The 144,179-nt window shown below is 38.3% G+C and overlaps 7 protein-coding genes across 18 annotated transcripts in view; 3 read left to right on the top strand and 4 right to left on the bottom strand.

Moving 5' to 3' along the window:
- The window catches only part of ankk1 (ankyrin repeat and kinase domain containing 1), a 9,304-nt gene extending 1,782 nt beyond the window's left edge, over nt 1-7,522 (bottom strand). Inside the window, exons 1-9 of the mRNA XM_041993884.1 lie at nt 7,161-7,522; nt 6,666-6,948; nt 6,405-6,556; nt 6,029-6,078; nt 2,947-3,102; nt 2,318-2,442; nt 2,131-2,164; nt 913-1,144; nt 1-388 (exon numbers count right to left, since the gene is read on the bottom strand). The exon at nt 1-388 is cut by the window's left edge and continues 1,782 nt beyond it. Coding sequence (XP_041849818.1) covers nt 1-388; nt 913-1,144; nt 2,131-2,164; nt 2,318-2,442; nt 2,947-3,102; nt 6,029-6,078; nt 6,405-6,556; nt 6,666-6,948; nt 7,161-7,345 — 1,605 coding nt within the window. The 5' untranslated portion in view covers nt 7,346-7,522. The remainder of the gene's footprint in view (nt 389-912; nt 1,145-2,130; nt 2,165-2,317; nt 2,443-2,946; nt 3,103-6,028; nt 6,079-6,404; nt 6,557-6,665; nt 6,949-7,160) is intronic.
- A 17,236-nt stretch (nt 7,523-24,758) lies between these two features.
- Nucleotides 24,759-50,767, bottom strand: ttc12 (tetratricopeptide repeat domain 12). Its single transcript, XM_041993989.1, has 21 exons — nt 50,648-50,767; nt 49,021-49,175; nt 48,784-48,805; nt 47,868-47,945; nt 47,636-47,757; nt 47,099-47,158; nt 46,578-46,649; nt 46,099-46,159; nt 45,542-45,730; nt 39,180-39,249; nt 38,619-38,707; nt 38,043-38,211; nt 37,524-37,619; nt 35,273-35,336; nt 34,656-34,790; nt 34,408-34,500; nt 34,061-34,129; nt 29,469-29,570; nt 28,891-28,990; nt 28,481-28,709; nt 24,759-25,966 (listed from the first exon to the last, which is right to left on the bottom strand). Exons 1-21 carry the CDS (start codon nt 50,697-50,699, stop codon nt 25,900-25,902), a joined length of 2,094 nt encoding a protein of 697 aa, XP_041849923.1. The 5' UTR covers nt 50,700-50,767; the 3' UTR covers nt 24,759-25,899.
- Nucleotides 50,768-59,423: 8,656 nt separating this feature from the next.
- Nucleotides 59,424-85,150, bottom strand: si:dkey-103g5.4. Of its 10 annotated transcripts, none has more exons than XM_041993968.1 (34): nt 83,112-83,847; nt 82,756-82,979; nt 81,988-82,206; nt 81,527-81,706; nt 81,123-81,243; nt 80,905-80,997; nt 80,580-80,787; nt 80,315-80,477; nt 79,515-79,703; nt 79,229-79,403; nt 78,556-78,695; nt 77,001-77,177; nt 75,607-75,734; nt 75,354-75,511; nt 74,853-75,092; nt 72,226-72,564; nt 71,994-72,142; nt 71,400-71,658; nt 68,946-69,116; nt 68,693-68,850; nt 68,369-68,509; nt 67,944-68,082; nt 67,568-67,719; nt 67,241-67,366; nt 66,869-67,082; nt 66,548-66,622; nt 64,914-65,030; nt 64,366-64,425; nt 64,157-64,273; nt 62,561-62,712; nt 62,360-62,446; nt 60,379-60,525; nt 60,003-60,200; nt 59,424-59,817 (listed from the first exon to the last, which is right to left on the bottom strand). In XM_041993968.1, exons 1-34 carry the CDS (start codon nt 83,224-83,226, stop codon nt 59,704-59,706), a joined length of 5,445 nt encoding a protein of 1,814 aa, XP_041849902.1. In that variant the 5' UTR covers nt 83,227-83,847; the 3' UTR covers nt 59,424-59,703. The 10 variants fall into 10 exon arrangements, with proteins under 10 accessions (XP_041849902.1, XP_041849903.1, XP_041849907.1 ...); XM_041993969.1 differs by having other exon boundaries at nt 59,424-59,814; XM_041993973.1 differs by having other exon boundaries at nt 59,424-59,759.
- A 118-nt stretch (nt 85,151-85,268) lies between these two features.
- Nucleotides 85,269-86,898, top strand: zgc:162608 (uncharacterized protein LOC100037332 homolog). 2 transcript variants are annotated; one of them, XM_041993981.1, is made up of 4 exons: nt 85,269-85,357; nt 85,530-85,588; nt 85,672-85,765; nt 85,862-86,898. In XM_041993981.1, exons 1-4 carry the CDS (start codon nt 85,350-85,352, stop codon nt 86,712-86,714), a joined length of 1,014 nt encoding a protein of 337 aa, XP_041849915.1. In that variant the 5' UTR covers nt 85,269-85,349; the 3' UTR covers nt 86,715-86,898. The 2 variants fall into 2 exon arrangements, with proteins under 2 accessions (XP_041849915.1, XP_041849914.1); XM_041993980.1 differs by lacking the exon at nt 85,269-85,357 and having other exon boundaries at nt 85,364-85,588.
- Nucleotides 86,889-90,360, bottom strand: LOC121645492 (zona pellucida-like domain-containing protein 1). Its single transcript, XM_041993979.1, has 11 exons — nt 90,342-90,360; nt 89,963-90,057; nt 89,564-89,790; nt 89,205-89,395; nt 89,026-89,098; nt 88,845-88,942; nt 88,602-88,685; nt 88,349-88,520; nt 87,859-87,958; nt 87,744-87,767; nt 86,889-87,632 (listed from the first exon to the last, which is right to left on the bottom strand). The coding sequence occupies exons 2-11, from the start codon at nt 90,054-90,056 to the stop codon at nt 87,496-87,498; spliced, it is 1,200 nt and encodes a 399-aa protein (XP_041849913.1). The 5' UTR covers nt 90,057; nt 90,342-90,360; the 3' UTR covers nt 86,889-87,495.
- A 5,516-nt stretch (nt 90,361-95,876) lies between these two features.
- On the top strand, nt 95,877-103,249 carry laynb (layilin b). Its single transcript, XM_041993811.1, has 7 exons — nt 95,877-96,511; nt 97,214-97,520; nt 99,036-99,193; nt 99,509-99,553; nt 99,981-100,058; nt 100,199-100,316; nt 100,495-103,249. Exons 1-7 carry the CDS (start codon nt 96,439-96,441, stop codon nt 100,826-100,828), a joined length of 1,113 nt encoding a protein of 370 aa, XP_041849745.1. The 5' UTR covers nt 95,877-96,438; the 3' UTR covers nt 100,829-103,249.
- Nucleotides 103,250-103,649: 400 nt separating this feature from the next.
- sik2b (salt-inducible kinase 2b) lies at nt 103,650-143,199 on the top strand. 2 transcript variants are annotated; one of them, XM_041993810.1, is made up of 15 exons: nt 103,650-104,169; nt 107,221-107,337; nt 112,958-113,021; nt 122,840-123,001; nt 128,665-128,789; nt 129,066-129,189; nt 131,596-131,822; nt 132,705-132,857; nt 133,285-133,443; nt 134,844-135,075; nt 135,165-135,458; nt 137,131-137,288; nt 138,010-138,123; nt 138,311-138,399; nt 138,912-143,199. In XM_041993810.1, the coding sequence occupies exons 1-15, from the start codon at nt 104,032-104,034 to the stop codon at nt 139,555-139,557; spliced, it is 2,802 nt and encodes a 933-aa protein (XP_041849744.1). In that variant the 5' UTR covers nt 103,650-104,031; the 3' UTR covers nt 139,558-143,199. The 2 variants fall into 2 exon arrangements, with proteins under 2 accessions (XP_041849744.1, XP_041849743.1); XM_041993809.1 differs by having other exon boundaries at nt 138,308-138,399.
- The last annotated feature ends 980 nt before the right edge of the window (nt 143,200-144,179 follow it).

Below are 144,179 nucleotides of genomic sequence, written 5' to 3'. Positions count from 1 at the left end.
ATGAAGAGCAGTGGAGAAAGAGACGTCTTTGGAATTGGAATCCGCTCCATGAGCAAGGAGGAGTTTGACTATATTTAGATGCCCATAGCAAGCTGCTAGGTGGAGCGATGTCCTCCCTTGCCCCATCTCCTGTTCAACAACAGCTTTCTCTGACATCCGCGAAAGCAGCAGACGCACCATGGTTTCGTGACCATTCTGGGAGGCCAGGTGGATAGGCATCCAGCCATCTTTCTCCTGTACATCTGCCACAGCTCCTTTGTCCAGCAAGAGACGAGCAGCCCTGTCATCCCCATTCTGAGCAGCAAAATGGAGCGGTGTCCACTGGTCCTCATCTCCCTGGGTTACATTTGCTCCATGTTCCAGCAACAAAGAGATAATGTCATGAAACCTGTTGAACAGAAGTTTCATGCAAATATTGTTAGCCTTTAAATTAAATAATTCAACACTCTTGACCATATAATGGGTGTTAATGAGAAAAAAGATTGATATCACTCTCAAATCTGTATTACAAATAATGAATTAATTCCAGGGGTCCATTGGAGTTCCTTGGATTAGCAAAGTTAAGTTCATTTGCTATCTTGGCTTCTTAGTGTAAACCTTTAATTATATTTTTCTAAAACTTTTGTATGACCAGCAATCTCAAATTCATTCACAACCACGAGGCTAGAGAAACAAATCAGAGAAACAAGGTAGAACTAGACATATTTGTCACGAGACCAGAGTAAGATTACTTACGTTCCATCAGAGATAAACATTTTTACTTATCAAAATGATAAACTTTATGAGGAGAATTTGCAGTATTTCACATAATACATTTTATAATTTAAGTTTCATTGTTATAGCTCACAAAATGTCACCATACTTCTACTCCAACAACTTTCAAAACATTTGTTACTATATTGTCATACAGACCTTTGGAGAACAGCAACAATAACAGGAGTGTAACCTTTGGCAGTTGTACAGTTGACCTCTGCACCCAGATTCAGGACATGCTCGACACTCTCAGAATCACCGCTGACTACTGTGTAGTGAAGGAGGTTCTTTTGGCCAGGAAACAGTGTGTGTGTATGCTCTTTTCTCACAGAGTGCCTGAAACTACTAAAGTCCTTTTTGTATAGGAGAGACAAAATGCCATCTTGTTTATCTGTGAAATAAAAACAGGACAGAAATGCTCAGAGTATTATCACCATATGTGCACTGGAAAATTTATTTAAATGAATGCTGCTTTGTTAAACTCAGTTCCTGTCATTTATTTAAACAGAGTTGCAGAGGCTGCAATCTTGTGCAGATTTATTTTAGGCAACATCAGAAGTGGTGTGAATTTCAATCTCTCAGTATAACATGTGATAGGCTTGAAAACTCACTTCTGTGGATAGGCACATTACTTGGTAACAAGTAGTATCATGCAGTATCTTCGGCCACGCTGATTCTGTTTTGTAGCTCATCAAGTTCATTTAAATGAGAACCAAGATAAACACTCACTTTGCATTTATCACTAACTACATAACTATTTATTATTGCCTGAAACTCTCCTTTAAAATTGGCCATTTTTAATCTATATTGTTTTTAATTGCGTTATTTCAATGGTTTTAATTGTTTTGTCCTTTCATTACTTTTGTTCTGCTCTATAACACATTTTGGGTTCCTCTCTTGAAATTGATGATGTGCTGTATAAATAAAGTTAAGCTGCATTGAATATTGTTATGATATATAAAAAAGTTATAGATATATTTGTTCATTAGAGTCAGTGTTAAATTCATGGTTAACCAGTGTGTGAAATATGGGCAAACATGGGACTGGGAGGGGGAGGGTAACCCTTGGATTACTCTTAGGAACAGACCCACATTTCAGGCCATATTCCAGCAACTACAAAACAAGAATAGCTTCTCTTTGATTGGTTGATTATTGGTGTTTCTGTGTGTTTACTCTGTAACATTAGTAATGTTTTTTTCTGCCAGATAAAGGAATATGTGTTTGTAATAGACTCTATGAGACATAGAGTGCATTCAAATGCCACAGATGATTTGAATGCAATATTTTTATCAAGTAATCAACCTATAACTGAAGCTATTAGGGATTATGCAAAATAAAGTTTTGTTTAGGACAATAAAGGTTTGCTCTTGTGTTTACCCGAAGGAATGGCAGACGTCTCAGGCAAAGTTATCTAAAGCAGGAAAGACAGAAAGGAAATAAAACAAATGTTTTCAATAAACTGCAATATGTGTGTAAGGATGGAGGTTTAACACATCATTCAAATGTGTGAAAAGTGCAAGCTTTACTGATGCACCATCAAAGCAGCGTATCAAGCAGAACTAACGTTATGAACTGGCAAGACCAGCCGAGGATAATCTGATTTCGGCCCCACGTCGCCATTTTTGTGACCATGGATAGGTCCTGGGATTTTCAAGACTTCATTCAGAACTTCTGTTCTCCTCACAGTGTCTGCAAACAAAACAGCAGGTGTGTGTATATGAACAAACACCCAGTAGGATTGTTGTAATTACAGCAATAAAGAATGATCACGCTTAAATTACAGGTAAATTCTTTCACGGATACAATAATAATAGCTTTTCTTGGGAAGATCACAAATTGCTGTAGCTGTTTGGTTTTCTTAATCAGTAAAGATAACTCAATTTGTTTGGACATAACATAACTAACACAACTCTTTAAACTGTACTGTAAGTTTATGTAAAATGGTTTATAAATGATGAAATGATGCTAAGTTTTTCCAATTAGCATGTTACTGATTTAATCATTAAATATAAGGGGGGAAAGGATGATTTAGAAAACCAAAGGAAAGAAATAAATTAATAAATTGAAGAAATTATGATTCTAAATTTATTAGGCATTTTGACAAGCTTTGTTCGCCTCTTTCAAAACTGAGTTATTGTTTTTTGTTGTCTTTTTTTTGTTTGTTTGTTTGTTTTGGCCATTTGAACTCTGTACCTGAAAACTGTGGCCTCTTCCATTCGTTCTGGTCCCAACATTGTGTCATGATGCTGATCATCTGTTCGCACTCATTGGGCCTCCCATCAGGCATCATCTCCAAACAAGGTCTCTTACCTTGTGACACCTGCAAGAGCACTGTTGTCATGCTGCATCCTGCATCCACAAAACACATGTCCAAGTAAATGGATGCGTTCAGAGAGCAAACACACTGCTTTCAGCTTAAATTTTAAAATGTGTTTTATGGACTTTAAAGACTATTTAAACACACTACATATTAAATGGTAAAAAGTGAGTTTTAATAAAAATGTCACAATATTGGACAAAACCAGTCAAGATGTTGTTTGCCTGTATAAAGTAGGTAAACTAACCATCTCTTTGCTTTGGGTTGATATTTAATAGGCTGATATTTATTCATTTAAATGCTCTGAAAAGAAGAAGTTGTCACTTAAAGTTTGAGATTTCAAGGGTTAATAAAAGAAACAAATGTGAGCAGGAGGAAATCCAACCAAAACAACCACAAAACCGATAGTAAAACCCAAGGTGCTGCCTTTCAAACAGCTCATAAATCTGTCTGCCTCAGATAAAACTGCAAATCTAGCCTGAGATAATATCACTGTCTTCATATTTTTAACCAAAGAAGGAGCTTTGTTCCAAGGAGGAAAGCTAGAAATATGTTTTTATTGGTAGGTACCTGAGTGAATGCATCAGAGTTGGATAGTAACGTGTTACATTCTGCTACAAGTACCTAAAGAAATGTTCCATAAATTGTACTTTTAAGAGTAATTTTAATAAACTTTTAACTTTTGCCTAATTATATTTATGAGGAAGAAACTTTGTTTCTACTTCATTGCCATTGCAGAAATTCAGCTTGTTACTTTTATTTTTGGAGAAAGAAGTTATTTTCTAACTGCCACTGTGTCGTTAATAAAGGTGATGGTAATACTCACTAAGACAGCAAATTGTTTCCTTTACATAAATCACTGTTATTTTGCAGGTGACAGAATCAAGGCTGCCAGGCCGTTCAGAGACAAGAGTTGCTGAGACAGGCGAGCTGTGACTTGGTCTAGAATATTAATTAAAATCTAATCAAAGTTATAAAATGGCATATTGAAATGTTTACCTGACATTCACATATTGGGCAGACAAAAAGTAATTTTGTTTGGTAGAGATCCCTGTAATTTAAAAAAATAAATAAAAAAAAGTACTATAATAATTTTAACCTTAAAATGAAAATAATCATGATGAAAAAATTAACATTTCGTCTAACATTACAAATTCTATACAGCTGCAATGAGTCAAATGGACCTCATATAGATTTTCTTTTTCAAAATTATGTATTTTGTAGCACTGTTTGTAATTCTATCCTTTAATGCTAATATTTAACTTCTAAAGCATCATTAAGCTGATGTCTGGATTGATGTGACGCAACGTACTAACGGAAGTCACCATCTCATAAAATCACAGAAATCATTAAGTAACATATTCCTGTATTCAGTTCAGCAAAAAAAAAAGAAAAAAAAACTCTTAATGTCAATAACTGAAGAACATTTTACACAATAAACTTCTGCTTGTTTAGATGTCCTGCCCACTCAATTATATAATTCTGCAAAAAGACATCTATCATGAGTGTAAGAAAACACTTGTGTTCCAGGAAACTCTGTGGATCAATTTTATGTCCCAATGTCAAGATCAAACCTACACCCATGTATCACAGAGAACAAGAACATTTAAATGTCAGCCAGAAAAATTGTATCTGTCAATGCCTGTCACTGAAAGCTAGTGGAAAGCATTTGTTATTGATGTTGAATGAAAGTCAGATAGTAGGCATTTGACAGTAAGTCCGTATTGATTAATTTGTCATCTAAAGCGCCAGTGTGCAGCACTTTTAAAATATACTGATCAAATTTTAAGATTTAACCAACAGGTTAGCAAATGATGTTTATCATCAAATTTGTTGATACAAGTTATTAAAACCACTGAACAAAGCCATGCAGTTACAGGACAGCAAACTGTAGGATATGGGTCTCATTTGAACAAGGACCTGCTTGCAAATTAGTAAAACACACAAATATAACTCGTCTTTGGTCCCAGTGGGTTTCCAGTCTGCTTTATGCTTCTAACACTGATCTTATAAAACAAAGATTAGAAAATCTCTTTTCATCCCTGGAAAGCAATAAAAGCTCTGATGTGCAGCTGTTGTGTGAGGCAAACAGCAGGCTTTCAGTGCAAATAATTTGAAATAATTTAGCAATATTAATTAATAATTTACAGGATTAACAATTTGCTGTCAGCATTACACTCAATTTTCCTTCACAGTTTGCTTTCTGCATGATAATTTCCTGTAGTCATCGTACCTCTCCAGTCAAGCAATTAGTTGCTTTCAACTGAATAACAAAGTGAATTCTGGTGGTTGGTGTGTTTTGGTCAGAGGACGTGTCAAATAAAACATAAACACCCTTGGATAATGGAGCACTAACTAACAAAGAGCACTCATAACCACCACTGTAGAGGCTCTGGATTTTGCTTTTGTCCGCCCAGCTAATACAAATAAATCCCAGCAGTGTTTCATTTGCTCCCTTCTGGAAACAGGAACGTGATATAAAACACTTGTACTTCATCTCTGCTGGAACAAATTAGGTAGAAATCCAATAGAGAACTTTTAGGTTCAAATAAAATCAACATTTACTGATCCCTTCATCATATAAAGGCTTTGTCTTGTAATTTTGTGTGTTTTATGTCTCAAATCCATTTTAGCATATTCCAATTATAAACTTATTTATTAAACCAAATGTGATCCACCCCCCCCCCCCCCCTCTTCTTGTGACATTTAGTCCACTCTATGAGAGCAAAAGAATAAAGGAAATAATGGAGAAGTGTGTATTTTGTATACAATGTCTGTTACAGATGTAATTTCTTGAAAAACAGCTGTACATTCCAATTTAGAAAACCCTTTCATGAAAGATGCCTTCTTGACTTTCTGTTTAAGTGCTCATGTAGAGTTAAAGGACTCCTTCCTGAAGCAACTGAAGTATCTGTTTGATATGAAGATGTGATGCATGTTAGATTAATTAATTCCTACCTGCGTACGGTTTCTGCTGTGTCAGAATCTCCCACATAACAATCCCAAAGCTGTAGATCAAAGCAGAAAGAAGCACTTCAGTCCTAATATTCTCATTTTTACATAAGGGGCATTTTCCTCTGCCTTGCATAAAAGGCACTGAGAAGGAGTCTTGTGTGTCTTTAATATCAAACAAGACAATGGGAGTGTAAAGGTGCAAACAGAGAGTCTGATCAGAATAGAATATATAGGATTTGTGCCTGGACTAACTAAAGATCAGAAACATACACAGATGAGAACAAGGTTACACTGAATTATGAGCTGAGCACTGAATCAAGAAAAGTAAATGCAGCAATTCTGATGGTGTACTGTCAAAAAAAAGCCCTCAGCAAGTGACCTGTAAACATCAAAGGTAGTTCCTGGAGGATCAGGGCACTGAGTGAAGGTCTCTGGGGGAATGTAACTTGTGTTTCCTCTTGCTGTCAGACACTCCATGAACACCGTCTTGCTTATGTCCTCCTCCCAGTGGATTAAACCAAAATCTGAAATCTGTGGAGAATAAATAGAGATTACTGTATGGTACAGGATTATCATACAATTCTCTGTGGCGCTCAAATACTGTTTTGAGTTCAGTGTAAGCTGACTCAGCTTCAATGACCTTGACATGAAGATGATCATCCAGTAGGATATTGGATGTCTTGAGGTTAAAATGGAGCAGTGGAGGGTTCATGCTGTGAAGGAAATTCATGCCCATCGAAGCCTCATGAATCAACTGAAATTTTTTTGGCCACATCAAAGTGTGACTAGCTAGGATATTGTTCAGTGATCCATTACTCATGTACTCCATCACAACAGCAGTTGCTTCGCTGCACAGTCCGTAGATGGATATAATGTTCTTGAATTTCAGTTTGACCATGCTGGAAATCTCGTTTATAACGTTCCTGCAATGGAAAAAGAAACTGATAAGTGAAGGGACTTTTTCTTTTTCTAGTTTGACCAAAAGAAACATTATTTCATTTGGAAAGCAAATGAAATGGCTGCGGAAACAGCAGATCTTTCTGAATCAATTTAAAGGAAAATTAGATAAACATTCTATGAACCTGCTAAGGCTAACCACTTTGCTTATATCAGACTAATTATAATTATCACCTACCTGTAAAACTTATTGTCACATGTGGTTGTGTCAAAGCTTTTTAAGGCATATTTTTCCCTCCAAAGCTTGACCTTGACTTGGTACACCTGACCAAATTTGCATTCTGCCAACTTAATCCAGTCAGCCTCGAATTCATCCTTCTTGAAGTGCCTGACTGGCTCTAGGGATCCACTACGGTAATCCATGAGTACAAAGATCCTCACACAAATCCACACAACACGCTTGCTCTCTAATCCCCAGACATACAGTAAACAGTGTCTATGCTCCAAATATATATCAGACAGCACCACGAAAACGGCTATCTCACACTCAAGAGGAGAAAGTCTAAAACACAGACACACATTAAAATAAGCAGCAGCAGGTTAGTGTCAAAGCTGAACAATCAAGACTAGATTCCTACTCTGTGGGAGGAGCTGAGGTGCAGAGCGTGTTTGCAATGCAATGTGGCACAACAGGTTTTTTGCTCTTAGGGCTGTTGGCAAGACTTTCTGTCTTCCAAATTACTCTCAATCTTTCTACCCCAGTGCCAAAATTGGATCAAATTCATAAGAAGTTGGTTGATTCAGCAGCACCAACCATGTATTAGTTATGATAGTTGATAGGATAGACATATCAACTGTGATTTGGGTCTGTATGGAATACAGATACCATAAGTGAACTGCCTAATGAACCATCCACTTCTATCAAACTGCAGTTTAACAAGGCACTTAACCTCCAACAGCTCCAGTGGAACGGCACAGTGGTCTGCAATTTGAAGTTGAGTTTGGCCATATAGCTAACACCAGGGGCTAGACGTGTGAAACTGTGTGCATGTGCATGTCTGCAGTTCTGTTTACAGAACACAGTTACTCCAAATAAATCATTCATAACTTCATTTATGAACTATAATTGAGTGAATTTATCCCCAGCAACAATACCATTTACAGTTAATAATACCACTGACACAAGTGAATATGGATAAAGTGGTGTTTAAGTCTATTCCATGATAGATTATGCTTCTGTTTACCTTGACCTGCACTAAATTTGTACAGTCATGTAAGTTGCATCTGTCTTCTTGTCTAACTCGTTCAGCAAGATTTATGCGGAGATTTCCTAGACTGACATACTGAAATATTGCAAAACACCTTTGTTATGCATACATCTTCCATGAGATAATTGAACACTGACCCAAGTACAAGCTGTTTTCTCCATGATATAACTATCACAGCTTTCTGATCCTTTATGCAAACGCTTCAAAAAGACAAGCTGCTATCAAAAAATAACACTTAAAGGACATGCAGTAAAGCTCTTGTGTTTTAAGTAAAAAACAAATTTAGAAATACCAAAATAATGATAATTATAAGATTTTTGTGTCTGTTTAAGAAATCACGGAAGTCCTAATTTCTCAGACACACCCCCTACAATCAGTTCATCTGGTTTTACCTGCTCTGAGAGACCAAGAGACAGAAAGACAAATATGATCAGTTGTTTGCACTTGTTAAGGAAGGCTTTTTGCAGGAAAAAGGACGTTTTGTTTTATTTGCACTTTACTTGTTGCCTCTTTGTTCAGTTTGTCTGTTTTCAATTTTATTTCACAAATTTAGCCATGCAATTAATTTGATGGGGTTTAAATGAATTAATAATGAATAAAGATGAAATTCTGATTTAGCTTTGCAGTGAGCCGACTTTGAATGGTTTACCTTATAGGAAATGATGTGTGAACCCATTTCAGTTCTTATATTTTGTCTTAACATTAATCGCATAATATATCTGACACTAGAGATGTAATCTCTCTGCATCATTAAAGAAAGCTGCTTCCTGAGAGAAAAGCTTTAAGCTGGCTAGTTTCTGTGAAGGAATGCGCTTTAAAAGGAAGCTCTTAAATAAATGAGAAACGAAGACCTCCTCTCTAACCTTCCTTTTTATTCACACCTGCTGTCCTGTTTAACAACCTTTGCGGTTATGTTTCACCACCATTCTGTTCCCTTTACAGCTGAATTTATCTGGAGACATGAGGTCGTGTGACAATGTAAAAGAAATTGATGAGCTCACATATGTACATTTCTACACATTCATGTGTGAGAGCCTCCCAGGGGTCGCTGGTCGCTTTGGCAGTCATCTAGATGTTTGTGCCTTCTCCTTCAGGTTTTCTTATTTTTAGCACATAGCACATTTGGATTCAATATGGCTCCTGCAGAGATCATGATGCAAATCTCCACCACAAAGAAATGGTGCATGCAGCCCAAGGATGAGTTTGTACAGTGCATGTCCAGTGCCCTTTATGGGTGTGTGCTGTCATTTGGCACTATAAACACAAAAAGCCATAATCACATTATTTCATGATTATAGATTTATTATTTTTCCAGTATACTGTGGATCATCATGGTGGGCTGTCAAAATCTTTAGCCTTATTATGAGATGATTAATAAACACGAAAAAACATAATTATTAAATTAAGACAAATGTGTTTTTTAACAATATTTTTTTTCCATGCCTGTATACAGCTGTATTAACTTATTAGGTGTAAACTTTGGTGTACACCACATCTTCCCTCCCTGTGTTTGTTCTACTGGTTAATACCCCTAATTTCAGAGTCAGATTCTAACAACACAACGATCTTCCAATCATACAACCTTTCAACTTGCTTTAAGTATTCAGAGGGGTGGGGCGGGTCCAAAGATGAATTTAACTTTCACTGACAGCCATAGTTTCATGCTTCACTAACTCACACTATTATTTAGGACAGACTCAGGGATTGATGTTCCAATGAAAACCAGGCAGTCGTGATCAGATTCCTGATAGGCTACCTGAGGGGAGAAGTCTGTCTTCATTGATGGAAGCCACATCTCACAGGTCAGCCAATTGCATTAGCAGGCTCCACCACACTGGGTGAGCGGACTGGTTAGAGCTAAAGGCTTTTTCCATTGCCCCTCATGTCCTCTAATAGCTTAAATCCAGCCTCTCTGATCCATATTCTCCAAGCATAGGCCGCAGCAAACATAACAAAACGAAATGAAATAGTGAGGAGCCATGAGTTATCTATTCTCCTATTTATGTATCTACGCAATGTCAGACTAGAACATTAATTGCCTCTTGTCTGTCTCTCAAGAATATTTAACATGTTTTGATCAAATCTTTGTCTTATGTGGATGTTTTTCCTCTTGTATTGACTCTGATGTATAAAAATGAAAGAGTGTATAAGCCACATGGTGAATTGCCAATGGAGGCATGCCTAGGATTTATCCGTCCAAGGAAACTTCGTGATATGATAATATATTCCTTTTTGTGCACTGATTCAAATCTGTCTGTCAGGTAATTTAGATAACTTTGAAATGCAAACCTAATTTCATATACAGCAGTATCTGTCTTGATATGCATTGATGAAAGTATTTTTCAGATAAACTTTCCCTGCTGTTTGGACTTAATTTGAACTAGATTTCTGACATTTCTGACATAATGATGCAAGATATGAATTACTCCTCTGGCAGAGATTCTAGCAACTTCTACTGACAGACACAGTAATGAGATATGTTACTAATCAGCATGCAACTATTAATTTACAAGCTGATGTTAATGGATTTGGATATCTATGTCTTTCTTTTACATCTTAAGCTTACAAAGTTGTTCAATTTTTCATTATGTTTAATATAGAGCCATGGAACATAGAGCCATTATGTCCCTTAAAAAAATCTGGAGGACATAGTGTCAGGATTGTGTTTTACTGTTATGTTGTCATATATTGTTTTTGTACCTTGTAATTCAGAGATCCTACTGGGCATGGTGGTGGCGTTAATTGGAGATTCTCCTCACCTGGCAGTAATGAGAGATGCCATGCACCTGCTGCTGTCTGGCCTTACCAGCCTACTTAAGAGCCGGTTTGCAGTCTACTTGTCGCCAGATCGTTGCCTTACCCTAGTGGTTCAACTCCGGCCATTAAGAGAGTCATTGAGTTTTGTATACAGTCTCATTCTTAACAGTTTTTGTCTTGTTTACCCACCTACTTTACAGAGGAATGCTGTTTTTCCAGTTGGAAGGACCAGCCACAAGCTGTTCATTCTGGCCTGCTGCCCTGCTACCACCCCGCCTCAGTAACTTTCAGGAACTCTGTAACCACCCAAAAAAATGTTACTGCTTTACAGAATCCACCGTCTGCTCCTTCCTGGTTCCTGCCTGTCTTCCCACAAACCTTAACAGATAGAACATTCATGGAACAAAATATATGGAATCTGATAGAACTTTCTCCTTCCTGCAGGTCACGGCGAGAAGCTACGCACATTTTCCAGCACCCTTGGTTTTAAGCCGTGGATTACATCTGGTTGTAAACATGATGGGAACAGCTTATTTAAAAAGGAAATTTAATATGACAATTATTTTCTCAGTTCTGAGCAGCCAGTCAGTGCATAAAGTGGGTTTGAATGTCAGAATTTTAAAAGGGTTAAAGACATTTTGTGCTGCAACATTTTCATTGTGATGTTGGAAAGAATTGCTTTTTTATGCCAACTGTCCGTCTTCTTGGAAATTCTGAGCCGGACTTTTGTTTGTGGAATTTAGCGCTCTCTTCATCAATGCCTTCATCACTGAATCTGTTGCTTTATACAGTTTCAAGGCTGCTCCCACTAAATAACAGAAGGTGCACCTTGTCTTCAACATTTACAAAAGGTGTATTCATAAGGAAAAAACATCGAGTATTCAAGTAAGAGCCAAAACATGCATTAATGATAACATTTCTTAAGAGACAGACCAAAGCTAGTAAACAATATTTTATCTGGAGAAACTGTGTATACAGAGAGCAAGAGTTTATTTTTTGCATTATTACATGATATGTAATAATAATCAAGCATTTATCTTACTTGCAGTGCTACATATAAGTATATATTGATGCAATAGCAAACATTGTAGTGATGTATACTATCTTGCAATGACAAATAAACTTATTGTGAAATTTTCCCTAACAGATTCATCACAAGTATGCAATGATGCCATTAAACCATTAATCAATACATCACATCACACTGATATTTGCGAGTTATCTGTCTCAAAGTGGTCTACCAAACCGTATTGATTACTTGCCTGTGAAGGAAAATGAAGGAATCAGAGCAGCTTTTCTATTTGCAGATGGTGTTTATTGTCAGTGAATGGTTATAGGCTGCTCGTGGTTAAGTGTGAAATTTGACTGCAACAGCTGTGTCACCTATGCGAGGAGGTGTGAATTGGATTGCTCCTCATTGTCTATTCTGTCCTATGCTGGCTGATAACACTGCCCGCTTCTGCTCTGTGGCTAATATGATTGACTGCTCCACTGTCTGTTGACTAATGTAATTGTCTGCAGCTATTTTGGTGGAGACTTGATCAGTGTAATTGGCAGTGGTTCCTCCTTGGTCACGGTAAGATCAAGTCACCTCCTGGATGTACACAACCACAGCAGGGTTGCGATGGAGCTGCTGAGTGGAGCAATCGGATTGCTCTCCGGCGATAGGCCAACCACACCAGCAGCAGCATCACAGAGACAAGACAGAAGCCAATCACGAGGCTAACAATTACCAAAACCAGGTCCAGCTCTGATGGGTCTGAAAATCAAACAGAAAAAAATAACCCCATAAGATTGCTGTCAGCAGTTGTTGGTGCAATGTTGGAAAGAAATGTTCACTTTAACTGAACTAAAAAACTCCTTTATGGTTTAGAGTAGCAGCAATGATAAGACCCTAAAAAACTACGTATACATATTTGCTCACAGGGCAGACACATAATAATATGGCTATTTTCTTCACTCTGCATTGATAAATGGCACAGTCATCTCTCATTTCCTGTCCTAGAGCATTTCCCTTCTATGCTCTGTTATCTCAGATTGATTGCCTTTTGTTTTTAGGTCCAGTTAATAATTACCTATCTCCTGCGGGAAGGTAGAATTCTTCACTTGTCTCAACATGGGCCCAAAGGATATGCGATTTCTGAGATTGGTGACAATAATATCTGGACCTTCTGAGGGAACTCTACTCCTCTGCTGAATGCACTGCTATAAAAAGACAAGGGAAATATATAACATGAGAATGAAAAATAATAGACCAGCTTACAGGTAATTAACTTTTTTTTAAGAACCATGTTTTTTTTTATTATTATTATTATTCTTATCATCAAAGATGGCAGGAACAAAGCACAGAAATACTCTGGTAATTGAAATACACCTCTCTGATGAAAAAGCTGTTTTCCTTTGTGGTATTTTTCACTTGGATAAGAGAGCAGCTGTAGAAATGTCTGTTTCAAACACAGAACTGGGAATAGGATGTTAGTTGGAAGGCAGCACTTCATTTAAAGGTACATTACCAACTTTGAGTTGGATTTGTTCAAACAGGGAGACTGTGATAAAACATACAGCTTGTATCAAGATAACGTGGCTAACATCGAGCGCTAAGCAAAACAAGAGGAAAGAGATCAACAGAACTACACAAGTTCTTGCTTGAGCTGTGCATTTCCAACCAAAGTAAACCACTGAAACTACGCATAATAAATTGAAACAGATCATGCTACACATCCTGAAAAGAACCTGACGTACACTTTACCAGAAACCTTTGGCACATCACAAATGAATGGGAAGCCTTTAGCTTCATGCATCATTCCAGGTAAACAAATATTGCTTTCACACGCAGTGGTGTCCTGAGATGGTCTATAGATGTTACAGAGATGTGGCATGGGAGAACGTGAATGCCCATTACATTTACTTCAACAGATAATTTCCACCCAGGCCCATATTAAAATCACAGGGTGAGACAGTGTATGAGTGTGTCAGCACATAGCCCAGAGCTGAAAATATGGTAGTAATCTTAGCAGCAGCCCTTTGACGTAACTGAAGTTCTTTTCAAAAATAGACCTTTAAATTACTCTCATGATATATATTTTTTTACATTTCTTTAAGACACACCTGCCGCAGCCTCCTTTGCTACTCTTAAGTGTTTTTTACTTTGCAATGATCTTATTTTACCTTCAGATATCTTGAAGTCATACCAGATGTTTTAGCCTGTCTTCATCTGTTATTCACAATCTTACATCATACCTCCTTCCCCTATCAGAGAACATCTTCTATAGCCATGGCAGGATATTAAAAAAAATACTGCACCTCCCTTTTTCATTTTTAAAACAGGAAACTGATTTATCCTTGCAACTTATCCTTTACCCTTACCTCAATGCATTATTCATCTTAGCCTCTCCTCTTGCTCTCCTCTTCATTCCATTCAATCTGCTTACTCCTCATCCGTCTCCTTGTTTTTACAGCATCACACCCTGAGTCACTACATTTAAATCACTCTTAGCTGCTCATTCTTTCATTGTCAGGCATTCATTAAACTACACTGCACAGTGAACCCAGTGCAATCTTACCCTTTCACAGTCGGAGTCGTTCCTAAGGCAGATGCTGAGATCACAGTGTAGGTACACTACTGAGTAATTAATCATTTGGAAGAGACTGATAGTAAAGCTGGCACTGGTTGACAAGGCACTGGGCAGCAGCGTGATCCCTGCTGGCTCTGCTGCTAACCTAAGGCACAAGCACAAATGCACAGTATAATTTTAGAAGAGGCGTTTCTCTTGGAAGCAATATTAAACTGAAAATATCCTGCAGGAAAAGACTTCATTGTTTCCAAACATCAGACTTGTATCAGTCAATAAATATGAATGCAACAACTCAGTGCAAAAATCACCTATATTAAAGTATTAGCATAAGGTGAAAGCTTAAGGGGAAAAAACACATGTTACATAAAGGTCGGTTTTCCCAGTATGATATTAGTATCAGTAGCTAACTCATGCTTTGGAAAGTTTACTCAGCACCTAAAGAGACTTTATCTGTTTGTTTGACACCAGGTTAAGATACACTGATTGAGATTATGTATCACTGGTCTCAGCCAACTAAAAGTGTTTTGTTCTTTCATACAATATGAATATACACTTTTTCTTCAGTCACTAACATGTTTTAGTGAGTATGCATTTACACAGACACCTAAGTCTACAGAGGGGTAATAAATTTCCATCTATCTGGGTGATGCTGGCAGAGGGAGATAAGACCATCAACATGCAGCAGCCTCATATTTACCAAGAATATTCAGCTTTTAAAAGTGTAACAGCAGCTCCCTGAGCTGATATAAAGTTTAAGACATTTTCTCTTGTAAACACTTCTGAAAGCTGTCACCAACTGAAAATGTTGGGTTAAGGCCGCCACAGAAGTGAGAAATTTGTTGGATGTGTTTTCATTGTATTCTTAGAAACATCAAAGTTTAGGTTTTTGTCCATTTAGTATTATTATCCAATTTGGGAAATATATATAAAATTAAGGGAAAAAAAAACTAACAATAAAAGAAAAAAGTTAAATTTACAATTGCCCTGTGTTTTTCTATGAAGTAAGCCTTTTTAGATGAAAAGACAGAACTGTCTTCACAGAACAAACTCAGACTGTGCTATGTAATATACCTGGAGAAAAGGCAACAGGTGGAGTTGATGAGGTCAGGCTGAGTGGTTGGGGACAGGCAACAAGAAGTGACACCAAGGTTTATCTGACTGTTGTTTGTCTTCAGGTTGATCACCACTCTGAGGCTTCCCATGGCTGGCACAGCATCACCAGGCTCTATGCCACTTCCCAGGTCCAGGCTCATTTCGGCTGTGTAGTTCCCACTGCCACACAGGTCATCTGAAACCTCACTTACACTGGCAACAAATCAATATTTTTGTCATTTGTATGCACCCATATCCACAATGACTCTCATAAATTCTCTTTACTATACAACAGTTCCTTAACTGACAGTAGATTCTTGCTACTGAGAATGTAGTGGTACACTACCCTTTACCTGAACTGTGCTGCTATATGCAAGATTGTCTAATTAACAAGAATTCCTAATAAATACACAAAAACCTTGGCACACAAATGGGGCAACAACAATAAAAATGAAAGAAAAATGTACAGCAAGAGAAGCAGTTCAGAAAACAAACTATCAAGACCGGCTCACAGTTCAAAACTTTTTATTGTTTTATAATAAATGGTGTAAAATTATTCTATGTTAATGATGGCCATTCTGAAGTAATGTGTTTTCCACATATTACTAGATTACATAGACTTCCAGGTATTGTTCAACACATTCATTTATAAGACTGGGTTAAAAAAATGGCTGAATACCAATTAACTAAAACATGCAAATGGCTAGCTTGGTAATGTAGATTGTACCAATGCACCATTTCAGTCTAATAATTCTAGTTAGTGGAAGTCTGGGAGATGCTGGACGGCAGACACTTTGATGTAAAGTACAATCACACAGTATGAATTCTGTTCCCTTATATAACTTTTTGTTGCAAAAAGAAAAAGAAAAACATCCTGCAGAGTCTCCTGCGGAGTTTCAGTATTTTGCTGCAGACATTGCCATTGAGTACATTTTTGTGTTTGCCCTTGAGATGGATACCAGCAGATAAAAGAGAGAGTGAGCAAAGACTCCATTAAAGATTGATAATACGTTGTCATCGGGGTCTTGTCTATGGGGAATTAGAAAGCTAGCTAACTATGAGCTAACTATGACTGTAACATTATTCAGTTCTAGGAGTGATGATTGTCTTACATGTGCCAGCAGTAACATAAATATAGTAAGTAAATATATAAATAGTACGTTTAGCTGTGAGACTGGGTTGACTTTGTTTACAAGACCACAACATAATAACATGAGTGCCCAAGATAACTGTGTTGAGCACACAAACATAATAACTTGTGCAGAAAAGGAAAAATATTATCATTTATTTGTGTCAGCAGCCAAGACATAAAGGGCTAAATGGAAAAAAAACTGTTGACCCAAAGGTATATTTGTTTCCCAGCCTTGTGGCCCAAGGAGTAGTCTCTCCAAAATCCACTGTAAACATTTAATATGTTAAAAAAATCAAGAGTAGTTTTTCATTATACTTCTGAGAATGCAATGCGAATGAAAAATAACCTACAGTTGACTCAGATATGCACATAGAGCTGTGTGGAAATCAGGCATGAACATGCACAACACTGACTGCAATGCAAAAAGCCAGCATACTCCCAGATGTTGCATTTAGGAACACCTTAATAATACCATTACGAAATATTTGCATATAACTGTTCTTAACTAATGTGGTAATACAGATATAGATATAGATATAGATATTTAGAAAATGAGATGAATTATCTACTCAATAACAAAATCGCCTACACAACTTTTATATTTGTTAGTGGATTATTATTATTATTAGATGTATTTCAGAAAAATAGTGACATTACCCAGAGAGATACAGATGAGGGGATGTCCTTTTGCTCGGGTTCATCCATGGTAGCTCTGACTCAGACTCTGGCTCTGACTGTAACAATCTGCTTCCAGACTGTGGACCTGCAGTCTCCTCTTTAGCCTGGATACGTATTGACCTGTTGGCATTTTGTGCTTCAAATATCCCTTTTCCTGCTCCTCTGTCTAATTGTGTTTTGGTGTTTTCTCCACTGAACAGTGTCTCCTCAGTGGACGTTATTCTGGTCTTCACAGTAGCTGCTTCAGTTTCAGATAGACCGGCCTCTGTTGCAATAGTTCTGTGAGCTCCAGAGGTCTCTCTGTGAATGCGTCTTTGTGTTGTTTTCTTCACCAACTCAGCCCACTGAGGTGTCAAGTGTCTTTCCAAATGAACAGTTTTATCTGACATATTTCTGGCCTTTCTTGACATAGTCTCATCAATGCTGGCACGGTCATGCTCAGATTTACTGCTGACTGGTGAAGGCACCACTTTGGGATCAGAAGCCCGTGGTGTTGCCTTTATGGAAACAGGACTTTCAGAGCTACAGTTTCCATTCTCTTGTTTTATCACAGGAGGGTTTTCTGCCATTAAAGGACCTCGTCCTGTGATACCAGAATCTGTTTTATACATTTCCTCTGTATGATCAATCACAGCTGCTCCAATTGTTGTTTTAGTAGCCTCGCCTGATTTACTACACCTGATTTTATTAATAATTTCTACAGGCAACATCCTTGCAGGTGGTACAGAATCAGTCATAGCTCCAGAGATTGCTTGACTTATTGAGGTCTTCTCAGATAACGTATGCCTCTCATATTTTTCTCCTCTATCCTGTGTGTATGCTCCAGAAAAATTCTTAGGTAGAGGATGTTCAACAGCGTTCTTTGTTGTCCAAGCCAGTTGGATATCTTTAAATGATGAGTAGTTCATTCTTTCAATTCTTTCAACCACTGTTTGGCTATGTGTCCCTCCAGCTCTGTGGCCTGGCTTCAAAAAGCCTGCTATGATGCCCAGCTCTGATTCATTAAGAAGACGTGATGCTTCATTCATAATAGCAAAGGCATGCTGACTTTGTTTAACAACCTGGACAGAGATCTCACGCTCAGGCTGCTTTACACTCTGCGTTTCTACTGTGTTTTCTCTTTTCACAGCAGGGGTGATTTTGCCAGTAGTGGGAATTCTGAGAGACTCTCTCACAGAAAAAGACTCAGAATACCTTTTGGACTGCACCATATGCTCAAGAGCCGTTTGAGATGACTTTTTAGTAACTGGTACACCCTCACTTGAGGTCAGGGGTGATTTATAATCTTCTGCAGACACATTAGGACTACCTGTCGGAGAAAAGTCATTCATTTCAGCTGGGATTATCTGTAATTGAGATGTAACATTCATTATCCGTTCAGCCACGTGTTGAAAGAAGAGAGTCATGTTCGTCACATTGTGTTGTGTAGGAGCATGGTTTTGATTTTCTGTTTTTGCTGCATGATGCTTCATATCCATAGTGTTGTTAGTCACATCACTTGTCTCAATTTTAGGCATTTCAGACCTTTCAAATGCAGTGGTTCCAGTTCTACCATTAGTGCCAAGAAAAGGTATTTCAATATCATTCCTAAGATCCACAAAATCTTCACGTATGGCATTCTCAGTCTTGTACCTAGTACTGCCTAAATGGGAGGAATGATTTTGCTTGGGAGTCGTAACTATAGTATTTGCCTCATCCTTGCCATCAGAATTTGAGACATCAGTCAAATTACTCTCATTCTCAGTCTGAATGACAGACATTGAGGTGAATTCACTTTCGATATTCACAGATATTGTAGATAGAAAAGGAGAGCTGTGCTTTTTATTGGTTTTCTTTTCCATCGCCTTCATGATTGTACCTGAATGTTTTACTTTTGACGTCACAATTGCTTGCATCGTTTGATTCCCCTCATAAGCAGTCACTAACAATGGTTTATCACTTCCAATATTTGCATTTTCCTGATCAGGGCTGGCCTGTAGAGTTTTTTCCTCTGAGGCTGATCCAGTTAGTCCTGGCAATCTATAGGTTACAGGTAAACTGTTACCTCCAAACGTCCTTCGATTTAGCACTGGTGACAAGCTGCTGAGAGGAAACTGATTGTTTTCCTCTTTAGGGTTCATTGATGACGTCTGTGTCTGTACAAATCTCTGCTTGTTAGCATCAGCATGAGCATGCAAAGCATCTGGATGAGACTCCTGCTCTGACAGCTTAAATGAGCATGGCTGGCCTGAAGTCATGTCATAACAGGAGGAGGACTGACTCCTCTGGGTAGCAGACTGCCCTTGGTGAGGCTGTAACTGGCCTATAGAGATGTGGGCCTCAGACGAGGCTGCGACTGTGGGTGGCTTTGTAGACGGGTCATTGTACATCTGCTGGAGCAGAGCAGGATTCATTGATGGCGTAATGTATTCTGCTTGTTCTCTCTCATTCGCTGTATGTAAAACTGAACTGGCCCTCAAAACTGAAGTATTAAATTTATGTCTATGATCTGTGATGCTGTGAATAATTGAGCGATTGAGAGAAGTATTTACTGTAAAGTGGGGCTGAGCTCTGAGAATTCCAGCTGTGATTGCCAGTGGAGGGGTTGTGAGTGACAGCATATTACTGATACTGTGTTGAAAGGGGTGAGTGGATTCAGTTGCACCACTGTGTTGGGAAATGGTTGGCTTTAATATGTATCTAAATTTTGAAGTGATCATATGAGAAGTGTGAGAGAGTGTCGGTACGGCAGACAGAGAAAATATAATCTTTTTGTTCTGAGGTGGTGTGGATCCATGCTTCGGAAGCATAGCCCTGTGGGTAGACAGATGCAGTTTTATCTGTGAGTACGGTTCTTTGGGCATAGAAGTTGTTGGCGATAGTTTTGGTCTCGGAGATTTCAGAATCGAGTGTGGAGCGCTGTGATTGCGTGTCACTTTATAGGAAAATGAATTATTTGTTATTTCCTCTATTTGTGGAGTCTTTTCACCCAGATGAATGTCATCCTGCTCAGCGGGTTCCAACTCTTTAATCAATCTGTGACAGGAAGACGAGTTTGAAACAGAGTGTCCTTTGTCTCCGCTAAGTTCTTTCAAATTAGTTATAGCTTCAATTGGAACATTTGTCATGTCCTCTTTCCTAATATCCTTGTTGCATTTCATGTCTTCCACACTCAGGGGTTCTTTGCTTTCAGCCTGTGTTCCTTCTGCTTCCAAAGTCTCACTGTGCCTTTCAGCAGTATCTTGGGTGGAATTCTCTGAATTTATTATAGTCACGCCTTCCCTTTCAGTATCTTTTTCTCCCTGTCTTGGATCCTTGCCTTGTCTCAGAGTTACATGCTCCTCTGTACTTGTTGTGGTTAAGAATTCTTCCATTTTTTCTGCCTTCCTGTCACTGTTTAGATTCATTCCTGCTTCATAGTTAATTATGTTTCCCAGGTTCCCACTTTCTGTCTTATCTAAACTTAATAATTCCTCTGTTTTGTTGTCCTGAATTTCATCCTCCATTCTCTGCTCTTCATCATGCACTTTTAGTATCTCTTCTGTCTTTTGAATGTTGTCAATCTTAATAATTTCCCTTGTCTCAGTTTCTGCCGCTTCAGTCAACATCTGTTCACTTTGATCTCCCATTTTCAGTTTGTGGACATTTTGTGATTCTGTGATTAAATTGTTATGTTCAGTGAGTAGTTGATGTGTTTTTGTCACATGCCTATCACTAGTAGCATCAAAAATCTTGTCCTGAATGCTTTTTGATGAAGTGCTTGGTTTGTCAGAAAATGGCAGGCTTGATAGTGTTGTTAATGTCAATTTCACAGGCACAGCTTTTTGTGTGGCAAAGGTTGACATTTTTGGTTCTGTTGTAACTGGTTTATTCATTTCCACTGGTGTATCAACAGAAGGCTGTTTAACAATGTTGTGTTCAGTGTTAAATATCTGAGAATCCTGCTTGTCTGTCATATGTCTTGTTGCCGTTACAGATGCAAGCTTGGTTGCAGAATCATTTGATAACAATGTCGATATTGATTCTTTGGTCTGAAAGCTTTGTTTAGATCTTGCTTTGGCCATAAATACAGAAATGAAAGAATCAGCTTTTACTGTCAGAATGTGAGATTGAAGAGTTTTGACTGCTGTGATGGTTGGTCTACGGAGGCTGACAGGTGTTATTGCACTATGAGCTTCAATCGAGCTGGTTCTTTCAGCCTTAAAAGTCAAATTGCTCAATGGGCCATTGCTGATATCCTGATTTGTCAGGTTTATTGAGAGACTGTTGGAAGCATTTTTGTTCATTTTTCCAAACATGTCTGGTTCACCATTTTTTATGGGTTTCCCATCGTTATAAAGTGATTTTGATGAGGGATAAAGAACGATGGCTGTTGACCCTAATCTTTTAGTAAAAGAAGTTTCTTGTGCAATGGTGTGCATTGATTGTTTCTTAATATCCTCTTGTGTTACTGATGAAATCTCAGCAAGAGACCGGGTGTCAAGCATAACCGTTTTTGCATCTGATAAATATTTGATTTGGGAATTTTTTGAAATGCTGTGCTTCACGGTTTTATTGAAGAAGAAAGGAAGAAATGTCTGATTGTAAATTAGTGTCCTTCTCTCAATGAAACTAGAATTTTTGGTTGTGTTTCTGTGAGTGATCTCTTTACTCTGTATTTTATCAAGTTCTCTAGCTGGCTGGTGATATAAACTGTGTAATGAGGTTGGAAACTGATTGAGATCTAAAGTGAGCCCCTCTGTACCAAGAGAGTCTGGAGAGCCATGAGGTGACAGTGCAGGTAGGGTTACAGATTTCTCAGTGGAAGCTGCTCTTCCATCATCCAGGCAGGTCAAACACAAGTCTGTCATAGTGTTTCCTCTCAATGAATCTTCAGCTGGATCACTTTGCAAGATGGATTGCATTGTACTGGACAGAAACACACCTCCTCCTTGGGTTGGAGTACTGTTGCCTTGAGCTAGTTTGTCATCATTGTTATTACGCCATACAGCCAGTTTATCAATTACATGAGGATTAGATGCAGATAGAATTGGAACTCCCAGCCTTCCATCAGCAGATGTGAGTGTAACAGAGCTGGTTTTCCTCTGGTTCCTGTTATCATGCAGAGCATGAAACCAAGGGGGGGCTTTCACTGTGTCTGCAGATAAATGTGCTTGTGGCTCAGAGGTGTCATTTATCGCAGATTCCAGTACAAATTGAGCAGAGGACATAATCTTCTCATGACTGGGCTTCACCGAGACACGTGATTCAGTGCCAACCATTGTAGCTGATGGATTAGCTTTTGTTAATGTGAGAGAGTTTTGCGCATTTCTGGAGACAAAACGCTCTCTGCTTGGTAAAGCAGTTACGGGTGATGCTTTTACAATTTGTATTCTCTTATAAGCTTGCGTTTGTCTGGTGTCAAACAGGACCGCCCTTGGAAACTTGGTAGTCACTACCTCTGCAGTGTGTTGATGTGTATTCTCTGAAGGTATTGCTTCTGTGCCATGACCAATTGTGTTTTCTTTTTTCCAAAGCAGGTCTTTTGTGACAGTTGTGCCTTTTGTTTTTTCAGTGAGGTTACCTTGGAATTCTTCTTGTTTCGCTGTGACTACAGAGAGAAAACAAAACATGTCATTCAAATTTTTCCCCAAAGCCTGTTTCCTCCTACAAAAAAAAGGCTTACTCAATAAAAATATAGTATATCAATACAGATATATTTATGATACACAATTCTGTAATCTAGTCTAATATATACATCTGCAACATGTAATACATCTGCAACATGTATAAAAAATATATCAACACAATAAACATAAAAGCAAATAGGCATAAAACTACTATTTGCATTTCAGACATGTTTTAATGACTTAAGGATGAGTTTTTGTAAAATAAGAAGTGACAAGGAGTGCATTCAAATTATAATACAAGAACCCTTTGATGACACAGTAATTATTTGTCATGATCAAAGCATTCTGCTAGATTTTGGCATGGGCAATCATTTCAGGTAAATTTAACAAATTAAAATGTACAAATGCAGCAATGTTTGCTGTAGTAAGAATTTCACATAATTTACATTTTCACAGTTAGAACCTACAAAATACAATTAAGCAGCTCTTATAAGGGGACTGAGCTCTCATGTCTGACCCAAGCACAAGGCTCCTGAGTATCAGTCACCTTTACATGCAGACTGTTACTGGAGATAAAGAGGGGAAGAAAGTTATTCGAAATTTAGAAATTTGTATCTATATAAATATATACGGATGGACGGATGGACAGACAGATAGATAGATTTTGTATTAATATATAAAATTATAACATTTTGTTAGGAGTTTGTATGTGATGTACAGCAGGGAACGTATTTGACAGCTTACTGAATTCAAGTCAATCTGATACTTGTCAGTTTTACGTGTCACCGTCAGTAACTTGAACCCCTCTGCTGCATATTAAGTTATAAAACAGTTAATGATGTTGACAACTGGTAATGCGTGACTGATGACCAGGATATTAAATGTCAGACGTGGATTATTTCATCGTTAATTGAGGCACCAACATTAGTTTCTCATTAAATCTATATGCATAGCTAATTTCACATTTCATCATGTTACATATTGGTGTAAGTGAAAAAAAAAACACTTGTATAATAACATACAATCACAGCATGAAGTAGGTCTAATAATAAAGATATCACATATATTAGACACAGTTCATACCATTCCTGTGATATGTTTCGACTACAGGTACATTTGCCCCATGCACATAAGTAGTTATTTCTGTGTAAAGAAATCAAAGTTCCCAAAAATGTCTTGCATATTTGTCATCTGTCAGTCACTACCAAAAAACTGTAGAATGAAATATTTAGCTAATCAATAAACCTGCAGTTTTTTTTTCTTTAATCAACAGCTGCACACAGAAACTTGAGAATAATAGCAATATCTCGAAAATATACTACCATACCTGTGAGCAGGAATAATCCTAGAGTGATACAGTGAAGCCTCTTCATTCTTCTCCGTCTTGGTTGCTATTATCTAAACCCCAGTGAGAAAGTGCTCTTATTAGTGTTTCCTACCAGTGAGCACAAGGCATCAGTTGTCTGCCCACATACACAGGTGGTGTCATCACCTGCAGGAAGATTGTCCTCTAAAGTTCATTATTAGACAGATTAAATTTCTCAGTAGCCCTTCCTTTTTCATGGTCAACTGAGGCAGCAATTGTGTAACTGTAAATTAAAAGAAACTAATTATTTCCAGTAAAGTCAAACACTAAATAATAAGGGCATACAAAAAAGCTACATCTACATTATAATTTTTTTTTATTTATTTTTATTAATAAACAGAATGATAAAGCACTACATTTTATATAAATCATCTCTCACACTGAAGCATGTAGCTTTTAAATCCCTGAGTTTGTCCATGCCAGCTTGATCTATACTTCTTAGAAGAGAGATAAAATAACACTGTGGTGCAGATTCTATTCTTTTCACAAAAGTTTAGTATTGCATACATGGTTAATACAGTATGTATTGCTTAACTTGTACTTTACACACCTCAAAGAACAGAGACTAAGAGAAAGACTTTCAAGACATACACTGGTGATACATCCCCCAACTCAATCTTAAAAAAATGTTTTTCCATGTTTCCTAGCTTATCCACAGTATTAAAACAATGTAGTATCGCTTTATCATGACATCACGTAAAGCTAAAAGATAGAGAGAGAGAAAGAGAGAGAGGCATGTTTTTAGTATTTTATATTTTAAGTACAAGGACTGAATTTACCCGGTAGTCTCAAATTCCAAACCTGGCTACTATCACAGTCTTACTGTCTGTACTGTTTTGTCTAATTGTCCAGGCAGTGCACCTTAGCTAGACCAAGTACTTGATCCATTACTACCTTAAAAAGAAAGGATTTTGCACAGCAAGGAACAAATGAGTTACCACAACCACTACATCCTGGTGCACTAAGTGTGCATCCATGAGTCACCAACATCCAACAAATTATGGCGTATTCATTTCCACTTTAAAACATAAGTTATTTAATCGTAGACCGTATCAATTTAGCCAAATATCTTAATAAAAAACTTTTAAGAATAAGCAGTTAAGTGTTTTTATATTGAAAAAATGTTTTTTACATTTAAATATTAGGCAGATTGACAGAAGAGGGTAAAAACTGAACCACTGACTGTTTTTTACCTCAAGTTGTATATATTTATAACAATTATCTTTGTATATTGACATGGTCATGAATAACAGGGATAGCTGAGAACATTGCTAATGCATTTGATCTTGTCTATGTAAATTAAGCAATTAGGAGCAGGATTATATTCAATTTAAATGCATCTTTCCTCCCAAGTCAGTCTTGATTTACTTCAACAGCAAAACCCAAGAGCAAGTATAGATAGGGTCTAGAAAAGGTTGTGTTAGTGAAATTTTAACTTGGGTAAAGATAAGATAAGAAAACAAGATTTATGGAGCGTAAAGGGATTGTAAATGTGTTTATTAACACATTACTACTGGTCTATCAGATGATCTTGACACAGGCGTGCAGGATTTCAAGGCCATGGAGTTCACGAAGTTTGTGCACATGTCTGAAAAAGAAGAAAAAGTTGTTTGTTTTTTAAATAAGTATTATTTAAATGAGTTCAGCTGCAAAATAATTTGTTTGAGCTTATCAACTGAATGATCCAGAAATCTTCAACAAAGGTCATAGTTGAGCTCCTCAGCCCCCAAAAAATTTAAGTCCTGGACACCTGACACTTAAATCAAAGTAAAGCATTTTTTGTTGTTGTTGTTGTTTTTAGATGTGTTCTGGAACCATTTTAACAGACTGTTCCTAAGCCAGAACACCATACAAACAGAGAAAACAATGTTAGAGGAAGACTGCATTTAGGAGGCTGGGTTGAGGTCATTCACAAGCCAATAACATGATGGGTGCAGATCAGGCAGGATAAATAGACCCTAACTCAGTTATGACGTATGCTGCTCAGGTGTGATTGACTGAAGTCCAAAATGAATAGGAAGGCTCCATTTCAACCAGCTTACGTTGTCAAAATAAACTACTTATTACACAATAACATACAATTTAACTGAGCACTTTTTTTTACATGCATCTGTAGCCAGAACAGGTTGTCCCTGTTTTAAATGGTTTGGCAGAGCTGGTTTACCTACAAACAGAATCTGAGTAAGAATAAAACGTGATGAAATTCAAGTAGTAACACGAAATGTGTAATTCTACTGAATTCATCCATGTAAGCCTGACCTGATCTGAGACGATCAGCAAACATGCTACTTTTCAAAGAAACATGGCATGAAAGGATGGAAACAACATAGGAGCTTTTTCTGCCAGGTGTGCAAACTGGGGGGTATGGAAATTGTATGGTTTTTAGATGCATTAGGATCCACATGTGGATGACTACAATTATGCAGTGACAGAAGACAGCAACATAACTATAAACCATATAAAAATATCGTCCACAATCTGAAACTGATGATTTTCCTGCTTTAGTTTTATTAAAAAATGCATAGTGAATTATTACATTAAATTCAATAGCAATAAACTTCTAATGTCGTTGTGCTACATAGTTTTCTTGCTTCAGCTGAGGTTGGAATATTTTTCTAATATTAGTACTAGTAATATGAAAGTTCACAACAGGGTTCATTTCAGATTTTATTTATTGTGTAGAGCAAAATATATGAAAAAAAAAAAAAACTTAAGTAACTAAGGCTGGGTTTTTAAAAAAAGGATCTTGCTCCAGTGAGGAGCAGCTGGAGTATTTTTTCTGCTCCAGTATGATGCCAATTGCATCACGGTCGTCACGGAAATGCAGACACCTGAACAAGCTAATACTACGTCATATGTCAGGAATTTCTGAGTCGTATTACGGCTTAAAATGGATCCAATATTCTTTGTAGGTTTTATTAGAATCACAATATCCGACATCTGAACTTTAAGAATATTTAGAGCGACTCCACTGAATGAAACGCTTTTATCAGGATGTTTAAAACGTTGAATTTTTTAAACATCCTGAGTGTTTGTTTTTTTGTTTGTTTTGTTTTTTTGAGGGGGATGTGGTTGTGATAACACTGCATTGTTATGGTATTTCAGAAATGCATGTAGAGGCATCAGATTGGATTATGACAGTAATCTGATTACTCACAGATAACTGATTTTAATTGTCACGTAAAAGGGCTCACTGTTTTATAAAAATAATTAACTGAGAATGTCTTTAATATTCTAGAAAAATAGGCATTGTTACACAATTAACTGTAAATGAATCAATATCGAATCAAACTGAATCTAAATCCAGCTGGAATAAGATGTTGTGAATCTAATCGATTCAGGAAGTTGGTGACGATACCTAGCCCTGGTAACAAAACTAAATTGACCTTAGTTGTTTCACTTCGACCTAACATTTGCAAACTCAAGAAGCATGAAATAGTCAGCCAAGAAATAAGAATACAGCCTCTGTCAAGCTTTGCTGAAGGGTTTGGTTTAATGTTTCACTGTAAACATAATTTTACAAAAGATAACTAGACAATCAATCTGCAGCCAAACCAAAGTACGGGAAAAGGACTTAATATAAGTAAATCTTGTTGAAGAGGTGAGTACTGCTACTGAAAAAGCAGCTTTTCATATTGAAGACAGTTGAGAAGCTCTTTGAAAGCCCTGTCCAAATGAAAACGGATGTCACAGACAGTGAAATCCTTATTAAGTGAATCTAATCTGTTTCTGAGGCAAATACAGGTTCACATTTCTAGTGCAAACTAAAAATATGTACTTTGTACCAGTCAGACTACAACACCAACCCGTTCATTTTGAATCTCGTTAAAGTTGGAATATTTCATTTCATCAATATTTTAGTGAGTCCATGCTTTTGATTGGTTCTGTATATGAAAGCGGTTCATTCCTGGAAAGAGTAATGCTTGTAGATTATAGAATCACAGCCCAGAGTCATTCATTTGCTTCAAGTTTACCTTCTTACAAGATATAATAATCACATTCAGCTGTCTGTGTGGCATTTCATCAAGTATAATAATGCTCCAGGCTAGTTTCTGGCATATAATTAATATCTAATAGTTCATAGAGTAGGTTAAGAAGGTACCTGGGCTCAGATCTACACAGTTTCCCAAGAGCAATCGCTGCATTTTTCTGCACAGCTGTTCTCTTAGTGTCTCCTGCAGCGTGCCGCAGCAGTTGCAGCACAATATCGGTGCCCAGCAGGCAGGTGGCAACTCCCTCCAACTCGAAGCAATGAGCCAAGCATAGAGCTGCATTTCCTGAAATCATCTCATAGCAGCTTGAACTCAGCAAATGACGTAAAATGGACAGTTCTGTGTAGGACAATAGATGAATCATAAACAGGAGGATGACCTTACATAAGCAGAGAAAATAAGTACTGCATACTACACACATACACACTTCATTTAAATTTACATTAGAGGTCAACCTTCAAATATTATTCATAGATAAACAAAGAAGCTTGTTAATGCTAACATGTCAATCACTTCTCACTTTTATCAGACTTCACCAGCTCCTCACGTGCCAAGTCACTGGCACCAGTGCACACTGTCAGAGTCTTAATGGCATACTTAGTAGTAGCCGGTTCTGTTCCCTGGGTACAAAAATAAAAGTGATATCAAACAAGATTTTAGTCTGTTTACATTAACATTCAGTAAAGTTAAGAGGTCATAAAGATCTTAATGATCCAAATAAATATTTCATTGATTAAATCATTATGGTTTGAATACTGTAATAAATTCTAAGAAAGAGTAGAAAAAAAAACAGTCTTTTTTTTTTTGTTTTGTTTTTTTTTTTTTTTAAAGTGTTACTACTCTTATAAAATCATCAACTATTAATATGATGTCTTATACAAGAGAGGGTGCTGATTTAATTATTCACAATTTTTTCTTTTACTTAAATCTTCCTTGATTTTGTAACTTCAAAGCCTGTGAACGAAAAATAAATTCAGGAAACCTAAAGCATAACACATCAAACAAATTTATAAAGAGAAGCAATTATTGACATACAAAGAACTTGATGCTAATGTTTCTTTGGCATAAGCACCACAAAGCATTTAAGAGTAGCTGTACCTTCAGCAGCCTGCACATGGTCTGGATGGCTTTCCCTTGAATAACAAGGTGAACAGCTTCAGGAGACTGTTGGAGGATATTTCCCAGCACGCCTGTAGCTCTCTGGAGGATAAGAAAGAGTGCTGGCATTAGAAAAGGAACCAACAGAAAAGAAAGAAACACAGAAGAAAAACCACTACAAAACACCAAACAGGATAACGAAGGAGCAAAGCTAAATGCTTTTAAAAAAGAAAGCTAACAGTAAGTAAAATTAGAAGAGTTATGGAGCAAAAAGCAAAATCTCTGAACTGACCAATATTTTTTAAGACCTTCAATGCTGCATATTATTTAAAAGAAAATACTTTGAACTGTGTATCCTCAAACATAAAATAAAAAGAATACACACTATACCTTGAGACCAGCTAAACACCTGTATCCATAATAAACAAGAGAAACTAATTTAGGTTTAAAATATTGTACAAAGAAATGTGGAAATATCCTGTCTCTATGCTAAAAATGGCTGCTGTCTCAGGTCAATACGATAGATATCTGATGGACATTAAAATTTAACAAGGTTGCTAATTCCGGCCACTTATAAGTAATGATCTTATACTTTCGGTAAAATTGATCCTGGTTTACAAAGCAAAGCTAACCCTGTTCTAGCTGAATGTCCCCTGTTACATATATGACAAGCATAAATACTATTCTAACCATAAATGCTTTAATTACAAAACAAACTGAACTGAGGAAATATAATTAAAGGTTAAATGCTGCACACTAGAAAAGAGAGAGAGAGAAAACTGCATAAAGATGTAGGTCAGTTGGCTTTGTGAAAGTATGTCTTGAATAATTAAATTAAGAAAGACTAGTGTAGAGATTGTGACAGGTTAATAAAAGTGAATATTAAATTACAGGGGTCTTTTGAAAGACCCCCCCCCCCCCCCCCCCCCCCCCCAAAAAAAAAAAATTCAAATGTATCACACCTTATTCAAAACACTGCTTTGAGCCCAACACTGTATATATGGATGGATGGATGGATGGATGGATGGATGGATGGATGGATGGATGGATGGATGGATGGATGGATGGATGGATGGATGGATGGATTTTAAAAGCTGATTTATACAATGAAAAGCAAGGGAAACATTTCCAGTGAGTTGAAAATGCTGTTTCATATCTTTTGTTTGAAATAAATGTTTGCTCTCCTAAGAAATGCTTCCATAACATTTACGTTATTGAAGTCTACTACATCTCCAACTGCAAACAGCTTAGTCTACGGCCCCTGGTGGGTTTAAGGAATCTTTAAAAAGCTTTGAGACTTTTGCTCAATGTTTTTGACTGTGTATAGGTTCTCTCATGAGTGGAAATAAATGGCTAACTAAACAATCTTTCTCGTTTCTGGCATTCCTTCGTTCATGCATAAATGCATGTTCATTATTTTCCTAAATGATGCTGCTCTCTAAAGTACATAGCAAATCAGTACTGCAGCTGTCTGGCACAGCCCTCGTAAAGGAATACTGTAAAAGAAAACAAGTTAAAAAAAATAAATAATATTGCGGCAGCTGGGATACCAGATAAATACTGTGAAAATGACAGAAATATATTAGCTTTTTAATGTTTAATGAAAGATGTTAGCATGTATAATAACAATTACATTTCTTCTAAATACAGTCAAAAACTGTGAAAATACAAAAAGAAATGTCAGAAGATGGCTATCAATGTTTTGTTATGCAATTTTTAATGTAACATTCTTGTATTTAGTCAGTATGCAATGTAATAAAAATATATATCACCAATGAAATTTAAAATATACTTTACTGATTCTAGTTGGTAAACTCAAACTCTGCTTTGTAACCTATTTCTAGTGCAAGCTGGATTAGGATGCCTGGGCATTCTGGTGCCTAGGGAGCTGTTGAGGGTTATGGGCCTTCACCTTTGCTGCTACTCCAGAGGCAGATTTCTCCAGCCTCCACCTTTCTAACCTCTAGGCCAACACTTGATGTATATCTGTATACTTAATTTAATATAACATAAATTAATGGTATAAATAAAATTATAGTATAATAACATAATTAACTTTGAATTTAGTTTAACTATTTTCTTTTAAAATTACATTTTACTGATGTGGTGGCAATGATGTGACAAAGCGCAGTAAAGTGAGAAAGAAAAGGCTGAGAGAAAAGTACCTAAGCAAGGACAAGTTTAATGAATATTTTGCTCAAGCCTGTGAAAATTACCCTAATGTTAAAGACCCACTCCAGTGCTTATTTGGAACTATTTAAAATGTTCTTGGTGGTCATTAAATTGTGATTATGAAGTTTTTAGCAAAAATCACAAAACCTGCACCCTTTTCCAGGACTCTGCTTCTGCAGAGAACCAGTAGGTCATTAGCAGTTTGCCTCTGAGTAATGGGCGGAATCAGTGCTGCAAAAAAAATGTGTGCCTTGTTATATTGTGATGACTGAGAAATCTAATCCATTGCTCTCCCACAGCAAAGTTTTTCGGTAAATAATGAAAGCTAACATGATTAGCAGCCCGCTACTGCACATACATGTCGATCCGCCATCTCTTTGTCATCAGAGTCAGAACGAGTGGAGAGGACGGGGCAGGAGCTTTTGGCCTCGCCCTGTGGGTTTATGACGTATAAATGAGGGTCTGTCTGAGCTTGCCTTTTTCTGCCCGCCATTGATTCACAATAATTTAAATGCAGAAATACTCAGAAAAGCCATTTTGATCAAAGATATGTTGTCTAGCGTAAGATAAATTCCACATGGACATGTAAACAACATGAAAAACATGATTTTCACTGGAGTGGATCTTTAACATGGATGGCGTTGCATTTTCAGATGAGTACGCCAATATTAAAATGTTTTTAAAGGAAGTGGAAGGAACCTGAGGGAGAGAGTAAGGTGACGTCAGATAACGGAGAGGTACGCCGTTCTTGATTTATCATGACTTTATGTCCTCATGTTCTGAAGTATAGAAGTGATATTGATGAGTACCATGGCAAGTGTAATATTTAAATGTTCATGCTAACTTCACAATTTTAGTTTTGTAAAAGGATATAAGACTTGTTGCCTGTTCACTAAACTAAAGTAGTGGAGGAGACTATTGGAGGAGAGAAAAGAGGAGGGGTGGAGCAGGAGAGTGTGGCAGGAAGGAGGGTAGCTGTGGCCGACTTTCCATACAACAGAGCCTTAGAGCTTTTCTTTCAAAAAGCAAGAAAAATCAAGTTCTCTTAGCCTGCAAACAGTGCCATTAGATGAGGCTACATTACGTTTGTCCCAAATAAATAATTTATTTATTAAAGTTTTAAGATGTGATCAAGTTTTTACTTTTTTTTTTTTTTTTTAATACTTTTTTTTGTTTTTTACGTGGGTGGTGGGGGGCAAAGCCCTCCCCCACCGTTATAAAAAATCCTGGAGGAAACCCTGCCATATTTGAATAGTTTGTGAACAGTGTTGGGCAGTAATAATATTACTTTTTGGGGTAAAAATATTGGTAACGAAATTACTTAACTGGACTACAGTAACGTGTTTTTCTGCGTTACTCAAGCCGTGTTTGCCTATGTGTAAAGTTCTGATCTGTTTTAAGTGGTAAGCGCATGCTGCTGCTGTGTGTCTGCTTGCCTGGGCACGTTGCTATAGAGATTGATTTGCGTGACGTAGCTGATTATTTTCTGACTTATTTTCAGTTCAGTCCAGCCGACCCGCCTAAACAAGCTAAGCTTTTTTCAACATTTCCTTGAGCGTAGCAGAAGACAGAAATTAACAAACTAGTTGCAGGGTTCATTGTAGGAGACGAGCTCCCCCTGTGGACTATTGAATCGCCCAGGTTTAGAAATATACTAGATAAAATGATTATGAGACAAGTGTGCTTATTTCTTTCCACAGACAGAGATGTTGCTCTTGTGGTTTTAAAGCCATTTTGATTACAACATACAGTAAACACTATGCAGACAGGCAGTGATGATTCGGCTATGATGTTTGTTAATGTCTACACGGTGAATAAAGAAATGGTAAAGTAATAAATAGTGGAGTTACTTTTCAAATGCAGTAACAAGTAATTTCATTACAATTTACAGAAGTAATGAGTAACTAGTAACTAATTACTTTTTTAGAGTAACTACCCCAACACTGTTTGTGAAACACCTTGAGCAGTGATAAATTAATGTAGCTATTTTCTCTATGACGGTCTCAGGATCATTACTGTTGTATCTCTTTCTCAACATTAACACAAACCTGTGTAAGCAACAAATTGTCAAAACTTCTGCTACTGAACTAAAAACTAGAAAAATCAGTTATATATGCAAAGGCTTCAAGAATATATTTTAAGAGACCTGGGAAGCGCTGTTAGGCTATGTGACTAATTTACTGTCACAGGTGTAGAGATTTAATGATTTGATTGGGTTCTGTTCTGTTATTTAATCATACTGTGAAGTATTTTTTTATTATTGCGGAGACTGTGGCTGGTTTTATCACATTAATATACTGTTGAGTTGTAGACCAACTTTTATGAGCATTTTGATACATTACACCAGCTACATTATTGACATATCAGGGTGAAAATATTTTTAGGTATTATACAATAATATTCATGTGTGTTTTACTCACAGTTATGATTCTTCCCTCAGTATCTTTCAGCAGACCCAGACAGCAGTCAGACAGTGAAACAGCATGCTTCTTCAAAAGTGAAAAAGCGATAACACAAATTTTCACATACATTGCACCTCTAAATAAGTGAAATCACACATCAGAGATCACATATATGCACCCTGCTTCATTGGTTCACTGGAATTTCTTGATATCTGGAATAAAATCTAATCTATTGAATTTCTGTAATGACCTCTGCAATGACAAATTTTACTGTCACCTGTTCTTCTCTTAAAGATATTAAAAATCAACCTGTCCAAATCTTTGCAATCACAGCTACACTCAGCATTTCAAGACAGATGTCTTACCTGGATGGCTGGAGAGGTGACTGCAGTAAGGTTGATGATCAAACCAAGTATAACGTAAAGGACCTCTTTGTATTCAGATACACAGCAGTACCTCTGAAGAAAGAGAAGAAGAAAACAAACTGAATTCAAATGAGACATCTGTTAACACTTTACTGAAGTGTTAGGTTTCTTTTAGAATTTGAGTGCAAGCCAAAGAACAGAAATTAGCAATTCAACAAAGAAAAGTACAAGTCTGTAAATATACTAACAATGGCCTCCAGGAGGGCCTGCCAGCATTGTTGATCATGAGCAAGGCTTTGACGGATGACATCATCTCGAGCCAGACAGCCAAGAGCTGATACTACTGATTGAAGGATGTGCTGACTTGACTTGCTGATATTTCTCTAAAAAATAAAGCAGAAAAGGATACAAACATACAAATGCTGCTCAGAAAAAAAAGGGTCTGAATGATTAAATATTCTTATTAAAACACTTTACACTTTACATAGTTGAATGTACTGACAACAAAATCACACAAAAATTATCAATGGAAATCAAATTTATTAACCCACTGAGGTCTGGATTTGGAGTCACACTCAAAATTAAAGTGAAAGAACACACTACAGGCTGATTAATCTTTGATGTAATGTCCTTAAAATCAGTCAGAATGAGGCTCAGTAGTGTGTGTGGCCTCCACATGCCTGTATGACCTCCCTACAATCCCCTTGCTTCCTAAGTGGACAGTTTGATTTCACAGAAGTGTGATTGACTTGGAGTTACATTGTGTTGTTTAAGTGTTGTCTTTATCTTTTTGATCAATGTATATATATATGTATATAAATATATATATATATATAAATGAAAATGTTAAAACTTTGTCTCTTACCAGTAATTTTGCAAATGGCGAAGTGACAGAGTCTTTCAACCCATTTCTTAACAGAATGCAAAATCTGCAAAAAACAGAATAGCATTTTTACTGTGAAAATCAATGAATACCAATATTCCAACCACTGACCTTATTCTAAATGAAACAACATTCTTATTCAGAATAAGGTTGTTATAGATATCACATAAATCTTCACTAGGGTAGAGTTCTATGATGTGGAACCAGTGTGCCCCACGTGGCTAAAGTTTTTGAGCAGAATCTCTATAGAATATATGATTGTTTTTTTGTTTTGTTTTTTAGTTACACTACAGACAAGGAAAATTTATCCCCACCCCATTTCACTGCTTGGCACTTCAACTTATTTCCTGCTGTGTTTGAGAGCCTGAGATGTCCTCTTATATCTATTTTCACAAGGTGGCAGAGAGTGAAACAGGTTGAGAACGGCCTCTGCCTTATTGTAAATTAACACTTTGATACCACATGTTGTTTTATTAAAGATGCCACATTTAGCATTTCTTTGGGAGCAAGATCTGATCCTGTGTACTTTATAATGTATAGTCATGGAAAAAAAAAGTTCACCAATGAACCTTTAAATGTAATGGTTATTACATATCAGGAGATAAAAAAAAACATCTGGCCTCTACCATATATTAAAATTAAATAAATAAACAAACAAACACTGTGTTGTCATTTAGTTGGCTCAAACTAAGCTATACTTCAGAAGCAGTGTGTCAAAGGCAAGGTACACATGATTCAGTAGCTAAGGGCTAATACAGTAAAAAGAGGCTCAAGACCAATCTTATCAGCAGCTTATAACAAATTTTTATTTAATTTATTCACTTCCAAATTAATCAATCTTTACCTTTTACTTAGTTATTAAATTATGTAACTATATTTTTTTATTTAGTTATTTTAATTCTGCTTGTGTTGATCTATTTTTCAGGTGCGTGGTTTTGTTGCTGCCATTGTTAACTGTACTTTAGTCAGAGCTCTGCAGCTCAGCCCAATGGCTATGGTGTGGTAAGTCTGCCCTTAATAGGTCAGAAATGGTGACGACCTATGTGGTTGGCTCTTGGTGTGGATGGAGCTCATTTCCTGACCTGGTGCCAAGACATGTTTGTTTATACTGGGCTTTTTTTTTTTATACATATATATATAGTTAGAGACTATTTTAGAGTAGGGTCAAGAGTTCGGGGGTGGGACTCAATGTCCATTTAGCTTGTGTGAGAGAATATGATTAGATGTGTGCGCTTTGATTTCTTTTGTGATAAACATTGGGTGTGCTTGTGTTTTTATGATGCAAAAACTGTTGTTTTTATCACGTAAAGCACTTTGTGCTGCTCTTATGCAAGAAAAGTGTCTTTTAAATAAAGTTTAATTTGATTTGAATTGATTTGATTTGATTTGATTTGATTTGATTTGATTTGATTTGGAGTCTGCAGGACAACAGCTCTGTAGGACTGAAGTTGGCTACCACTTGCCTACCCCTGGTAAAGACTGCCTGAAGCTGAATGGGCAAGACACTTAACAAGTTAGGCACATTGCCTCCTGGTGTGCTTATCGGGGTATGAGCATGTAAATGGGTGAATGTGATATGTGGTGTAAGGTGTTTTGAGTGGTCAAAAGCTGGAAAAGCACTATATAAGTACAAATCCATTTACCATGGTCTTTTTAACAAGAAAAGGCTTCTTCCTGGTGACCCTTACAAGCACGTTGTACAGTCATTCTTTATTAGACATTTGCTGATAATCAGTTAATAAAGGCATCTGATTATTGATACTTGTTTGCTAGTTTTACATTTTAATTCCTGTCAAAGAACCAAGGTTGTACTCAGTTTTTCACATATTGCTTCCACATTCAGCCATAGTTTTTGTTAAATAAACAATGACAATGTGTTATGTAATGTTTTTGTTGTCCTGGTGTTGTGTCTACCTAATTTTAGGCATGTAATGAACTAGATACATTTTTTATTATGCACAGATATGTACAAGATTACCACTAAAAGAGATTACTTTTTTTGCTTCATCCTGACATGTAAAACATTTGAATTGAGAAGAATGTACTTTCTTTTACACATGGCTCTGATGCAAGGGGAGATAATACACTTTCCTGATAATTCTGCAGAGTATTTGAAAAAGCATAAAATGATAAAATATGGAAAAAATACATCCTACTGCAGCATTTAATTTACATTTTTCAGTAGCAAGAGGATACCTCTGAGGATTTTTTTGTGTTTTTGTAGCATTATCACCTGTCTTCAGCTGTAAAGTTCTTCAGAATATAGACGGCTGTGTTCTCCCGCTGCTGTTTTGGCTCTGAGATGCACAACATGAGGTTCTTCACCAACCTTTAAACAGATATGGAAAATACTAGAGATAAACAAAACAGAAAGAAAACAAATCCAGTTCTCAATAAATTTTATCATATTATTTTGGAGTGAATTTTTAGTTTCCCATATAATGCTGGTATTCACTTTCAAATATGTACGTGCCAAGCTCAATTTCAGATTTACAAATGTTTCCGCATTCTTTTAAAAATATAATCAGATGAAGAAATACAGATAATAAAAGATCTGAGTTGATGTTAATAAAGCAAGAAAATTATTTGAAATATCATTTAATGGATGTAGCAGCTAATGATAAATATATATCCTAAAGCTGACCTAAATTTTTTCCTGTGATGTCTATGTAAAAAAGTACAAAAAAAAGGAAACAAGGGGGACACTCTTGCAATCAGTTGCATCTACTGTCAACATAAAGAAATATCTTACATGTGCAAATTTAGGTTGCCAATAGCCAAGAGTCTGCCATGTAACATCTTTGAGTACAAGCAAAGCAACGCCAGGCATTCTTCCCAGACAGCAACATGCTCTGATGTTACCAACAGAACAACAGACTGTCTGGCGACTGGACAGGCCATCAACATTTTCTGGTTTTCATCTGAGAGCAAAGAAAAAACAGATTGTATAGGAAAAATGGGATAAAGAAAGGGCACATTGGACACAATACTCTTCTTCCCACCTATTATCAGTAACAATTTCATTTAGCTACTCATTTTCGTAAATATTTTTCTACTGTTTCCATAGCTATGCAAATTATCAAAGGTGGCCAAAAAGCTAACGCTCATACAGCTAAATCTAAAATAAAGACTTATCCAAACACTGGCAAGCCAAGTCATAAGAACCTCATGCCAGAATCCATATATATAACATTTTAATTATATTATGCTCCTTTGAGCGAAAAACTGCGCAAGACATTTTAGCTCAAAACAATGTTTTCAAAACACTGAAAAAAACTGCTAATTGAAGAAAGATTAAAAATTAGAGATCAATTTACTATGTACTTACCATTTTCACAGCAGATAACCCTCCATAATTTCAAAACGGACACACACAACTCCTGGCTGTCTGGATCATTTGTTTTCTGTAATAAGCAAATGAGAAGAAAACAAACCTAAAATTGTGATTTACATAAAAAGTATGATCATCAAACATCACAAAGCAGAGATAAAAACAAAATTTTAACTACAAAAGTATTGTGCTTCCTAGGCACTATGTTCCAACTTGATTGATGACAGTGCTAATAATGACAACATGGGAAGCATGTGATAAGTTAATAATAACCTAAGAGATCTGACAGGACAGAGTAATCATTTGTATCTTGTATAAAAGGCACCATCTTTCTAGGACAAAATACAGGGTTTGTTCAAGCTCCGGCACTCAAATGAATCTCTAGTGTGATAATCTCTCTTCTTTGGGCTATCACACAACAGCTGGACAGAGAAAGAGAGGGCGGTGAATGATTTCTCTAGTTTAGGCCATCATTGTCTGTGTATGCCCTTGTCTCTGGGTCCATCTGTCAATGCTCCACTCAGGGCTGACTGCTACCTCTCCCTCTGGTCTCCTTACCTTTTCACTGTGTCATTGCTGCTGATGATACTAAAGCCATTGTTCAGTCTGAAAAGAGTCCGCCCTGTACCTGTTAGAAGAGAACAGTAGATAGTACAAGAAGACAGAAAACTATTTATCATCACTTGGCAACAGAGAGGCTTTGCAGAAACATAAAACTCTTGTTTCTGTTTAGTTTGCCTTATTACAGCAGTCAAGGGCATAACAGAAGACAATAAATAAATTACACTGAGCCTTAATGCTACAGCGAGGAAAAGTCCATTTTCCCCTAATAGTAGAACACAAAAAGCAAAGTAGAGCAAAGCAATGAAGGGGTACTTTTAAAGGAGAAAGCTTGTAATGTCAACCCTGCTGCGATCCTTTCAGTTGTGAGTTATGTAAGTGTTGCCCTTTTCTGTTGAATGGCACTGTGAGATAGGCATTATATCATTTGACATGACACATTTATTCATCTAAATGAAGAAAAAAAGAGATATATAAGAAATGTTCGCCAGTCTCCAGAGGACAGCTAGCAGAAAATGATAGTATATTACAAAATGTTACTGAAGGCAATTAGAATTACACTGATGTAGATTTTTCATTTGTTTATGGTCTACTGAAAGGTGGGCTTTGAGCTTCACCACTTCAGTATCATTAGCCTTGACTATATGAAGTTTTATAACGCCGGTAAGAAACCAGAAGTGGCAAACCAAAATGTAAGAACTACTTCACATACAGCCTTCCTTTAAACCTAAAGTTATATCATAAAAAAATCTGAAAGTTCTCCATATCTTCATTAGTAATATTGTTTTTTTGGACTACTGTTATTCAAAAAGCTGTACTTAAAAGACTTACATTAGCAATGTGGATTTTAGTAATGTGAACGTGGAAGTCTTTAGCTGGATGAAAAGCATAAAAAATAGCAGCAGCAGACAGGGAAGGGAAGAAAACATGGTGATCAACTGCTGCTATAATAAAGAGGCTCTATGTATAAAAACAGAAAGAATGACAAATGAAAATCAGTATTATTTGTGCATGAGACTGAAACACCACCCTCAAAACAATGAACTTACATAACGAAAACATCTTTTATGACACTTGTGAACAGCAGTTATTGTGAGCATGTAAGAGGTTGATGTAATGTGTCATTTAGTTAGCTAAACCATTTGTAAGGCAACCTTGATATTTTGAAGATGTCTCTGTTATTAAAACCTGGCCACAAAGTCTCCTTAAGACAGAGATAAAACAATGTCAACCTTGCCCTATTTTTCTAAGAAAAAGCGATTTTAAAGTTAGGTTTTGATTGTCAGCAGTTTTGTAAAGTTGTATTTTACACTTTTAGTGTTTAGTAATAAGTCCTACTATGTCATGTTAACGGCAGATATATAACAGGTTATGTGTATTGCCAAACTGTCATAGCAAATGCATTTCAACTTTGTTGACATTGTCACCAAAATTATAGATGATTTAAAGACCAAACTTGCCAAACTGACAGAATAACACTGAAGCCTTTCCCAAACATAAAACATATAAAATAATGACTGCAGTCCTACAAGGAATAGAAATGTTAGGTTCCCTGACAGCCACTCAGTTATGCTCGGAAAAAATACCATCTATAAATATTTATAATTTCAATCATTTTGCAGAGCTAAAATGAGAGAGTGTCCAAAGTTGGTCCTCAAGGGTTGCACTCCTGTAGGTTTTGGATGTTTCCTGCTGCAGCGCACCTGAATTACATTAATGCATAAAGAAACTTGGGCAGAAATTGATAACAAGGTGTTAAGGAGAGCCGTTTAATTTGAATCAGTTGTTTTGGAGTAGGGAAATATCTAAAACCTGCAAAACTGCAGACCTTGTGGACTGACTTTGGACACCCCTGATCTAGAGCAATTCAGGCTAGCCATAAATCTAAAGAATTAATGGGCAGATATCAACATTATTTGATATCTTTATTACTAAGAGTTGAATCCATGTACCTTGCTAAAATTATAGTGTGGACGACTGCTATAACTAATGTTTCATTGAATGTTTACTTAAATCTGTCTCCAGACATTTACAGAGAGCTTGACAGTGTTTTCTGTCTCCTCCACCCTCAATCTCTGATCCCAACAACCAAGTAAATGTTTGTGTTGTTTGTGTAAAGCAGTTTGGTCAATTGTGTCGTTTTTAAAGTGCTATATAGATAAAGTGGAGTTGGAGTAAATGCACACAGAAACTTCAAATTAAATGCCTCAAATCCCAGTGTACACATACAGAATGTGAAGGAAAATACATAAAGGCTTCTCAAATAAATTCTATTTTTTAAGCCAAGCTTTATATTTGCCATGCCATAATGTGTGATACAAGAAGTAAAGTACTGTGGACACTGCACTTTTCTACTTCACATTTTTTAACCATCACGGTTTGAATGTGGATCTTTTATTGAGGGAATTAATGGCTGGATGGGCCTGAACTTTCTTCAGTTAAACAAAAAACAATACTGAGGTGATTGAAAGAGAAATGATTAAAGATAACTACAGAGCTTCATTCTATACACCTAAAAACCACCAACCAGGCCAGAAATCTGGGTGTAGTGATGGACTCAGACCTAAACTTTGAAAAACACATTAAGGGAATCACAAAGTCAGCCTACTATCACCTTGAGAATATATCAAGGATAAAAGATCTGATGTCTCAGCAAGACTTGGAAAAACTAGTCCATGCATTCATCTTTAGTCGACTTGATTATTGTAATAGTGTCTTTCCAGGTCTGCCTAAAAATTCAATTAGACACCTGCAGCTTATTCAGAACTCTGCTGCTAAAGTTCTCACCAAGTCCTCACTAAGCCTCTGAGGTCTTTACATTGGCTGCTGCTCCATTATAGGATAGACTTAAAAGTTCTGTTGCTGGTCTATAAAGTTCTGAATGGTTTAGGATCAAAATACATCAGTGACCTCTTGACCCATTATGAACCTACCACACCCCTCAGGTCATCTGGATCCCATCTTGTATCAGTTCCCAGAGTCAGAATCAGACATGGAGAAGCTCTATTCAGATTCTTTGCTCCACATGTTTGGAACAAACTCCCAGAAAGCCTGAGATCAGCTGAAACACTCAGTTAATTTAAAGCAAGGTGAAAGACCCACTTGTTCTCTGCTGCATTTCAATAGTTCTCTTTCATAATATTCTGTTCGATGTTTCACTATGGGATGCAAGCCTACCTGCAGCCCTCAGAAGCATTAATCTCATTACACCAACCCTGGTTGGCTGGTGAACGGGTGAACGTATCCGACCGTATCACGTAGGCCATCTGCCTTAAATAGCTCATGCGGACGGACCAACTCATCCAAAAACCTCTTCCAACCTGGCGGCTGTAGCTCAGGAGGAAGAGCAGTCGTCTTTCAACCGGCAGGTAGGCAGATCGATTCCAGGCTTCCACTGACTACATGCTGAAGTGTCCTTGGGCAAGACACTTAAGCCCACGTTGCCTCCCGATGTGCCTATCGGGGTGTGAATGTGTGTGTGAATGTGACAAGTAGTGTAAAGCGCTTTGAATGGTCAAACTGACTGGAAAAGCGCTATATGAGTACAAGTCCATTTACCATTCCCTCTCGGAGCATATCTTGTGTCGGCTAGCTAGCTTAACTGCTCATAGACTGATCTTTTGGCCCTACCTAGCTTGGACTCTTGGCTCTTTTGGTCACACCAGACCATAGTGCTTCCTTGCCCCTCCACGGTTTGGTTGCACTACCCCTTGTCGCCCCACCACGGCATTTTGAGCACCAGGTGTTAGCACACCAGCTAATCAGTCTCCCCATGGTTAGCACACCAGCTAGCTACCTCGACTCCCTGCCTGCACACCAGCTCGCAAGGAATGGAGGCTAAAACCCCTCATACCAGAGGGCTCGGAGACTCTGGGGCCCGTCCCTGTTGCTGCAGGAACTAAATATCAAGCAGAGACCCACACCCAGTCTGCTCGAGTTGCCTAGGGCTGGAACACGTCCAGCTGACCATTAACATCCATGGCTCGTGTCAACGCTGTTCAGTGTTCACCGTGAAGAGTCTGTCTGGACAGGACCCCTATCTCCCCTCTGCTGGTGCTGAAGTCGAAGGAGGAGGAGAAGGGGGCTGCTGCGGTGGTGGTACAGGATGCTGTCACCAGCTGGGGCTCCCAGCTCAAAGTAGCTGCAGATTCCCCGCATGAGGAAGACGTCCTGGACCTGGACTATGGGAAAGACGAGGACGCCGCTTCGAACCTCCTCATTCAGAGGATGAAGAGGAGGCCAACATCTTCATCACTTCGACCCATGCTGCACAGCATACGGCTTCCGTTGCTTCTCGTGATGGAGACAAGAGTGGCACACCAGCTTCTCCCCTCTCCAGCTCGGACATGCTCAACATATCTAAACGCACTGGCCGACTGAGACCACCAGATTCCGCTATGAAGGGAAGAGATTGCCCTTAGCCAAGAATGCAACAAAGCAACTTCTCCCCGTCTTCCTAGAGCTGCTAGATGAGATGGCACATTCATGGAACGACCGCCCTTACAGCAGCAGGAGCTCGATTCCTGGGACCTCGACTGTGAGGTGATAGCTAATAAAATAACATAGCTAATAAAAAAAAAAGCCAAAACAATGAAAATGAACAGCTTGGTGGTGACGCCTGCTGCTCCCCTGTGGAAGGCGGTTGCTTTCTCCGAAGCAGGGGCAGCAATGCTCCCGTCGCTGCGCTGTCATCCCGGATGAGCCACTCGGGAGCCATTGCGCTGTTTCACCGAGAGAGGGCGCTACCGTATCACGGATAGGGCCTGCCATGGCGGACAAGCTGTTGTGTTTGCCTCCTCCCTCCCTCTGTTGGGAGAGGTGGGCCGCACATGCAGCTCCACCCTGGGTGTTAAGGACGATTTCGAGGGGATATAAGATGCAGTTCACCACCGTTCCCCCTTGTTTCGCAGCATTTGGCATTCCCAGGCTCAGGGGGAGTCAGCTCATGGTTTACAGGGGGAAATCAGCTTATGCGCAGTGTGCTCTGTTTAATTATCTTGCCAACATGGATGCTCCCCTGGGTGTAGACGCAGGTTTAGAACACGTTTCCCTCAAGACGATGTCGCTAGCTCTGGCGTCAGCTAAGCGAGTCAGCGACATCCATGTGCTTTCAGAGCTCCTGACATGCGCCCAATTTTTCCCGGGCAGTGTAAGAATGGTTTTGAGGCCCAACCTGGCTTTTATGCCTAAGGTAGTGGGCTCATGTTCTGCTTTCCCTGCCTCGACAGGAGAATCACAGTGACATGCCTTGTGTCCAGTACACGCATTGTGCACTTATATGATAGGACTAGGGGTCTCAAGAGGAGCGATCAGTTGTTCGTCTCCTGGGCCAGCCCTCATAAAGGAACGCCTGTCACAAAGCAGTGCCTGTCACACTGGGTGGTAGAGGCGATTGTTTTGACCTATGGGAGTTAGGGTTTGCAGTCTCCCGAGGGCTTGCAGGCACATTCAACTCGGGGCGTGGCCAATTCCTGGGCCCTATTCAGAGGGGTCTCTGTTCAGGACATCTGTGCTGCAGCGAGTTGGTCCTCGCCTCACACTTTTGGCCATTTCTATATGCTGGATATCTCCTCTCCGTGCGTGGCATACACAGTTTGGCTGTCCTGATCCGATCAGAGCTCTTTTCCCTGGGGGTTGGTAGACGCTAGATAAGCTTGTCTGGCAATACGGGAGCTACCACATCCCATAGTGAGACATCGAGCAGAATATTATGAAAGAGAACTTATTTACATAACCCCGGTTCTTTGAGTAATATGACTGAGATGTCTCACCAGACAACCCTTCTTGCTTGGGCGAGTGAAAAGAGGTGCTTATCTTGAATGAGCTGGTCCATCCACATGAGCTATTTAAGGCAGATGGCACTACGAGATATGGACGGATACGTTCACACGTTCACCAGCCAACCAGGGTTGGTGTAATGAGATTAATGCTTCTGAGGGCTGCAGAGAGGCTTGCATCCCATAGTGAGACATCTCACTCATATTACTCAGAGAACCAGGTTATGTAAATAACCTAAAGTTTTTATTAAAATTCCAACTCTGCATCTTTTTCTGTTAAGTTAGATTTTTTTTTAACTTGATCATGTTTTTAATACTGCTTTTGTCTAATGTTCATCCTTTTGTCTCTTTTGTTTTTCATTTTAAATTATGATTCTTATTTTCTGATGTTTCAACGTCCCTGTAAAGCACTTTGAATCACCCTGTTGCTGAATTGTGCTATACAAATAAATTTGCCTTGCCTTCTCTTATCATAGTAGTCATGGAACCCTAAAAAAGGTAAACCAGTAAAGCAGGTTATTGAAAACAGTTCACACAGAGATTAGAGAAAAAACAAAATTGCTTCTCCAAAAGAAAACTCACACTCAGTAACTGCTTGTGTGAGAATCTCCAATCCACCACAATAATAGAGTGGCATCCGACTGGGCATTGACAGCTTCTCCAGCAGCTGAGGCACTGCTGTAGCCTTCCTCCCTCCTTTGTTAAACTCTTCCTTGGCATTAATCTCCTGAGTCTCTTTCTCCTCTTCCAAATTTACAAGGTCCAGGTACTCTAGAAAGGAAAAAAAAGGAAAAGGGTGAGCTATATCTTAACACAGGCTCAAGATGAACTCCCAGAGAACAATCGACTCAAGTAGCTGTTGAATCCATTTGATATGAATCAAGTGTGTTGGAGCAGGAAGACAACAAAAACCTGCAGGATAGTAGCCCTCAATGAACAGCGTTTGACACCCCTTTGGATAGGCATCAGTTTGGTTTTAGTTTTACCATAGATTTGTACCTTAACTTTAGAACTAAGTGAACCTCTTCTGTAAGAGGTGAAACCTCTTCAAGAACCTAAAGACGGCCTGCTGACTGCTTATTCATGCCCTTAGGTCATTCAATGCTTCCTCACTCAACCAAAGAAAAAAAGATCACTACCTTTCACCATCTTTTTCCTCCCAGGTTCAATTTCCTGTATCTTTTCAAAGCAGTTTCTTGCCTGAAAAAAAAAGAAATTTCTTTCTTTATCACTGGTTATATAATGTGCTTCACTGGCCTCTACAAAACTCATGAAAAAATGGTTGTAGCCACTGGCCCCTTCAAAAGACATATTTCAGCAAGAGTGGTATAGAAAGGGGTACACAGAAAGCTATGATCCATTTTGTAATAATAGTTTTATTGAGATATTGTACTGACATTACATAGTTCATTTTATAATAAATGCCTTAAAATGATCATGAAACCAGATCACAGAAAAGACTTCAAAGACAAAACAATACTTTTTACATGGCAAGCAGGACTTCTTTATATTTTCTGTTCCAGCCACAGAACCATAAACTTGCAGTCTTGTGAAGCAACATATAAAAATATAAATAGACAAAAAACAGGTTGGCTCAGATGAGGGTAATTATACTCACCTCACTATATTTCTTCAATCCAAGGTATGCTTTGCCCATGTGTAGGTAGGCTTTTATACATCTCTTGTCACACTGACAGAATAATTCCAGGAGTATATTAGTTAAAGCACACCCAGGCAGGCATATAATAAATACTCAATCTTCATAATGGCAAATACTTTTACATAATACAACCAAAAAGAGAAGGACATATTTAATATCAACTTTTCAGACAAGCAACACTGCAAAAAGCCCGGTCTGTCTGACACTTTCATGATTATACAAAATAATTTAAAAAGTTGCTTTATAGAGAGTATCTGCCATCTAAAAATAGACTTTTAATGGTTTTAATTATGTGCATTTCTGACAAACCTATTGAAATCTCCAAAACTCAAAAGATGCTTCCAAATTTAACTCAAAAAATTATTTTAAACAAAATGTTCTTCTCAGGGAACATTTGTAAACTGTTGATTAGCTCAAACATTCTCAAATGACTTTACCACAATGTGGCAAACAAGTCAGCAGTAGTAGGCAGACCTTACCTTCAAGGCAAACTCACAGTCACTGATGGCCTCTCTGAACTTTCCCAGCTTTATGTAGGCCTGAGTTTATTCAAACATTGGAAAGTAGTTAGCTGGATAGAAAAAAAATATCAACAATAACAAACAGGGTCGAACAAAATCAGGAAATCATAAGTACTGTGTTTACTTTTTGGAAAGAAATAAAGATTTTAAAATTAATTGTGCGTGGTCACAACGAAGGAAGGATTTGTTGGAAATCTGTAAGTGTACATTTTCACACCAGAACACATGCACAATTTTCCAGCCAACTGAAGGTCATCCCTGCTATGCTGACAACCCCCCCCCCCCCCCCAACGTTTTCTGTTAATATCACAAGCAAAATATCACAAAAGTGTAACAAAATCCATCAATCTAACACCATTCACGAAACAGGGACAAAACAAAGTTATGCTGAGATTTCCCCTGAGGAACAATTGAATATTGTTCAATCAACTCATAATATTAGATAACTAAATATTTTCTTGAAAAACATCTAAAACCAAGGCTGGAGATATTTACTTGTGCATGGTTGGTGTAGAGAGGCTGCATGTCCTTCAGTTCAGCCAAACCATCACTGTAATACTTAACTGCAGTTTCATAGTCTTCTTGAGCATAAGCTTCATTCCCCTTGTCTTTATGAGCTGTGGTGAAACAGACAACACGCAACATTTAACAGGGCTTATTTCTGGCTTAACCAATCAAAATAACTAATAGCTCAATCAAGATATTTAAGGGGCAGAACAGCACACACCAGTTGCCTTTTTCATTTTAGTCATTCTCTTTACTCTCCGGTCTTCAGCTTCTTTCTCCGTAATCTTCATGAAATTCTCTGTTTAAAAAAAGACAGAGCTCTTAAAGAAATTTGATAAGAGAGGAACCCATAACTGTGAAATGTATCACATTTTTAAGAGTGCACAGTAAGGTGAGTAAAAAAAGAAAAACAATTAAGGAGCATGCATGCATATTTTAAATCGGCTCATGCAAATATGTTCACACCCATCTTCAACTTCAGTTTCTTTAAGCTTTACTGAAAACATTATTTGCTACTAAAAATATTTAGTCAGGGTATTTTTAATGATTTAATATTCACATAAATATAAGTAATACTTTTAGGACACATGACTGAGGTAATTTAAAAACTGTTTTGTTATCTATACAGCTTCAAGCACATTGTTTATTTTTCTCCTCATCATAAATTCAGTGTGTTATTCATTGCATGGTAGTATTGTTATTGATAAGTTTTAGCCCTCTGAATCTTGAAATGAAATTCTAATTGAAGTGGCCTAACAAGGATTCACTACAATGCACTTCTTACCAAATAAATATACTGCACACTAATTTATGAAATATAAACTTTCATCCCCAAGCACTCACTATATTTGCTCTGTATGGTGTCTATGGTGGACTAAACTTTAAATAAGAATATTAATAAACTAGAATATATCACAATTGACTATAATCCCTCAAAGATTAGCAGTTCATTGCAACTACAGCGACTTGCTGTTATCTTTTGTGATCATGTCGATCTGAATTCTTTACTGTTTTATATACAAATGTTATTTGTTTAGCTAAAATATCCCTCTTCTTTTCATGCACAGCATATGTCTGTTTAAAAGGGTGTGATTACTGCAATGGAAAACCACAAATACAATTTTACTGATGCTCACCTAAAGTTTCATTCTGTGGACTCTGTAAAACAGGAAGAGTGATCAAAAGCATGTTAACAAAGATGTAAAGGAAGATACAACTTAACACAAGATGACATTGTGGGTGGTATATATGTACTTCAGGAATAGTGGCAGTGAGAAAAAACTTTGAAAAAAATTAACACAAAGAGATACAGAGAGGAACAAAAAAAACTGAGAGTGAGAGTGTGTTGCTGACTGTGCGCATTTTTTTCTTACCAAGGAAGGTTGGAGTGGCAGGTTTGTGTTGATTGTAGTCTTGTTGACTTTTGTTCTGCAGGGTTGATCCATGGCAGCAATGTAGCAATCAGCTTTTGCCATGGCTTTTTGCTGTACTTCAGCATCAGAAGACTGTAAATCCACTACCAGCTGGCCTAAAGAAGAATTAGGGATTTATTCTCCTGCTGGCTTTATTATTCTTGGATATGCATTATGTATAAGAATGACCATCCATCCATCCATTTTCTATACCACTTTGTCCATTTGAGGGTCATGGGGGACTAGAGCCTATCCCAGTAATTAGCAGGCGAGAGGCAGGGTACACCCTGGACAGGTTGCCAGTCCATCACAAGGCCATGACCAATGCTGTGCAATGTTATTTGACTTACTTCCTTTATTCACAGAAAACTTGTGTATTATATATATATTGTGATTTTTTTTAAACCTGTAATATGCTAATTGAAATAGATCAAATGGGTGATTCTTCCTGAAGCAAAACCCCCTCGAAAACTGACAGCTGAGACCATACTGTCTGGCTTGTGCAAGTTGTTTTGATTCATCCTTTGATGTGGCAATAAAAAGCATTTTTAAAAGGAGTAAATTGATCGATAAAAATGGAAGGAGGGCCTGAAAAGTGCAGAATAGAAAAAATGAAAGTTGCTGGAAGGTGGTTCAAGAAATGTGACAAAAATTCCAAATCACTACTCATTCAATTTGTTTCAAAAGGTTCTGCCTGTGTGGTCAAATAACACCTTTAGTGAATACTTTTAGCTTTTGAGCATCTAATTTACCCAATTTCTACGTGAGAGAGATAATAACCTCCTAATTACTCATAATAGGCAATAGGCTGCCAGTACAAACACAGAGGAGTAAGTTACTGCAATTTAATTTAAAGACACTCAGGCACAAGGTGGATCAAAGGCTTTCACACAAAATATGCATAAATTCCCAGCCTTGTCATACTTACATTGCATATCCAAAAGACAACAGAGGTCTGTCAAGTTAATTAGTTTGATAAATCTAGCTCAAAAGGTTTTATTGGTACAATTCACACATATTTTTCTAATGTGCTGCATTGTAGATTTAATATTTTATTAATTAATAACTAGTTTTGTTCAATAGGAGCTTGCACAACAAGTTTTAATCAAAAATAGGTTGCGTAAATACGGCCTTCATGTTGTTTTACATAATAGTGGACATAATAGTACGAAAGTAATTAATAGGTTGCAGATTCAAGTAAACGGTAAGAAGAACAACCTTAATATTTTCGCATATAAGGCCAAACATGTTTACTTATAAGTCTTTCAAAAAATACAGACATGTAAGACAACTAAACTATTTTACACACACACACACACACACATACATATATATATATACATATATATATATATATATATTCCTCCGAAATAAAAGTAGGATTGATTTGGACACGGAAAGTCTGCACTGAAAACTGACTGAAACTCTCTTATCATGCCTGACAACAAAGTTAGTTATGCAAGTTTAATCATTCAATGCTAACATTGATACACTAGCTTAGTCTGTTTGCTAATGTTAGCTAACAAACCGTGTCATCTCGTAGCACCCCACTTAACCTTAGAACCTCGAAGCAGTAAATTACACTCACTTATTTGGTCGACATTTTTCAAAACACTCTCACATTCTTCAGGCTTCGCCATCGCCTAATGGTTTTAGTACTTCTCAGACTACTAATGGGTTGTATTATGTTACAGACACTGCACGTATTTCTCCCTAATTAGTTTGTGTTGGGTTAGTTACCATAGTGATAAGATGCCTTCATAGTCACTCGTTGGCTCTAAACAGGTTTCATGGCACGCGATCAGTAGTTATAATGCAATTGTTTTTCATACCTTTGTCTGTTTCCCAAATATTATGCTGTTACAACATGACATAAAACATTTTTTAATTACTTTGTCATATGATCAGTGTAAGGTCAACGTTAGAATTTGATTTTGTTTTTAAAGTTGTGATTGTCACTACGCGCTTGAAAGCAGCACTAGTCAAGATTTGGTTGGTTGGTTCTTCTTTATTAATCCAAATCGGAAAGAACAGTGAAATGTACACAAAAAGTTCTTGGGAGCATCAGAAAAAGAGATTAAATATTTCTGACCATACAGTCATTGTTAATGATACAGATAAGCATTTTGGTAGCAATACACCCTATGCCGCCATATAGGGTGGAATCTCTACATGCAAATTTGATCCTTAAAATTCCGTTGTTATACTCACATTTCTAGACAGATAATATCATACTGTCATCAAAACGTTTTTTTCTCAACATAGTAATGTAAGTCTATAATGTCTATAATGTCCACCCTATTAGAGATACCCACTCATGCAAGCTGTTTTCAAATTGAAACCTGTTTTCAAATTGAAATGGATGCTTGTTTGTTTGCTTTTGTTTTTTTGTTGTTGTTTTTTTGTTTGTTTGTTTGTTTGTTTGTTTGTTTGCTTGTTTGTTTGTTTTTGTTTTTGTTTTGTTTTTTTCTTAAATATGCTTGAATTTACAGTATTTAGAACACTGGGTTGGAATGTGTTTTGCCTATGAAACTGGTCTTGTTTGGTGCTTTGTGAATGCATTTTGTAACTTAACTGTGCAGCTTGATACTGTTTTTGTTTGCTTGTTTGCTTGTTTGCTTGTTTGTTTGTTTGTTTGTTGTTTTCTTTTAATGATTGCTTACCCACTGAAATGACCTAAAAAGTCACATGCCACAATTATTAAAATCTCACACTCAAGGACCAACACACCAACCCAAATTTGCACAACAATGAACACCCTTACGCTTTTCCAAAACACTGCACACAAAACCACAACATACAATGATTTGCAAAATTATGCTTAAGCAATTGTAAAAAGAAAAAAAAAGAAAAAGAACCCTAAATAAACTGTCACGTGAGAGTATCTCACACAATACACTCCCTCTATGTTTTCTGATTAGCAGATCTACACTGCCTCCCTGTGGTTATGAACATTTATGGTGTTATGACCTTATGAAGAACTAGTAGTAACATACTGTACTTTGGAAGAAATGAAAGGAAAGGAAGTCATTAGACAAAGAGGACACCACATATTATGTTAATGAGTTCATTATCATGTTGTTTTGGGTTGTGTGTTGGGTTACCTGCAGTGACAACATTTTTTTCAATGAACTACAAAATGAAAAAACCTATGAGCAGCAAAAATACATCCCCCGAAAACAACACAGCGTAAGCGTAATATATACAGTTGTTTTGTAATTTACAGCTATTTTGAAGGGATTTAACTATTTTAAAGAAATTAAATAAAAAGAAACATGCTAATGTCTTTAAACTAATGATAATGTTCAGCTGTGATCCAACATTCTTGCAATTTCTGCAATCTTTATGTGACATTTACTTCATGTTAAAATAATACTGTCATAGTGTTGTATTTTCTCATCATGGCCAAGCACTTCACAACAAGAATAATGTAACTGCATCAGCTGAAAAAAACATAATGTCACTCAAATTCATTTTTAACTTTATTCATTGTGTATCTTGTTTTCTTTATTTTTGTTAAACTATTTTTGCTCAAAATCTGAGTGCATATAAAGAGTGTGTTCGCTCTACAAAGGTGTCCACAAGTATAATTAAAGAGGCAACTAGATATAATCATAAATAAGCTATAATATCTGCTTTCCAAAATTCAACAAAACAAACAAAATAGCTGACATCCTACACCTATATTTTACATAATTCAACTAGAAGCACTCAGAGTCAAGCCATGTTTTTTTTGGTGGTGATTTGTTTTTGTTGTTGTTAATTAGAAGCTCTAATGGCAAAATGATCCATATCTCCACAAAAATTCCTTTAAAAAAATCCAGGCAGTGATCCAGATCACCCCCAAAATCTGATCACTTGTTCATAATTCCATTTCTGAGATTTCCTAAAAAAAAAAAAAAAAAAAAAAAAATTAATTAGAATCCATCCATAACTTGGAGTTATGTTGCTAACAGACTATATATATATATATACATACATACATATATATATATATATATATATATATATATATATATATATATATATATATATATATATATATATACACTACTGTTCAAAAGTTTGGGGTCACTTCCCTATTGAATCCCATGGCAAAGTGACCCCAAACTTTGTATATATCTATATATATATATATATATATATATATATATATATTGTAGAATGTATAGGACTTGATGATTCAATCCCTGGATTAATCAGCATTGCTTCTTTCTTGGTAGGAACTTTATTGAGGTGACAACGTGGGCACCCTCCGTCCTCAGTGTTTTTCTGATGTAGGCCCACAACACCTCCAGAGGGCTCAACGGCAGCACCTGGCATCCCAGTTGTGCCACCCTCTGTTTCTACCCTCAGTGGTCATCTCGCAGCCCAGCTGGAGTCCTTCCTCTTGAATCACAGCCAGTTGCTGCTTCGCTCTGCAGCTTCAGGAAGTGACTTCACTGCTTGTTGTAGGGCCTGTCCTTTGACCATTCTCTTCAGAAGCCTGTTTGTTGTCTTGGCAACAAATCTTCTGTATTCAATTTCTACAGGGAAAACCTTTTACACCAGTCGCATAGTTCTGCCTGGGCTGCTATTTCTGTGTACTTCAAGTTTTTCCACTTGTGCGCCTCTTCAGTAGTGGTTTGCCTTGGTACAGTTACTTAAAGTTAATGGTCTAAGATTAGTTGTTAGTATTTCTGTTAAAAAAGAAGACAAGTTTCTGGTCAAGGTCGACCTGCATTTCCCAGTCACGGGCAGGGTCAAGGAGGGTCACGTTAGCTTGTGGCTATGTGTTGCCTAGATGTTAGTCTGCTCTCAGAAAAGAAGTAATGCTTTGTGGTTCAGGCATAATCTGAGGGATGCCATGCACAGCAAGTACATGGCATCTCTCTGAGCCACTGGTGTAGGTTTTTGAGAGTTGGAAGAACATCGTAGGTGGAACTCAGCTCAGTCTGCTTCCTTTCATTTCCCAAAAACTTCCTCCAGGTGAGCTTGCAATGTTCTAGATTTTCCCAACTAGTCCACTGTCCCTGTTTGGACTCTGAGACTGCCTTTGTGCAAGGGAGCAGTCCAAATTGCAGGCACCACACTTTCAGCTTACCAGGAAGCAGGGGTCTTGTCAATGGTGGTAAGGCCTTTGATGGTTATCTCCCTCAGCTGGTTACTCTGGTCTGAGTCTTTGAGGCTGTGATTGTAACGGTGTCTCTTGACTGACTGTTTTGACACCATTGGTATGGGTTTTTCAACGATGTGGAATATATGGTCTATATATATATATGTATATATATATATATATATATATATACATTTTATGCTTTTATGCTGCCAGACTACAGCTGCCACTGATGCCATGCAGCAGTGACATGTCTCAGGAGACACTAGATACCCACAGCCCATAGCTGCCATTGATTAAAGTTCACTCTATTAAATCTGCCTGTGCACAATATACTTGCTCAATCTTCCTGTCTTTCATCATAGTTATTTCCAAAGATGCTACAAATTTATACAGAAAAATGCAATATAAATATGTTTTTAATATATCTTCTAATAGACTCCACAGAGTAGTGCAAGCATCCTCCCCCATATTTTTAAGTTTTGTATTTAAAAAAAAAAAAAGAAAGAAATTAGGAGGAGGATGAAGTCCCCTCAGTGTCAATCATTTGATGCCTTGGAAACTGAGGGTGGTTTACAAAAAACCCCCTCCACAACTTACACCTGCTTCAATATACCACATTGCTAAATAATTCCTATACTGCACAAAACTGAATGCACTGAAAAATCCATTCAGGCTAAAAAAAGATTTTGTCAACATCTGCATGCAATGTCCTGAGTGAGTGAGTGAGAAACAAGCAGGCAAGGCTTAACCACAACCAAGAGGTACTAAGTAGAGCACAAGGTGTGAGAAATAAAAAAAAGAAAAAAGAAAATCTCTCAAAAACTGTTAAACTGGGTCAGATGTGCCAACCCCTATCACTCTGAACATGTGCCCCGATCAAGATGTCTGAACATGCAAATACACCACCAGCATTGTGAGTCTGTATTTTCCATTATATTTAACTGTTAATCATTGATAAGGATAAAAAAAAAAGATAAATCCATAATAAATAATGCAATCACTCATGAAGAAGAGAAATTGATGTTGCATGATGATTATAAATAAGAAACAGCTAGTAGTCATTTCCATTTTCCAGTTGAAGATACTCTTGAACTATTTGGATGTGGCACTTAAATGTGCTTATTGTCTTCACTGAGTCATGTATACGAAAAAAAAAAAACCTTTTAGATATTGAAAAGAGGACAGGGTGAGGCAGAAGAAAAACAAAGAGAGGAACATGAATGTCTTCATATTTACTGCTCACCCCCCCCAGGTCAAATTGATCTGGTGTGTTTGACTGCTTATAAAGCCTGAACATCTGATTGACAAATATTTTTATTTCACCTTCTTAGTGAACTTTTCCAATAAATTAAATACATTTTACACTTATTTTTGTAGTTTATGATAAACCTCATTTACCAAAGTTTTTTCCTAAATTTTGTGTAAAAGTAAAAGCAGAAGTCTTTACTTATTTTCACTAGAAGCATACATGATGATAGAATATCACAGACAGGTGTATGTCAAAGTTTAGTCAGAACACTGTTCTGAAACCATTTCAAATGTTTTTATGGCAACAAATAGTCACACCTTTTGTCCTCTCGGGTCAAACTGACCCAGTCTTTTTTGACTGTTTTATAAAGCATGGCATTTAAAATGATTACAAACTTTAGTGTTATATCTTTCAGTCGACTTGTTTCCAACACATTATGACAAATTAAAATTTTTGTTATGTTCCTCATAACAGACCTCATTTACATGAAATTGTACCTCACTATGGAGTGAAAAGAGCATGAATTCTTGTCATGATTCGTGATTTATGTTATTTGGTTTACTTATGTTGTTTCATGTTCTGGGTTTTTGTCATGTTTTTGGTTGATGTTCTTGGTTTTTGGTGTTTATTGTCATGTTTAGTTCTGTGTTGCTGGTCTGCCTCCCACCTCTTAAAGCACTTGGGTCCACACGCCCTAGGCATCTTGACAAATTTTGAATAATTTGATGAGCATTATGATCACAAAAACATTTGTAGATGCATTATGACGGATTGATATATACCAAAAGTATTGTCAGGATAAAAATAAATGGTAGCACGTAGTCACATCTGTTTTCCTTCTGACCTGTGTAGTTTACTGTTTATAAAGCTTGAAGTGTAAAATGGTCCCACCATTCTGTGTTACATAAATTTAGGAAGTTCATTGTAATTTTATTAGTATACATTTTATACATTTTTTATCTTAATTTATTAACAATAAGCCTAATTTACATACCATGACACAATGCTTTTGAATACAATCACATAAATTATTAGTAATTTTAGATAATAAGGTTGTAATAGGTGCATTTTTAACTTTTACCATGTATTAGCCACTTTTTAATAAAGACTTTTTAACTTTTGACCTCAAGAGTGCCCTGTTCTGTCTTTCTATCAACAGAGAACCCGTGTGTGCATGGTGCATGTTCTGCCTGGGCAGATCAGAAGTTGAGATGAAATCAAGTTAAATACCTGTAGATCAGGGGTGGCCAACGTCAGTCCTCAAGAGCCACAATCCTGCAAGTTTTCCATGCATCCCTGCACCGACACACCTGACTTAAACTAATGAGTCATTGTGCAGATCCTTATAGGCTGTTGAATCCATTTAGTTTGAGTCAGATGTGTTGGTGCAAGGATGCATGGAAACTTGCAGGATTGTGGCTCTTGAGGACCGACGTTGGCCACCCCTGCCGTAGATGGAAGGTGTGTATGTGTGTGTGTCTGTGTGTGTTTGTGTGTTAGAGGTAATTTTGTACGTCTGTATATGTGTGTCTAAGCTAATTCTGCTAAAGATGCCAAACAGTGTGATCCATTTAACCACTGAACCATTTAACAATCAAATTGACCCAGAAGAACCATATATACTATGATGTTTTTATAAAACATGCATAATTCAGCCATAATAGGTAAAGAGCATAGTATGGAAGTACTCTTATAATTCTCAGACAATTACATGAAAGAAAAATAAATTTAATAACTTTTGAAAACAGGTCCAACACGGCAACAGCCCATCAACTTCCAAAAAATTTAGAGCAGACAGCCTTTTCATAATGTTGTCGTGCACTTTGAACAACAAGCGCTTTGCTGTAAATGATTATCTGGTTGTGTTACACTGCACCTATACCACTCAAAGTATTCTCACACATAGATATGATTGCAAAGATTTGTATGCCTATTAATAATTTTAACACTACTAGAGAGAAAGTTGAGCCCGAGTTTCACTGTAGATTAATTAATTTCAGAAGATCTGTTATGTAATTACCACCCATAATGGGAATAAAATTATTTAAAACTTTATTCTAAAGCAATAATGCTTTTAGATAACAGAAACACTGGGGATTCTACTTACAGGGGAAAGAAGTGAGATCTTAAAGATGTTGGCAACAAACGTAAATTTGATCAGAAAAGCATCTGCATAACATTGAGTGACTGCTAACATTACCCTAACTTTAAACTGGGCGAAATGTTGTTGCGCTGATCATCTTACTTCATGAAATCCTGAAAACAAAAGAGCTGATGAAGATGGTTAATTTATATGAATAAATTCAGGTTAAATGCACTAAAAGAAACAAAAGATTAAATAATTTTTGTCACTGAAAATCTGCAATAAAATGAATCATTTTGAGAAAGAAAAGCTGAAATTTTAGTTTCACATGATGCTTTGAATTAATTGCTGGGGCGACATCATGGTCGGCTACAGAACTCAATGAATGTTTCTTCATTTATATTTGGATCATTAAATTAAAATGTTTTAGGAGATATATTTGTCAAACGTAGCGGCACAAATAATAATAAAAGTATTTTAATGAAACAATATTTTGGGTTTCTTTTCATTATATTGTGGTTTGGCTATTTAGTTGTATTTTAAACTAAATGCAAGAGATTCCTCTAAAGTCAATCAGGTAGAAAAAGGAGGTTCAAATGTGAAGTTTAACAGTTTTATTGTCTAAACTCTTGTAATTCCCAGAACAGTTTTAAAGACTTTATTTCTGTTCATCACCCTTTAAACCACACCCACGTAGATATAAATAGTTTGAGTCATAACATCAACCAGCCATTCGACTCAGACACAACAACAAACTGTAAGAGACCCAAAGATACCATGGAAATAGGACAAACCCGCGTTGAAGTCCCATCTTACCATTTATGGTCCATTTTCACCGCGTTCTGCTGCTGCTTACCTATCGGACTGTTTGCCATCAACTACTCCAACAAGGTACATAAAATTTCCTCATCCTCAAATTTTATTTAACTTAAACCTTTGCTCTTTTCAAGCACAAATAACAAATGTAAGTCGCTTGCAACATTATAATTTTGGTAAATCACAAAGTAAATATTATTTCAAAGTAGAAAAAAGTGGAACGTTTACAGCAATGAACTTTTGATGTAATCTACAATCTTTTTATGAATTAAATGTTATTTCCACAAAGCATTCATAGTAAAATGTAATCAGTTTAATTTCTCATATTTTTTTATGTTGTTTACCAAAGGTAAAAAAAGCTAATGCCAATGGAGACAGAGCTGCAGCTGAAGACGCATCAAGTACAGCCAAGGCACTAAACATCGTTGGAGTAATTTTGGGAATCATTGCTCTTATTGTTATCATTACCTTCCAAGTGACGAATGCAAAAAAGCTTCATTCACACTAGTAGGAGGATTGCCACTTCAGCAAAGCTCTTCTTCCCGTCCTCCACATGCAGACCCAGACAACAGAAACAGTTGTGTTGACATGCTTTTTCACATGTGCTTACCTACTTCTTTAAATAAGAAGGGCCAAAATGCCCTCTGAATACAAACAGCTTGTGTTAACCAGTGCCTATAAATCTGTGTATAAGTTGTTCAACAAGGAAGCTGTTACTGGTTTACAACTTTGCTCTTTTGCCGTCATGTGCAAATAATAAAAAAGAGAAAAATGAGAGTGTGGTGATTTGTGTAAAACCTCGGCAAATATAAATAAAACTCAATGGGAAAAATAAACATCACAAGGCAAAGACCAAGGCTGGGAATAAAAGATATTTCATACAAAATTTCTAGTGATATCTCTGCTTAAAATGGGTGTACATTAACTGAAAGTTGAGCAGCTAATTATAAAGGAAACCATTATGAACATTAACCAGACAACAAGCAAACTAACATTGATATGTTGGTGTTTTTGTCTTGTTGAGAGGAATTTCCCAACATACATAATACATCACTGGTTTATCATTCATGGGTTTTATAGAGGCTGCCTACATTCCAAACTAATATCCGATACATCATATAAATAGAGACTTTAATTTACAGGATGCTGATTCAATTGTTTATTTCATCCTGTGCTCTGCAGTAAATCATTTGATGTCAGTTACAGTGTTTATAAAGAAAAGTCGCACCCAATATGTACACTTTAATACTACAAGATTATAGCATTATTTTTTTACGAACGCTGATAACCATTCTTTTTATTTGAAACCAGAAATAACCAGAAATAAGGTTTGCTTGGGCCTCCACATGGATTTAGACTGTCACTGTCAATGAGTGTAGAAGCCATAAAGACTTGTGTTCACCCCATCTGGTCTTCTTTCTCTGCAGCCTCAGAACATCTCTCTCTCAAAAGTCCTTCAAGATGAGAAAACAGGGCTGTTTCTTTATGCTTCTTCTGCATTTTCTCAACCTGCTTATATAATCACCGACAAATGCACAAGAAGGAGCATGCAAGGAGGATCTCATTAGTCACGTTGTAAATACAATACTGACAATCAAAAGAAATAACAGTAATTTAAGCAATTGAACAGTCAAAAAGAAGTTAAAATCGTTGCTTTACAAAAAAATAATAAAATATAGTGAGTATTCTGTCCTTACATCTTCAGACAGCAGTCCTTTGCTTGGTTTACGGAGCTTGTGAAGCAGGGAGGTAGTATGGGAGTCTAGCAAAGCCTCCTTTAAGTCCCCCAGGGAGGGCTCCTGCTCCTGAATCCAAACACACAAATTGGTTTCCTGTCCAGAAGGTTGCATGCCCAATCTGGCCTGAAACAGCTCTCCCAGGCATTCCTGTAGAGTCTATGATACAAAATTAAACAAAATGAGAAAAAAAGTCTTATAACTAAAGATCTTAAGACAGATAGCACAATCATAATACACTGCTGGAACTTTTTGTTTCAGTCTTTGATTTGGTGGAAAAATCGATCAAACATCTACAATATTTAGACTTGTGTCAGCTTTTAGTCACTATTTGCACCTTGAAGAAAAGCCTTTGGAAAGCAGGACTGGAGTCGGAGCTCATGTCCTTAATTTTGACATGGGACAGACAGTGAAGTAACATGAGAGAGAAACCTCCAACTGACTGGAGCCTCTGACGACGGACAAAAAGGGTCTCCTCTGCCTCCTGTCAATACAAATCTCAAAGTTATTCTATGTACAAAAAACTATTTGCAGTATTCACTGATAAAAGACAATCTTGGGACCTTGTTTTATTAAATGTGCATTAGAGTATGTTGCCATTTTTTTAAGGATTTCACTTTTTTTAAATTGGTTTGCAGTTTTATGATTCATTACAGGTAAGAAAAATCAATGCTTGGTAATTCAGACAGAGTTGGAATACTTCATGGTATCTTTACCATGTAGTTGTATGCTAAGCAGATTAAATGTCTATGCTCAGTTCTGAACATACAGGGAAAATGAAATACACTTATATTGCAAAAATAAAGCAAAACTTTAGAAGGTATTATTGCCTCTTTGACTTTAACCATTTAATGTCCACACTGAGTAAAAAAAACAAAAGAAAAACTGTAACAAGTAGAGGTAAAGATGGCTTAATTACATTTACTTCCACAAATTTGTAATGAGATATAAGGATTGAAATTTCCTCTACCCAACAGCTGAACAGGACAGTAAATGGTTATTAAGAAGAAAACTTTAAACCTCTGAGAATGAAAATGAAACAAATACATCCTAACCTAACATAAAGAGCTCATACAGGAAGTGTGAACATTTGTGGGTTTTACTGACTGGAACAGAGCGCTATTGGTTTGACCTTTGTTGGTAATTTTGGTCACAAACAAGTAAAACCACTGCTAGTTTTTCCACTCATTGCTGCATAAGATTGTCCCATTTTTGAATATTCTAATCTATTCACTTAAAGTGGACCAGATAGTCATTTCCACTTATTATCTTGACTACCTCTAGAAGAGCTTTGAGCTCATCATAACTCCAAATAGTATAATTCAATTATTTCAGAATGAGGAATTTAGTGCAACAGCAGCAAAACAGTCAAGCCATAAAAGTAATAGAGTGAAACTAAAATTAATATATATATATATATATATATATATATATATATATATATATATATATATATATATATATATATATATATGTAGAAAATGATCTAAAAAAAAATAAAAGGGGAAATAGGAGAGGATGATGGGGACTTGTGAATGCACACACTTCAGTTTCCAAGCTACCACAACTCTGAGGAAAAGAAAAGCTAAGATGCAGCTGTGTGTCTCTGTTTCCTAAAATGCTCGTTACCTGCAGTTTTGCAACATTATGGATGTCATTTTTCGATCGTCACATATATATTTCTGTATACTTACATATGAATATTTGCAGATATGTGAAGTAACTGAGGCAGAAAGTATTTACATTCAAGATCTAAAAAGGTGATGTTTCTTACACACTCCCCAGCTGTTACTAAAGGCTGAGCTGCTTTCTGTTTGCATATAATGTGAGGTGGGTGGGGGTTGGTAAATGCAAACTATGGTTGCTTTTATTACTAATGCTCTCTGACTTGGTGTAGAAGCAACAAACTGATATTTTCTAATCCCCAGTGAAAAAATGTATCAATACAAAGTACTTAATTGACTTAGCTGCAATTTCACTACCTAAATATACCATTACTACGCTTGAAGAATTTAATCATAAAAAGAAATCTGGGGATTATGATGTAACAGTGGACAACTTCCTGTAAAAACCAAGTTCCTTTAGCATAAATATACTAAAACATGTGTACAGTATTTGGGCTTTGTAATGTACCATAGGTGCCAGGTGCCACATCATCGTTAGGGTGTAGCTTGTCAAGATCTTCTTTAAGTTGCTTTTTTTATTTCTTTACAGAGTTAGTCAGTTAATTGGCACAAATATTTGTTTATCTTGTTGATGCTACTAATGTCATGGTGCAGTCGGTCAATGCAAAGAACAAAATTTGAAAGTAAGTTTACCTGATAAAAGAAAGAATTTCTGAAAGCGTTGTTGAAATAGTTGTTGTCTGGGAGGCTAGCTGCTATCTGAAGTGAAATGTTTGAAGTCTGTTGAACAAGAGAAAAAGCAAGTCAAGTTTGTTTTAAACATACTGTGATTAATTTTATGCTCAATAGCATAGGCAATCAAGTTTAGGATAAAGATATAAAGTTGGCACCAACCAGTTTTAGATTGTGGAGTGTTTGCATCAGGAATAGTCCATGTTGGTAGACCAGGAATTCCCTAGGGCTGAGGACCGACAGGTCCAAAGGAATCAGTTCTCCCTCACATTCCCATTGAGCATCAAGGACATCTATAAAATTTTTACCTCTGCCTTGAGAAACACAGAGCATGATGACAGTGACTTAAGTTCCACATCACATCATGAGTCTGCTCTTAAAGAAAAGCCAACTGTATATAATGTACATCAGGACTGCGAAATGGGATTATTTGATCAATTTTTTAAATTTTCTACACAATGTTCTAGCCCATTTTACACCTTCTATCTATCCTATCACATTTAAAAAGACAAGGTACTCTAACAGTTAAATTTTTCTATTTTGAAATGGCTTTTACCTATAAAAAAAAATCACCCAATGTGTTATTTTTATTTTTATTTTTAAGATTTTATTGAATTTTCAATCAAAACAAACACAACATGCCATCAACCATTGGTGGGCTAGGCCCTACGATGGAAAAGAGGTGCGTGGACACAGGAAATGTCAGCAAGATCCCACCCAGAACGCTGCCAGAGGGTGCATACTTGCATACTCAATCACCTGGGTCAAATCTCTTGGTAGATATCTGAATATAGGAGACCAAACCTCTGTGAAAAATCCTTCATTACCTCTCACTATGGAACTGATTCTCTCATGAGGGAGCACCCTAAAGCTCTCCCTATACCATAGCATGGCAGTAAGTGGCTTGTCTTTAATCTAATTAAAATACATTTTCTGGCCAACAGAAGTAACTTGTCGCACAGTTTAAGCTGTAAACGTGTCAAGCTTATATGCTTTGAAGAAAGACCAAGAATAAAAAAGCTCTGGGTCTTAATTGCCACCTGAAAAATGCATCTCAATTCTTGAGAAATTGTGCTCCAGAACCTTCTACTCAGCTTGCACTGCCAGAAATAGTGAAAGTAGGTACCAACCTCTTTTTGTTACGATCTATTTTACCCAGTATGTTCTTATGCATGATCACTTGCAGGATGTGGCGATGCCTTTAACCAGGGCATACACCCCTTTGCACTAAGCTTTTCTTGTTTCAAGTTTTCACATGCACTGACTTTACATCAGTCCCCAGCACATTCATTCATAGCTGCCCCTGTGTATACACAGAAGAACATGGTATGTGTGTGCACAGCAAAAGTATGTAAAAAACAGCTAAATTTACCTGATATAGGGATGGAAAAGGATAATAGTTTGGGGTACAGTATACATTCGTTTACAGTGCTAGCAGTACAGCATAGCATTTTAGTTGGTTACTTCTCTTGGAGCCTATGTCAAATTTACACCTGAGGTAAAATATTTTTAAAATAAAGCATTTAAAACAAGAAACCCATGGGGTCATTCTTGCTGTGGGGTCATTCTTGCTGTGTTCGTTCTGTATTATTATGATCTCCACATATTCCCTGACTGGATAAAATGGTCAAGATTCTCATTTTTAAATAAATTAAACTTGTATTTAGGCCTCGTCCAAGATAGATAGTTCTTATTTACGATCTATGATCTGTTAACTATGCAAGTCAAACAAAAAAGGCAACTCAAGTTTTAACTTACCATGGATCTCTCCTCCAGTAAGCCCCATCTTACCAGCCCAGACCTTTAGCTGTTCCTCCACCCCCTTTAACAGCTGGAACAGAGGAGAGAGCTCCAGCAGCCTTGTCCACTGCACCTCTGGTGAATAGGAATAAATAAATTAATAAAATATGTTAAAGAGACACAACTCCTTATATTTTCTTATGAAACATGCATTATCATAATATCACCTGGAATAGTTGGGATGGCGATGTGTATAGACTGGGCAGAATCCTTCAATTGTTGGCTCCCTTTTTAGACAGAAATTTATTATTTCTTTCATTTATGTTATTACCAAAATCCTAATGAGAAAATTATTAATCTTAAATCTGTTTTATCAACTATTGGATGGGTCATTATATTCATGACGATTTAACCAATCACCTTGAAGACATTGTGCATCTGAATCCCAACAGTTTCTGCAATGTTTTACAGGTCATAAATGTAATCATAAACATATATTAACAAAGTTAAATGAAATTATCAAGACAAAACATTAAATTTATCAAGTTTATAGTAGTGTGCATAGAAAAAAAGGTCAACTATTTATCCTTTTTTGAATGTTTATGTTATGTTTTGCATATCGTGCTAACTCTTTTTTTGTTTGGGGTTGGACATGAAAACTTTTCCAAAAGACTGTTACCTTTTATTCCCATTCATGATCTAAAGCACATTACAGGTTATTGCCTCACAGGTAAAAGGGGTCTTACATTCAGTGTATTTACTCTGCCTGTCTCACCCGGAGAGTGAATCCCAGACAATGCTGTGTGTCTTTGTGAGTTGTGTGTCAGTGCTAAGCTGGCTTGAAGACTCTGAGCAATATTTCCAGGCTCCTTCAAACACTGGGCTGAGATTCCTTAAAAAAACACACACAAAGGAGCTATTTTCATAGAATAGTGTTCAGTTCATGTGAAAATGTTAGAGTTCTTCTTTTTAAGCCAACCAAACAACTTAAATGTGTATCTGTAGTAAATTCAGGAAGAGACATGGGTATCCAAGGAGCAGAAGACTTGATAAGTTAATCTGAGGAAGCAGGCAGTCCAGAAAATGGAAAATTCGAATTAAAACAGCTGATTATATAACGTGTAATGTGTTATGTGTCTTTCAAAAGTAAACTGATTTCTCTGAATCTACTAGCAGTGGAGTTTCAATCATCTTTTTATCAACTGAGGTCAAAATATCTGACAAATATTATTCAGAATAGCTGTAATTTGAATCAAATGGTTTACGTCTCTACAGATATGATGGAAAAATGTGACCCACTTACAGTATGTGTGTTTCTGATTCACATTGGTTATACACTGAAGGGGAAGTTTCAAACACAAGTGTGGGTTTGCTCAGCTCAGTGAAACCACAACATTTACAAAGACAGAAAACAAAAAGCACATTAAATGCTTCTTGTAATGTTCTTTCACATACACTATATACACTTGAACAACTCTGTTAAAAGTATTATTTCTCTTGCAATATTGTCAATTTAAAACAATATTAAAAGAGAAAAAAAACAATTAACCACTCATTTCATGCAGCAAGAGGGAGACTTGTCAGGTTCTTTTAGAGAATAACAAGTTTAGACTTTTGCTATATGGCAGGGATGTTCTTATATTGTATGGGTCTTATCATTGTATTTTGACTTAATCAAAGCCCAAGATAATATTAGTTTAAACCAGACTGTTTTTTCATCCTTAACCTGAATGCTAAACCATGGCAGCCAGACATATTTCCACTGTTGCCACAGCAGTGTGGAGATATGTCTGGTTATTTCATATTTACTGTTTCATTTCTTCCTTTTTTGTCAATCCATCCATCCTTTGTGCTTTGGCTTGTATTTTGCTTCTAATCGCTTTTGTCCCATGTCCATCTCTTCTGTTCCCACTTCCCTTGTACCAGTTCTGCACATCTGCTCTTTTCCAGATTGTTTCATGCCTGCTTTGTATTTCTCTCTACAGCAATGACTTTGCTGCTTTAATTGTGTGAGGGCTCAGGCTTGGATCATGAAGCATTTAATGACTCTTGTGCAGTTCAAAGCCATTAATGTAGCATTTGTTTATGTGCTTTCCCAAAGGACTTGCCCATTCTTCAGAGAAAGAAAAAAATGGAGATGTAACACCATAAAAAGTCCACTACCTCAGCATCCCATCTGCTGGTGAGAGAGCTATTTGTGAGATTAAGAAGCAGCTGCAGCAAGAGGCATTAGACTTTAGACTGAGGAAAGAAACTTGTTATGAACCCAGATCCTTCTTGCAAAGCGGAAGCAGCACTAACCACTACAACAAACTGTTTTCCATGGTGTCTTGTGCCGCACTTTGTTCTTTTTATTAGGTGCATTCTGTACACCCACACAGTTTCCATGCACTCAGTGAAAAAACATACCTTTCACTCCAGGCACAGAGGCTGTCCAGACTCTAGAGGGCATCTCCAAACAATATGTCTGCTTCGTTAACAAACCTAAAATATGTTAGAAGTCAGGCTTCAACCATAAATCTGTATACACACATGCACACACACACACACACACACACACACACAGATATATATACACAGCAATTCCATGACTAAAGACCAACATTACCAATTTATGCAAACATGTATTGCATTTTTAGTTAAAAGCTGATGTGCTACAGCAAATTATACTTAGCCAATGCCAAAGCACATTATATAGTGTATGTAGATAGCGTGTGGTAAATGTGGTACCACTGTCTGGCATTGTATCTGTTGCAGAGATGTGCTGACTGCAGGTGTTGGGGGAGAAGCTGCTTGACTGTTTTTCATCCAAGAGCTGATTCAGTCGTTCAAGCAGAGGCAAAGCTCTCTGTTGGAGCAAACCAATCCACTTCATATTTGGTCTATGCCTGCTGCAATGGACCAAACCATAATCCTTGAACCAAAAGTTCCCACACAGTACTGCCTATGCAGACAAGCAGAAAAAGGTAGATGTCAGGCAGCTATTACAAATAATCACCATTGGTTTTAACTTTGTTGAAGGTGGGAGAGTAAATAATGAAAAAATTGACAATATCTATCCATTTTCCTTCGTCATTTAGTTAGGCGTAATTGTACTCAGACCTGGGCTGTGTTGGCATGAAGTTGAGATAGTAGTCTGACAAAATGCAGCGAACAGAAAGCAGCTTCCAACTCTGTCTGTCTGCAATTACACTGCTCCCACAACTCTTTCTGTCTCAGCTCTCTGTCCTAAAAGTCCAAAAACAACAATCTTGTTATTTACATTTAGATTACATCTCACACCACAAATCTAGCATGAATGTTTAATTACTCAACTCTCCAAAGGATTTTGTGGCATACATTTTTCATGTGTGGCCGAACATGGAAGTGAACACTTGACAACAGCTGCGCTGTTTCATTAGAAAAAAACCATGAAGCCATTTTTCTGACCATTGCGTGGAGTTTTGTAGACCAGTCTCCTGCCTCTGTCGTCCTTTTTTCGTTTTCTTGTTGCAGCTGATCCATACACACATCCACTTTATCTAGGCCAGACATGAGTGCTGAGTGCCAAACACACTGCTGGTCCCATTCCTCTTCGTCACCTACACCCGCAGATGAATATGCATAACTGTACATGCTGCCAACCTGAATAAAAAATTGAACACTGGCATTATGTTAATTACTATCTAACTGAAGGATGCAATATGAGACTGGCATAATGTGGATCTGCTTTGGAAAATACTAAATGTAAAAGCAGTGCTGCTTGCTAGTCACTGAGATTTCTTTCTTGCTTTCCCTCATTCTCCCAGATTGCCAAGAATTTTACCCATTGTCAGGATGTGTAACACATGTGATGGTAGGATCAGAGCCAAGTAGGAGTGCTGAGATGCTTTCCTCTGGGCTTCAGTCTGTGCTGCATCTTGCATCTCCATGGTTGCTTCCCTCAGCCTCCCTGACCACTGGGCCTGCAACAGAGTACATGCTTACATTTATTTGCATTCTAGCTCTTACATTACATGCTTCTACATCCACTGCAGAAGTTGAAGGAATGAGGATGAAAAAATGCATGTGCATGCAGAGATACAGTAACTTCTGTATTTACTTTTAGGATGTGAAAGGCCAAGATTCATACATCTATATTCTTAATTTTCAAACAGCTTAGCCCTTTGGAATTCATCCCTGTGTTCAGTGTTTAGGCTGTATAATATGTTTACAACCACAAAAAAAAAAAAAACTCCTGCTCCTGCTGACCTGATAAGAGTTTGTGTCTGTGGCTTTGGTGAGACACTGGTGTAAAGCTGAGTCCAGATCAGTAAGAATATCTTCTTCACGCTGCCTTTGCTGCTGCCAGTAAGTGTTCCTCAAACACACTTCCCTCTGCAGTGCCTCTGCCTGGTATTGCACAAAACAAATGTACAGTGAACAGAAAACAACCAGAGTCGTCTGTGTGATTTCACTCAACAGCAAATTAAAAAGCATTGAATCCCTCATGTGCTCTATCAGTTCCACAAAATTAACATACTGGTTTGAAATGTTAAAAACAAGTTATGCCCACTTTAAAACAAAATTACCCACCTGCACACTGTCAAGTTGTTCTGCCATCATAAGCCAGTATGAAGCTGTGACAGGCACAATGATTTTTTTAACCACGTCCAGCCTTGCTCCAACCACTGGGGCTAACAGCCCAGTCACGGGATCTACAGTCTGAGACCCATAACGGATCGCCACCATTCCTGTAAAGCATGTAGTAGAAGCAGAATAGGAACTAATTATTTTACTATATAGTGCTTAAATTTTTGTTTTCTAAAAGCTTGTGCTGACACAGTACCTTTTCCATCTGGATCCTCCATGGTCCCAGCTAATGGTATTGTATTCCCAGAGTCAGGATCTATCTGACTACCAAGCACCGGCACGCTAAGACCAGATCCCACAGGGTCAGGGTAGTCCATCCCAAGTAGAGCTGGCACACACATGTCCGAACTGGGCAGAGGCATGTCTCCTAATTCAAATGGTGCAGACAAGTTTTTTTTTTAAAGGGTAACAAAATATATTATGTAGAAAGAAAACTAGTAATGTAAGTTTTTACAATATGTCCAATACATTTATGGCAACAACATTACATCTTGGGCTGATTAGCTATGTAGCGCCTATATGTTACCACAGGTTGTTTGGTTGCTTGTGACAAGTAAATGACATGAGGAAAAGAGGCTGTCCTCCTCCCAAATATGTGGCATTTGTACATGTAGACTGACACTAATTTATGACCTCTAGTGGTCTTAAGAGAAATTGTCTGAACTGTAAAAATGTCCATGCAAGTAACAGTTTTGTGGTTGTGAATTTATTTCAGCGACAACCACAAATGTTCTGAAACCCTAACCAAATAAAAGTTTTGGTTAGGATTACTGAACAGTTAGTGACTGAGAGCGGTCCTAATATACTGTGTTTACATATAACCAAAGCCGCCTTCATGACATCCATGAGGGTGAGCATTGTGAGGAAAAAAAGAAAAGAAAAAAATGAATTTTAGTTGAGACCTTGAGCTTTTAATGACCGAAATCATTTTTATTGCTGTGCAAAAAAAAAAAAAAAAAAGTATTTTAGTAAACATATCTATTTCAAAAGAGATGATGCTCTTTCACTGTCAAAGCCCTACTCATAATTCAATATGAAATTTTGTTGCTTCCAAAAGAAAAAAAAAACTCTTGATAATGGCATCTACAGCTATAAGGAAACATTCATACTATTTGTTTGAGTATACACTCACTGGCCACTTTATTGGATGCACCTTGTTAGGACCAGGTTGGACCCAATTTTGCTTTCAGAACTGCCTTAATTCTTTTTAGATTCAACAAGGTGTAAAAAACATTCCTCGGAGATTTTGTTCCATATTGACATGATAGCATCACATAAATACCCCACATTTATCAGCTGCACATCCATGATGAGAATCTTCTATTCCCCCATCCCAAAGGTGCATTATTGGATTGAGATCTGATGACTGTGGTGGACATTACAATGTTCAAGAAACCAGTTAAAAGTCATTTGAGTTTTGTGACATGGTGCGTTATCCTGCTGGAAGAAGCTATTAGAAGATGGGTGTTTTGCTTCCTGAATTAAACAAGGCTGAAAATCAAGGAACCATAACATATTAGAGATCATCACCAAGCATTGACATTTAAACACAACATTTAAAAAGAATTTCAATGTAACCTAAAATAATAAGGAAAAAGAGAGCCCTGGCCAAAAGTAACAAAAGATGGGAGCAGACTGCAAACCAGCCATACAATGTGTCACTGGATCTGGACTGCTCCCCTAGCCTAAAGTCCAAAACTAAAAGGGCCAGAACCAAAACAGGACAACTAGTAACTCCAAACTCAAAAACAAAGAAACCAAAAACAGCTGTAGCAGTATTGGCATTGCAGGTGGCCGCCAGGACACTGCCCCCTCTTAGCTTTATACCCCACAGCTAAAATTGAGACTCCTCACAACAGGCAATTTTTTCCAGTCAAATATGCTGCATACCGGTTATGAAAACAGTCATGAAAGTAAGTAAGAGAATAATGTGTATTGTATAAAATTTGATTCTCTGCTAAATTAACCAATGTCCATAATGTGAGAACAAACCATTTTTCAGATGTTTTCCTGGGTAACAAACATGCCAATTACCAAATTCTAGTTGTGCAACATTGAATTTGTCTAAATTACCAGCCAATTCACTTCTGTTGATCCTTTCCACACCTTACTTTATAAAACGTGTTTCCTTCTGGTGATTTCTTTTAATAATACTTTCACTCAGTGTTGCTGTGGTGTTTGTTTTGTTTAGCTTTTATGTCTTTTCAATGTCTAAAACTTAGCTCATGAACTGTAACTCAAATTTTCTCCAAAAAATCCAGTGTAAAACTCTCCTTAATGGGTCATTATGAGGAGCTTTGCCAACTTTGTCAGTAACAGGACATTGCCATTAATTTTTCATTAACCATTGAGCAGATTTATGGTGGCATTATACCAAAAACAAAATGAAAGGAAAACCTTACAAAAGGGGAAACATAATAATATATGCTACCTCAATAAAAGAATAATACTTTATTAAATGACAAATGTCTCTGATGCACACAAAAAATAGATTAATTGATTTGCCATAAGACTGGGAGGAAGAGGAGGGAGCATGATAAGCAGAGAAAAAGAGGCAGAACTGGAGAAATTAGAAAAGTCAGAGCTTGTGATGTAGTATCTAGAGAAAAAAATCTCAAATCCTTTTATCCTATAACTGGCATTTGCTCACCCAAAATTCCTCCATCTTGCTGGAGACCCATGGCCCAGTCCAGCAGCATCTCCAGTCTGGTCTGCAGCTGCAGCTGGCAGTGCAGGCTCCTTCCCCAGGCCTGCTCAAGCTCTTTGGTCACAGCAAGAAGATGATCTTGTCGACCATTTGCATTCTCATTGCCCAGATGGGGCTGCAAATGTTGTAAAGTTGGATCTGAACCCCACTCTTCGTTTAGAGGCTTCAGGATATCCAGTACTTTGAACATTGCTGCCAGGACCTGAAACCAAAGTCATTTCAGGTCAAAGTCATTTTGTTCATCAAACATTGACTGAATCACATTCCAAGTATTTTGTAGCATCAAATCATTTGAGTGAGTACGGCTGCAGTGAGTACTGCTTTAAGATAAACTTTCTGGTCAGATTATTTTATTAAAAACTGTTTTCAAGATTTTCAAGAATCATTTAACCACATGGTTTGCTGTTGTGGACTGCCTGCAGACCAAAACAATATCATGAGCCACACCTCCCTCTACCTTTGGGAAATGTGACACATTAACTTTATCCGTGGTCTATCTTTTTATATGTACTACAATGCAACAAGCCAATTAAGCACCTTGCTTTCTAGTAGAGTTTGGTAACCTCCTGCATTTGGAACCAGCTGTCCAGCCCTCATGCTGGCCCCTCCCACTTTTACCATCCGTCCACTAAGAGGTTCCAGGAAGGACTCGGCCAGCAGGACTCCACCTACTGGCAGCACATCTCCTTCACAGACACACAGAATAAATTTATTTGACTGTAGAATTAATCTGATGCAGGTTTACTGGGTAGTAACCAGTAGCACTAACCTGTTACTGGATCTAAACTGACCCCAACAGTAAGCACAACATTCCCCGTCCGGGAGTCCAGCATGGGATAACCAATCTGTATGGGTTGTGGAAGGTGTGTTAGCGGACAGGTATGAAGCCGTCCCAGTGGGTACACCAATCCAGTCTGTGGGTGGATGGTTACGGCCAGAATGGGAACCAGAACTCCTGTCTCTGGATCTGTCATGGGAATACCCAGCTGGAGCTTTTGGCCCAGTCTGAGGCCTTTGAGCCGAGCACTGGGAAGAGGCTGGTCTGAGTGGCAAGAGGTTGGGTAAGGAATGAAAGGAATAAGGGGCCTGTCCCATTTTCTGTTGTCACCTAGAATAAAAAATGGGACAGATTAACTTTTTATCAGAGGTCTGTTCCTGGAAACAGTTAGTCATTAATTTGAAAAATGTAGTGCAGTAACATATTTCAATGTTTTATATTCACATGGTGTTATAGAGTACCTCTATGTAATCTTAAATGCATGCAATTATTTATATTACATTAGAGTGTTAACATTTCACTTCTTCAGTGTCCTTCCAGTTAGGCATGTTATACTTTTACTCAGGGAAATTTAACATCCCATGAAAGCATGAAAATTCATATTCATCAAAGACATTCATTTCCACAGGGAATTTCCGTGTGATTAATAATTGTTAACTCCTGTGGTCTCCTGTGGGGGGTACTCCGGGAGAATGGAGTGCCGGACTCGCTTGTACGAGCTGTCCAGTCCCTGTACGACCGGTGTCAGAGCTTGGTCCGCATTGCCGACAGTAAATCAGAATCGTTTCCAGTGCGGGTTGGACTCCGCCAAGGCTGCCCTTTGTCACAGATTCTGTTCATAACCTTTATGGACAGAATTTCTAGGCGCAGCCGAGGTGTTGAGGGGATCCGGTTCGGTGGCCTCAGGATTGGGTCTCTGCTCTTTGTGGATGATGTGGTTCTGTTGGCTTCATCAGGCCTTGATCTTCAGCTCTCACTGGAGCGGTTCGCAGCCGAGTGTGAAGCGGCTGGGATGAGAATCAGCACCTCCAAGTCCGAGACCATGGTCCTCAGCCAAAAAAGGGTGGAGTGCTCTCTCCGGGTCTGCAATAGGGTCCTGCCCCAAGTGGAGGAGTTCACGTATCTTGGGGTCTTGTTCACGAGTGAGGGAAGGATGGAGCGGGAGATCGACAGGCAGATCGGTGCGGCATCTGCAGTAATGCGGACTCTGCATCGGTCTGTCGTGGTGAAGAGGGAGCTCAGCCAAAAGGCAAAGCTCTCGATTTACCGATCGATCTATGTTCCTACCCTCACCTATGGCCACAAGCTGTGGGTAGTGACCGAAAGAACAAGATCGCGAGTACAAGCGTCCGAAATGAGTTTTCTTCGCAGGGTGGCCGGGCTCTCCCTTAGAGATAGGGTGAGAAGCTCGGTGAGCCAGGAGGGGCTCAGAGTAGAGCCGCTGCTCCTCCACATTGAGGGGAGCCAGATGAGGTGGCTCGGGCCTCTGGTTAGGACACCTCCTGGACGCCTCCCTGGTGAGGTGTTCCGGGCACGTCCCACCGGAAAGAGGCCCCGGGGAAGACCTAGGACACGCTGGACGGACTACGTCTCTCAGCTGGCCTGGGAACGCCTCGGGATCCCTCCGGATGAGCTGGTGAATGTGGCCAGGGAGAGGGAAGTCTGGGTTTCCCTGCTTAGGCAGCTGGCCCCATGACCCGACTCCGGATAAGCGGCAGAAAATGGATGGATGGATTGATGGATGGATGGATGGATGGATGGATAATAATTGTTAAATGATTGATTTCTTTATATATATATACACATATATATATATATATATATATATATATACATACATACACACACATACACAGAGGAAGCCAACAAGCACAATTTTATCAAATTATGCCACATTTACTTCAATCCTACACTATCAAATTGGTTCTAATTATAACAGGGTAACATTCACTGTAAATTCTAAGATGTGACTTTATTTGTTAGCCTTGAAGGTTGTTATGTCCTCACCCGGTCTATTACCTCTATGCTTTGTTGTTCAAAAGGTTTGCAAGAAAATTAGACAGGTCTATATGCGTCATGTCAAGAACTTTTAACACCTAATAATAACACAGGAGGCCATGGTGCATGAGTCATAAAATTGCTATTGACACTTGAATGCCTCTTGATAGTGGTCTTGCAGTGGCAGGGTGATGATTCTCACTTAGGGTGCTAGAGTTTCAGATCTCAAACAAGCCCCTGTTTCAGAAAAAAAATGAATGGCGTGGAAGGGCGAGGGATTATGTATTATGTAACAAAAAATTCAATTTAAGGGACGCAAGCACAGACTTGTTGAGAGTTTTGTCCTGCAGCTTACTGTGCTATTGAGGGCATTGTTAAAGTTTTTACTAACAGCAAGGTAAAAGCCACAGAGAAGTGTTAATTTTCTGAGCTGAGTTGACTTTTGTTACAGATTTCAGTAAATAAATAATTAAAATCTCATAGAATCTTCTCAAGGGCTGAAACTGTTCATGCCAACAATAATCAGTACAAACATAGTTTATTTTTAACTCTTCAGTTGAATGTTTTTTCTGTCTTTAGCTAATGATTTTTTTTATTTCTACATATACCATAACACACACCTTTCTTGTTACCTGTACAAAGGTCAGTGGTGAACACTAATGTAGAGCTGGAAGGATCAAAGGCCACATTGCCAGTGATGGGCATAACTCTGCCCGTCTGTGGGTGGATGAAGAACTCAGGTGGTACTGCCATGGTGTGGCCACTGCTGAGTAGCATATGGCTGTGAGGATTTGGCCTTATGAGGCCCGTGACTGAATCACAGTGGACTGTACGAGAGACTTGCAAAGACCCATCAGGACCTGAAGTGAGAAAGGAGAGGGAATGATTGTGAGAAACCATCCACCCAAAATTAATATGATGATTTCAGCTTAGCTACACAATGTAGGTAGACATGGTTTTTATGGTGAAATGTTCAGCAGCAGGAAACACCAGTACTCCATCAACATTGTGTAGAAATTTTATTTAGTTTTCTTTTTATTGCAGCACACTTCTTAAGCAGTAGGTGGTGTTGTTTCTGTAAAATTCAGGAAGCCATCTCATGCTGATGCCATTCAACTCACCAAACATGTCATCTTTGGTCAGAACAGTTCCGGTGTCGGGGCAGAGCAGCTTTGCCCCCGTGCCCTCACCCAATAAACCCCATGCCCCCTGACGGCGGCACTCTGCAGACACCAACTCTCCCATTCCACCTACAAGGGATGTTAGCTTCTGGGTGAAACTGCAAATGTCAGAAAACAGATCAAAGATGAGGTAGAATCTTTTAGCTTTTGCTTGACTACATGACTATAATCCCATTTGAAAACAGATCTTTACATTTGCTGGTGCAGGTCGCAGGAGGGCTGGTTATTGTACATCTTGGACAGGAGTCTGGTGCACTCTCTGAGCTGACACATAAACATACTGTAGACCCTCTGCTTGGCATGTTGCTCTCTACTCAGGACCTGGAGAAAACCAGTCACAGCTGATCCCGTTGTGCTCTTTGCTTGTGTAGTTATTATACTTTGGCTACTTTGAGATGCAAGAATTTAGGAATTTTTGCTGATATAAAACAGTACTGTGCAAAGGTTTATATTTTACTTCCAAGCAAACATTTTTGTAATTTTTTTTTATAGAAATCTCAAGTGATAGATCTCCAGGCTTTCTGAGGAGGTTTTCTTTTGATATTCACTGCTTTAGTCCAGTACTTGTTCCTGATCATTATCAGATTAATGTTTTTTGTTTGTTACCTCAGCCAGTACTGACCTGTTTGATTCATCTGAGCTTAAAAAAGCCCCCTAACTTACAAGATGAGCCAGTATTGTGTCAATATGTACCAGAAAACTTTTAATTTTAAATTTAATTTTTTCTTTATTTCTTTTTTTTTTTTTTTTATTAAATTGCATCTTTATGCACCTTTTTACCAGCAGTCTGGAGAATAAATGGACCATTTGTTTCCATTTTTTAGTTGCATTTACACAAAAATGCCAAAGATAACACAGTTTGACAGGAATAAAATCTTTTCTTCCAAAATCTATTATTGCACTAACACGATCATTTCTAAAGAGACAGCAGAAAAATTTACATATCTCAGCGCATTGTGCAATGAGCCCTTAAAGAATTAGAGGGATATGGATAAGTGGGTTGGAAAAAAAAAGTAGTAAGTGGTAAGTCCAAAGGTCTACAGCAAATGAACAGGATTAGAAAGTGATACCCTTCAGAAACTCCAGCCGAGAACTGACCAGAGAGATTAATTTGGCTCTTGAGACAATTTATACTGTTAACTCAAGCTACGTCAGAAATTGTGGCTGCCATTCTAAGGAAGAGAAACAGAAAGAAAAGGCTGAAGTATGCCTTAATGACACAAAAACTGGACTGAAAATCAGAGGCAAGAAGAGTGATGAGTGCTCCCCAGAGCCTTGAGCTCAATTTTTAATAAAGCAATGAAGGATCATAGTACAAACTCTGTTTTTGTCTGATATCCTTGATTTTAATATTTTAATATATTTGCACTAAATTGTTGCACCAATTTTCCATTTCCCTGGAGAAATTGCATGTTCCTGATTAATTTTAATTTAACCATACTTGGAAAATAAATTAATCTTATACAAGTGACAGCTTTTATGTCATTCGATTTATTTTTATTTGTTACTGTTTTGTCTATTCTTTGTATTTGGTGAGATTTATACATTTTACTTCTATGATAGTATATGATTCAGTGTGATATAAACCTGCAGCTGACTGTCGAGTAAAGTCCTCAGCTGTGATGCCAATGACTTTCGTCGGACCACCTCCCTCTCCATCTCTCTCCTCATCCTCTCGTAACCCTCCTCCACCCTCTCCTCAGCTATCATCCGTGGGTGGAGAAGCTGCAATTTCTCAAGCACCCCCTGATATAGTTCCTTTACCTGGATACATGCAAACACACACTGAGTAGAAAATCATCATTAGAGGGTATAGTAATTGGATCTTGTCTAATCCAATTGTGATGCATCTAACTAACATGCACGTTTGCACCATCTCTTCTTACAGCTTTATTTCAGTTGTCCTCAGGGCTGTAACAACAACCTTTCTTTGACACAGCATGCAAAAGGGGGGAAAAAACATAGGTATTCACTTGTGATTCTCAATCTGTTTCTATTGACTCACTTTATCATTGAGACATATATTATTACAGGTCAACAGCTGATAAAAGAAAACAAAGGGGAAAAGAAGACATGAGATATTGATCTAGACCAGCGCTTGTAGGAAATATGTAAATACGCATACAGACATACATACATGCATTCTTTGAATCTTTCTCTAATACAATGGCATCTGAATTCTGGTTTCAAGCTGAGATGATAAAAATTACTCAAAGAAGAAGAAGACAATAAAAAAATAAGATAGATTCTGATTTCTTTTTTTTTCTTTTTTTTTTTTTTTTCGTGCCTTTGCTATAAAGTCAATGTACTGTCTGAGGAAGTTCCTGCATATAGTCAATATAACCTCAGTTATCAGTTTCTCGTTAGTTTTTGTGCAGATTAGATAAACAAGAAAAAAGTTCTGGATTGGTAAATTTTAATAGTGTTTTAAAGGATTTGTTATCTCTAGAAAAAGCAAGGTTTGCTGTTTTCCCCTGCTTCCTGTCTTTATGCTTAGCTGAGAGACTCAAAGGTCTACATCACAACCTACTTGCATAATTGAATAGTTGAATTGCATAATTGGATTGAATAGCCCTATGCATGGTTTCTCATACACCCATAGAAACCCTTAAAGGTTATATCTGGAGACACAGTTGCATGCCATCTCCAAGTCTGAAAAAGACATGTAGTGTTTGACAAAATTTCATTCAATCTCTTATAAGCTGGGCTAATTTTCCATGAGCTAGAACAAAAAAACACATTGTCCACTTAAATTAATGGTTTGTAAAATGGCTAAAGTCTCCTCTACAATATGTTTGCTGACACCTGTGGCTAAAACACATCATCCAGTCATGGATTTCAGTTTTAATAATGTTACTGTGGGATGTTTTCCTGATATTTGGACAGTGCAAATAAAAGGCACATTATGCAAACTGCTGCCTAAAGCTTTCTACTGTATTATATTATTCACAAACTCCTCATAAAACAATGCACTGGGCATGAATAACATATAACAATAAATCAGAAGGTTCCTACCCATTCACCAGTTCTAATTAAAATGAAATGACATGCAACAAAATGTGTTTAAAGGAAAAAAGGTGGTATTAATGAGTCCTTTCACACACCAAATGTTTATTTTGCATATAAATGAATAGCTGCATACCTCAGTGGTGAGCTTCCCCAGCCTTGTAGTAACAGACAGGCTTTGTTTGAGTAGGAGACTGTAAAAGGTGTTGCTGCTAAATGCCTCCAGATCCACCTGGTGTTCATAATCCCAAAATTCTTCCAAAGCATCTGTGCAGACTGTTTAAGATCATAAAACACAAAGAGACAGAGAAAGATTACATGAATATAAAATGTATTTTAAATCCACAGCCAAATCAACAGGAGAAATTGGAGGAGCAAGTATAAAGTGCTCTAAGAGGGAGATCAGTGAGATGCCCACCTTTGTGCATGTTTTGATGCAACTGGTCTAATATTAATCTTTCATGTGTACTTCTGTTAATGAAATAACATCTGAGGCTGAACAAAAACAATCCCAAGAAAAAGCCCTTTTACATCACTCTTGGACTGTTTTGATTTAACTACACGTGATGTCAACTTTCTCACATGAACAGTAATTGGTTGGGTGGGAGCAACCACCCTAAGGTCACTAACATCGTTACGTCACAGGCCACAAGGGTCTTCAAAAGTTCCCATGTGTTTATATAGTATGTGTTATGTGTGAACATTGCAAGTGCATTAGCTGACTTGATGCATATCAAGTTTAAATCTAAATTATGCAATGCACTGGGCTTAAGGCTTTTAAATCCACATTTATTACTAGAATAGTCCACCTGGCTGAATAGAGTCTTGCGTCATTCTAGCTTGTTGTTTTCGGTGAGTCTTCCTTAGTGAGATCACCCTTGAACCTTTTGATGCGTAGTCATCCATCTGATAAGCCAACTGCAACAAGCGATACCGCACTTTGATGGGGTCCTTCTCAGGCCATCCATATTCACGGAACAGGATCTACACACGGGACATTTCTGTTTCTGTGATACACTTTTTTTATTTTTTTCCTTTTAATTAAAACAATAATTAGAACATGACTGTATATTGTACCAAAATGTGTAAACTGACCAGCACTGTCACACATAAACAGAGGATGACCACAGCACCAAAAACCAGTCCTCCAGTCACCAGCCAGTCCGGCTGAAGTAACAAATCCCGTCTCCTGTTGATTCCCATCCTGGTCACATGACGAGGGATGGTAGGGAAGAAGGGGCCAGACTCATAACACTGACCACCTGCTGGCATCACTCGAACATACTGAGAATAAAAAAAACAGTAATAAATGACAAAATCCTGTAGATGCATCATATAGAAGGTCAGAGAGCAGAAAGTGAGGGATATTTCAGAAAATTTTAACCTTCAAATGATTTGTTTTGTTTAGTTTAGTTTAGTTTTGTTTTGTTTTCTTTCGTTTCGTTTCATTTCGTTTTGTTTTGCTTATGTTTTTTGCCATTTGTTTGCCATGTTTAAAATCCACTGATGGATCACATGTAATTTGGAGTGGTTGATGAGATTACAAGAATTTGTAACAAAATAAATGATAGTTACGTTATCGAGAATTATTTGATCACATTTTGATTACTTTTAAAATACGTCAACAAAAATGTGATGAAAGACACAGCACAATATATCTGTATTAGCAGTTTGTTTTTGTAAGCATAATTCTGTTTAATTTATTCCAGTTTATGTATGTTTTTCCACTAAGGTTATAATTATTATATATAATATTATATATTAAAATGGTTTTGCAAAGCATCTAGTATGCAGGTGAAAGGATTTTTCTGAGGAGGACGATATTAGTAAAAAGCAATTGCTCGTTTAAATAATAACTGTACCTTTATTGCTCATATGATTTTAAATCTAGTTACCAAGTGTTTGTGCTGATGGCTGCTTAGTGTGAATACGTAAACTCCAGGTTGGCTGAAATCCAACGAAAAGAAGGCTGGAGGAGTCCAAGACAGTGTCATCTCTTCTTTTAACAATCTAAATGGACCCCAGTCAAAGTCACTGTTTGTGTTGTATAGGTTGTAACTAAAAAACATAAAGAAAAGATTTAGGCGAAGCAATTAAAACAAATCAACACACAGATTCATAGCAGAATGATCGGTATTGCAAGATGAGTTTCTGACTTACTTGTCATATTGTGGGTAATGAAGTGTGTTGACAGTGAACAGTAAAATATCACCCAGATGGAGACATGTTGTTGGATTCAAGACTCCAGATAAACTTGACTCCTCCATATCACTCTCATCTCCTCTCCACTTCCTGGAGTTAATGTCTCTTCCCCCATAACTGGTATTTTCAACACTGCTGACCTCATGAAAGAAGTCATAATCTTTCTCTGAAAATTAGCAATGCAGCAACTTTACTATCAACCTTCCTCCTGCAGTCAGTTAGTTTCCATGTGTTCATAATTTTTATGCATTTGTGTTTCAAAAATATGGACTTTGGGACAAACCTGCTGAGCTCTGAAAGTCCCACTGTGTGGTGTCAGGAAACAGTTGTTGAAGCTCTTTTGGGAGGCCGCTGAGGACACCGAAGAATCCACTTTCTGCAATCATACAGAAAGAAGCGAAACAGATGGAAACACGGGGGACATGGGTGAGAGAGGAATCAGGTGCTGAGCAGGAAGCTCACTGTGTGTTTGCCTGTAATTGTGTAAAAGTGTGTCCCCACCTGTTGTTTGAACAATGTACACAGGACGCGAGGAGTTAAGATAGCTGTTGCACAATAGATTCTCCTGGGAGTCCCCCTGTTTGAAAATCGTCTCAAGCACGATGCCTGAGACCCTCGACACCTACAGACAAACAATAACAGTTTGCTGTTACTAGTTCAGCACAGAACAGGAGACACTTTAAGAGCTTTCACATAGCATTGTTACTTAAACTATTCATTATGACACTTTCTGTGGGAATTCATAGTCGATATGGTGTCACAATTAAAGAAAAACACTGTAGGGTTTGTTTTGTTTTGTTTTGTTTTTTTTTTTTAGTTTTTAATTTAAAAGATCGAAAAGAAAAGATAATGAGCTTTCTTTCCACACGTTTTTACAATGTGTGTAAATCTCTTTCATTGCTCACCTGATTTTCATGGCTCCACACCAATTCAGTGTTTCCATCTGAATGACACTGGAGCTCCAGTTCACTAGCTAGCTTCCTCCTGCACAGGCCACCACATGCAGCTCTGCCAGAAGGCTCTCTGCAAATACACAGACCCAGCTCTCCATCATAACCACGGTAGTCCTCCTCAGCTTGACACACCTGTAGGGAAGCAACCGATGCAAAGCCAGTTAGCTGAAAACTCTTGACACATGCTATGCAATAAAGAGTAAAATTGTTTATTGAGCTTATTAAGACTGTACCAGATAAAAATGGTAAGCGTCATGGAGTAAAGGGCAAAGACATCTAGATTGTACTCATTACCCACGATGATTATATAGTGTGTTTAGTCAGTATGTTCTGTAAATAGACCTTAGTTGTCTCACATGTCTACAGAATGAGCTTTCTATCTGATTTCCTATTGTGAAAGATAGACCAATTACCTCTGCCCTACTTCTATTGACTGCATCGCATTGTGATAGGATTGCACAAGGCCTGACCTCCTGTCTGCAGTGAAGCGACCACTGATATCTGTCAAGGCAGTCTCCATATTGTGTACGTGATTTCCCGTCTCTGCAGACACCAAACAGTTGTTGGACACACAAATCTCCATTGGTGGTGGGTTGATAGCTGATGGTACACTGGCATTCTCCATCACTGGTCTGCAGAAAAGGTGATGGGGTACATTTCATGCAAAAGTGGTCATTTACCTATTTAAGGTCAAAGTAAGATATACAAAATAGTGAACCTTTCTAGACATTTGCTCCTTCATTTATTTATTCTTTTCTGAATTTAGTATATTTAAAATTATTTCTCAAACACTCATGCAATAGCCAAAAAGGAAGTTTCATTTCCTTTATTTCAAGCTGATGAAAGCAGACTTCAGCACCAATTCAGTTGCACCAGGCTGAGAAACTAAATCCTGCTTTGAAGTAACTTGATCTAGAGCTCTTTAGCTGGAAGCTACAGATTGTTTGGTGTAGGTTTTCTGTGAGACAGAGAGGAAACTACTCATGTGACTATATTAATGCCCACACTGCATCCCAGAACTTTATTGTGACACACAAAGAAACGATAAACTCTTTTTTGCATTGATGAAACAATCAGTTTATTTTGAGGGTTTTGAAGAAAGTGGGTAACAATACTTTACTGTCTACTGTTTCAGATAAACTTCCTCAAAGTGGATAATGAACAACAAACATGAACAAAACCTGAAAGCTCTGCCCTTCTCCCAAGCAGGTGCACGTGTCCTCGCCAGATAGAGGCTGCTGAGCCAGAGGACCACAGGGCAGGGGGCCATATAGCCCTGGTCGAGGACAGTAGTGGTGAGGAGGACATTTCAGACAACTTTCTATAGACTCAGCCCCAACAGTTGGCCCAAAAGTCCCTTTAGGACAGGGGACTGGAGTGAGGCTGCCCAGCGGGCAATAGAAACCTAAGATGTGTAAAATATCCTACCATGAAATTTAATAGAAACATTTTCTTGTGTTTGTTTTTTATTGTTGTTGTCATAATATTTAAAAAAAAATATTGCTGAAAACTTTACATGCAGACAAAAAAAGCCTACCTGGCCGGCAGGGTGGCCTCTCCTTGTTATGATGGCTGAAGTTGTTGTGTTGAGCCAAGGTTAGCGACAAGGGAGCAAATAACCACCATAGGCACCCACACCACATGTGCGTCATGTCAATGCCATTGTTAATAAGCTTACTTACTGGAGCGAAAAAACATTCAAACTCTTAATCCATGATCCCTGTTTTGCCAAAACCAAGAATGAAGATTTGATGAGCATATTCCCTCAAGAAAAAAAAACTTTCTCCTATTCTGCAATTATCACCTGAGCAGCCTGTTAATATACAGAGTTGCAAAGTATGTGATAGGCTACATAGCTGGCATAACTTTCAGTGGGTCTCTGAATGATTTATGAGGCCTGTAAGGTTAGGTGACAGTGACAGTGGAGTGACTGCTTGCTGGAAAGCAGCAGGGAGAAAAAACAACTGCGAGATGCTGCGAGATCACCTTACACCATTTGTTCTTCTCAATTCGCCCATGATACTGAATAATGATTTGGCTCTTGATGTTCATCAGCACAGCTTTGCTTTAAAGGGCACCACATGTGTTAGAGCAGCATCTGAAATCGTTTAGACATACTGTATCCTCAGATATAGTGCCTGGTATTATGCAATCCTTCTGCTGCTACAGCAGCTCAACGAAATAATCCTTTGTAATAAATGTCCATCTATGTTATACACTCTTTATCCTATAGAGTTATGCAGAAGGTTGAAGCCTCTGCAGCTGACACAAATTGAGCATACATTCTCTTTATATTTCTTAGCAGTTTGGATCGAAATACCTTAGAGCTCTCAACATAATTTAAATAATCATTTATAAAGCGACATGTATTTGATCAAAAGATGCTTTTCTTTAAGTAATTTCTTTTCTCAACCTTCAATTAGCAGCTGCTTTTACTCTCATACATATGCCTGTGCATTAAACCATTTATTTCATGTAAAAAATTATATGAAAAACCACCAGCTAATTAGTGTTAGCCAGTTATTTAACACAAAAGTTATGTGCTGACTTGTGCAATGTAATATTCTCTACAACTATAAACTGTGACCACATACGGTATGGTAATACTTGCCAACTGTTCAACAACCAACTTATCAGTGCAGAAAGCAGTCAACGGTGCTGTTTTCATGTTCACTCGCCAAGGTCTTACTCCACTCTGTTGTTGTAGTGAAATAAGTGCTGGACTTTGGATAACTACAATAACCTACATAGAGTCTTTCATCATGGTAGCCATGGACTTTCATCCCCCATTGACGACTTGTAACTTATCTAACTGAACAGGAGTCAACTTTCACCCACATGTTCATGTCAGTTGTGGCAAAACCTTCACACTGCATTTCACAAAGATGATCGATCTTAGACACAACATCAAATACAGGAAATATGGAAACCTTTTATCACCAACAAAACAATTAGAAAATATTGCATACGTACAGAAATCCTACCTTGTTTTGCAAAATGTAGGCATGCACTGAGTTTGGCATAATCGGCAGTGTTTACTTGAGTTGTTTTGAGCTACTCTGTTCTGACAAGCAGATCAAACATTCATATGCAAACGGTTGATTGTCAAGCATCCAAAATGAAAATCAGAGCAGTGTGAGCTGATCCAAAAACCTGATTCTTTTACAGCTTTGAATTTAAAACAAATGACATAAACTCACTCCACATCATACCTGATGTTTAAGGAAAGGAAGAAAAGTGAAAAACTGTAAAAAGCGGGAAATCCTGCCAAATTTCTTATCTGACTTTGAACATACAAACTTGAACTTTTTGAACCTTACCTTCTGCCATTAAACTTTTGCCTGGTTTCTATCTTGTCATTAAGATGATGAAGCAAAGAAACTGTTGATTTAGCACCTGATATTAATCATTACTATAAAAGCAAACCTGTCTTGTTTTGTCATATGACCAAATAAAAAAACTTTCTCCCTTTGAGACTCTATAAGTGTTACATCCTTATCAACATGACACAATTCCTTTAAAGCAATGTGCCAATAATTCTCTGAAATTAAGTTTTATGAGGGCTACACAGTTGATTGTATTGGCATGACCTCACTCAGTGTGTGTATTTGTGTATGTGTGCATGTGTGTGCAATTCTGTGTGTTTGTGTATGTTGTGTTCTCAATGTGACCCTCCACGTGTTGACTATTGACACAGGCAGAGTTTGGGCAGCCATTCTGATAACAAGGACCTTTATAAGTCGGTTGGGCTGAGAAGTTGCTCTGTAGACCCCTGATGATCAGGTAAAAGCCTACAACTCTTTCACATCCTCTTCTTCTTGTTCTAAGAAGAGAATGTGTGTAAAAGTGTATAGATGTATGTAAAGATAAATGTATAGATGATTGCTGTTCATTTTTGGATCATACTATTTTTCTATGAAAGTCTTACCCATTTCTGTCATCTATTCCTCCACAGAAAGATAAACATGCATCTAAAATTTGTGATCTTCGTCTTCTCACTCTCAACAACTTTAGGTATTTATTATTCCTCAAATATTCATTTTTATGTTTCATTCTTTTATGTATTTTTTTCTCACGTATGTTGTCTTGGTCTGCAGCATACCCACTACACCGTGACACCAGGGAGGCAGCCTGGGCACATGTAAAAGTCAACAAAGTTCATGACAAAACAGACCCTACTAAAGATGTGGCGTAAGTGATTAAACCTAAGGTTATTAATCTAAAGCTGAAGCCAAACACAAATAGTAGATCATCTTTAACATGAAGTGCTTTACTTTCTTTTTACAGTAAGATCTACAAGAGCATCATAGACAGTAGCAGTCTTTACAAACAAGAAGATGAAGACATCAGAAATCCTGTGTTGGAGGAGATGCAGCGCAAACTCACCATGGAATCGGAGCGTCTGCGTGTCCGTCTACGCCAAGAGCTGGCTGAGCTGAGAGAGAGGTTGTCCTCGTCTCCAGCCCATCTCAGCGCCACCCTGGCCAGCATGAGGGAGCGTTTGACTCCTCTCACCCAGCAGTTCCAGAGCTCTCTCAGCAGCAACACCCAAGATCTGTGCAGCCAGCTGAGTCTCTATCTGCAGGGCCTGGAGGCAGCAGAGGCTCAGACAGAGGCTAGTCCGGCTCTTTATCAGGAAGCCTTCCACTGGATCAGCCAAAGCCTGCAGCACAGCAACCTCCAGCTAGACAACATTATCAACGACTTCCATACCACAGCCAGTGGTGAAATTGAACATCTGAAACAGTGGAGTGTTACTGAGGGAGAAGCCACTCACTCAAAGGTCTGGCAAGAAATGAGCTCCAGGTTGGGACAAGAAGTGAATTCAATAAGGGAGGAAGCACAAAACAGGGTGGGGGCTATCAATGCAAAGCTTGCAACTTTGCTAGAATCTGCACAACCTCACAGAGCTGAAATGACTGTCAGTGTGGAGCAGTTCTGCCAAAATGCAGCCTTGCAGAGCCAAGCGCTTCTGGCCCGGATGGAGAGGGTGTTTATGGTGGTGGAGGAAGACATTAATGGAGCCTCCAGCCTTTCTCCTGACTCTTCTTTGTCCTTACATAAAGGTGACTCTTTACAGGAGGACTTCTCAGTTAAACTCTCCGCTCTGATCCAGGACATTCTGCACTCTGTGCAGTGACAAAAACATGCACTTAAAAGATTAGTAATGAACTGATGTCAGATCACATTTAAGTGACTTATTTGACCTGTATCCTTATCCATTCAAATCTCCTGTTTGTTTACTACTGTACCATCACAGCAAGCCGATTGTAAATATTCATGAATATAGCGTTTTATTGATTTGTTTTTTTCATTCAGTTTGTGAAAAGGTGAGTAGTTGTCAGTGTCTGTTTTCTGTGCTTTGTAAAAACATTCTGTCTGTGAATAGTAAAGTTTTTTTGATAATAGTTTGTGTATTGTCAGTACTTTTTAATAGTTTTATGTAATATGCAACAGTCAAGGGGGAAAAAAATTCAGATTTTCCTTTTCATTCATCTTTATTATAGACAGACACTCCATATTTGAAGTTGCCCAAAAATTCTTATAACAGCTGAAACTCTGTACAAAATTTCTGTGTATATGATTGCAGAAAAAACATACAGGAGGCAGGTTTACAAACATAATACAGGCAGAAAAAGCTAAATTAATTTGTTTAATTTTAACAGCTTACATAATCAATATTTGTTTTTCCACAGTTCAGTTTTTTTTACTCCTTCATAACCGATAGGAAACTACTGGATTCAGAAGTTTAAAGAGAAAAAGTTACAAAAGCTCCCACAGTATTTATTTGGTTTCCATGGTACTTTGCTAAGAGCATTTGATTATCGCCAAGAAATCACAATATTGTCAGATTTAATGCTTTTGAAATACACCTGAATATACAATGTGATAAAAAGTGATGAAGCAGAGAAAATTCAATCTCAGTATATCCAATAATACTTCTTGAGGACAAACCAGCCACCTAAAACCAGCATGGCTGCAGCAGCTGATCCAAATACCACCCCTACCACCAAGCCCGTCACATCAACGCCATTCTTCTCTGGTGCCAAGTTAGTACCTTATGCAAAAAGGAGAGATCAGTGATGTGATGTTTCAGCTTATCCAAGGTATAATATGTATTTCTGTATTTGTAAAGTAATTTGATGAAATATAATAAAAGTATACTCACTGTAGGCAGCTGCATTTGGTGAGTCTTTAATGATGAAAGAAAAGTGGTTGATCAAAATGTGTTATTTGTGGCTTTGTGAAATATACAAGACTAATAGGAAATATATTTTTCAAACCTTCTCGTGCAGTATAGAGAGGTCCAACTGTGACAGTGGCTGAGTCAACAGTTTCTTGTCCAAAAGGAGTCAAAGCTCTTTTTCTTCTGGCATTACAAGCCTGAAAAACATTCAGTTGGATTTTTACTTTTGCACCACTTGTTTCCTATTTTTTCCCTCTTCTTTCACATTTTCTCACTACTCTTAGCTTTCGAATAAGATGCATGTGGTAAAGAAAACAATTAACATAGTGCTTAAATATAATGCCACTTTGGGCACATTTGGAAATTATTTTTAGGCACTTTGAAGCTTTGTGCATGTCATTTTACAGCATTAGTGTTTAGGGTTGTTATTGGTTAGCAGGATATGCACCTTGACTAAAGTCACTTCAACGCTTTTAGACCATTCAAATCTCTGTCCTTGGGGTATTGGCAGTGGTTTCTTTTTTAATTTGCTTTACAACTTTCTTCTCGTTTATACATAATAACTTCTTCTCAACTTTCCAACTTACAGACAGCAGCACTTGGCATTTGCTCGGCTCACAGAGTCTTAGTATGCAGTGCAGGTAGATGCTGGACTTGGCTAAGTCTCTGTGCTGAATGAAGCGGAAAGCCTCAAAGTTAAACCGGGCAGCAGTGGAAATGCCGTTGCTTGTCACGGTTGTCTTTTGGTCTACTGTACAGCTGGTAAAGAGATAGACATTATAATGCATGCATTCTGAAAAGAAATAAACAATATTATGCTAATAATGCATTCCTACTTACCCAATGAAAAAGTTGTGCTGCTCACTTTGAGACATGTTGTAAGATGTGGGAGTGGCAAAGCACTGATCCAGTAGCACATGAAAGCTGGAAACACCACAGCAATGAGTAAGTCACTACTGACTACAAGAACAGGCTGTGTATATATATATATCTATATATATATATAGATATAGATATATATACTGGTTTTATTATAAAGCAATCCTCTATGGGGATCAACTCAACATAATCGGATTTACTTACTTTCCTGTGAGGTTAACAGCCTTCACCTCCACATAGACCTTGGTTCGTAGTCCAAGTCCTGTTGGGGGTACTACCAATGGATAGCTATAATCAGAACCCTAGGTAAAGACAGTGAATTAAAGAATTTAAAAGGGAAAATCTCATTTTTGCCTGAGAGAGCGAAATGTTTACTTGTACTTACATTAAACACATTCATTTTGAGTGTATCAATGAAGGTTCCATTATTATCACTGGTTGCCACAGACACTGAGGAACTAAAAAAAATTACAGATTAAAACAGCAAAACAATCTAATTCCCTGAATGAATATTCAAAATAAAAGTTTATTTCTTTGATTGAGCAAATATTCCTCATAACTCACGCAACAATCTGTGTGTTGTTTAGCAGATACTCCAGAGGGTAGCGGCAGGAAAAGTGATAATAGAGATCTGTAGCATAGCTGATCAACCCCTGGTCAGCTCTGGGAGTGTCGATGTATCCTGTGATGATTACTGACTGGATAGATGAGAAGCTTGTGAAGGGACCTGCAGGGTCCGGAACCTCGTCCACAATCTGAAAAAGCCCACAACAGACACAATCATTAGAGGAAAGGATTTTTTTTTTTTACCAAATGACTGTACAAAAACTTTTCCAATTCAGCTCCAGTCTTCATTATATTTCCCCATTTTCCCACAAAATAATTCAAAATCATTCATTATTCTCCAATAGACCCCTCCTGACCTGCAGAGACTGGCGACAGGGATTATTCTGACTGTCATTAACTTGAAGCTGGTAACGGATGACGGGGGGGTCTACACTGACATCAACAGAACCTTGGCACAGCGAATTGTTGTGGTTCCCATTGAGTGCCAGATCAGCGGGATTAAAGCCTGCCCACTGAGCCGTGCACAAGTTGATCGCCAGGGTTATGATGCTGGTGCCGCAGCTAACAATCAGATCTGAGTTGACTGAGAAAATGAGAGAATTTGAATTAAATTTGAATCCAAACATTAAACTCATATTATATTAATTTGTTACTGTTAATTATCAACATATAGCAAGAAAATAAATTATTTAAAAACTGTGTCAAAGAAAGGAGCATGTTAAGTTCTCTGGATGTGCTGGTGAAACACAGCCTACCTGGGATCCTCTCATACTGAGATGAGCAGTTGTAGAGACATAAAGACGGCTGCAGGAGCAGCGCCAGCAGAGGGAGACAAAGGATGAGAGTCATTCTGTCGGGAGAAAGCTTGTTCAGTGATGGGTAAAAGGAGACAAATCAACAACATCCAGATTTTCAGTATGTTCAATTTAAGTTTGAACAAATGCATCATCCATACAACAACAGTCATTCTCAAAAACTATCAAAGGCAAATATACAGTTTAAAGTGACAACAGTCTGCAAGTCAAGGAAATTAGCTTATTTTGTTTGGTTTTGCACAAAAAAAATTATTTTGGCAATGGATGTGATGCCATTTAGAAATAAATTGGAGATGTGAAGATCAGAGGAGGTTCTTACCTTGCTGGTACCTGAGTAGGTGTTTGCTGCCGAGGTAGTTGAGTAATTTGGCTTTTATAGTGTGATTTCAGGACACCTTAAACCATAGTGTGACTTCTGAGCCCTCCCCTTAGCTAATTATAGAACCTCCTCTGGACAAACACACACACTTACACACAAACATCATGTTTGTAGCGTGACGTCTCATGTAGACAGCTCCTGGCACAATTTATAGTCAGATTTCTATCAAGCAGATTAATGTGTCAGTGTGATTTGACACAGATCCCTCAGGTTAACTACAAATGTTGTTTCAGGTTTCCTTTCATCAAAAATAAGTATTCAAGACCTGCTGTTAAAATTACAGCTGGCTGTGTGGAGCTGTGTGAGGTCTCTCTTTGGATGCAGTGTTTGTAAATAAGCTTGTTTCAGATTTTGCTAAACATTTGGAGTATGATATGGAGTATGAGTTATACGATTGCAGAAATTATACTGCACTGACAACCATTTGTAAATATTTATAAATTTGTAGGTCAGAACATTTAAATTAAGCTCTTTCAAGACATACAAATCTTTGTGTAGATTCCACGTCTTAAATTGTATTTTCATATTTTGAAATTGAAACACCATGAATCCATGAAAAGTGATCATGATCCTAGCTATGAGGTACTCCTCCAGTCAAAAGAAAGCTTGGGTATTGTCCCCTACATGTCAAACCTCTTCTTTATTGTCGCCATTGAGCTGTAAAGCAGGTATGCCAAATAGCTGTAGGCCATAACCGTTCTTCTTAACTGAGAAGACCCATTGTGGATCAGAAACGGAGTGAAAAGGAGTATCTGTACATTTGCCAAAGTCCCTATGGTGAGAGGAGACATTTGTCACACAATCCACATATGTGTCACTCTTTTACAATCTCTTCAGCCTCACCTGTTTTTACCTCCGAGGAAACATGTGTAAAAAAAAAAAAAAAAGGAAAGTGGTCATTCTTCTGTATTTTAATCATGTTATCAGCTTCATTTTTGGATAATTCCTCCTGCCTGCACGGTCAGATGTAGATTACGCATTATCCCCCATGCAAGATTATCCGCCCCCATGAGATTAGAAAATTGTCCTGATAAACTAAATTAACAGTAAATGCATAAAGGATGAACACAAATCTTCCTAGAGCTGGCCGTCCAGCAATCAAGGGAGAAGAGCCCTGGTGATTCAGGTAAAGAGGATCCCAAAGATCACAGTGGCTGAGCTTCAGAGATGCAGCGGGGAGAGGGGGGGAAAGTTCTAGAAAGTCAACCATCACTGCAGCCCTCCACCTATTAAGCTATAATGGCAGTGTGGCCTCTCCTCAGTACAAAACACACAAAAGAGTTTTCCAAAAAAAAAAAAAAAAAGAAAAAAGAAAGAAAGAAAAAACACATAGACGATGAGAAATTAGATTCTCTGGCTCATTGAGCCTAAGACTGAACTTTCTGGCTGTAATTCTAAATGGTATGTTTAGAGAAAACCAGGCACCTCACATCCCAACAATGAAGCATGGTGTTGGCAGCATCATGCTGGGTTTTTCAGATGACTGGTTGCACTTGAAGAAAAGATCAATGCAGCCAAGTACAAAGATGAAGAAAACCTTTTGCAGAGTACTCAGGACCTAAGACTGGGCCGGAGGTTCCCCTTCCAACAAGACAATGACCCTAAGCAAAGAGCTAAAATGACAAAGACTGGCTTAGGGAGAACTCTGTAACTGTTCTTGAATGGCCCAGCCAGAGCCCTGATTTTAACAAAATTTAGCGTCTCTGGACAGACTTGAAAATAGCTGTCCATCAACTTTCACCATCCAACCTGACAGATCTGAAGTGGATCTGCAATGAGGAATGACAGAGGATCCCCAAATCAAGGTGTCAAAAACTTGTTTAATCTTTCCCAAAAAGAATCATGGCTGTATTTTTTCAAAAGGGTCCTTCTACTCAATACTGAGGAAAGGGTCATGGACATGTGATGTTTTGGGTTTTTCTTTTTTTTTCTTTTTTTTTTGTATTTTGTTTTGTTTTTTTATTTGCAAAACTGTCCACTGTTCTGTGTTTTTCCGTCAAAATGCAGAATGAACGCATTAATGAGAAAAAACACTTAAAAGATTTTAACAAATATCTTCAAATTTACAGAATGAAAAAATTAGGGGAGATTAAATACATTCTGTACCCACTGTAGGAATAGCAGTGCAGCAGCTAACTTTGGTACATAGACCAAAGTTAAACATATTTGCGACAGTGTGCTGTGAAAATTATTTGAGAACAACTTTACTGTTCTTTTTTACTGAGAGCAACAATAGACAAACAATCACATCTGGAAACAATGCAAACAAGACCCAGGAGGCACTGATTTGGATGTAGAAGAAAGAAGATACACTGGGAAGCTTGTGAGGAGATGGTACTGTGCTCTAGGCATGTACAGTACAGCACATTATCATTGGTACTAATGATGCCGCTGGGTTTGCATATAGTATATCAGTTGGATATATAAATGAAAAGTGCCGGCGGCAACAACTGCAATCCTGAGAAGCTACATAAAAGTATTTGTCAGTTCAGTGTACTGTATACACAGTATATACAGTACACACACACACACACACACATATATATATATATATATATATATATATATATATATATATATATATAGATAGATAGATAGATAGATAGATAGATAGATAGATAGATAGATAGATAGATAGATAGATACATACATACATACATACATACATACATACATACATACATATTTATATATTGCAATATTATGCACAACATGTCCTTTCCCTTCAAAGGAAGGCCTACTGCTACATGAAGAAAATCAGGGGTCTACAGAGGCAAGTAGCTCTCTGTAACTTCCACAATGGCACTTAATACATGACTAAAAATGCTATTATACTATAAATATAGCTATATTACCAAATGCAAACAAACCAAAAAATTTTTTTTGGTTTGTTTGTTTTTTTTTTTTTTTACTGTTCATGTTGAATTAGATGCCAGAAAAACAGTTTTTAAAACAAAAAGCTTGGTTTGTTTTTTTTTTTTAATTAAAAAAAACATTTAATTTTTGTTTTCAATTTGACAATTTGTAAAATCTTAGCTATCATCTGTTGTTATATTTGTCTTTCACCATTACAATACCCCAAATGTTATCAGTAGTGAAAGATCTTGAGTGCAGGCAGGTACGTTTAGCAGCTACATTCTTTTACTATAAAACCGAGCTGTTGTAAAATAATTTGTTTTAGGTTATTTAAAAAAAGAGATATCAAACAGCACAATGTATTCAGTGACATTCTACAGGTGGTGTGTTTCACTGTCTTTATTTTAGCTCTGAACAGGAATCACTACTCTGCCTTGTAATTTGGTGTCATCTGCTGGACTAAATAAGACAGAGCACATATACCTAATTTTCTGCATCTGACAGACTCGTGATTCACCCAAAACCCATGAATGAAACTAACAAACACAGGTCTCCTTCTGGAGATTTGTTTGTAGTTTTTTTTTAACACTTTCCTTTCTTCCTTCTTTCTTTGTTATTCTTTTTTATTGTATTTTTAAAAGATATTTCATATCTATCTAATCTAAAAAAAAAAACCATCAACTTCAAAGATAAGGGTCAGTGACTTATCCACTGGTTTCATCCATTTTGGTTTATGTACCTTTGTTTTGCTTGAAAAAAAAAAAAAAAAAAACTTTTAACACACTTTTCAATCAGTCTGATTCTGTGTTTGTCACATCCTGGAGATTAAATGGTAGAACAACTAATCAAAAGAATATAAAGGTTGCTTTACCTAATTTAATGCATTTTTGCTTTATTGCATAGGGAAGCCTCAAACAAATAACTCAATCACTAGTCTTTTAAAGCAAATATGACATTGGAAATATTTAATAAAACAGTTCAGGGTTGCATAGTATAAACTTGATGATAATGTGAGAAATGCTGAATAAGAACAGTGTTTGTAACTAAGACCCATTGACTTCATCATATGACAAGCATTTGCCAGGGCAAACTAAAAACCAAATTAACTAATTTGCTTTCAAAGATGGAAGAAGAAAAAAGGCCAATCCAGGTCACATGCAAAACGAGCCCAGACACACATGAAGGACACAGACATGTCACCCACACAGAGACACAAGCCAGATCAGGGAAAACATCTCTGCAGGAGGAAGCTGTGTTGTTACACTGATCATGGCTCTGTGTGAGCCTTATTATGCCTTGAAACTATTTTTCCACATTAGAGTTGCTGTGACACAGCATTTGTACCAGATATTCAGCCTACATCTCAGTGTGCCGTCCACTGTGTTGCTGGTGAACAGAACAACACAGACTACAGATAAAACAACTGCAACAGACAAACTCTGCTTGTACCAAGTTAGAACATCATGAGTGTATTTCTGTTTCTGTGTACTGGCCTGACTGAGTGGCAGTAAAACATGCTGTTAGTGTGTTCTAGTCTCTGTAGAGCAGAAATGTTTTATCAAGGACAGAAACAAAGTTTTTGGAAAGTTCTGCATTTATAGAGAGAAATTGTGAGGCATATAGTAAAAAGTATAAAAGTATAAAGTTCTGTTTTCTAAAATATTGTTTTGTTCTATTTATTTTAATATTTTTATGGTTGTACTTGTTCTATTGTTGATTTCAATATTATATTAGATGCTACATTTATTTGTTTTTCTTATTATTGTCTGTTCTGTTCGTTATAACTTTTCATGTTAGTGTGCTTTCTAAGATATTGTGTTTGTTCTTTTTGTGTGGAGCTTTTTGTATTTTCCGTCTTCTGAATGCTGAATCACTGGATTGTTTGCATTGTAGAAGATACCTGTTTTATTAAATTAGACATAAAACTGGATGATGGCAATTATAAATGTAAATTATATTAGTGCATTAAATCAAAGTGACCTGTATTTTTAAGTGGTAATCTTTCAAATGTAAAGCAAATATTTGCTTTCCAGTTCTGAATTTCAAAGACTGAAAAAATTTTACACAATAAGTCAGATATATTGCAGAAAACAAGGCAAATTGCAAATTAAGCAATTTATTAGCAGCAGACATGACTTTCCATGAGTACTGATTCTCAGGCAGAGAAAAAGACTCCAACAGCTGCTTTGTCCTTTCTCTGCACCTTTCACTGATGTTTGAACAGCACTTTCTGCACAGCCTCAGTCTGGCACATACTAAAAAAATGAAGGACAAATGCCTGGGAACTAAATCAAAGCAATGAACAGGAAGTATGGCCTTGGGGAAAAAGAAAAAAAAAGACTGTTCTCTTCCTTTCTCAGCTTGTTTTCCTGCTCATGGGCCAACTCTAACTCCTCCACACTCTTTCTCCTAGTCTTTCTGTCCCCACAGTAGATCACTGTCCTTGCTGTGTCTCTATTTGTCAGGTGTGTTCACTGCAAGGTCTGAGTCAGTTTCCTTTCTTCCACTCAACAGTGGTTTCACTGGGGATTTTCTTATAGTGGTGTGGTTCACCAACTATAACGCCAACATGTGGTAAGAGAGCTTAAAGCCACTATGTCGTACCAAGTACATACTTTTGCAAAGAACGTGAATTTTAAGAAGCACGTTTAAGTTCTTTAAGTCACTTTTGGTCCTGTTTTCAGTTTCTCGACTGTTTTCACTGACAGAATGCAATCAGTGTGTGTTCGTGTGTGTGGCGTAGGGATGACACATACTCATGGATTGGTTTAATACAGTGCGCATGATACATAGTGTGTGGACAAAGAGCTCTATTCAGCCCATGATGATATAGAAAATGGGATTTTGCCAGGCTTATTCAGTAGAACTGTATTTGAATACACAAATGCACAAATGCATACGTCGGCGGTTCAGTGCAGAGGTAAAGAAAACACTGATAAGTAGCTTGTTTTTTTGTTTTTTTTTTTTGAAAGCAGAAATCTGGGACCGTCACAGTCCTGATTTTTTTATTTTTTTCCGTCAACCCGACGCCATATGCACGCCTTCAGCAGTCGACCCAGTTTTTGACTAAAAAAAGACTATTCCTTTTCCACCAATATGTGGTTCTCGAGACTATTAAAAGAAGTTTATTCCTAACTAGTTCGCACATCATACGTCCAGCACATCGGGAGAACATGTAGAGATGGATTTTATGAAGCTGTTTGGTACCGTTATCGCCGTTTTGTTCCACCCTGGATCCGCTTCTAAAATACATGGTAAGAATTTGCTTCGGGGGAGTGGGAAGGAGAAAGGAAAGAAAACTTCCTTTGGGGCTTATTACTTTTTTACCAAGGACGAAGTTAAATGGTAACCTAACCATGCTCAGGCACATTTAATATTCCTGGGTTTTGTTTTAGTGGTTTTGTGTAAACGGCTCATGTCCTTCATAATAACACGCTGCCAAACAGTCAAACTGCACTGAAGCGTGTAAACAGCAGCTTTGGATTGGAAAAAATTAATTTAAAGAAGCAGGATTGTTTGATATTGTTAGATTAACAGGCAATGATAACAGTAATCGCTCTGTCTTTTGCAGCTGTAGGCAATACAGCGTCAATGTACATTTTATTAGAAATAACACAAGCGGTGGTTAAAATGTCCTATTTTCTTCATGCATATGGTTCTCCCCTGTTTACTTATTTTTTATGTAGGATCTACTGAATTAATAGTTTGTCTTACTAAAAAGAGAAAGGTTACATTCAACATCTGTTAAGATTAAAATATTTTGTCTGGGGCAAATACAGGTGTTAAAAAAGTAGTTTTTTTATGCCCATAAAGAAGTTTTAGGTTTTAGGCCATAGCTGCTGTACCACATTTCCCATATTCTGATTGGAGATTGTTTATATTTGTCCTGCCACAGGAAAAATTTAGGGGGGGAACATGTAGCCTATTTAACTTAAATTCCTAACTTTGATGTCCAGGCGAGAGAATTTGTCGTCGTGGGACGGAGCGTCCATGCTACAAGGCATTCTACATCCAGGATAGCAGGCGGAGGCTGACCTTTGAGGATGCCAGGCAGGTCTGCAGGTTGGATGGAGGTGAGCTGCTCAGCGTTGAGACAGAGAGTGAGCAGAAACTGATGGAGAGGTTCTTACAAGAGCTGCAGGTGGGAGATGGAGATTTCTGGATTGGGCTCCGTCGCAACCCACAGCATCACAGGACTGCCAACACCAGCCCAGGTTGCCCCTCACAGTACTACTGGCTGGATGGAAGCAAGGCCAAGTACAGGTATTTTCTTATTATTTTTAATCTAAATGGCGTAGCTGCAGAAGCAAATTAGTGCAATGAGGATAAAAAGTTGTGGTAAACTGCAACTCTTAAAAGATTATTTGATTGAATAATGGTTACATGGTCTTTAAATTTTCCTTCAGAAGGAAAGTTTAAAGATTTTGTGAATAAAATGTACAACTTGAAGTCCAAAAAATTTGTGTGACTGTGTAAATAATTAGAAACAGAATTCAGTGGCTCACAAATCTCTTGCAAATCTCAAAGTGAAACATTTTACTATGTAATTTAAAAGACTGGCTTATCCTAAATTTGATGACAGCAACGTGTGTTGGGAGGGACAAAAAAGTGCTGAAGAAGTAAGTTGTACTTAATGAAACAGCGGAATTAACATTTTACAGCTAATTTGGTTCATTAACAACAGGTCAAAGAATACCTAGATATAAACCAAACATCTTAGAGTGGCAGAAGTTAGGATGAGCAGGGATTCAGCAATCTACAAAATAGAGTCTACAAATGGTGGAGTCATTTTAGAAAAATGTTCTTCGATGTAAAATTGTGTTGACTTTTAACATCCACCATCTTATCATCAAAAGACTCAGAGAATCTTGACCATGTCTGTATGGAAAGGACATGGCCAAAAAACAATGTTGTTGCATGTGATCTTTGGGCTCTCAGGCGGCACTGCAAACAGGCAGTATTGTATCATTCTGTATTCTGTATCATCTATAAATGTGGGTTAAAGCTCTGTCATGAGAAGAAGTCATTTCATAAACATGACCTACAAATGCCTATGTCTTTTCCTGAACCAAAGATTTTTTTTTTGGGGGGGGGGGGGGGTGAAAATCTCTGATGCTTTGTCCTCTGGACTAGTGAAGCAAGAAACCATTCAGCTTGTTTTTACCATTTGGTTAAAAAAGCTGCATCCCTAAGTGTGCATAAGTACCTGTTGATTTGGCAACTTGCAGATCTTGAAAAATACCATCAATTGCTGAAAGGCTTGGCAGCAACATGTGCTCCCATCCAGATGCATATTTCAGAAAGACAATGCTACAGAATATACTGCATCTCATTGTCTATCACTCCCAGAAAATAAAGTACCAAATTGTACATCTGAGGGTACAAAGAATTGTCACTGGGGTGGTACCCTCAGATGTACTGCTGTTGTACCAGTGTTGCGCCACTAGGGGCCATCTTGTACCCAAATTTAACAATACTGGTCATTATAAGGTACAAACCATGATGGTACAAGTAATTATCTACTGTTGAAGGTTCAACAGCAGTACCTTTGAGGGTACCAACCCAGTGACAATACTCACAGTAGTTGCCTAAAGGTACAATTAGGTACTTTATTTTGTGTGTGTGCAGGTGCTAAACTAGCCTGCCAAAGGTCCAGATGTTTGAATACTATTAAAAGAGGAAGGATGCTACTCAGAGATAGGGATTACAAGTATAAAGTAGAACATGTAGGAATGGATATTTGCATGAGTCTAAACTTGTACATCTTATTTGTTGTAGGAATTGGCACTGGGATGAGCCATCATGTGGTAGTGAAATGTGTGTGGTTTTCTACCACCAGCCCTCTGCACCACCTGATGAAGAAGGTCATTTCCTCTTCCAGTGGAATGATGACAACTGCAGCTCCAAAAACAACTTTGTCTGCAAATACCGGGAAGGTGAGCAGACGCCGCTGTTGTCCCTGCCTCTGCAGTGCTGGGAAACTTTAACACTATATTTTCTGTCTTTTGGTTGTTTAATAAAACCAAAATGTCTTATTATTATTATTATTATTATTATTATTATTCCACAAAACATTATCAAAACATTTCCTCTTCCGTCAACAATGAGGAAAAAAAGGATATGTTAATATGGTAATATGTGATATGTTCACCAAATCTATGTGCACAAGTTTGACCATTAACAGTTTTGACTTGAGTTTTTTTTTTCTTTTAATTATTTAATTATCTAAATCTTTTCCCCACCTTTTGCAGAGAAATTACCGGTATTTACAGGTGACAGAAGCACAGCACATCCAGGTAGATCACACAATGTCCATGTATAGCACTACTTTTTGATGCAGATTGCAAGCACGTGCTAGTCAGTTACAACAAGAAATATATGATTTAACCACCACCTTGAATGTAGTTTTTTGCCGTCTTCTTGTTTAAATGAAGACCTCTAGTGGTCAAAGTGTATTAAGGTTTGAGATGTTTTCTTTGTAGGTCACATGAATCACATTCCTATGTGTATGGTTTATTCCTCACTTGATATAGACGATTCTGGTTAAACTTACAGAGATGCATATGAATGATTTAATGGACTCTATGAACCAGGGGATTCTAAGTTTACTAAAATGAATTAATTGTGTTTTGTCTTGTTAGGAGTATAGAAACCTGGTGCATTTAATTAAACTGTTTTTCTCATATTTAGCTAACGAGCTTCTTTGTTTTCTGTTTGCTGTAGTTTCATCTCAGAGGCCAAACATATTACCAACTACAGAAAGGGATGACAGGATAAAAATAGGACAATCTGAGTCATCAGGTAAAGAAAAGAATACTTTACTGTTTTTAGGATAGCTAATAGAAAAATGTGTTTTAAGTGGTGATAGAGAGATGATGTATCCTACATATTCTGAGGACCTTTGAATATAGTTAAGTGAGAATAATGTGCTTTTTTTGAAGTTTCATTCTCAGACAACACCCTAAGTGTTTCCTACATCCTCTATGCAACTATTCCCGCTCTACTGTTGCTGCTGTTTGCAGCTGCTGGGTTCCTCTGCTACAAACACCACGCAAAAAGGTAAAAACAGAAACACAGAAAAAGAAAAATTATCAGATTTACTTATGTTTGGCAAACATATGCACAAATTTTCTCAGAGTATTGTGACTCATTCATCTCTGGTATATCCTCCAAAGAAATTCTGTTTTCTCACTTAATGAGCCATGCAGTGAGGTTTCTGACATTCTTTTATATTCAGGAAGAAGACAGAGACAGACGGAGACAGCTATCCTCGAAGATCGAAGCAGTGGATGTCAACAACAGCTTCACCTTGCCCTGTACAAGGACCTTACGCCTTTAGTGACATTACCAAACTGCCTCACACTGCTCTGGACCGTAGACTACATGCAGACACAATGACAAAATACCCCAGTGCTCTTTCACATGACTCCCAGTGTGACGATTATGAGAATGTGTCATGTGTGGATAAGGAGAGCGGCTTTGTGACCAATGACATCTATGAGACTTCCAGAGCTCAAAGCTGGCGCTGCCGCAGTCAGGCTGAATGGGTGGAAAATGAGATCTATGGATAAAGCTGTTGCCTATCTGTGTCCATCAATCGCACCAGCAAATTAATATGACCCATCCAGACAGAGGAATGCAAACTGTTTTATCCCTTTTCTTCTCGTACATCCTACTTGTTTCCTATGAGGTGCAGGATTACTAATTATACAGTTGTGTCAGGCTGGATTCAAATGGACTTGTTATCTGAGCATGAATCTGCTATCTGTCCATACCTCAGATGCTTCATCCTGAACATCAGCATTCTTTTGTCAGCTATGACCCATTTACAGTACCATGCAAAAGCCTTGAAAGCATCTTCATATATTTCAAGGAAACCAAGGTTCATTTCTAAGCTGTCTTTAATGTGTAGACACAGTATGGACACATTTGATGTCTTAGGTGCATTTTTTATGCTTAATTGATTCATGGGCTAGTGTTTATTGACCTAGCAAAAACAAAAAAACTCTTCCTCTGAAAATTGTTAGGTACAAAGACTGTGCAAATGTCCAAAGAAAAGCTTTGAAAGACTTTCTGAAAGCCTGGAGAACTATTGCTCAAAACCACTTTAAAAAGATGACAAGAAAGTCTGGAATGCTTGGAAACAGAATAAAGAAATGAGGGGTGACTCACGAAAATGATTATATCTAATAAATGTAATCAAAGCAGAAGCTAATCATGCTAATGATACTAACCCAGTAATGAAAGTGATGTTTTTCAGGTAAGTGTGTTCATCAGTCCAGTAAGAAGTGTTTCTTTTTTTTCTCTTATTTTTATTTGACCCAAAAAAATGTAGATGAGGTTTGTGGAAATGTTAGTATTCTGGGTATTTAGTCAGCAAACCAACTTATTTCGGGGAGAACAAAAACGCATGAAATTTTAGGTCTGCCCAATCAAGTGTTGCAGCATTTCATTCACATCAGTCAAAAAATGGTCAAATTCTGCATTTGACTATATTCCTATTCATGTTGGAAAGATTTGAAATCTGATGCAGGATAAGTAAAAATTGGCTGGAAGAGCTATAGGTTGAATCAGACAATATGAAAGTTCATCTGAAACAGCTGCACAAATGTTCAAGGCAATCTACTGGGCACAAAAAAGCAAAATTGTCTGAAATTAGTTATTGAAAACTTGTGAATAGTTTTAGAAATCAAACAAAAATCCGAGATTGAAATGACTGATGACCTCATCCTCATATGGTTCCCCTGTGAAGGTTTTCAGCTTTGTTCAGTTTAAAGCATGCCTCTGACAAATTATGCAACTTCACAGCAGCACTGAGGTTTGGATTTGAGCCATTAATGAAATCAAACAGAGAGGCAGGTCAGCTTGGTGGCCCAGCAGTGCTGATAAATTAGAAATTATGAATTACACACTCTGTTCAACATCAGTTGGAGGACTCAACATCATGTTACTTGTTTTATAAATAATCCTAAATTAAACCACTGTCATTTACAGAAAATTTCACTAAATCTGTTGTCACACGGGCAAAAAGATCCCTGCTGAGATGAAATGTCCAATTCAGGGACAGTTTTGATCTTTTGTCTAAACATGAATTGTGTTGTCATCACTGGCTTCCTGTTTGGACCCTGGTGTCAGGTAACAGGACAGTACAGGCGGAAACATACATGACAGAGCTCTGCTGACCAAAGAAGACCTCAGAGCTGTGTGTCTTCCTGATTCCACCTGATTGTTTTAGATGTACAACCCTCCTACTCATCTGCCAGTCCACACTATACTGTGTAATTATCAGTTTCTGCGATAAAATCAGTATGGCCATATATTTCTGATTACAGAAGTCTGTGGTATTTCTGAAAGTGCTCAAACTGAGCTATTTGGGTTGGTGATTTGGAAGGATGAAGCAAGCCCAGAAAGGAGAGGCTGAGTGTGTTCTTGGAGAATGTTAGACAGGAAATGCCAAAAGCACATCTGGAACTCTTACATTCAGGAAGTCTGTTCGTGACAGCAGAGGCCTTTGGAGTGCTGCGTTGCTCTGCCTGCTTAGTAATCCACTGTTCCCTATCACTGTACAACATGAAAAGAAGCACTGCTGGGTGTGAATGGGCTGTTTCACAAGCTTGAAAATTATTTTCAAGCTTTTGGCCTCAAACTGTTATGCTTGCATTCTTTATCTAATATTAACATGGGTCTATTCAAATGAAATCTTACTTGCACAAATGTCTGTTGGAATTTCTGTGAGTAATTGGATATGCGTCAATGTAATGATCAAACTGTAACACCTTTGTACAGAAAATTGTTCTGGAGAGGAAAACGTGCAACTTTATGTCATTTTACAACTTTTACCAACAGATGGTGCTGTCATGCAGGCGACCAAAGTGTCTTTGTGATTGGTAAAATGCCTGTCCTAACATAAGGTCCAGCATGCTATATTGCAAAAATGTGATCAATTTGTTATGCCCATTACATTTTTTCTGCATCATAAATCTTTAAGTAAACACACTGTGGTTTACGTGTGTAAAATCCAAGCATGCTGTTTTGCTCAAAGACATTTATTTATTTTACAATTTTATTTATTTATTTAGCAGAGCACATTCTCTGAACATGTAGTTGTGACAGTTTCTGGCTGGTCTAGGATGCATTAAATCCCTTTTCCTGTATTTTTCAACCGCAGCCGACATGAGCTTATTAAACACCTGCAGGGCAAAACTTCAAAGTTACCTATGTGTGCAATCAATGAGGGCAAGCAAGCAAACAGATTTCAGAATAGCAATTTTACCGGTTGACGTAAGAGGTGGGTCTGGTTGTCTTGGCAACCAATTGGCACTGAAGTGTGGAGCCGCTCTGTGGCCCCGCCCCCTGTACAAATACCCCTATGGCTTTGACGTCAATACACGTCAACCAGAGAACATGATGCCTCTTTGCAAGTCAACTAGTGTGCTCTGTAGCTGATAGAGGTACCTCAAGCTGAAATATTATAGCCCTATTGTACCGGAGAACGTGGTGTGACAGCCCTCTGGCTCAGCAAATGGCCTGCCTCGTACCGCTGCACTGACGGAAAGTGCCGCCACATTGGCGTTCAAGCTGGCAGGGCGACACAGAAATCAACTTTGTCTATTTTTAATGGACAAGCTTCGAACGGCGGCGGCGGCGGCGGGCGGTTTGTTTTCCTTTCGTCTTTATCGCTAGCTGCTTAAGCAAGCTCATTGGAGACCCCGCGTGTGTCTCTGCCCGGCTGGCTACCTCCTACTCTCACACAGACAGTCCCATTTAGAACAGCATGGTCATGGCTGACAGTGTCCAAAAACCGCTGATCCGGGGTCCGGTCCGAGTGGGCTTCTACGACATCGAGCGCACTTTAGGAAAGGGCAATTTCGCTGTTGTGAAGCTGGCCAGACACCGTATAACCAAGACTGAGGTAAGCGTGTTAGTGAACTAGTTAGCCAGAGAGCTAACTTGTGCTACTGTTCTAATGAGTTATATAACTTTTATGCACTAGTTGACACCCTTGGTATTCACAGCAGACGTGCACGAATAGAAACTTGGGTCAAGCAACTGCCGGCCACTTGGCTGCTCCAGTGGGAGCTAGTGTGTTTGAATCTTGCAGGTATGGAAGCAGTGACAGTCTGCACGTTCACCCCCCTTCAGGAACATCATTGCCAGTAAAAGGGCTGACCACCAGGACTTCTGGGAAGTAGAAGCTGTAAACACGCATGCTTCTTTTTAACAGCTGAGCGGCATCATACACCTGTACACCCTTTTGGTAATGATCCACACAGGGCTACAGTGCACCAGACAGTCTACAGAGTGGCTAGTGTAAACATCTAAGTTGCTGTGAGTCTTCGGGATGCGGCATTCGTCGGTGGTCTTATTATGTAATCCAAATAATGATGTGATTTGGTGGATTCCTGTCCCAATAGTGCAAATAGCTTGTGAGAAGCTGTATCTGCCAGCCAGAAATCTGTCATTGGAAAAGCAGTATTTTGCACTCATGCTTGCAGGCAGCAATCAACTCACACTCACTTTGGGGTCTTCACATAGTTTGGAGAGGGTTTGATATTACAAACATGGCACACTCTCAGGCAATGCAGCATGAGCACAGAAAAAACAGCGCTTGGGTTTGTCTGTGTAAGGTTAGAGTTTGATGTCAACTCTCTGCAGAGAAGCCTTACTCTAGCAGTACCATGGAGTGCCATGGCTTTCTATTGTAGTGATAGACACACAAGGAATTTAGTGTACAGTGTTCAGAGCACGTGAAGGGGCTGTGTTGTCAGTCAGGCGGAGTGATTAGAATGTAGCCCAGAAATCTTAATAATGTGAGCAATTATTCTCTGCAGAAAAACAAAGATTTACGTCATCCAGACAAGACCCTTGGTAGATTAAAAAAAAATTATCAGGGCAAGAAAATGTCTGCTAAGACTCTTATTGAGTTAATCTGGTTATTAAGCCGGTCAAATAACAGTGTTAGTCATAACCAGGTAATCTGCATCATGTAATACTAAACTATATGAATGCAGGTTTTAATTTCAGGTGAACAGCACACCAGGTGATTTCACCTAGAGGCTGCACCTGTCTCTCAGTTGGTGTGGCAACTGGGTTAAATGAAACCATGCATGCTGTCATTTACAGATTCTGCATTGGTAAAGGAGGGCACTCGCTGCTGGTTGGTGCACAGCTTGTTACAAGAGTGGTTGGCTGGAGAAGTGAATGATCAACTTTTTGTGATGCAATGGCCTGAGACATTAGTCCAGTACATGAGTGCAGAGACATGAAATAGCATAAGTGGTGTGGCTGTGTGCACGTGTTTACATATTCTTTCCTAGATAGGTTTATCTCTGTGTGCGTAGCCTACTTTTCTACTCGTGGCCTCTATATCTACTGACCCATTCGACTCATTATGTACATAATGCAGCTGGTGAGTTTGCATAGTGATGATCCATTCCCATGTGGTCCTGTCTTTTGGCTCAGCAGGTTATATATATATATATATATATATATATATATATATATATATATATATATATATATATATATATATATATGAGTCTTTCTGCTTTCATTACTTTGTGTATGAGCTAAATTCCCACTATAAACCAGTGTCCTCAAATGGCCTTGTGCTGGCTAAGAAGTCTTCTTCTGTGTTTGTGTTTGGTATTGTTGAAAACGTTATCTCTTTTGATCTTTTCTTGTTAAGTACCCTGTAGTCCCACTGTACAAGATCAGAGATTTAAAATTTTAGACCCAAGAGGTCTCAATTTGTAGCTGGAATGGCATTATAAGATTTGGATTTCTTTATAGGATTTAATCCCACATTGCATACCTGTCTATGCTGTGGCAAGGGAGGTAATAATGGAGTGTTAAACTTGTTAAAACCCCCATGACTATTCCGCTGTAAAAGGCAACTACAGATGTGCTTAAGCCAGCTCAAAATAGGTGACAGACTTTACTGAGAGATTAAGAATAAAAATGAGGGCTTTTTCACACTTATGTGATCACTACATGAAAAATGCAGACCCTTTCTGCACTTCATTGATATTAATGCTATTAGACAGCGGGCATGTTTAAAGATACAAAAACAGGGGTCATCTAGCAGCTCATCAGTTTATGCAACCCACAGTTGCATCAAGTGGCAATGTACTTCAATAGCCAAACACTGCAGCTGCACATTCCTTTGTAATATGAACACAGTAAATCTGTCATTTATCAGAGCATCAAGATAGAAGATAAGATGACACTGTGAACAGCTTCCACTGTCAGTCTTTCAAACTTCTCTTCAGTGTTTTTGACATCCGATTAACTTTCAAACACAAATCTCAGACTTAAACTTTTTTGTCATGATAAAAAAAGACTTACTCTTCTTTTTTTTGTTGATCATTTAATGATTTAATCTCAAGTCCCACCGATACATTTTCATTGGACTTGTTTAGCTTCATGTAACAGTTGTTGTGTGACTGCTGGGAACTGGGGTTTCCTGTTGTTTACATCTACAGCTTGGCTCACCGATGTTTGGAACACTTCAGATCCAACTGATAGATTTTTGTTTATGTGACAGTCTGAAGAACTGATTGTTAACATCTCCTTGTTACTTTCCTGGTATCTCTAATGAAGCCTGTGATGTTTGCAATTTCTTAATAATCAATTTATGTTGATGTTTTGATGTAGAGGAACATATTTGTGCTGAAGCTTAATGTATGTCATCATGGCTCAGATGTGATGCTTGTATATGAAAGGTTTTGCACGCACTGCATTAAATCTATCCTATGTCTTGGAAACAGTTTTGTAATTTCTGAGAAAACACTGAAAAGAAAGACACTATTTCTTTTTTGCTCGTTAAATATGCAATATGTGGTTGTGTGAGTGTCCGTGGAGGGGTTTTTGGTGTCCATCAAGTCTGATGAGGCCTAATAATGTATGATATTTAGAAAGTGACTGTTTAGAGTTTTGTTGCTGATGGTTGATCATTCTGCAGGTGGCCATTAAGATTATTGACAAGACCCAGCTGGATGCTGTGAACCTGGAGAAGATCTACAGAGAGGTTCAGATCATGAAAATGCTGGACCACCCCCACATCATCAAGCTCTACCAGGTGAGTCTACAAGGTGATTTTTGAAGGTGCTGTTTTCTGATTTATGTACTAGAGCAAATTCTGATCTTTATCTGACATGTTGTGCTTTTTTTTTGTCTTGTGAATGCAAATATGTGTATTGTCATGTTGTAATGCTGTTGAGATAACTGATTTAATCTGGTTTCTTGAGTTTTATTTTTCACTTTTGGGTGCTTAGATTTAACTCTTTGCAATCTGGTATTGAGATTGTTCTAGTGATGTTGAAATAATATTACTGAAATTTATGGCATAATAACTGGATTTGATATATAATCAGGACTGTTTTTCAAAGAATATGGCATGTTAATTAAAAAGTTAAATTTACTAAAAGTTGCTATGATAGGCCCAAATTCACACAGACCTGTTTTATCTCACTTGTAGTTTGCTTCTTAATATGAGCTTGTCCAAAGGATACTGATCAGCTATGGCTATTTAAATTAAATTATATTAGGCCTAAAAAGTTACCCAAAGTACCCCTATTTAAAGACTTACATTATTAATTCAGGTTTTTCAGTGACACTCATATTTTTTACCTTGTGTTACCTACCAGGGTGTGGCATGATTACTACAACTCAAACTAAGATTTAAGAAGACTTTGTTCCACAAGACATATCCTCAGGGAAGTAACTTGTAGTGAATCATTAACAGTGTCCTGACTGCCCCAGAATGAGCAATGTTTTCTGGATTTCAGAGGGTCTCTTTGGGTGTGCTCTAAGGAGGGGTAGATTTTTTTTTAACTTAATCCCTTTCCTCTACTTTGTGTTAAACAAGATTTAAAGCTCAAGAAAAGATTTTTTATATGAGCAAGACTTAAAAAACAAAGTTTGATAAATGTGTGTTTCTCCAAGTTGGCGTGTAATCCCACTGAATATCATGAACTCACTATCTACCAAAATAACCTTGACAATGATTTTTGCCATAATCAAACAGCCCTACCTTGGGGGTATTTCACCAGAGCCACGTTTCCATGGTAACAGTCAATGACAACGCCTAACTAGCAGCAAGAGCAGGCAAGAAAAAGCAGAAAAGAAAAAATGGGTCATAATTTGGGATTTCAAGCGATGTTGTGGAACGAGTAATAAGACGGGAGATGGCTTTTTTCAGAGCAGTGATATTAATATGGCCGTCATCAACAGTTTTCCTTTGCCCAAAGGTGTCATCCCGAGGGCTGCTTTGATCTGTTGATGTGGGATTAATTTGTAGGATTCCATTTTTGTTTTTGCCAAAGCAAACATTAGAAAGCACAACTTTAGAAATGATACTGGCAGCAAATGCTACACAGCTCAAATAACCTCATGTCAATGAGATGGAGCGGTAGAGGTAACATTGCATTCAGAGCATGCATTTATCTTATATTTTGAATGTGTGAGTCTCATCTGGCAATGAAACTGCTGCAGTTTTGTCCCTTTTAAGCTAACGCAGCTCTCTCTTTACCTGTTAAAAAGTACTTGAATGAAAACATGTTCTGCTACAGTGAAATAAGCAGGTCAGTCAAACATGCAGCCGTTCTTTTATTTATTAAACCAGTATTACGAAATAAGTCCTATTTATCGTTCAGAAGTACACAACTTTGTGAATTTCATCTATCTGAAGAAAGTCAAAGTCTATCTTGGTGAAGCCTGTTTGTGATAAGTCATCAGAGAGCAGGGGTCAGCATGTAATGTGGAACATGTGTCACAGTGGAGGCCTGATGTGACATCTCTTTAGACCGATCAGGAAAAATCTGCAAAATTCACAGCTGATCTTCATTTTCAGGTGTTTAAACAAACAAGGTACTGAAGCACAGGACCAATTCTGGGTCATTTTCTAATGCATTAGCAAACAACTGCTGCCCTGCTGGATAGTTGAAGTCATGCAAGCTTAGTTAATGACTTGCCAGTTTTGCGTTGATTGTATGTGTTCTGTACTGTGTGAAGTTGCTGCTTCCATACTGATACCAGATAAAGATGATGCAATCAACTACAAGTCTTGCTGGTTTTTTAATCCATTTCATGCACATTATTTTTAATTGACCTTCACTTTAACTTGAAAAAGATAATAGTATTTGCCTGAAAATGTTTTTTTTTTAAATCTGCTATTCTGTTATTTACATCACTCATTGTCACCTGAAAAGTTTTATGTCTGGGTGCTGGAGAGAAATGTCTGTCAAATAGTCCAGTGGCTCCCAACCTGGGGTCCGGTTGATTTTTTTTTTTTTTTTTCTTTTTCTTCTCCCCTGAAACATTTAATTAATAATAAAGCATCTCCGAGAGACACCACAGGGCAGATGTTTTGTGCCTAATGAAAAGAAAAAGAAAAAAATGTAAGGTTATATGTCGTTGGGTTAACTTTGGAAAAGAATCAGCTAGAATACATTCTATCACAAATTCTGTTCATAGCTTATACAGACAAAATTTTTAGGCACAGCAGTGGGCCGAAGGGTTTCCAGTGTGACTAGCTTAGGGTCTTACTGCTGATGATGTGGTCAGGTTGGCTTTAGTAAACGGAGATCTCCAGCAGGCATTTGGGCAGTTTGCCGCTGGGATGGGAATGTGTGCCTTCAGATTACAAGATAAAGATTTAGAAACATCTCAGGATCTTGTTCATGAGTGTGAGATTAACACACAGCATGGGTCAGTATCTGCCAAAAAGCAAAGCTGTCCATTTACCAGTCAATCTACAAACCAGCCTGCACCTGATGCACTGAGGGTGGTCACTCAAAATTAGACCACCTACCCACAAAGTAGACTTCAGTGCACTTTCACATTGAAAGGAGGTGGTGCAGGTGGTTTGAGCATGTGGTTAGGATGCTTTCTAAACCCCTTCCACGTGATGTGTTTAAGACTTGTTCGACTGGGATAAAAGCTTGGGCCAGACTCAGGGGAAAGATATCTGTCAACTGGCTTGGGATCGCTTTATTGGCCCTCTGGAAGAGGTGGAGAAGGTGGGCTAGTAGGGAAAAGTCTGGGAATCAATTATACTGATTTAACCCCATAATCAGGCCCCAAATAAGTGGCAGAAATAATAGGATAAATGGATAGTAAACTTTCTTTCTTTCTTTCTTTCTTTCTTGCTTTTCCTCCCCTCCTCCGCTGGGCAACATTTTTAAGCATTTCACAATAAAACAGGGAATGTGTTGTTTAAGAAATTAATCATCTCCAAATTCCCTTTAAGCTGCTTAAGTTACCTATTATCTGTTCATATTATGTTAAGAAATTTAAATTAATGTTGTGTATCTATCTTTAAATCGAAGGTAAAGTTATGACATGTTCTGAAATTTGAGTTAAAAAAAAAGAGTAAATAGTACCAGCTTGAAGCTGGTAAAAAATGGCTAATAAAAACAAAACTCGTAAGACCATTTTCATCATTATTATTTAATAAATTTTCATTATTATTATTAACCGTAACCCAAGCGTCTTTTTATAGTCCTTGCATGTTCGGATGTGAGGAAAAAAATCATCGATTTTAGAGGATTAGCAAAAGTTTACGACAAGCTTAGAAGGTGAGCAAAGTAACCAACTGTACTGTAGTTACTTTGATGGCTGCAGTTTGTTACAAAAAACAACAAATAAAAAGACCTCTCCACCGTTAACTGAGTTATATAAACCGTTTGGTCTGGTTGCTTTGTTTATGGAATATAAATGACTGTTTATTACTATTACACAACCATGCGGCACTATGCCAGTTCTGAGTTGGGCTGTTTTGATCTGTATCATTATTTCCAACAGGCCCATCCATCCAATCAGCTACACTCAATTAGTAGTTCCCTTTCCCATCTAATACGCTGAGCTTGACCTGGTGACCAAAAGATGGACATAGTTAATGAAGACACACAAAGGCACTCAGATTGGCTGTAGACCCATTCTTGTTTTTATGTTGTGCGGCCTCCTCTCTGACCCCCAGTCTGCCATGAATTTCTTTCTTTCTTTTAACAACTTGTTAACCTCTGACCCTTCTCAGTGGTCAGCTCTCTACTTTCACTGCTGGAATCTTTCTGGAATATCAAATATTTCGAGATGACAAAAGTGCTTGGTTTGGGCATCAAACCAAGCACAAAATGAAAATTTTAAATTTCATACTAATTTCAAGAAATGGTTGAATACATAAAATGTATTAGTAGATGCGTCGTGACCTCAAGTGAGAAACATCTACACCTCAATCAATACCTAATGTTGAGCCTATTAAAAGAATTACATTAAAAGTAATAAATTATTCATTTACAGTAAGGGAGCAGAAGCATTACACACATTGAAGAAATGTGATTTAACCACAGGAAGTTCAGCTGCTGCTTCATTTGGCTGCATATTAATGGAGGAAGTCCCAGTAAAGCACCAAAGATGGAGAAATACCGCATTTTTTTTAGTGTCAGAGTTCAGTTTTTTTTTTTTTTTTTTTGCTGTACAAATCTATTGTATGACACTTTATGCTAAATCCTCATATTGTTTGCTAACTCCTTTTTCAGTTTCCAGTGGAGATGCATTTGCTTAATTAGAAGATGTAAACAACTTTACTTTTTTAACAACATGTTCTTTAACCAACATCATTGAGCACTAACACCAGTTGCAGAACAAGGAAAAAAAAAATCACAGCAGCTAACAGAAAGTAATTCATGTTCTGCTTTATTCCATTGCAGAAGAAATGACATAAGATAGAAACCTATTAGCCATAGAGTAAAAATAAACGTCCCTGGCAAAGATTTTTTTAATCTCTTCAAGCTCAGGTGTAAGTAATGACATTAATAATGGCTGCATTCCACCAAGGTATGCCAGTGCCAGGGAGCTGCTACTAGTCATGCTGCTTTCCTGGCATCCGAAGTAAAGTGGGAGCCATTGTTAATATGAGTTACACCTGTGTGATTCCTGCTGTGGCGAGTCAAAATGTCTGCGGTGCGAAAGCTTTATTTTCCAGATTAGTTGTTGTATTGGCTCATGACTGAGAATCACTACGCAGGCTTGATTAATCAATCAGTTGTGCAATCAGAGAGGGTAAAATATGTTTGTTATACAACCCAGACCGGCTACTTTCATTTTCTAAATCTATGAATCGATTGGTGTTAACAGATGGAAAATTGGTCACAAAGAAAGAGCGTGGGATTTCTAGTGTGAATGTCTGGCTCACTGTGTCTGATTCATCGTCCCTTCTCCATCTGATTTCCCCCCTCCGCATTTAATTCTATTCATGTGTTCAGTGTTTCTGCTTCTAAATCGGTTCTCTTCCTCCTACACAACACCTCTCTGTGTCGGGACTGAAAGGTTTTAAGTATCATTCAGATACACTCAGCAGCACCAGCCGTCCACCTCCATTCTCTTACATGGATGCCATATTTAGACCCTGAGCCATTCATGCATTTTGTTTTGCTCGCGATGTTGCTACACTTTGCAGTTTAACCAGAGTGAGCCCTCTGTGGTTGATTGTGTAATGTTTTTGGTATTTTGCATCTATTTTTAAGCTTTTTTTTTTTTCTCCATTTTGTTATTCTCTGTACTGTTGTTGCAAGATTGTTTGTTTATTTGGATTATCTGATGATTCTGCGACTGAAACGTGGTCTTCTTTGTGTATTCACTCTCTCCCTCTTTTCTCCCTCTCTCTTGGTCCCCGTTCCTTCGTTTTCTCCTATTCTCAGGTGATGGAGACAAAGAACATGCTTTACTTAGTCACGGAGTATGCCAAGAATGGCGAGATATTTGGTGAGTGATCTTTTCTAGTACAAGATCAGTCTGACCCAAGTAACTTTGTCCCACCCAGGTCATTTATGTGCTTACCATATCAGTTTAAGAAAAAAAAAACTGCTTACTTACGTCAGTGAGTTTTTTGACAAACAAGGAAGTACAAAAGTCTTGTTGAGTTTGCGTTTCCTTAGTTATCCCAGCCCCAATCTCAAAGGTCATATGAGTGATGAAAATGTCCTCATGTAACCCTTGTCATGTGCTGTTAGTATTACTTGCTCTAAATGTGGTGATGTTGTTTTCCTTGTTTTATTAAATGAGATCATTGATGGTCTGTAAAGGCCACTGAGGGGCAGCCTCAAAGAGAAGAGGGTTTATTTATTACTGTTTTATGTGCTGCAGATCAGTCTTCACCAGACTGAGGTAAAGGTTTACTGCTAAAGTGTTCCTAATTGTACTGAAAATCAAGCTTACTGTCTCCACACTGCCAAGTAACTATCATTCCTTTATTTATTAACATGGCACAGACTGGACATGAATTCATATACTCAATACTATTTCTTAATGTGCATTGCACTAGCAAAGTCGGTACTTTTGTTTAGTTTATCTTTATTTGCTCTATACAAACATTTTTATATCTGATAACACGGGAGTAACATGTGACAGCAGAGAACAAACACCAAAGCTTACACCGTGGATGCTCCTTTCCAAATAGAAATTTAGAAAGAGTGTAAAATGTCCCTCCAAGTTACAGTCACAGAATGAAAGCAAAAGTATTAAATTCTTGTCATTTTAAAAGCTGAAACCCTACAATGTATATCATAAATCTGTTCATAATCTAAACTATGAATTATTTTAGCTTCAATTAATTTTGGTTCAAGTCAAGGAAAACTAAACAAGCTAAGCCTACATGCATTCTTGATACATTATTGTGGATTTTTAAACATGCAGCAGACACGGTGCCCTAGAAATAAACGTTAAGAACAACAAGAATTTCAAATTCATTTAAATCAGGAGGGTCAAATGGGATGCTTAAATAGATGTTACATAAGCAAAATGTGCGAACGTGAAAAGATAGTAGACCATGATTTGATTGTGAGATTATACATATAGGAACAATAATAAATAAATAATTTCCTCTATACCAAACCTTTTTAAGTGAAGTAAATACAACCTCAGACAAATAACACACAACCTCATTTTAACCTGTGACATTATTTAACAAAAAACTACATCAACAGAAGCATTGTGGGAAAAAAAGAGACTGATCAAGTATGTCTTTTTTAGAAGTGTTATCTCTGAAAAGAACATGGCAGCACAGTTTGCAAAGTTGAACAAACCACAATAATGCTGGAAAAATGTCCTTTTGACAAATGAGAACAAAGTGGAGATGTTTGGACATAATGTACTGCACCATGTTTGGAGAAACCAACCATCCCATCAACACATGCAGCCCATACCAGCTGTCTAACACGGTGGTGGAGGGGTGATGACTGGGCTTGCAGGCACTGAGACAACCTGGAGTAAGATTATAGGAGATTGCGCAAAGATGTGAGAAAATAATAACTTATTAAAGAAAACAATAAGTTCAAGTTGTTGCTGATATTAGGTATGTACTTTACTGACTTTTAAGAGGTTTATATTTTTATAAAGCAGATCACACAAGAGAAAAAATTCAAACAAAGGAAAAAAAATGCACGTCTCCCTGTTTCATTTTCAGTTTAGGAAGATTCAAATCTTGCAGCAATGATCTTTTCCAGGCAACTTGTAGGAGCACATTTCTCAGAGCCAAAAATTCCCTGAAAGGAAGTTGCCATTTAGAAACGGTTCAAGTGGAGAGTTTGATCATACAGTGCACAATGCTGAGTTATTAAAGTAAATAAGTAGAAAAGCTACATATTGTATTAGTCTGGATGAGAAATTGGTACACTGGTACAAGCAAAGATAGTGAAATGGGAACATCGCAAGAATGAAGATAACAGTTTATCTTGGTCTGCCATTGCACCACATGCGCTCTATCACTGTCTACATGCTCAACACTCAGTTTGTACAATGTGTACAGACAGCCATCTTTAATCCACTTATTGGATGTAAGCCCTCAGAAATTGCTCTTTTTCGTTTAGCTGTGATATTCTAAATGTTTTTAGTCAAGAACTGCTGGATTATTATCTTTAGTTTAAGAAAAAGTTGACAACAGATGTAAAGATGCTGACATGAAGTCAGGCAGAGTTGCATAGTGAGGTTGATATCCTTAAACAAGATAACCGTTATTTGTCTGTTCTTTATAATAATTAAAGATGAAATGAGGCCCCATGAATAAGTTTGGGATACATTTATGATACAAGCCTTGAAATAACTAACTCATATATCAGACCTTAACTAGATTGTTGAAGCTATGGCGTTTTCACAGCCATCATTAAGGGACAGCTGAAGATACACATTTTAGGGTTTTATAGAAATCCTGAAACCTTACAACTTCTAACAGTCAGCAGCAGTTTGCTATTTTAGCAGCTTCCTAGTACTTCATTAAAATCAATCCTAGAAGATATTTTTTAATAAGGAAAAAAACAAACAAAGCAGGAGAAAGTTTTAAGAAATTAGTTTTAGATTTTTTTTTGGCTCATTTCTCAATTTGTTGTGTGGTGAAGGTCAAGTAAGTATAAGTCTGTATGAGTATAAAACTTTCAGAGGGAAATGCACATGGGATTGCTCAAAAAGACCTTCAAGAAGATGGGCAGACTGCAGAGATGTGGTGGGCTGCTCTGTTCTGCAGTAACATCTCCTCATGTACAACTTTAATGGAGGAGATATCAAAAGAAAACTTTCCAGGCTGATAAACTTACCAGGCTAGGATTTACTAACATCTTTGAGCGGGCTAAGTTTTTTGTTTTTCATCATATGTCATCTGGAACTTCTTTTTGGAAGTTGAACCATGCTTTATTCACTTAACCACTTAAGTAGGAGAAAATATGAGAAAGTGTGCCAAACTTTTGAAACCTGCAACTCAAATATTTCTTGAATTCAGAACACAAGTGTTGGCCTGTCTGATGCAGAAAATGTGTAAGTGGTTCATGAGGTTCACAGATTAATAGCCTCACCTGTAAGACAGTCTGAGAATGTTTGCACTTAACCCACTTCTAGACAGAGGAGCCATGAGGTATTTAAACAATAGTCTATGTCCGTTGTGTGTGAATATGCTTGTGCATTTTGTTTGTGTGTGTCTGTAATTCCCCACAGCAGTAACTCCTGCTGCTGTGACCTTGAGAGAGCTGAGAAGCAGCCCCAAGAAAATATGAATGAGAACAAAAGTACAGAAGTGTATAGAAATGAGGTGGAGAGACGCGCTACTGAGAGTATATTTGGCTTAATTGTGGGATCTTTAAATTAAACTCACTCATAGGAATATAACAATCCACTAAGCCTTTAAAGAATAATTTTTTAAACTGGAAAATATTTAGTTTTCTACCACTTTAATTGCACATATATGCTATATAGTATACTTTTACAAATTTTCTGTCCTTCACTTATCACACCTTAGAGTGGCGTCAATCTTGTCATTACATTCTAAGCAGGCAAATTTCTCAGCACATAATCCATTCCTTTTAAAAAATGATTGGTCAGGCTCATTTTCTATAATCCGTATATATTTTTTTTCTCATGGATCATCTCTGGATATTATAAAACCATTGTGTCCTGATTCCTCAGACCCCTCTGCTTTGATTGCACAATGTAATGCAGTTATGTAAGACGTTTATATGTCAACATCAGCTGCAGCAACAGCAGCTTTAACTCAGGCAGTCAGATACTGACTGGTAGCTGTACCACTAGACTAACATAACAGTAGTCATGGTCACAGGACTGAAAAATCATTCCTGATTTCCAAATAGACTTTCTGGAAGTTGATCGAGTCATTGAGTCATGATGCACTCAGACAAGCAGATAAGCTGCCACCGCAGAGTACCGCTTTCTGCCGTCGCTATCATTCTCCAGAAATGCTTTCACTTTTCTGACATGATGAATTTCTCAGGCCTTCTTGAAACTATAGTTTATGAAGGGTGGAAGGTGCAATCTATAATGGCCCCATGACTGCTTAACAGCCTGTTGAGTTACAGTAAATCAGCTAAACCGATTTTTCTCCTTCAAATAGCTAAAGGGGTTGTGGAGGAATAGGAGGGACAGTGTGAGTGTCTGCTGTTGGAAAGACAAAGAAGCTAAGTTTAGCAGCAAAAGGCACAGAGTGATGGGTTCATTCTTACAAAAGGATGGGTGGGCACAGCAGAGACATCGATGCCACCTTGTGATGTGCCTGTGTGTCTATCAGTCTGCTGCTCTGCAGTCTGCCTAAACACTGCAGGATGGATCAAACCTGGAAATTGGGTCAACCACAAATAAAGCTAGTTGCAGGGAGCAGAAGCTGGAAGGGAGAAGAGAAGAAAACCGAGGCAAGAGCAGGGGACATCCTTTTGAATTTGGGAGGTGGTGGAGAAATGTAGGGCATGCATATTTAAGAAAGCACTGCTGAAGAGAGGGGAGTGTAATAGCTGGCAGTGAGTGAAATCACTCATGCAGATCTCTTGTCTGACTGCTGGAATGTGAATAAGACACGGAGATTGTAGTGTTCAAAGAAACACTCGGGCTATTTTTGAGATGTATTCTTTTTTGCATACAGTAGGGTGTCTCCAAATACCGTCCTTCATATTCTTGACAGTTTTGATTCAGCAGCCATCGGGGTGTGGCAACTTTGACTTTTAAGACAAAGGTTATTGTACAACATGTGACCTGCTGGTACCAAGTGGCTTTTGTGTACTGTTTCTTGATAAAATGACCAAAACTTCTTGGAAAACATGTTGCATATACTCTGAAAGACTGATTCACTCTCTTGACCTTTGATGCTTGTGCTCATCATTTTCCAGTGTAAAAAAAGTTATATGTAGTTTGATCTGCAGTGGCAGTAGTTTGGGAGGTCATCTGACCAGCTGCTGTTTAAGGTATTTAACAGAACTGAAGCTTTGTTATTGCTGAAAGATAAATAAATCCATACACACACAAAACTGGAACTTATGTTTTTAAGTCATTTATCTTTTAGATGGGTTTATGGAAAACCTGAGCAATGCCTGCATTTTTTTAAACTAATAATTCAAAATTGCAGCATATTTTTCTGTTTAAATGCAACCTGTACTATGTAATTCTAATATAAACCTAATATTTACCCTCAGGCAGAGCACTTGAGGGATGCAGATTTCCTGCTTCCTGAAACATACAATGTGTTTTCAGTTAAGTGACAGTCTGAATTTTACACTGAAGGATCCACCTGCTATATAAAGAATGTTAGAAGGAAAATATGTCAAATGAGTCTGACATGTTTTTCTTTATTTCAGGTTTGGGCTGAGGTAATTTGTTCTCATCTTTAGTCATTGCCAACATCTGCAAATGGTGGAAGTGTCCAGATAAACCAGAGCATGTACAAATAAGCCAGATCGTTTATTAGCAAGGGTACTGTATGGTCAACTTTCAGCCATTTGATTCTTTTTATGTTTCATTTATAGAATATATAAAACACAGATGAAGCCTCATTCAGCTTCGCTTTGCAAACTGCATCACACGCTAGATATCAACACACCTGCCATTTTGATCACTGTGGCTGATTTGGCAAAAAAAGTCGAGATATTATTGGAGGAAGAGAAAGAGACGACTAAGATGATAAAATTATTGCGCTCAAAGCACACACTATACAGCACCTTGATTGTAATATATTAAGTAAGCATGTACTCTTGCTCTATCGCTCACATTGATTGGATAGACACAACGAGAGGCAATGTGGGGTTCAGTGTCTTGCACAAAAGACACTTCAACACGTAGTCGAGGTAATCCTGGTTTTGAACCACTGACTTTCATGTTGCTTTCATGACTGCTCTTCCTCCTGAGCTAAAGCCATCCCACCAAGTAGATAAATGATGATAAACCATGCTATGCTTTACTTTCTTATTGTTTGCTTTTTCACAAATGTGATTAGTGTCCAGGTTTGGAGCCATAAATTCACTTTACACCAGTTGTTTCTATTTTGACAGTCAGAAAACTGATATCAGCACATAAAAAAAAACACAGTGCTACATTAGCACCTGCTCTTTGCTGGACTGGAGTAAAGAAGTTTGTTCTGTAGAAGGTTGAGGACAGAGTAATGGAGACTAACATAACTAAATAGATTTACATAATCTTGCACATCGAACATCCTCAAGTGTCAGAGATCCTAAAAACACTGTGGTCACAAGCCAATGTTAATTTAGCTGTTGTTGTTTTTTATGAAAGATTTTAACAATTGCTCACTTGCACAGTTAGTCAGCATCATTTAGTAATATGAAAAAAAAGATATTTTAAGCTAGATTGCCACACGGGGTGTTCGTGTGTGCATAACGAATCCTTTGTGTGTAATTCACTATAATGTGCTGCCAACATCCACTAGCATCCCGAGGATTCCCATGTTCATTGGCTTTTGGGGTCAAAGTCGTGGGACATCAGGCAGGTGGTTGGTTTGTTTGTTGGTTTTATTAGAACCCCATTAGCTGCTGACCTTTCACAACAGCTACTCTTCCTGGAGTCTTGGCTAAATCAAATAAATTACATTATCATTGAATCTTGTGAATCTTGTGTGGCTGATAGTTGTGTATCTAGCAAGTAAAGTTTTCTGGACTATTTGATGACTAAGGTGTGTATATACCACCAGTTACAGTAGTTTATATCAAAAGATTCTTGCAGTTGTTAAGGATGAGGTTTTTTTGTAGGGAACCTTTTTCTAAGTATGTAATGAAACAGAAGATAATTTGTTTGTCACATCCAGTTGCTGCAGCAGGTTTTTGGTTGGATTTTCTCTGAATGAAGGGGCTATGCTTAGTTCCAGCTGGCTCCAGTCCTCATTAACCCCTTAGGGTGTCAGTATTATATCAGTACCAACATTTATCAACATGCATATAGATGTGACTTTAATGAGGCTGCTGCTTTTTAAGTGGTTTGGTGTATCACTTACTCATGTGGAAACTGTATCTGCCGTGTGCGTGTGTGTTTGTCCCTTGTCCTTTACACATACACACATATCCACTCTTCCCATGCCATCAGTACAGTGTTATCTGAAGTCCAGCCAAAGCTCTCTCCAACAAGCCAGTTTGTACCCATGATGTTTGTTCCGTCCAAACCTGAGCAGCTGTTAAGAGACTTAGCTCCTCACCCGGCTCTTAGCAGAAGTGGAACACAGTGGTTGTTGAGCCATTCCCTAATACCCCCCTGATTCATTCTTGTTCTGTTCCCTTTCCCAGAATGCAGCACTGTGTGCCTCACTGTGTTGAAGTCCTTGCCGTCACCAGCCTTGTATCAGTGGATTACTCATCATTAAACTGGGGCAACATACTGCATCATGTGTGTGAAGCAGTTCAGTGTTGATTGCTTAAACAGCAATGGCTTGGCACTGCTGTAGCAACACAATGCTGGCACTTGTTCATGAAGACCAACGTTAAATTGAGCTGTTTAGTTTTTAAAGTGTTAAAGCAATCAAGCAACTTTCTTTTCAGACCAAGAAATTTGCTGGTTAACCATTTTACACCCAGTTAATTGCAGACACTGTAAAATGACGCTTGTCAGCCAATCCCTGGTCTTTAAAGGGTTAACCAAACAGCAGTCAATAAACAGGAAATTCATTAACAAGTTTTTGAAGACACTTTTTTATTAGCATGTTCTTTCTCTTCCAGCCTGACTATTTGCTGTTTTTTTTAATCGCCTGTTTAATTTTAATAACCAGGCATTAGGAATTATTTGAGAAAAATGATAATTCAAACATTTTGAAGTTGCAGCTCTCAAAAAGCTACTTGAATCGCTGTTTACATGTACGGATTAGTGAAACTCCAGTGACTCTATAGTGCATAGATTACACAGGTCTATCTCTGTGATTCAACAGTTATCATGGCTCTTCTCTCTGTGATGGCAGAGATATGTCTAGTTATGGCCTGAAAATGGGCGATGTACTTGGAGGTTTAGCTTTTTATCCACCTGCGACTGTGTTGGCTGAACCATACTGATGCCTAAGTGAACGGTGAGAGACCAAATATGAAAAGGTTGGATCCTAGAGCGATTACTACGTTAGAGTCCTGTTCTTGTAGCAGGTGCATACTTGGACCTTCTCGACACATTCCCCTCCTTAGTGTGTTTTTTGATTAGCGATGTAGCCTGAAAGCTGCTGTGTTCTTTGCAGGGGCTTCCTATGGAATTCACCAACTACTATCTAATCAGGTTTTTGTAATGTATCAGATGTTAGTTATTTATCAACCTGGGTGTTGATAAATGAAGTTTAATAGCACTGCTTTCTTTCTTTCTTTATTATCAAGTCATTGTTCCAACTCACAGCTGACCCTTTGAACAACTCTGGGACGAGGAGCTGTTTACAGGAAGCATCAGGACAAATGTTGCTCTACTTTGAATGTGTCATGTTTATTTGATTGCACAATGTTTTTGATGTAACTGACCTGTGTGAGTGGATTAAAATGATTTCCCTTGTGGTTCTTATCCAAATTCTATCAGTATTTTTTTTCTTTACATAAACATGTGCACACCAGGGAAATAACATCAGTATATTACTTGTGCAAAAACTGAAAAGCTCAGTAGTTAGTTTTTGCTGCTATGCTCATGATAACAAAGCTGCAATAAACGGATGTGGGTGTTCAGATAATTCCTTATTTTTTTCTGTCTTTTCATGTGTTATTTGTTGTGGATTTTGTTATGGCTGTTGTGCATTGTTGTCAGGTTTGGTCAGTGATCTGTATCCATGCCAGCTGGAAGGAAAGCCAATACAGAGTGTCCTCTCTTGTTTGCCACTGAGTGTGAATTGAAGAGTTAGCAAGCTATCTAGACAGTCAAGTGTGAAGAGGAACCCTGCCGACAGCAACAAACACCCCACTTTAAAGTTCATGGAGCTGTAGAAAACCATGCACCCTGTGAAAACTCTGTTGGTCCACATTTTATTTATTAAAAAAAAAGTTTGAAAGGTTTGTACAACAAGGTGAGCATGAGAACAGACGTGATAAAAATCTGTAATTTGGATGCTTAGAAAATTAAAATGATAAAATTTGTGACTGTCTCCCAAGGATAAATTGAGTTTAGTTTGTGAGTTTTTCTAAACAACTCCAAACTCAATTCCTGCCCTCTGCTCATCAGATAACCAGATAATTCAAATAGTTTATTTACTCAGCGGACAAGAATGCAGGCTCCCATTTACATCAGTGTCTTCATTTGTACCGATTGTGCATTGCTAGCCTTCACCGCTGAATTTGGCATCATTATTATCACTACCCCCCCTCACCCCTATTAAACAAACAAAAAAAGGTCAGATGCCGATCCAGCTTCAACTAATGTGGACAATATGTGCCATAGCAAACGTCCAATTTGCAGGAATCTTTTCCACCCTTTACTCCTCTGGCTGTGACAACACACTCTTTATTGTCAGCCTCTCACACATGCACACACACGAGGCTGGAGCAGAAGTTTCTAAAGAAAAAATTACATCTTGCACTGAATCAGTTTACACAGCATGCTTTAATGTAGAGCAGCTGTAAGCTACAACTGGCAGCAGGCCTGCACCTCATCAAAAGTAAATTATCTTTTCAACACAACCACCAGTGTTTCGGTGGAATAAAATAAATCCGCTTGAATGTATTCTTTTCAGCCATATAGTGATACCTTCCACTGTGTTTTTAAATGCCTGTTAGGGCCTAATATTATGTAATCGACATAAAATATAATCTTCATGTGGTTCTAACATTACATGTCACTCTTTCCAACATCTTGTTCTCTGGTTGCAGACTATCTGGCAAAGCATGGCCGTCTCAGTGAGCTGGAGGCCAGGAGAAAGTTCTGGCAGATCCTGTCTGCGGTCGAATACTGTCACAACCGAAACATCGTCCACAGAGATCTGAAGGCAGAGAATCTGCTGCTAGATGGCCATATGAACATCAAGATTGCAGGTACTGTAAACACATTGTGGTTGTGGGTCCACAGACTCGCATAGGGATGAGAAATACAGGATGAGTGCATGGAGATTTTGATTTAATGTATGCCAAGATCTCAGCACTGGTGTGGCTCAAAAATGTCATAACTACCTGCACAGAGGCATTTGCACGCTGTTGAGAAGTGGTCAGAGGTGGTCTGCAAAATGGCTGCTTGGCTGAAAGATGCTTAAAGAAAACTTCTTAAAATCACAGCAAGAATTTAAAAGCCTGTGCTGCTGCATTTTCAAAAACTAATGATCAGATGAGCTGTGGTCCCTCTGGCTTTGATATTTATAGGGTAAGCTTTAAAGATAAAGTCCAAAAAGAGGTTCAGATGGAAAGGCAGAGACCTGCAGTACAAGCATCAAAGTGTGATTATTAAACAACTGATATTTAGAGCTAGCTAGTGAAAAGGTTCCTAAGTGGTGGAGGCAAGTCCTGGGTAGTGGGAAGAACATGTTTGCTTTTAATGGAGGAGGAGAGAAGGTTATAAAAGAGATGGGGAACTTTGGTAAAAGAGTTATGGAAAAAGACATGAAGAAAGAATTATAAGTAGCTTGCATAGCAGAGTTGCAGCTATAACAGTGTTCTGAGAGAGACTGAAGTTGATCAGAGGTCAGCTGATCACATTAAGATGACCATAAAAAAGGCATTAAAGAATACCAGACCCTGAGTATGAATATGTGCCTCAGAGAAAAGGGTTAGTATCCTCAAAGAACTTAACATCATCAACTGAAGTTGACAACATTCAGGGTTTTTTTCTCAGATTAAGACTAAATTGACTGAACAAAAGAATAACTGGCTTAGGAATGAGAAATTTAACCACATAATTTCTCCACCATTTCTCAGAATGCTCCAATATGATAACCTGAAAATGTTGTTACCCCAGCAGTAATTTTCACAAACACGCCTGACTCACAACCGATTGTCCGCACAGCAGATTCGATTTGAAGCAGGAAAACAATGAACAGAACATTAACTGGCTTGTGATTAGTGAAGATTTCTCTGGGCAGCAGAAAGGTACATTCTGTGCTGTTTCCCAGAGCATGCTCAGACAAGTTCAGCTAGATGGTACGTGAAGTTAAAATGTCAGACTTTTTTTCCTTCAGTTCTCTGTACTTTGCTTCTTTTCCATCGCTGATACACCCCACAACTGCAGAGTCAGAGTATTTCTGCAGATGCAAGGGCTTAGAGGTGCATTTAAAGTCTGAGGTGTAGACAGTGTGAAGAAAAATGGTGAGAGTAGAGTCTCTTGTGGTGCTCCTGACCATCATCTTAGACACACAAACTGGTCTCTTTGTTGGGTAATCATAAATCCAGGTGGTTGTGGAGGTATCCACCTGTGTTTTCTTGAACTCCTCACGTAACAGTTCAGGCTGAATTGTGTTAAAAGCACTTGAGAAACCACAGAACATGATCCCCACTCTAGTCTGCTTCGTCCAGATGAGAGTGGGTTCTCCGAACTAGATTGTTGATGGCGTATTCAACCCCAAGCCCTTTATAATAGATAAACTATAATGGGTTTTAAAAGATGTTCACTTGCTTATTGAGATGAGCCAATAACCATCGCTCAAAGACTTTCATAATGTATAATATTAGGATAACTGGTCTGTAGTCATTTGTGGCAGATGGATGGATGGAGACCTTTTGGGTACCGGAGCAAGGCAGGTTGTCTTCCTCAGCACAGGAATCATTTCCTGACTCAGGCTAATGTTGAACAGGTGCTGCGCTCAAAGGATAACACCATCAGCATTTGAAGTGGACTCTCTTGATTTTTCAGTTATAGGTATGAAACATCTTGTGAAAATGAAGGTTACATCTATTTTTTGAAAGCAGTAACTTTTTCCAGGCAGGCTGGCTGAAATGGCAGAGAATGGATAAACCAGACTAACTGTGGAACTATGTGGCAAAATAAAGAGTTTTGTCCTCATGTTAACCTGACCCCTAGATGTATGGTCTTTGTTTAAATTGGGTCAGCAAAATTATTGATTGAATACTAGCTGTTGTTGTTTTACAACAACTTATTTCAGCTCTTGCATGAATACTGTATGCAGGTCCACACAAACAGTTAGTAGCTGTGGATTTTTCCTGCAGCCCAGCAACGCCTCCCAGCTTTCTAAATGCCACCTCTGGTCAGTCTGTATGAAGCTTAACTGACGGTCAGTCAAAGAAAGGTCATACTCACGGTGGCTGCAGAGGAGGGTGCAGCAGTAGCAGTGGGGAGTGCCCTTAATGTTTTTACTTCAAACAGCCCCTTTAGGGTTCGAGATGACAGATTGAAGGGAATGGAAAGAGAGGAGGTAGAATAACAAAAACAGCAGCAAGTTTCTGGATCAGAGAAGGAGATGAAGCAGCCTTTGTTCCTTAGTAAGGAAATGGATGTCTGTCTTTATTTGTGTTCACTTTGCAAAAAGAAAAAAAAATAACGCAGCTTCTCAGATCACCAGGTGTTTATAGCCTCATTAATGGTTATTTGACTTCTTTAAAGGTTGAAACCATCCACATAATGATGTTGCTGGAAGTGCTTAAAAAAAAACCTTTGACGTGTTTCATGGTCAGTTAAAAAATGTGACACTACCAACATTTCTCTATGCAGGTTGACAAAACAGATTCTGATTGCTCGTTGTTTACATGTTTGACTCTGTGGAAGTAGAAACAAGTAATGTGTGTATTTTTAAAATCCCATATTTTTTATTGTTTTTCCTCATTGCCAAAGTTTACTTTTGTTTGTTCAATTTCCCAGAACTCTAAATACAAATCCCCAATTCGACAATTTCTAACCACAGGTCACAACTATTTCTGTACTCAAACCATGAAATGCTGCTAAAGAAAAAGCTTTGGCTTTAGATGGGACACAAAATCCATCAATCACACACATAACAGTCATACTCTGGTGCTATCAGCACAAAGCATTTCTGTTTCAGTAACTCTGGTTCTGCCTCATTAAAAACTCTTTACATGATAAAGAAGTAAAGATATCACAGGTCCACATGTTTAATGCCTTCATGTACCAAACTTATATCATAATAGCTCAAATTATTTGATTTACAGCAAATAGGTTGATTATACCAAACTCTGTGCCACAGCATCCCGTTTCTCAGGTCTGGATCTTTTCCTTCCTCCTTCATCTTCTGGATCCATTTTTCTTTTGACAGCTTTTTTTGGTGTGTGAGCATCTTTGACGCCTAGTGTTTCCACCTGGATAATTGTGGGCTAATTGGGTTCAAGCTTTGCTGACTTGAGTGAATATTGACCACTGGTGCCTTCTTAATAAACACAGACAGTGATATAATGGAGGGATTCATGTGTATGGGTTTAACAAATCTAAATCAGCCTATGGAACAGAGTAAATTGGTTATAGTTTGGAGGTAATGGGTGTGTTGGGTTTGAATTTTTAACTCACAAACCTGGTGAGAGAATTCTGCAGTTTTGTTGCAGTTTTGTGGACCTGAAAGTTGTTTTTAAACACAATTAAAAAATGTGAACTCTGCTGCATTTATAACTATATTTACCTATTTATTAAATTTGTGTCTGCAGGATTTTGTCCTCTAGCAGCTGGAGGATATCATACACACACACAGCGCTTTCCAGAGTTACATATCTGATATTATACTAATGCTGTTGTTCGTCGCCGCTGCCTTCCTGCCCATCCTGTAGAGCTGTGACTGCTGTAAGTAGCCTGCAGCGTGCCAGAGTGTTTGACGTCAGCCGGTCTGCTCAGTATTCAGCTCCATGAAATGGGTCACAGCATCTGAAGATAAACCAGCTGCATTGCTCTGCTCTGCCTGCATCCCACATCTCAACTTCACAGCAGCATCAGACAGTAAACATAACTGTTAAAAAAAAAAAAAAAAACACTGTCATGCTGCTTTAACCTTCTCTTCATTTCAGATATACCTGCTACCTGCACTGCAGTAATTAAACAGCTTGACTGCGTGGCCTCAAACCTGTTTTCCTCTTTTCAGTTTGCACTTTGCTAATCTCTCAAATCTGACTCTCATTTATACTTCTAGATTCTCCTGCACTTTTTCCAAGAAACAAACCAATTGCAACCTAGATTATTCATCAAAGTCCACTTTCACATTTAGTTTAGTTTTTCTTCCTAGCTCTCTTTGTTTGAATACAGATAATAGTCAGGAGAAAGATTGGCTGTGTATGCAGCCAAGGTCCATGTATGGAAGTTGCTTTGGGGATCCTTTTTAAACCAGCTTCTGTCTTTTCCACCAGTTACATGTTGCATGTCTACTATAGTCCATTTGCAAACAGCATACTCATGACATCAAATAGCCAATAAGGATTGAATTTACAGAATTTACCCAAAAAGATAAAGCCTGCATAAAAGAATATCACTGTGCCGAGTTGTCACTGCGCAATGATTTGTTTTTTTTTCTTGTGTAGAATATGCCAAAATGGATAACAAAAACAAAATATGTCAAATTAATTACTTGAAAAGTGATTATTTTTGCTTTTTTAGCAAAATGGCAAAACAACTGATCATCCTATCTTCTATTCAGTTGCAGTATTATGCACTATTTTAGGCATTTTGTTGTCATAATTAGTTTATAGATGTACGTTACACTTTTGTTGATTAAAAGTTGTAAGGAGCTCAACATAATGTGAGACGTTGAGAGCTCATTGTAAAAGGCTCATAATGAGGAGAGACACAAAGAAAAAGGAATTTGTTAATCATTCTGTTTCAGACTCTCTCACACCGCTCATAGTGTCTCTTTGTGTGTGTGTTTGTATGAACCCACATCACCTCCAACCCCATTATGTAAGACAGATTTTTCTTCTTTTTTTTTAATCTGTTTGTTTTGCAATACTTTTTTTTTGTTTGTTTGTTTATGTAACAGTTTTGAATTATTATTTTTTACTGTTTTAAAGGGCAGGGTAGAGATTTAAGTGCAGCTGTCTGATCCTATGACAACATCCTGTCGATAATGGAAAAACTGATCGGGGAATTATTTATGTTCTTTTTTTTCTTTTTTTTTTATACAACCACCAATCAATAAGAATAACATCATGTGCTCATCACAAGAAAGGATTTTATTTACAGTAACACAATGCAGAGAATCCATCAAATTCTCTTATATAAGTTGTTTTAATCTAAATTGTTTACTGGAGACGATTTCAGAACAAATTAGATAAATAAGAAGGAAAATGTGTTATGAGCTAATATGAAAAATGGGTTTGCAGAATGATTGCAGGCAAGCAATTTGGCTCACTGTGATTTGGCAGGTTTGATTGCAGCCTTTAGTCTGAATTTAATGAAAAGCAGACGTGAGCGTTGCCACATATTGTGTGTACTTTTGCAAGTTCTCTTTGCTCTGACGATAAAAGCTAGAGTTTCTGCAGACTAGTAAGCAGCGTGTAGCTCTGATGACCTCATGTTAGTCTCCAGGGGTACTTTCCTCATAGTCCCATTTTCTCAATATGAAAAAATGTGGATTACTTATTACATTACTTAACAATGTCAGTTCTGCACGTTTTCTTTGTCTAGTTTTAACATTTGAGCAAATGAGTTTATCTTTTTACTTCCTACTGAAATTACAGGAGACCAGCAGGTCTTGTGTGGGAAGCTCACGTGAATGTTTAAAGTGTTCTTTAACCTGTTCATCTTTGGTTTTTTTCCCGTGTAGATTTTGGATTTGGAAACTTTTTCCAGCCTGGGGAGCCTTTGGCCACTTGGTGTGGCAGCCCACCTTATGCTGCTCCAGAGGTATTTGAGGGACAACAATATGAGGGTCCACAGCTGGACATCTGGGTAAGATCACTGAATATATGAAGAAGATAACTGAACCACAAATCTTTCTCATGATTCATTAAAACTGTGAAGATGCTTAAAATGCTGTCTTTACCTCCCATGAGTGCATTTTTTAGCATCATGGCTTTATCAAGTCTCATGAAAACAGCTGATTTTATTCATATCAGAAGAAAAATGGAAAAGAAAAAAAAAGGTTTTCACATCCAGGTGCCTCTGATTGATCTGGTAATTGCTGCTGCCCTGACCTTGCTTTATGTTTGTGCATCTTGTTTCTAGAGTATGGGGGTGGTGCTTTATGTTCTGGTGTGTGGTGCGCTACCCTTTGACGGGCCCACTCTGCCTGTACTCCGACAGAGAGTCCTAGAAGGAAGGTTTCGGATCCCCTACTTTATGACTGAAGGTGAGAAGAAGCAAGCTCATTTTTTGGGGGATTTTAAACTCCAGTTAAGATGGCGGACAATGCCTACGACCACCTCAGTACCTCCCACTTCTATACATTCATACACATGCATTCAGACCTTTTGAGTAGATTGTTTTCCTATTTGAGACGCCACATTGTTGAGCGTTCATTGGCAAACTCTTTTGTTGCTACAGAAGTCAGGAGGTCATTTCATTAGTGACGGAGCATTATGCTCATTTGAAGTGGATACAGTGTGGAGCACTCTGGTAATGTCAACTGTAATTTGTGTATGAGGGTCATGTGTGCATTCAGACGGCAGAGTGAGTCAGGTTGGCTGACTGTCTCAAAGCTGCCCTGCTGTTAGTGGCTGTACTAGCTTGCTGGCTGGAGATTAAGTCCAGAGCTAGAGCTGTTTATGTAACCTGGGGAAGAGCCAGTGAAGCCCTCCAGCAGCTTGCGTCTCAGGAGACTTTCTGTATGTCTGTTTGATGCACGCCCTCTGCCTGTGAGACATCTTCCTGTCTGTCCGTGGCCCTGTCCCTTCCTCTTGTCCGATCTGCAAATCTGAAGACTCCACGGAGAAGTGGTGAGAGTCAACCAGATTTGTTCTGTCTTTTCATGACCTTGAAACAATTTTGCCATACAGGGATTGTAGGAGTCTAATATCCACTCCTGGGCCAACCTGACACTTAACGCCGCCTCCCAACCCCAGTCCAGCCCCTGTTCTCGAAACAAGAAGAACAGAATGTGCTGATTTCTTCATCCTTAAACAGTCCATCTTATTTCCACTCATTGCTCTCTCCAGCCAACACTGTGGTACACAGCATTACCTAGTACCACAGTAAACCCTCCCTACATCGCCTTTGCACAATGAATACTGTGGTCTCCTCCCATTTTGTGAGTGAATAACCACAGATGTTATCTTTTGTTTCATAGGCTGTGTGAACTTGGTGTTACTGCTGGTGGCCTTTTTTTTCCTTTGCTTTTTTTTCACTACACTGCTGCCAATTTAAAATGACAGTTTATGTTTAATTTCTTTTGTTTAGACTATGTCACGGTTGCTAGTGACGTCTGATGGGTATAGTATTTAAGCTATGTGTTTAATATTCGCTGAAGTGTTTAACATACACTCAGTCTCAAAAGCTGTTTCCTGTTCATTTAACTTTTTACAACACACTGCTATCCCCCCTCATCGGGGGACTCGCAGCAACACTACACCAGCGGGCATTGCAAGTGTTAAATGGGATGGTTTTGTGGTTAAGTCATGGTGGAGTAATGTTCTGGCTAAGAACAGTGTGTCAATCATTCAGCCAGCTACAGCATTATGCAGCGTCGACCCTTTACAAAGTCAAACCTTCTCTGGTGGTCAGTAAAACCTCGGCTTCCACTGTTGCTGTAAACATAGACACAGCAACAAGCAGAGCTTTTGAATCTTCCTGTGAATCTTCCGGATCCAACCAATGTATTATTCTGAATTCTACTTAAAGTGAATTGTAACAGCTACTAAGTGTCCACAACATGAAGTAAAAGTGCATTGACTGGTTATGCCATGTGTGTAATGGGGGGGGAGGCAGTGTGGGCTGAACTACCAGGCACGGGGTAAAAAAAAATGTAATGTAAGCAGATGTTAGTAGATCAGCAGGGTGACTGAAAAGAATGTGCAGCAGGGAGTTAATGTTGGCAGACAGGTCCTTGAGCTCGCTGTTATAAACTGCTGAGATATCTCTCCTTACTCTCTTAAAGAAGATAGGATGTTGGTCCAGGAGAAGAAGGCTATAAAGTGACCTGCAGAAGTGTAGAAAATTCATTTAGACTCATACAACTTTAAAAACATCCTCTAAACATTTTGTTGTACCAACATAAAAAAATATTCTCTTAAAATATAAACATCTTAAATCACTCAAACCATTTTCTAAAGAATTTAATAAACTAAGGGAATAGTGACCAGTTCCAGGGCTTATTTATTTAAAACACACCTGTTTTTCTTTAAAACAATAGCAGCAGAGTAAATATGCGAGGATACCTTGTGGCAGGCAGGAATGCAGTGCAGGCAGCAGGGGTGCAGCCAGGCCTAAGCGGTGCAGCCTGGGGAACTGTAATCCTGTTAAGAACCCAGCTGGGTCTGACGTCAAACTCATCTAGCCACTAACTAGAGGTGAGGAGCTCTCATTAGGAGGGGAGGAAAGTAAAAAATGAAAAGATTATATTCATGCTGTTTAGAACAGATATAAGGAACAACTAAGAGGTTATTTTAGCTGATTTTAAGTTCAAGTGTTTATTTTGAAAGAAGAGCTCAGCATTTGTCGCTCATTAACATGTTCCATTTTTAAAAAGCAGCGATCTTAAAATATGAGAGGCCATTCAAATCTTGTTACACTCTGTGATGGCTCTTTCCACTCCTTGCAGACTGTGAGCACCTGATCCGCAGAATGTTGGTCTTGGATCCATCCAAGCGTCTTTCTGTGGCCCAGATTAAGGAGCATAAATGGATGACTCTGGATGTACCAGTACAGAGGCCTGTCCTGTACCAACAGCCACTGTCAGCTGAGGGTGAGGCGGGTGTAGGGGAATACAGCGAGCAGGTTCTTCGTCTGATGCACAGCCTTGGAATCGACCAGCACAAGACTATAGAGGTGAGGAGTAGACTACACCGAGGGGGTTATTTATTTATAAGTGGTATAAAGGTGCTAGGTACACTTCATTTTCCTGGGTGTAATTGGATGATGGTGATGTTTAAATACTTTACTTTTGAAGGATTTGTTGTTACTGTTAGTAACATATAGATGAAATCATTGTAACATAGAAGAAATCAATTGTCACATTTACTGCTATATCTCATAGAGCATGCACTCTATGGGCAGAGGGTTACAGATAAACAAATAATGGCAAAAGCATCTTAAGGGAGTAAATTCAGCCTTTCATAATGTTCATGGTTTCCTGACTTCAGGCTCAACGCAAATGACTTGCATGAAACGAGGAGGGAAACTGACCTCATTTGGCCTTGAAAAGGCCAGTCAGTTTAGTTAAAGGGGAAAAAGGACTGTAATGCCTAAGTGGTTAATGCAATTTATAGTTAATTCCATAGAGTTAAAGCTAAAAAGTCTGCACTTAAATTGCATTTGGACTGCTTTATTTTAAATAATTTGCATTTATGTGCAAAAGGGAAATATTGGGAAAATGTTGCCACTTCTGGGCCCACCAGTTTGACCTGAAAACATCTGAATCTGTATGCTTTTTTTTTTTATTGTTTATTATTAATCTCCTTTGCCCAGGGGGAAGAAAGTGTAATGTATCTGCAGTTATGTGTGCTGCTTTGTCTTTAAATGTATTTCATAAATTGTATTTTTACCTCCAGTCTGCTCTTCATCTTCTGCAATAACCCACGTTCAGAAAATTATTTCAGAAAATTATCTCCCTGTATTTTAAGAACTGTCACAATTTCATTATCCAAAATAGAAGTTAAATGATATCTTTAACTCTGGAGTCAACCATTTATGTTGTCCATCATCCTCCAGTCACTGCAGAACAAAAGCTACAACCACTTTGCTGCTATTTACTACCTGCTGGTGGAGCGGCTCAAGGCCCATCGCTGCAGCTTCCCTGTCGAACAGAGGCTTGACGCCCGTCAGCGACGACCTAGCACCATTGCCGAGCAGACGGTCATCAAGGTACCTACAGAGGGATTGGGGGGAGGGTGTCCTGAATAATGTCTACTGATTACTACCTGTGTCCCTGATCAAAGCTCTGTTATTCACACCTGCACCCAGGAACAAATAAATGGTCCATTCATTTATTTTATCATGTCTTCTGTACTCTCTTGCAGTCTTTGACGTCAGCCTTGATCTTCATGCATTTTGCTCAGTTACATTATTCATCATTTTCTTTTCTTTCCATGCTGTCTTTTTCTCACCATCACTGTGCACTTTCTCTTTCATTTCCCTCGCTGTCTAAGATCTTCACCCTCTTTTGTCTTTGGGATTAGAAAGTCAAATTCACAGCAGCTTTTCTTGTCACAGTTTGAATATTGTCAAGTGCATTGTTGAAAGCTGGCAATTAATTAACATTTCTCCTCATCTGATGTCTCCCACTTCACAGTCAACCAGCGGTTCAGCCCAGGTGGGTTTGCTTCCACAGGGTGTTCGTCTGTTGCGCTCTCCTGCAGTTCCCCAAGCCTCCTCCGACGCTTTCACCTTCCCCCAGACTCCTTGTCTTCTGGAGCAGAATTTCATGGTGGAGGATGTAAACACACCTAAGGTAGGTCCAGTACCAGTATAAAACATGACTTTTTGGTCATGGAAAGTGTAGTTACTACTGTGATTATCAGTTCAATAGCCATACCCGGCTTCTGTGAATTAGAAATGCTGGTGCACGTCTGTGTGTAGGTGTGAGTGTGTGTGCACAGACTCCTTTGAGGTTTGGAGTGTCAACCTACCAGAGTGCAGCTAACTTGTCCTCTTATGTAAGCACTCAGCCAGCATTCACATCACACAGGACAGCTGCCTGTCCTGCAAGGCTCCTATATGCACACAGACACACACACACACAGAGTGCTCTCAGTTTCTGTTTATCTGTGCCAACCAGCGGCCTTTTCTTCCCAGCCTGTTGTTGGGCTGACTGCTTATTACAGAACACTGTACCATAGACACAGTTGGTCGGACTTAATGGCCTCACACACCTGCAATCTTGCACGCACACTCAAAAACACACTGAGTTTTCTTTTCCATTCCACCCCCACTCTAAGTTCCACTAAGGAATGATTGTTCGTTTGTGTGTGTGTATACGTGTGTATGTGTGTGTATACGTGTGTGTGTGAGAGACAAGCAGAGCAGAGTCAGGGTGCGTGTTATCTGCGTGAATGGAGTCTGGTTATGTAAGCAGTCCTGTGATGATGATGTGACATAATGCAGAGCTGAGTGAACACACATGGACAGGAAGCTGCTGCGCTGCCCCAGCGATCTTCCCGCCCAGACTTCCCACCCCTCAGCCAGAGGCTCATCTTTTCTTTTTAGCGACGGGCTTCTTTATCCTCCTGTTCTTATTTTGAGTCTTTCTCTCTTTATTAAGCCTCATCTCTCTCCCCCCCTATTGATTCTTTGGCTTCTCTGTCCCCTCAAGACCTGCCACCCATTTCTGTCTGTTTCTTTATGTCGTTTACGCATGTGTGTGTCTATTAAGTAATGGCAAAAAAAAAAAAAAAGTAATGGCATTCCTATCCAGCACACTACAGAAAGGAGATGGGAAATTGGGCAAAGTTTCTCCTTCTAGACCAACACCAGGCTTTCCGGTTACTGCAGCAACTCATGCAGATGATTCATGTGTGTGATATCTGTGTGTCAGTCACACAGAACATTCAGTCAAAGCTCACTTCCTGGCTCTGCATTCCTTTATCCCCACCCTCCACTTCTGCACTAGAAAACACTGGTCTGCGTGCTTCAACTAACACACACAAACACACACTTTGTATGTAGTGAGCAAAGGAAAAACAGTGGAAGGAGAGTCATTTATGTAGTCTTATTTCTTATATCCACTTTTATTTTATGCACCTTGCGTGTGAGTTTCAGTGTGAGTGTGTTTTGCTCTCATTTGGTGGAATTTTCATTTTAAATGTCTTGTTATTGTTCCCTCATTCTCTCATTATCGCTCTTCCCATCTAGGTGAATGGCTGTTTGCTGGACCCCCTCCCTCCCCCCACTGTCCTCCGCAAGTCCTCCACCTCGTCGCCTAGCAACATGATGGAGACATCGATTGATGAGGGCATCGAAACTGAGGAGCCCGACGCAGAGGATGATCCACCCCACCTGCTCTCGCCCTATCAGACTGCTAGATTTGGCCAGCGGCGGCACACCCTGTCTGAGGTCACCAATCAGCCAGGTCCTTCAAACCAAGGTATGACATCACCTCATAAACTGTTACATTAATGTAGTGATTTAAAAAAAAAAAAAAGAAGTTTACTTACAGTATTTTTTTCTCCCTAGGTAAATTATTCACTCTCGGCCACAACCCCTCTATGGGTAGCGTGGACTCGGATATGGGCTATGATATGGGCTCCATGCACAGTGACCTCAGTCTGCTAGAGGATCCCCCCTCCCTCACTGAAGTGGTACCAGCTAACAGCTCTGCCCCTGGCGTCACCCCAACACCTTTCCTGAATGCTAGGCCTGCTAACCCAGCAATGGCTGCCCTGACTTCTCAGCACAGGGAGACGCACAACCGCTCCCCCATCAGCTTCAGAGAGGGACGCCGCGCCTCAGACACCTCCCTAACCCAAGGTCAGACCCAGAGACGTTGTTGTTTTCTTTTGGACATCTCACATGATCAAACTCTTTAATTCATTTATTTATGTACTTTATAGGTGTGTCACGTTACTGAGTCAATTTCAGATGGATCTGCAAACTTGTGCGAGACTAGATGGAAGTTATTTTATCACACCCCTATAATCTAGCTCATAGATGCCTGAGGCTACATTACTGGAAAATTCTTTATTCATCTATTCCAACCAGTTTAACTAGATGCTGGCTTGGCTTTTGCGAACTATTGAAAGGAAATTAGATTCACTGGATTTTATTAATGAATAAGCAACAAAATCCCTCATAAATTAAAAACTTCATGAAATATGACAGAAAATTAATAATATTAATAATTACTGGAGTAATATTGAATTAGCTCGTGTATATTTACCACAAACGTCATGACACAGGTGCACTACAAAAGTAAGGCCATGCAGCAGTGCATACATACAGTATTTGATGCTTTCATTACACAATCAAATCACAGATTGAACTACTTTTAGGATGTATTAAGGGTAATACAAGCAGCAGATTTTGACAGGAAAGAAACATGTGCAATAAAGATATTTCTTCTTCATCTGATGTTTCTTTTTTATCCCATCAGTGAGATAATCCACGATATCTGCATATGATGGATGTAGATAAAATATGTTAAGAGAAATGCTTTAAAATAACATTAATTAAATTTAAGTGTCAGTCTAATGTAAGTTTTGGATTTGCAGCACAGTGGTTATAAGCTGCAGAGAATTTGTGTAACTGTACATATATATAATGTGTACATTGCCTATAAATTAAAAAAAGGTGCCTCATTGCCACCTGGTTATTCCCACTCCCCTCCTCCTTCACACACTTTCTCCATTTCTTCCTGCTCTCTCATCCTCTCCATGTCTCTGACGACTGCAACGATGATTCACCTTGTGAATCACAGACACATTTGAAGATTTCAGCCCACATATCTTTCTCTTCCCCCCTTTTCTTTCTACCCTGTCGTTTTTTTATCTCTGCTTTTCTCTCTACCATTCATTCCCTGTCTTGCTTTTCTTTTCACTTCTCAGAGTTGCTGTCTCTGGCAGGCAGAATTTCTTTCTTCTCCACTTCAGAGACGAAGAAGACAAAACATAAGGGAGAATATTAAATATTTTTACTTTTTGATCTACTTAATTCTGTTCCTGCTAGTTGGAAATCACCTGTGCTTAAGCCAAGCAGGACCTGTAATTTTAATTTAAAAATGTTTCTTCCCCAGCTCTACATTGACTGATTCCTTTGTGCACTCCTGATTGGTATTTGCAGTTATCTATTTTTCATAATCCTCTTTGGAGTGTTGATGCGGTGGATTCTTTTGCGTCAGATTGCTGAGTCTGGCTTTAAATAACTCTCACCATCAGAGTGAGTCAGGATCTATCGTTCACAGCTACAGCTCGTCACCACTGGATGGGTCTTATCAGAGCTTCTTGCTCTTGCAAGACACACGAGTACACACATACTGTCACATGTGTTCACACAGGTGACGTACATGTGGTGACATTGTCAGAGGGGGTGATGAAAAGTGCTAACCGCTTTAATGTCTCCTGCTATGACGATAGAGGTGATTTTATTGATCAGCTGTATAAACTGATTCGGACTTCCTGTTTTGGGGACTTGTTTGTGCTCTTAGGTCTGGTTGCATTTCGGCAGCATCTCCAAAACTTGGCGAGGACCAAAGGCATCCTGGAGCTCAACAAAGTCCAGATCCTGGTGGAGCAGATGGGCACTGGGGAAGGGGCTGTCATGGGCCCTCTGGGACCACAGCACCACTTGCACAACCTCCTGGAGGTTTGTCCTACAGCATTCTTACACAAACACACACTCCTCAAAACCAAGATCTTTTTCTTCTCAAAAACCTAGACTCAGTCCTTCTACTGAGTCTACCATCATGGGTTCATACTGGACAGAACCCCCCCCTCCTCAAAAAAAAAAAAAGAATAGCAGGCACCCTGACAGTTGTGTAACCCCAGTAGAGGCAGCCAACTGTGGCTTGTTTACTGTCTCTTGTCCCCCTGAGGCTTGGAAGCTTGAAAAAAAAAATGAATGCAGCTATTGTTGAGATCAGTCAGACTTGCCCATCGTAGTGACTAGAACTGTAATCACACACAGACGAGCATGCATACACACAAGATGAGGGAAGAACTATGGACTTTCCTGTAAACAAAAACAAAATGAGCATAGACAAAATCATCATCTCTTTTTTTCCATCCCTCATAATGCAATAAAGCTGCTGTTTGTTTATTATGATGCTTGAATCCCCATCATCCTTTTAATTAGCTTCCATTCCATTTACCTAATGTGTATTCCCTACAGTCCATGCCATTAAGGGAAAGACATTTGCCTGATCAGTCGCCACGTGGACATTTGGGCAGGAGACAGCAAAGATAATTCAGTTAGACCACATGAAGCATCAAGACCTTGACACAGTTTTATTAACTGGTAGGATGGGGCATCTAGGATCTGAGCCCTTGAGCATTTTGTTCCAATGTTTTATGTTTTTGATTTGAAGGGTGAGGCATGCAAGCAGCAGGAGGGCCTAGCTTTATACCAAGGTGCACTGCAGCCGCCTCTCTTGTCCCGCAGACAGAGTTTGGAAACACAGTACCTCACTCACAGACTACAGGTACAGTCATATGTCGATATTCAATTATCCATTGGTGCATATATGTTTATGCCTTAAGCTGACATGTCTTATCAAACTTAACATATACTGATAATTAGATATGTAGGGGTTATCTGCCACGGTGCAAGAGTAATCATGAAAGGGGTTCAGTAGTAATTATTAGCACCATCTCTCTTTTGCCCAGAAGGCCAACGTCTTGGCCAACAGTCCTGCTAGCTGCCAACTTTTCTGTAAGGAGACTCCTCGAAGTTTAGAGCAGCAACTGCAGGAACACAGGTAAATCACTCTGCAAAAATCTCCAAATACTAATGTTCCTCTTTTCTATTCCCCATTTCTCTTTTTTTAAATGGGGACAGCTTAAACTAGCAGTGGATCATACAAAAGCACTGTTTTGTTTGGGTCCATGCAGTTAAGGAAGGATTGCAGCTAATTTCATGTTTGCCCTTTATTTGTGAGTGCAGGTGGTAGTGGAGATAAGTAGACAGCTTTTACTGCTGCACCAATTTCATTCATGCTTTTCACCATATTCCTGTCAATATTTTCTGCATGTATATCTTGATATGCAGGAAGACAGTTGTCACCCATCTACTAAGCTCTAATTGGTTGCTTCGTTCCTATGTCACTGCACACACCAGATTTGTTTATTTTCATATTTATTTTTTCTGAATAAATAGCAACACAGACAGTAAGCTTACAGGAAATGCCATGTTAGATTTGCATTTTCCCTACATTTGCTTATAGATTCATTTGAAAGCTTTTTATTCTTAACTGGGTTTTTGTCCCTTCAGACTGAACCAGAAGAGGATGTACCTTCAGCAGCAGTCGCAGGGCATGGGACTTCAGACCTACTTCAACCAGATGCAGATAGCTGAAGGCTCCTACCCCACAGGCAACCCTGCTCTGGATCCAGCAGCGCCTCAAAATTCCCCTCAGGGCCCCTCAATGTCAGCCACCCACCAACCTCAGCCCCAGCAGCAAGGCAGCCCTCAGGCCTCACCTCCATTTAGCCACACCCATAGCTTGAGCCCACTGTTGGAGCCAGGTGAGGGCCTGGTTTATGATCCTTACTTGAGCCATCACCACTACACCCAACACTTGCCTCCTGGAGCTCACCTCCACCACCAGCTCCACCATCAACAGCCTCATGAGGTTTCTGCTAGCAGCCTGGGCTTCAGCTATCCTGCAGGCTGTGAGCAGCAGGTTCTGGGGCCTTCCACTGAGGCTCTTCTTTCAGAGCAGTACGAGTTCTCAATGGACTCCACTTTGCTGCCTCAACCTACCTCAGGAGAGGCTGACGGCAGAGTCACAGCTGGACTTCTGCCCGGTTCAGTGCAGTCAGACAGTGTGGGGATGCCTGAGCTGCAGGAATCCCTCCTGGACAGTGAGATGATGGAGACCGTGGACTCGCAGCAGGGGTTTGTACTGGTCAACTAAAAAGAGCTGAAGGGGTGATTAAACAGCAGTATTATGCAATGAGAACATAAACAGCATTGAGAGCAGAGAGGGCGGAGATATCAGTGGAGGCCATAAGTGTAGCAACAGGGAAGGAAGTGTTAACTTTTGTACAACTAATACAAACTTAATTTCTTAGTTGTAATAAACCTCAACTTTTCTACCAAAATCCTCCCTTAACTGGCTTCCCTTTCTCCCACTACTCCTCTGTTCTCGTTCTCATCTGCCCCATGAGGCAGGAACAAGCCAGATGTGTGGCACAACATGAGCCACGTCGTGCTGATTTGGCGAAGCTGCAATTGTCGTTGCGCCGCCTGTGAAGACTGCGTCTTGCAGCCTAGTGGAAGGGGAGGGGGATGCTGCACATCCTGACAGCTGCTAGCGTGCAGCGTTTTACCTAGAAATGGTTTTAAAGTAACTAATTTAGGACTTGCTGAATGGTAACCAAAAGCACAACGGCTGGCAGTGCTTTTTGTATTTCAGATAGGATGCTGTCAACAACCATAAACTGGTTATAAAACACTTCTCTGGAAGGTTTTCTTTTTTTTTTTTTGGTTTTTTAGTATTTTCTCAATTTACAGTGGTTGACTAAACAACTGAGAAAATGTAAACAGCCCTCATTTATCATGGTAAAATCACCACAAATATTTTTCGGTTGTTGTTGTTAGTAACTCTATTTTGCAAAGGCAAACCTGATGCTCATGCACAGGTTTCAACACTATTGCCTTGAAAGAAGCACGTTAACTTTTGTAGTTGCTGAAACAAATGTGCTAATAGATGCTACAGTGGTAAACGTTTGCAACTGCAAGCCATTTTTCAGTTTGAAGAGAGGAAAGGTGCGGGCGTTTTGACTTTATTTTTTCATCATTTCTAACTACTGATCTTGATTTGTTAAAATAAACTACTGATTGCATATACTTTCCAGGTTTCATTACACTCAACTCAATTAAGATAATAACCAATTTTTGCAGACAGAAAGTCTGCACAACGATTTAAAAGTGGGTCATGCGTTTGCCTGATAAATGAGGGCTGATGTGATTGATGTGATAGGTTGAGAAGTTGCTGTGTTAAACTGTCAATATTCTGTTTCTGTGGCAATACTGAAGCAATATTAATCCTTAATGGGGAGGGATTGTGAATGGAAGCCTCACCTGAATAGCCAACTCTGATTGGTTCACAGGGACCTCTGAGTCGTCAGCAGTGGCTGATGATGTAACCAGAAGATAATCTGTCAGACATTTGCCCTGGAAGTGCAGGGATCAGCCCAGAGATGGCTGTATGGATGCTACTGTGCAAAAGTTTGATTTCAAAATTATTTTTATTAAACATTTTTTTTCTTCTCAAGAAATAATTCCATACACACTATTTATCTGTGTACTTTATATAGTGGAGTAAATGTCAAACATCTAAATCAAATTAATGTATGATGTGATGCAAGCGCCTTTTGCCTTCCGAGCAGCACCAGTTCTCCTCCATACAGTTTTTAAGGTACGTCTCAGAGCATCTGGGTCAGTGCTGCAAAACCAATATGGGACCGATGAGGCGTGGCCCTGCGTCTGTTTAGATACAAAAACAAAACCTCTAAATTTCTCTAAACTTTTGCACAGTGTTGTGTGTGGATGTGTGGGTAGATGTGTGTGATTGTAATTGTTTTGTTTGCACAATTCAGCATTTTTTTTGCATCCATTTTCATCATTTGTTGTAATTACTGAAAAAAGACACTGTACTGACTGCTTTTTTCACAGCTTTATTCAAGACTAACTGTGTGATTTTTTTTTTTTTTTTTTTTATTAATTCTAGTTTACATCCTCACAGCTCCAGTCATGCCTCTGTTTTGTCTTATTGATGAATTATGTTTGGTCTGATGGAATGACCCCCCTAAAGATTCCCTGCATTGTATTTCCTGAATGAATGTCTCCTCTCTGACGTTGGAATAATGGAACGATAAACGTCACAGGGTTGGGGTAAGATTACTGGGTTGTGACCATCTGCCAGACTGCATGACCTGCAGTGGTCAGGGTTAAACTGTCGGAGTGTTTATAGTCCGATTAGTCTGCAGATGAGGCGATGGCTCTCATTTTGTAAACTTGACTGAGCACACATCTCAAGAGTTCACAGATATTAAAGGACAGAGATGGTTAGACTAGAATTCCATGCAGTAGTTGCTGTTAAACAGTCTATAGTGAGAAGAAAATGTGGACCAACGGTGGCTGCGGTCCTGCGCAAGACTTAATGGGGAAAATTCACCCTGGAATGCTTTTTCACAACTGATTAGAATTACAGCTAATAATTTAATCATCTGCGGCTTATTTGATAAACTAGTTGATCTGTCTGACCTACAGTCAAAAATTGTCTCATGGAAGAAAATTTTAGTCATTTTATCAGGATATTACCACTGCTGGCTTAATAAATCACTGCGTTGATTTCAGATAACTGAACAGGCAGTGATACAAAGAAATTGAGCAACAGTGGCCTCGGTAGACCAGAATGCATTGCAGACCTGTTGCAAAACTGGCTGGAATGCAGTTGTATTTATCGTTCCACCCTTCAATTTCCAAATAATCAGCTCACTGGGTATGTTTATATGGTCGTACACCCACATTTTATTAACAGAAATAAGCTCACACCCAGTTTGTGGGCCATGTCGAAACTATCCATTTGAGAGAAAGGACTAAGTGTGTGAGGCTTGGTTGAAGATGAAATGATTATTCTGGGCGTTATAGAGCATTAAATTGTTAGCACTGATGTCGTAAGAGCATTAAAGTGTGGGTTTTGCCTTTGTCGATGGTCAGGCTTAAAGACCTACAGGATGATCTGTGGAAGTTGAATACTGGAGCACTTTGACAACAAGGGGAAGAAGAGATGTAGCGAGACAGGAGGAGGTGATTGTGGTGGAGAAAGGTGGAGGTTTGTATTGCTCTGCCGTTTCCTGGCAGATGAAACGAACCGCAATCTGCCAGGAAACACCTTTCTCCTCTCTCTTCCCCACCAATAATGGACACAAAACAAATTTCTTTCAAAGAAAGACCAGACATAGTAACGCTTTATTTGATTGTTGATTTTTAATCCAAGAAAAAGTAACACTTTTCAGTTTATTTTGATGAGTGTTCTTTGTACAGAGTAGGGGTGTAGTGAATCCTCAGTGCACGCTCAAGTTCTGCTGTGGAAAATCGTGTTGAATAATGTTCAGTGTGCCTTTTACTTTTCATATTTTCAGACTTTGAATAGAACCAATATTCCTGGTTGAACCCTTCTGTCATTTATTTTATTATGGTTATTTCCCTGTTTTCTGTATTTTTTTCTCTTTTTGTCTGGAAGTAGAACCAGGTTTTACAAAGGTACAAAACCAAAGTCCCTCAGAAGTTTCCCTGTACGACCCACCGTGTGGAGTTTTGGAGCTTCTTTGTCAGTTTCTCTACTGTGCTTTTTCTTTTTCTTCTTTTTTCTTGTTGGTCAATCAGTGTATGCCATTTAAAAGTATTATAGCAATATCTCTAGTTGAAAATTAAAGTCATGAAGATTCTAGTGGTTGTGTTTCCAAGTATCATAATTTCACTTCCTGCTGATTTAAAAAAGAAAAAAAAAAAAAAACAATAGAAATCCAATTTTATATTTACCTTCATTGATGTTGACCACACATAAGCTAACTTGCTGTTGAGATTAAAAATGTTTATTAAACAGAATGTTTCGATTTCTTGTTTTTTGTCTGGTAAGTGTGTTATGAGACTCTGAACAAGGCTGTTTGTCTTCATCCTGGTTATTGAAATGTGGTTAACCACACACCCATCTTCTCTACATACTGTAATCCTATTGTCCTGTAACTTTACACAGGAGCGGTCTGATGGTGCCCCAGGGTTCAGTGGTCTAAGTGAAGGTTACTGACCTGGAAAAATAGATCGCACCAAGCACTGCATTAGAAACCGCTGAGTCAGAGCTGAACCTTGACTCCTCTTATCCTGAAATAAAGTACCCAAGCACGTCCTGGCATCAGCAACTGGACAGCTTCTGTTAACATCATTTAAATGAAAACAGTGTTTTCAGACCTAGACTAATATTAGCAGGAGTTCCTAAATCCATTCATAAATATGCAACATTAACGCAAAGATGCAGCTAGATCTGGCCAAAAACAACCTGTTGGGTCATCTTGTGGCTAGAACTAGCCAGTGGCTATTAGTATCCAGGTTTGTTTATGTAATGCATGAGTCATGCTAATCATTTATGTTTGCTGTAGTAATATGAATTATTTTCCCCCTAACCACTATTTAATTAATCAAATCAACCCCGAGTGGCTACACTGGACAAGGAACTGGAGATCAGTTTTTGCTTTACCCAGCTGATGATCCAGCCATGAGCCCTTTATAATGGATGGGAATGTAAGCTATGTTGCATTTCTTTTGGCTCTCAAAAAGGTCAGAGGGTCCACTAATATTGCAGCTTTTCATTTTTTATTGCGCAACCACTCAAGGTTTTGTAAAGTCTTTTCAATCTTTCACAATTGGTGTTAATAAAATCCTTAGCAGGTGTAAAAAAAAAAAGTTGTAAGTGGTGAATTCAAAACAGACTAAATATTTTACTGGTCCTTGACATGAATTCCAAAAGTTCGT

Source organism: Melanotaenia boesemani, chromosome 9, assembly GCF_017639745.1.
Source record: "Melanotaenia boesemani isolate fMelBoe1 chromosome 9, fMelBoe1.pri, whole genome shotgun sequence".
NCBI lineage: Eukaryota > Metazoa > Chordata > Actinopteri > Atheriniformes > Melanotaeniidae > Melanotaenia > Melanotaenia boesemani.
The sequence above is the reverse complement of the archived record's forward strand: the minus strand, read 5'-3'. Positions and strand labels throughout refer to the sequence as shown.

Bases quoted from the DNA above. Each gene is read 5' to 3' on its own strand.
- ttc12 (XM_041993989.1), bottom strand. From the start codon at position 50,699: ATGGCGAAGCCTGAAGAATGTGAGAGTGTTTTGAAAAATGTCGACCAA. The intron at 47,758-47,867 runs GTGTGTGCTGTT...GTTTCACCACAG, and splicing joins TAAAATGAAAAAGGCAACTG to CTCATAAAGACAAGGGGAAT. The intron at 34,791-35,272 runs GTAAGAGACAAA...TTTATTTTTTAG, and splicing joins CGCCATTTGCAAAATTACTG to AGAAATATCAGCAAGTCAAG.
- si:dkey-103g5.4 (XM_041993968.1), bottom strand. From the start codon at position 83,226: ATGACGCACATGTGGTGTGGGTGCCTATGGTGGTTATTTGCTCCCTTG. The intron at 82,207-82,755 runs GTTTTGTTCATG...CCTTTTCTGCAG, and splicing joins GAGAAGGGCAGAGCTTTCAG to ACCAGTGATGGAGAATGCCA. The intron at 62,447-62,560 runs GTTGGTGCCAAC...CTTGTTCAACAG, and splicing joins CACTCCACAATCTAAAACTG to ACTTCAAACATTTCACTTCA.
- zgc:162608 (XM_041993980.1), top strand. From the start codon at position 85,453: ATGATTGCTGTTCATTTTTGGATCATACTATTTTTCTATGAAAGTCTT. The intron at 85,589-85,671 runs GTATTTATTATT...CTTGGTCTGCAG, and splicing joins CTCACTCTCAACAACTTTAG to CATACCCACTACACCGTGAC. The intron at 85,766-85,861 runs GTAAGTGATTAA...TTCTTTTTACAG, and splicing joins GACCCTACTAAAGATGTGGC to TAAGATCTACAAGAGCATCA.
- LOC121645492 (XM_041993979.1), bottom strand. From the start codon at position 90,056: ATGACTCTCATCCTTTGTCTCCCTCTGCTGGCGCTGCTCCTGCAGCCG. The intron at 89,791-89,962 runs GTAGGCTGTGTT...TCATTTTCTCAG, and splicing joins TCAGTATGAGAGGATCCCAG to TCAACTCAGATCTGATTGTT. The intron at 88,521-88,601 runs GTAAGTAGGAAT...TCTCTTTACCAG, and splicing joins CAGCACAACTTTTTCATTGG to CTGTACAGTAGACCAAAAGA.
- laynb (XM_041993811.1), top strand. From the start codon at position 96,439: ATGGATTTTATGAAGCTGTTTGGTACCGTTATCGCCGTTTTGTTCCAC. The intron at 99,194-99,508 runs GTGAGCAGACGC...CACCTTTTGCAG, and splicing joins TGTCTGCAAATACCGGGAAG to AGAAATTACCGGTATTTACA. The intron at 100,059-100,198 runs GTAAAGAAAAGA...CTTTTTTTGAAG, and splicing joins AGGACAATCTGAGTCATCAG to TTTCATTCTCAGACAACACC.
- sik2b (XM_041993809.1), top strand. From the start codon at position 104,032: ATGGTCATGGCTGACAGTGTCCAAAAACCGCTGATCCGGGGTCCGGTC. The intron at 113,022-122,839 runs GTGAGTGATCTT...CTCTGGTTGCAG, and splicing joins CAAGAATGGCGAGATATTTG to ACTATCTGGCAAAGCATGGC. The intron at 129,190-131,595 runs GTGAGAAGAAGC...CACTCCTTGCAG, and splicing joins CCCCTACTTTATGACTGAAG to ACTGTGAGCACCTGATCCGC.